The 144,179-nt window shown below is 44.2% G+C and overlaps 3 protein-coding genes across 4 annotated transcripts in view; all 3 read right to left on the bottom strand.

The window, feature by feature from the left end:
• The window catches only part of LOC106566459 (laminin subunit beta-2), a 66,756-nt gene extending 50,454 nt beyond the window's left edge, over nucleotides 1-16,302 (bottom strand). Inside the window, exons 1-2 of the mRNA XM_014134514.3 lie at nucleotides 16,147-16,302; nucleotides 15,838-15,917 (exon numbers count right to left, since the gene is read on the bottom strand). Coding sequence (XP_013989989.3) covers nucleotides 15,838-15,868 — 31 coding nt within the window. The 5' untranslated portion in view covers nucleotides 15,869-15,917; nucleotides 16,147-16,302. The remainder of the gene's footprint in view (nucleotides 1-15,837; nucleotides 15,918-16,146) is intronic.
• Nucleotides 16,303-24,432: 8,130 nt separating this feature from the next.
• On the bottom strand, nucleotides 24,433-108,386 carry LOC106566484 (laminin subunit beta-1). Of its 2 annotated transcripts, none has more exons than XM_045692942.2 (35): nucleotides 108,304-108,386; nucleotides 84,498-84,569; nucleotides 71,464-71,633; nucleotides 67,239-67,374; nucleotides 66,840-66,913; nucleotides 66,477-66,665; nucleotides 66,291-66,354; nucleotides 65,966-66,168; nucleotides 65,689-65,809; nucleotides 65,333-65,521; nucleotides 62,034-62,213; nucleotides 60,881-60,993; nucleotides 60,600-60,679; nucleotides 60,071-60,227; nucleotides 54,625-54,765; nucleotides 53,527-53,688; nucleotides 53,119-53,240; nucleotides 44,899-45,019; nucleotides 44,203-44,395; nucleotides 43,801-43,944; nucleotides 43,387-43,618; nucleotides 43,055-43,218; nucleotides 42,714-42,938; nucleotides 42,062-42,276; nucleotides 41,332-41,428; nucleotides 36,941-37,313; nucleotides 36,410-36,594; nucleotides 36,048-36,295; nucleotides 34,214-34,429; nucleotides 33,856-34,000; nucleotides 33,518-33,725; nucleotides 28,815-28,956; nucleotides 28,441-28,617; nucleotides 27,727-27,892; nucleotides 24,433-27,399 (listed from the first exon to the last, which is right to left on the bottom strand). In XM_045692942.2, exons 2-35 carry the CDS (start codon nucleotides 84,559-84,561, stop codon nucleotides 27,263-27,265), a joined length of 5,553 nt encoding a protein of 1,850 aa, XP_045548898.2. In that variant the 5' UTR covers nucleotides 84,562-84,569; nucleotides 108,304-108,386; the 3' UTR covers nucleotides 24,433-27,262. The 2 variants fall into 2 exon arrangements, with proteins under 2 accessions (XP_045548898.2, XP_045548897.2); XM_045692941.2 differs by lacking the exon at nucleotides 108,304-108,386 and adding an exon at nucleotides 90,589-90,738.
• Nucleotides 108,387-138,123: 29,737 nt separating this feature from the next.
• Nucleotides 138,124-139,263, bottom strand: LOC106566483 (olfactory receptor 2G3). Its single transcript, XM_014134555.3, has one exon. The coding sequence runs from the start codon at nucleotides 139,261-139,263 to the stop codon at nucleotides 138,124-138,126; it is 1,140 nt and encodes a 379-aa protein (XP_013990030.2).
• Between the last annotated feature and the right edge of the window lie 4,916 nt (nucleotides 139,264-144,179).

The following is a 144,179-nucleotide window of genomic DNA, read 5'->3' as shown; positions in this document are numbered from 1 at the left end:
CAGAGTGAGTTAAATGGTTGACTAGGCAGCAGTGTGAGTTAAATGGTTGATGGTTGACTAGGCAGCAGTGTGAGTTAAATGGTTGACTAGGCAGCAGTGTGAGTTAAATGGTTGACTAGGCAGCAGTGTGAGTTAAATGGTTGACGGTTGACTAGGCAGCAGTGTGAGTTAAATGGTTGACTAGGCAGCAGTGTGAGTTAAATGGTTGACGGTTGACTAGGCAGCAGTGTGAGTTAAATGGTTGACTAGGCAGCAGTGTGAGTTAAATGGTTGACGGTTGACTAGGCAGCAGTGTGAGTTAAATGGTTGACTAGGCAGCAGAGTGAGTTAAATGGTTGACTAGGGAGGAGTGTGAGTTAAATGGTTGACGGTTGACTAGGCAGCAGTGTGAGTTAAATGGTTGATGGTTGACTAGGCAGCAGTGTGAGTTAAATGGTTGACTAGGCAGCAGTGTGAGTTAAATGGTTGACGGTTGACTAGGCAGCAGTGTGAGTTAAATGGTTGACTAGGCAGCAGTGTGAGTTAAATGGTTGACTAGGCAGCAGTGTGGGTTAAATGGTTGACTAGGCAGCAGAGTGAGTTAAATGGTTGACTAGGCAGCAGTGTGAGTTAAATGGTTGACTAGGCAGCAGTGTGAGTTAAATGGTTGACTAGGCAGCAGTGTGAGTTAAATGGTTGACTAGGCAGCAGTGTGAGTTAAATGGTTGATGGTTGACTAGGCAGCAGTGTGAGTTAAATGGTTGACTAGGCAGCAGTGTGAGTTAAATGGTTGACTAGGCAGCAGTGTGAGTTAAATGGTTGACTAGGCAGCAGTGTGAGTTAAATGGTTGACTAGGCAGCAGTGTGAGTTAAATGGTTGATTAGGCAGCAGTGTGAGTTAAATGGTTGACTAGGCAGCAGTGTGAGTTAAATGGTTGACTAGGCAGCATAGTGAGTTAAATGGTTGATGGTTGACTAGGCAGCAGAGTGAGTTAAATGGTTGACTAGGCAGCAGTGTGAGTTAAATGGTTGATTAGGCAGCAGTGTGAGTTAAATGGTTGACTAGGCAGCAGTGTGAGTTAAATGGTTGATGGTTGACTAGGCAGCAGTGTGTGTTAAATGGTTGACTAGGCAGCAGAGTGAGTTAAATGGTTGACTAGGCAGCAGTGTGAGTTAAATGGTTGATGGTTGACTAGGCAGCAGTGTGAGTTAAATGGTTGACTAGGCAGCAGTGTGAGTTAAATGGTTGACTAGGCAGCAGTGTGAGTTAAATGGTTGATGGTTGACTAGGCAGCAGTGTGAGTTAAATGGTTGACTAGGCAGCAGTGTGAGTTAAATGGTTGATGGTTGACCAGGCAGCAGTGTGAGTTAAATGGTTGACTAGGCAGCAGTGTGAGTTAAATGGTTGACTAGGCAGCAGTGTGAGTTAAATGGTTGACTAGGCAGCAGTGTGAGTTAAATGGTTGATGGTTGACTAGGCAGCAGTGTGAGTTAAATGGTTGACTAGGCAGCAGTGTGAGTTAAATGGTTGATGGTTGACTAGGCAGCAGTGTGAGTTAAATGGTTGACTAGGCAGCAGTGTGAGTTAAATGGTTGATGGTTGACTAGGCAGCAGTGTGAGTTAAATGGTTGATGGTTGACTAGGCAGCAGTGTGAGTTAAATGGTTGACTAGGCAGCAGTGTGAGTTAAATGGTTGATGGTTGACTAGGCAGCAGTGTGAGTTAAATGGTTGATTAGGCAGCAGAGTGAGTTAAATGGTTGACTAGGCAGCAGTGTGAGTTAAATGGTTGATGGTTGACTAGGCAGCAGTGTGAGTTAAATGGTTGACTAGGCAGCAGTGTGAGTTAAATGGTTGACTAGGCAGCAGTGTGAGTTAAATGGTTGACGGTTGACTAGGCAGCAGTGTGAGTTAAATGGTTGACTAGGCAGCAGTGTGAGTTAAATGGTTGACGGTTGACTAGGCAGCAGTGTGAGTTAAATGGTTGACTAGGCAGCAGTGTGAGTTAAATGGTTGACGGTTGACTAGGCAGCAGTGTGAGTTAAATGGTTGACTAGGCAGCAGAGTGAGTTAAATGGTTGACTAGGGAGGAGTGTGAGTTAAATGGTTGACGGTTGACTAGGCAGCAGTGTGAGTTAAATGGTTGACTAGGCAGCAGTGTGAGTTAAATGGTTGACTAGGCAGCAGTGTGAGTTAAATGGTTGATGGTTGACTAGGCAGCAGTGTGAGTTAAATGGTTGACTAGGCAGCAGTGTGAGTTAAATGGTTGATGGTTGACCAGGCAGCAGTGTGAGTTAAATGGTTGACTAGGCAGCAGTGTGAGTTAAATGGTTGACTAGGCAGCAGTGTGAGTTAAATGGTTGACTAGGCAGCAGTGTGAGTTAAATGGTTGACTAGGCAGCAGTGTGAGTTAAATGGTTGATGGTTGACTAGGCAGCAGTGTGAGTTAAATGGTTGACTAGGCAGCAGTGTGAGTTAAATGGTTGATGGTTGACTAGGCAGCAGTGTGAGTTAAATGGTTGATTAGGCAGCAGAGTGAGTTAAATGGTTGACTAGGCAGCAGTGTGAGTTAAATGGTTGATGGTTGACTAGGCAGCAGTGTGAGTTAAATGGTTGACTAGGCAGCAGTGTGAGTTAAATGGTTGACTAGGCAGCAGTGTGAGTTAAATGGTTGACGGTTGACTAGGCAGCAGTGTGAGTTAAATGGTTGACTAGGCAGCAGTGTGAGTTAAATGGTTGACGGTTGACTAGGCAGCAGTGTGAGTTAAATGGTTGACTAGGCAGCAGTGTGAGTTAAATGGTTGACGGTTGACTAGGCAGCAGTGTGAGTTAAATGGTTGACTAGGCAGCAGAGTGAGTTAAATGGTTGACTAGGGAGGAGTGTGAGTTAAATGGTTGACGGTTGACTAGGCAGCAGTGTGAGTTAAATGGTTGACTAGGCAGCAGTGTGAGTTAAATGGTTGACTAGGCAGCAGTGTGAGTTAAATGGTTGATGGTTGACTAGGCAGCAGTGTGTGTTAAATGGTTGACTAGGCAGCAGAGTGAGTTAAATGGTTGACTAGGCAGCAGTGTGAGTTAAATGGTTGACTAGGCAGCAGTGTGTGTTAAATGGTTGATGGTTGACTAGGCAGCAGTGTGAGTTAAATGGTTGACTAGGCAGCAGTGTGAGTTAAATGGTTGATGGTTGACTAGGCAGCAGTGTGAGTTAAATGGTTGATTAGGCAGCAGAGTGAGTTAAATGGTTGACTAGGCAGCAGTGTGAGTTAAATGGTTGATGGTTGACTAGGCAGCAGTGTGAGTGAAATGGTTGACTAGGCAGCAGTGTGAGTTAAATGGTTGATGGTTGACTAGGCAGCAGTGTGAGTTAAATGGTTGATTAGGCAGCAGAGTGAGTTAAATGGTTGACTAGGCAGCAGTGTGAGTTAAATGGTTGATGGTTGACTAGGCAGCAGTGTGAGTGAAATGGTTGACTAGGCAGCAGTGTGAGTTAAATGGTTGACTAGGCAGCAGTGTGAGTTAAATGGTTGACTAGGCAGCAGTGTGAGTTAAATGGTTGACTAGGCAGCAGTGTGAGTTAAATGGTTGACTAGGCAGCAGTGTGAGTTAAATGGTTGACTAGGCAGCAGTGTGAGTTAAATGGTTGACTAGGCAGCAGTGTGAGTTAAATGGTTGACTAGGCAGCAGTGTGAGTTAAATGGTTGACGGTTGACTAGGCAGCAGTGTTGGTTTCTCATCTCAGCAGCTCTCTGCCATTTTCTCCTCCTACCCATACATGGACAGGCAGGGCCAGGGAGGAATGCAGGCCAGGCTGACAGCTGAGAAGGAGGCGTATCTCAGAGCTAAGAAAGTACTGCTATATTCTAGCCCCAGACTACTTTTTATTTATTTACTGAACCTTTATTTAACTAGGCAAGTCATTTATTATTTACAATGACGGCCTACACCTGCCAAACCCGGACGATGCTGGGCCAATTGTGTGCCGCCCTATAGGACTCCCAATCACTGCCGGTTGTGATACATCCTGAAATCGAACCAGGGTGTCTGTAGTGACGCCTCTAGCACTGAGATGCAGTGCCTTAGACCGCTGCGCTACTTGGGAGCCCACTACTAGGAGATAGTGCTGTTGTATAGCCTACCCACAGACCAGTCGAGGTTGAGATACAAGCCCTGTTTTTGAGCTATTAGCCTAGCCTAGTATTAGCCACAGACCAGACGTCCTTCTGTTGAGCTAGCCTAGCCACAGATTAGGAGAGGTTGAGATACAAGACCTGTCATTGAGCTATTAGCCTAGCTTAGCATTAGCCACAGACCAGAAGTACAAGTCCTACTGTTGAGCTAGGTGCTATCAAGTAGAAACATCTGCCACTTACACGATTGAATGAGAAATTTGGCAGAATTAAAGAGATCAAATCCATAAAAATGTAATGTGCTCTGAACATCATTATAATTCTCAGTCAACAGGACATTTCAGTGATTGTTTCCTCTCATCTGCTTTGGACTATACTGAACTGCACATGTACTCTGCACTGCTAATGTGGTATATTATGTGTATAATAATAGTTATTTCCACCTCTTCCGAAAACAAGTGTAATTAGTTTAGACTGAACAGCTCCCAGCACTCTCTCTGGTCTGCAGTCGGCCTTGCCCAGGCTAATCTGCCTGTAATGGCCTGGACCAGATGGGCTTTTCTCACCTCATCTCTCTCTCTCTCTCTCTCTCTCTCTCTGTACAGTAATCGTCTTCTACGCTAAACCCCATTGCCTGTCCTGGCACTCTCTGGAGAGACGGCTGTGCCTGTCAGCTGGTGAGGGAGTGTAAAGAATAAAAACCTCCAGTCGTTGTCTCCACGGTGAGAGCAGCAGGGACCTGATCTCTTTGACATGTCACTGGGTTGTGTTTGGAGACAGACAGGGGGCGGATGGCGATGTGACATCAAGAAGAAACATTCCAATCTGACTGGGTGACAAAGACGAAAAGGAATCTGCTGTCAGCACCTTCCTGGGTGTAAACACTGGAACCAATCACCAAGACAAACACAATCACATACAGTACACGCATACACAGACAGACAGTCATAAAATATGAAAGGGAGAATGCACCCCTCCAAAGAGACAGCTATGGAGGTGATGCTACAGTACATCTAGAACACTTGTTTTTAGATAGTTGATGGCAGCATTTGGAGCTCTTGGCACAGCTTGCGTGGGAAGTGAGTAAACGAATTAGAGTAACGCTGCAGACAGACAAACGTCCCTGCTTGGCATGCTGTTCCTGACCTGAATGTGGGTGTGGCTTTGAGAAAGCACAGGGAAGTATAGAACTGGCACAGAGCAAACTAGGCTCCACAGAGCAAACTAGCCTCCACAGAGCAAACTAGCCTCCACAGGGCAACAGAAAGTCAAACTAGCCTCCGCAGGGGAGGAGAAAGTCAAACTAGCCTCCACAGAGCAAACTAGCCTCCACAGGGCAGGAGAAAGTCAAACTAGCCTCCACAGAGCAAACTAGCCTCCACAGAGCAAACTAGGCTCCACAGAGCAAACTAGGCTCCACAGAGGAAACTAGGCTCCACAGAGCAAACTAGCCTACACAGAGGAAACTAGGCTCCACAGAGCAAACTAGCCTCCACAGAGGAAACTAGCCTACACAGGGCAGCAGAAAGTCAAACTAGCCTCCACAGGGGAGGAGAAAGTCAAACTAGCCTCCACAGGGGAGGAGAAACTCAAACTAGCCTCCACAGGGGAGGAGAAAGTCAAACTAGCCTCCACAGGGCAGGAGAAAGTCAAACTAGCCTCCACAGGGGAGGAGAAAGTCAAACTAGCCTCCACAGGGGAGGAGAAAGTCAAACTAGCCTCCACAGTGCAGGAGAAAGTCAAACTAGCCTCCACAGAGCAAACTAGACTCCACAGGGGAGGAGAAAGTCAAACTAGCCTCCACAGGGCAGGAGAAGTCAAACTAGCCTCCACAGAGCAAACTAGACTCCACAGGGGAGGAGAAAGTCAAACTAGCCTCCACAGAGCAAACTAGACTCCACAGGGGAGGAGAGAGTCAAACTAGCCTCCACAGGGCAGGAGAAAGTCAAACTAGCCTCCACAGGGCAGCAGAAAGTCAAACTAGCCTCCACAGGGCAGGAGAAAGTCAAACTAGCCTCCACAGGGCAGCAGAAAGTCAAACTAGCCTCCACAGGGCAGGAGAAAGTCAAACTAGCCTCCACAGGGCAGCAGAAAGTCAATAGCCTTTGATTTTAATCCCTCCCACTAATTAGTTTATATTCACTCCTCCCTCCCCTCTCTCTCTCTGGTCTCTCTCTCCTTCCTCCCCTCTCTCTCTCTTTTTCTCCTCCCTCCCCTCTCTCTATGGTCTCTCTCTCCTCCCTCCCCTCTCTCTATGGTCTCTCTCTCCTCCCTCCCCTCTCTCTATGGTCTCTCTCTCCTCCCTCCCCTCTCTCTATGGTCTCTCTCTGTCCTCCCTCCACTCTCTATCTGGGCTCTCTCTCTTATCCCTCGCCTTTCTCTCTGGTCTTTGTCTCTCCTCCATCGCCTCTCTCTCTGGTCTCTCTCTCTCCTCCCTCCCCTCTCTCTCTGGTCTCTTCTAATGAGCCATCCACTCCCACATCCAGAGTAAAGCGCCTCTCTCCTCCTTCCTCTCCTCCCTTCCAGCATGGAATCCTGGGAATCTCCATGTAGATGGTGATTCCCCCGGGGGGGGGGGGGGGCAGATTGTCCAAGTAGGGATGTAAAGCAGAACTCCTGAGTGACCCTTGTTACCGTAGTGCTGCGCTGAGAGAGCCCTGCCTAGTTACTTACCCAGTTGTTAAGAGTAACGGGGCCTGCCACAGAGAAGCATCTGCTCCTGCTGGGTGTAAATCACCCTGGCTCTTCCACTCCGGTCTCCAGAGTCCTGTTACAGCCCCGGACCCTTGCCATACCTCCTATGCTCTTTGGTACTCCCAAGTCCCAGACCTGCTCAGTCACCAGCCCCTGGCCATGCTATTATTCAGTGTAAGTCTACGTGAGCAGTCAGACACACATGTGCAGCAGATGTTGGCTGCAGCCAGCCAGTCAAGTGGCTGTGAGTTTGATTTACTGACTAGTGCTCTCCGTTTGCCCTTTCACTAGCTGCAGTGACGGATGGAGAATCACTCAAATTCTCCACTGGAGCCAGACATTAGCAAGAAAAAAGTATCACTTTTATTTAACCTGTTGGGGCTAGGGGGCAGTATTTGCACGGCCGGATAAAAAACGTACCCGATTTAATCTGGTTACTACTCCTGCCCAGAAACTAGAATATGCATATAATTAGTAGATTTGGATAGAAAACACTCTAAAGTTTCTAAAATTGTTTGAATGGTGTCTGTGAGTATAACAGAGCTCATATGGCAGGCCAAAACCTGAGAAGATTCCATGCAGGACGTGCCCTGTCTGACAATTTGTTGTCCTTCTAGGTTATCTCTATCAAAAATACAGCATCTCTGCTGTAACGTGACATTTTCTAAGGCTTCCATTGGCTCTCAGACGGCGCCAGAAAGTGGAATGAAAGCTCTGCAGTCTCTGGACTAAGTACAGCAGCTCTGTTTCTTACTGGCCTGCCTGGGGACAGTGACACTGTTCATGTGAATTCTCCATTTTGTTCTTTCAGTCTTTGAACGAATACAACGTCGCCCGGTTGGAATATTATCACTATTTTATGAGAAAAATCGCATAAAAATGTATTTGAAACAGCGTTTGACATGCTTCGAAGTACGGAAGTATGGAATATTTTGAAATTTTTTGTCACGAAATGCACCCGCGCGTCACCCTTCGGATAGTTACCTGAACGCATGAACAAAACTGAGATATTTCAATATAACTATGGATTATTTAGAACCAAAACAACATTTGTTGTTGAAGTAGAAGTCCTGGGAGTGCATTCTGACGAAGAACAGCAAAGGTAATCCAATTTTTCTTATTGTAAATCTGAGTTTGGTGAGGGCCAAACTTGGTGGGTGTCAAATTAGCTATCTACTCAGAATATTGCAAAATGTGGTTTCCCCCGAAAAGCTATTTTAAAATCTGACACCGCGATTGCATAACGGAGTTCTGTATCTATAATTCTTAAAATAATTGTTATGTATTTTGTCAACGTTTATCGTGAGTAATTTAGTAAATTCACCGGAAGTTTGCGGTGGGTATGCTAGTTCTGAACATCACATGCTAATGTAAAAAGCTGTTTTTTGATATAAATATGAACTTGATTGAACAAAACATGCATGTATTGTATAACATAATGTCCTAGGAGTGTCATCTGATGAAGATCATCAAAGGTTAGTGCTGCATTTAGCTGTGGTTTTGGTTTTTGTGACATATATGCATGCTTTGAAAATGGCTGTGTGATTGTTTTTGGCAGGGTACTCTCCTGACATAATCTAATGTTTTGCTTTCGCTGTAAAGCCTTTTTGAAATCGGACAGTGTGGTTAGATTAACGAGAGTCTTGTCTTTAAAATGGTGTAAAATAGTCATATGTTTGAGAAATTGAAGTTATAGTATTTATGAGGTATTTGTATTTGAGGACAAAGGCTATTTTAAGGTTACAATTAGGGTTGAAATTAGGTTAGGGTTACGGGTTAAGGCTAGGGTAAGATTTAGGGTTAGGGGTTGGGAAAATATGATTTTAAATGGAAATACGTGTGTGTGTGTGTGTGTGTGTGTGTGTGTGTGTGTGTGTGTGTGTGTGTGTGTGTGTGTGTGTGTGTGTGTGTGTGTGTGTGTGCGTGTGTGTGTACTGTGTATGACTGAGCCTGAACATGCCTCCGTTCATATGTGTGATGGTAGGAAGTCATTTTTCTTTCCATTTCAGTTGAACCAAGACCAGCAGCTGACCCTTCCTGTCCCTTGGGACACAGAGAGATGACCTGGGTAAGCCAGACACTTCCTGTCATTTCTCTCCAGGTATCACTAGAGATGAGTAATGAAACAAGGAAGAGGTAAGAAATCTCACTTACAGATGGCTGCAACATACCTTAAACCCCTAAGGAAGACATACACCTTCTGGCCACATGTTCACAATTTCACACAACCTACATCCACATAAAGAGTTTATTTCCAAAACGCTACATCCACCAATTTTTCACATTTGTGTTTTTTCATCAGAAATGATTGCTTATGGGTACCTTCATGTGTTTGTAAAGTATTACCGTTGCCAGATGTTTTATTTAAATGTTTTAGATGTGTATGAAAATGTGTTTTTTGCTAAACGCTATATCTATTGTTTAGCTGGAATGGAATGTTCGCACTCTCTATATTTTACAGTTTTTTGTGGTTGTCTCACCTAGCTATTTTAAAGGGATACTTTGGGATTTTGGCAATGAGATCCTTTATCTACTTCCCCAGAGTCAATTTAGGATACCATTTGTATGTCTCTGTTGTCTAGTATGAAGGAAGTTAGAGGTAGTTTCGCAAGGGCAATGACTGGAAGTCTTAGCAATTGTGCTAGCGTTAGTTAGCAACATCCTTCAAACTGCACGCACTAGTCCCATTTTCACAGTATACCTGGAGATATAATTGCTTCGTCACCTCACTTTGTTACCTATACTTGATCTATTCTAAATCATTTATAAACATTGAATATAAATGACTGAAGACATGAGAAGTAAATTAGAAAGTCTGTTGGTTATGTTGCTTGTCTAAAGTACTATTTGCCAGTCTAAAGCAGTACTATTTGCCAGTTTAATGCAGTACTATTTGCCAGTTTAAAGCAGTACTATTTGCCAGTTTAAAGCAGTACTATTTGTTAGTCTAAATCTGTACTATTTGTCAGTTTAAATCTGTACTATTTGTCAGTCTAAATCTGTACTATTTGTCAGTTTAAATCTGTACTATTTGTCAGTCTAAATCTGTACTATTTGTCAGTCTAAATCTGTACTATTTGTCAGTCTAAATCTGTACTATTTGTCAGTCTAAATCTGTACTATTTGTCAGTCTAAACCTGTACTATTTGTCAGTCTAAAGCAGTACTATTTGTCAGTCTAAAGCAGTACTTATTTGTCAGTCTAAAGCAGTACTATTTGTCAGTTTAAAGCAGTACTATTTGTCAGTTTAATGCAGTACTATTTGCCAGTCTAAAGCAGTACTATTTGTCAGTTTAAATCTGTACTATTTGTTAGTTTAAAGCGGTACTATTTGCCAGTCTGAATCTGTACTATTTGTCAGTTTAAAGCAGTACTATTTGCCAGTCTGAATCTGTACTATTTGCCAGTCTAAGCAGTACTATTTGCCACTCTGAAGCAGTACTGTTTGCCAGTCTGAAGCAGCACTTACAAATGTTTGTGTGAGAGTTCTCTTGTAGCATGTGGAGGGGCGTGGCCACCAAGCGCACAGGTGACCATTGTCTGCTCATTAAGGGACATTCCGTTACTAATTGGGGTACTAATCGGGGGGGAAAGAGTTTCTGCTCTAGTCCAGCTCTTTTAAAGGTATTCTATATATGTCTGTATCGTACAGGTTATAGTATCTACACTGTTATTGTATTGTTGTTTACTTTGCTAAGTGTTTATTGGCTTAGTTTGACAAAGTGTTTTCTATTAATACAAGTGTTTCCTGTCACCTGGTCTCTGCCAGGGTATATACTGTATACTCAGGTGTAGAGCTTTATGGGAGTGGAAGATGGCCGTCCGGCTCTGCATGGTGGGTTAGTTAGGGTTGTTCTGAGCCCTAAGGGGCTCGCCAGACTGATCTTCAGTCTTTATAGTCATTTGACTAGTTTAAAAAAAAAAAGTGCATTATTTACTTTCAGTTTATTATTTATTTTCAGCCTGGTCCAGCATTTTGTTGGATGATTTCTATATTTTGTAAATACCTGCATTGGCTCCAAGAGCCTTAAAATAAAAACCCTGCGCTGGGTCTTCTGCTTCCTGCCTCACCAACACCAGCCAGACAGCTCCAACCATCCAGGACAAGTACAGGGTTCTATCAATTGAATTGTCTGCATTTTTATGTATATATATTTTTTCCCCAACCCTACCATCTCTACCCTGATTGGAGTAAACTAACGGACAACAATACTTCTACTGCTTGTTACAGCTATTTTTGCTCACATGTACAGTGCATCTAGTTACATAATTAGACATATATTCCTACTTTTCGCAATAGCTGGATTTTACTCTTTCTGTAAGTGCTGAATTTTCACCCACAGTGGCCAATCCACTATTCATTGTGATCTTACCTCTGATGTTCACAGATTAACACATCTTTCCAAGTATAATGACATTTTACTATTTTATTTTGCAACACATCACTCCATTTTACTGTGATGTCTTACAAAGGTCCTGAACCTTCCTATTTGTAAAATGTCTAGTGATATTGCCCTAAAAATAAATACTTTAGCCAAGAGTATAATGATATATCCCATTGACTGATGGTGGTTTTTCAGATCCCCTAACAACACAGTTTGCAGGTCAATCTGAAACCGGACATTATGACGTAACAACCATTCCTGGACTCCAAAAGCGAGCCACCGATGGACAATACCAGAAAATATGTTCTATAGATTCTGTTTCCTAGTGGCAGTCTGCACAGGGCTGACTGTTATATACCCCATATATTGAGAATTATTTTTGTTGCAAGTATTTTATATAATAGCTTAAATTGAAATGAACGGATTGATGTGTCAATTGTTTATATTTCAGTTCAAAGACCCGATGCCAAGGTAGTGGGACATCAAACTTTAATTTTATAAGCCATTGCTGTCAAACCATTTTACTTTAAGTAAAACTGATATATTTTTAGATTTATACTAATCATTTTAAGCCATAAGGATTTTCAATGGGTGGCAGATAGACTAATTAGTCTATTCTTCCAATTTTATGGCAGAGCCGTTTTTTTATAATTTTGTATTGAGAATACACCTCCATACACTGTTACATGCTTGTGTGACACAATTTTACCGTCCTTGTTTACAATGTCCTTCATAAATATTACGGGAATTACATCACAACTCTGGTTTCCTGAGAGAGAAAAAAAATCGGTATTCCAAAAATGAATTGGAGACAAACCCCTGTTCCAGCTGGGCCAAACGGACAGTTATCTAACGAGTGATCTAACCTTTTATTTAACCCACCACCCCATCATAAATACAGAGGGTCCATGTGCTAACCTGTAGAGTATCTCGGGCTCTTTGTCTACATGTCAAGGTGCAATCGTAATAACATAATAAGAGCACCTCCAACTTCAAGAATCAGGCTAGGCTACATACACTATATATACAAAAGTATGTGGACTCCCCTTCAAATGAGTGAATTCGGCAATTTCAGTCACGCCCGTTGATGACAGGTGTATAAAATCGAGCACACAGCCATGCAATCTCCATAGACAAACATTGGCTGTAGAATGGCCTTACTGAAGAGCTCAGTGACTTTCAACGTGACACTGTCATAAGATGCCACCTTTCTAACAAGTCAGTTTGTCAAATTTCTGCCCTGCTAAAGCTGCCCCGGTCAACTGTAAGTGCTGTTATTGTGAAGTGGAAACGTCTAGGAGCAGCTGCGAAGTGGTAGGCCACACAAGCTCACAGAACGGGCCCGCCGGGTGCTGAAGCGTATAAAAACCGTCTGTCCTCGGTTGCAACACTCCCTACCGAGTTCCAAACTGACTCTGGGAGCAATGTCAGCACAAGAACTGTTTGTAATTTCAGATTGCATATCTTGTTCACATGCATTGTTTCTGAAGTGCTTACTACACACACACACACAGTGAAGTAAGGTTGGCTTCAGGAGAATTTACATATTGACTTCAAGTTCCATATAAGGGCATATTGTGACGTTTCTATGTAGCACGGTTTTTCCCCACGAGGGCGCACATGCTCAGTTGTTACCCATCTCCACTGCTGTGGTAGTCGGCTACATGGGATAATGACATGAAATAAACCGCAACTGTTAAAGGTGGAAACGTACACATTTCCTGACTCATAACCAATAGTACTTTGACAAAAATAGCAAATTCGGCCCGTATGCTTTCAATAAAACAATGAATTTGTCCACAATTCGCAGATTTCTGAATCATGAATTCACTGGCAACGGGAGCAGAGTGACGCCTGCATCCAGCAATGTTACGAGTTACATGATCCGTTTTTTGCAGCTCTTTCAGTAGGGCACTACAGGGAGAGAGAGGGGCAGAGTGTAAATTCCAGTGAAAATAGTTTCAATGTATGGAATCACTTTGGAGTTTCTGGATTTTGGATGAACTTCTCCTTTAAGATGAATACACTTCCTGTAAGTAACTCTTGATGAGAACATCTGGTAAATGACAAAAGCACTGACCTGTCTTTATGACCACATGAAACAGCTAGTTAGGGTTTAAAGGTGAGTGTTTTTTTTACTAGGCAACCATCTGTCCCTTGATATTATAACTGAGGCAGTGGAGTCTGGAGACTGTGCAGGGAGAAGGAGGGCAGGGGAGGGTCTCAGTGAAACAATAGTGGACTGACCATCCCCCTCAGGCTCCATAATGAACGTCATGTCCACTCTTAAATGCAGGTGTATTTAAGACGTATGACAGAGCCTATCATCATACAATAGAGCTTGGTTGTAGATGCATACAGCAGTGAGATGAAGAGGCAGAAGCTGGGCAGGCCTGGAGGGGCCACACAGTCCAGGCTTTCTCCTCCCCCCCTGGGCCTTGTCTGTTACATTTCTTAAGAGTGGGAGTAGACCAGAAAGCAGCCCATCTTTCCAAGAAGACAGGTAGACAGTAGAGGAACAGCTAATTGGAACACTGTGGGAGGGGGTTCAACTGTGGTTAAAGCTTGAGGAGAATGTATGATCTCATATGGTTTTAACATGTAAGACCACAGCAAGACAGGGCTATGGCCATCAATCAGCGGAGACAAAAAGGCTGAGATAGAAAAAATTATATATTGTAACCTTCATTCATACACCCACTGTTTCAAGTGACAACTGGTAGGAAACAATCCCAACTTTTACCTGACGCATTGTGTTTTCACTCTAAACTTCAAGTGCACTTACTTTGTTATACACAACCTCAACTTGACCCTGACAACCATTCACTATCGATGAAGTACAAGCCCCGAAACACAGTTCACAATAGGTACTGTGTTATCCTAAGATATATGACCTTATCAAGTACACTGGGGTCAGGTTAAACATGATACCAACAGTGACAGTCACCCTCTTGATCTTAGAGAGAACATCTCCTCCTCCTCATCACCCCCCCCCCCCCCCCACCTCATTGCCCTCCTCCTCATCGTCCTCCCCCTCATCATCCTCCTCATCTTCCTCATCCTCCTTTTTTCGCAGAGAAAAGTCCCTGCCCACCACCCTTCTTCTCTCTCATAACCCCCCCCCCCCCCCCCCTCTCTCTCTCCCCCTCTCCTCCTGGTTTCTGCGGTTGGCTTTAACTGGCCCATTGTTCTTGAATCCACGAGATCCGGAGTCTCGCCCACAGAGGGGCTCCCAACACTGGGCACCAGCCTGTACCTGTCCTTCACCTGCACACAAAACCCACCCCGGTGCTCCAGGAGACTAGGAGAAACTATGTAACAGAGGCTTTAGTTCTATAAGGAATGCTTCTGTCCTCTTTCATGTAAGCCTGAACACTCGTCACCAACCTACATTCTTTCAAAGGGAGATTTATTCACAAAAGAACAGTTTGTTCAGCCTTTTCTTCTCTCCTTTCACTCCACAGTAAAGAAGGTCCCTGTTCACGGTCTTTCTTAACACAGCTGCTGTTCCCCGTCTACTAATCGCTACAATGGGGGTTCACGTGCAGAATCACCTGCAAGGCTTTTCAGAATGACTGGGTGGAGACCACTGTGACACAAATGACCCAATGAAGACCAGTTACATTTGGAGTGTGAGACAGGAGCCTCAGCTGTCAACGATCTATTGAAAATAGAGACACCCCCCCTCCCCCCGTACTGCTCTTTAAAATCCCCAGCCCTCTCATCCTCTAACATCTTCTGAGGAGGAGGAGGAGGAGGAGGAGGAGGAGGAGGAGAGGAGCAAAGTGAAAGGGAGAGGAGAGAGAGAAGAGCTGAGCTTTGTCCATCTGATCAGCCAGTCCCTTTCACCCACACACGAAAAGTAATTAACCTAGTCTGGCCCAATGATGTGTGGAGATGGAAATGACCCCTGACCTCCAGAGGTCACACACAGAGGCGTCAGGGTTCTGAAGAGATCACTCTGTATCTCTATAATGACAGACTGCTGGGTAGACTACACTCACAAGTAGAACCCTCTAACAAAGCCCAGTCCTCAGCCTCGGATTAAATACCCCCCCCCCCCCAACCCACACACCCTGTGATGCTGTAACAACAACATCGTTGGTGGGGTGGACTGGCTCCATTTGCGGATTCAGCTGGGCTGTTTTAGGAGAACCATAAACAACAAACAGAGTTGATGGTTAGCCTCCCCAAAGCACAAAGTCCCACCCCGACACCTCTCCAACACCACCCAGGAAGACAGGGGAATTTAGCACCAAGGACAGTGGCCCAACTGTGAACTGAGAAGTGACCCCTGAGGAGGGGAATGGGGATCCCCCCCAAAAAACACGGCATCTTGTCTCAGAGCTGGAGACAGTAAACACAAGCCTCTGCCTCCCTCTGTCCTGTCCTTCAGCCATGTAGGCTATAGGAGATCTGTACAGGTTTCTGTCCATTTGTTTTCATTCTGGATGCTTCAGGTACCCACATTTTGCTGTGATTTTAACCTTTAAATTCTACATCGCAAGTTCACAACACATATATTCAACAGTATAAATGACAGAACCACTGAGCAGTTTACAACTCATACCGTTTTCCTTGCATCATTAGGCCGTTGGTTGGCATAGGAAAATGTTAATTGCCTTCAAAGCGCTCAGCGCAAACGCTACTTACCGCAGATGAAAATGACCAGTGTCACGTGCATGGCTTTATGGTCATCAGTCAATCAATCCCCTTTGAAGTGTAGATTCAGACTGAAAATGTTACATAGACATAGTCTGGTATGAATCATTTTACACGTCAACGCAATCAATGAAGATCCGACAGAACGTTTTGATTCCACACGTATTTCAAAAGAAAAACACTATGATAAACTAATACGGCATTAGAATGTATAGGTTCCAGGTTGGAAGGTTTACTGTAATATAACAACGTTATTCAACTGTAATAAATTATTTCAGAGAGATTAAAAATAAAACTTACACCCTTTATATCAGTAGGTTTGATCCCCGTATTTTAAATCAACTCGAATGCTGCGAGTCCCCCTGTTAAATTGAATGCGAGGTTGAGCAGAGTTAGCAGTGTGATCTGAAGTCTGGCGACCACTCTCCAAAGTTCTGTCCTGAGTCTCGTTTGATGGAAACTCCGCAGCGGATCTTCTTTCGTAGGAATGGACTCGCACTTCTGGCTACTCGAGTTCTGATCACGTCTGACTGGGGGGTTGCATATGTTTATTGTAGTGTAATAACGCCGAAACAAAAATCCACTTATAAAACGGTTTAACCCTTGTGGGGTGTTCATGTTTTTGTTTTTTACCCAATGTTCGCGGGTATGATGGACGTACAACATTATTGGGTTTTTAAAACAATACAGCCATAACAATTGACGTAAAATATGTCATACTTAATACTTAGCTAATATTTGGTTAATATATGCCATTTACCTCTGCTAGATCACATTTATCAATAAAAGCGCTATTCATTATTTTAATTAAAATGTGATTTTTGTCAGTAAAAATCAATTATAATCAATACATGCGTGGAATAAATCATGTTTATCTTGAACAAATATAAATGAAACAAGGTTTTCATCACTATTGATGTTTATTGCTTTGAACTGAACAAATTGGAAGAACAAACTTTACATACAGTATTTTATGGAAATGATAAATGAGCCCCATTGAACACAAATTAAGGCCGTTCTACACACCACATGAGGGACAGAGTTTTACTGTGTGTGTGTTGCAAATGAATTTCTTTCACTTGATGCATGTGTACTGTGTCTTCCTGTCCTTCTTGGGTCCACACACATCGCAACGTTTCTTCTTGTTGCTACCGGCTGCAGTCCAGAATGATGAAAACACTTAGTTCAGAAATTTGACTAACATCTCACTCACTCACTCACTCACTCACTCACTCACTCACTCACTCACTCACTCACTCACTCACTCACTCACTCACTCACTCACTCACTCACTCACTCACTCACTCACTCACTCACTCACTCACTCACTCACTCACTCACTCACTCACTCACTCACTCACTCACTCACTCACTCACTCACTCACATATATAGTTACAGCAGGCCGAGGTAGGAGAGTCACACACACACAGACAACAACATCACTCACACTTACTATTGGAGTTGTTGGTTCTGTGGGTCGGGCGGATGGGGCACCAGCATCCTCCTCCTGAATCCTCCTCACGATGGCTGCAGAAGCTGGGGTCCTTGGGATATGTTGCCTCCTCTGGATTTGAGGTCTTACCAATGCCTTGCCCAGCTCCTCGAGAAAGAGCTGTCTCCTCTGGAGCTTCCCTCTGTTCCAATCTGGATTCAACGCCATCCAGATGACAAACGCGTTGTACGCTGAGATGTCCAAGATGTTGAAGAATATCACAGGTGGCCAGCATAGGTCTCTTCTTTTGCAGCTGTAGCCAGTCACCATCTTGTCTAAATTGTCCACCCCTCCTTTTTTGGCATTATAATCCATTATGATTTAGATTTTTGCTGTTCCTGGCCACAGATTCTCCCATCCCTATGCAGCGTTCTCATGAGTAGCACATTTTTGCCTTTCTTTGGCACGTAGGACACTAGGGATGTGTCGGCCGTGAACACAAACTTAGAGAAATTGATAGGCCTGTTCCGTGTATTCAACAGCTAACATCGTCAGCTTCCTCTTGAGGAGCTCCTGTCCCAGCTTGTGCGAAGTAAAAATGTTATCGCATGTGATGTTGTGGCCATGAAGTCCCTTTGTCACGTCCAGGACAACCCACATCCCTTGGTTCTTCTCAGAGCCTCCTCTATCTGGCTTCTCCGTATACACTTGCAAGTTCCAGACATATGATGAAGCGGCATCACAGGCAGCCCAGATCTTCATTCCATATTTTGTGGGTTTAGACGGTATGTACTGCCTAAAGGGGCAGCGGCCCCTAAACGGCATAAGCTGCTCATCAACAGTAACGTTGGGCCCAGCGTTGTAAAACATGGGAGGCGGTCCACCTACTTGTCCCACACTGACCAGACTGCAGCTAGCTTGTCTCTCTGCCGCCGAGCTGGTCTGGTGTCTCGGTTATCGAAGCGGATAATCCTGGAAATAATGTAGAAGTTTTCCAGAGACATTGTTGCACGAAAAAGTTCTGCCAATTTTTGCATCCCACAGGGATTCTGTATATTCCCCAATGGATCTGAAAAAAAAAACAGCAAGGACAAGAACCCCCAAAAATGCATGTAAATGAATTTGGCCCACCACCTACCATCTCTCTTCAAAAACACGCCTTTCCTCCAAATTAGTGCAGTCCAGAATGATTTTGTGGATGGTGTCTGGGATGAACAGTTCAAAAGAAGACTTTATGTCCTGCATCCGCGTCGGCCCTGGTTGCATCCTTATCACAGTGGCAGCCATGTGGGGTGGCTCATTCCTTGGGCAAGAAGATTATCCAATTTCACAATTTTTTGACACTCCTATTTCTCCTCCTGCAGGCTGCTGATGAGCTAGTTGCTGACGGGCTGATCCTTGGGCTGGCTGAGGGTCAATCTCATCCTCTTCCTCAAACTCACAGTCAGACTCCAAATTGACAGAGACATGATCCTCATATTCGGAAAAGTCTTCATCTTCCAAAGTGGAAGACTTATTTCTAAGGGCCTCTGAGCAGAGATTGTTTTTGCCATACTGATTAATTGTGGTAAGGAGCCAAACATGCAAAGCTATTTATTTGTTGTGTTCCTCCCCCACTGTGTACCTGGCTGGGGTAGATTGTGGGAAAATATATTTTTTTTTTTTTACAATGTATTGAAATAATGTATCAAAAGAATGTACTGTAATAACATTGTGCAGGTTCCCGCAATACATTGTGTAGTTTCACACACTACAAAGGGTAAAGAGTGTGAAAAAAGTGGGAGACAAGCAGACAGGCAGGGAGACAAACAGGTTATTGGTGCTACTGTATATTGAAACAGCAGGACCAGGGAGGAGGAAGACAGCGTGAAGGCACACAGCAAACCTTTTTGTTAAATGTTTCATTGTTTCACCTACACACACACTCAGGTTGATTTTTATTTCATTTTTGTTAACATTGAAAATGGGTCCCACAGACCCAAACACCACACAATGGTTTAACATTCATTATGGTTATATATACAGTACCAGTCAAAAGTTTGGACACACATACTCAGTCAAGGGTTTTTCTTTATTTGTACTATTTTCTACATTGTAGAATAATAGTGAAGAAGTCAAACTCTGAAATAACACATATGGAATCATGTAGTAAACCAAAAAGTGTATATTTTATATTTGAGATTCTTCAAAGTAGCCACCCTTTGCCTTGATGACAGCTTTGTACATTCTTGGCATTCTCTCAACCAGCTTCACCTGGAATGCTTTTCCAGCAGTCTTGAAGGAGTTCCCACATATGCTGAGCACTTGTTGGCTGCTTTTCTTTCACTCTGCTGTCCAACTCATCCCAAACCATCTCAATTGGGTTGAGGTCAGGTGATTGTGGAGGCCAGGTCATCTGATGCAGCAGTCCATCACTCTCCTTCTTGGTCAAATAGCCCTTACACACCCTGAAGGTGTGTTGGGTCATTGTCCTGTTGAAAAACAAATGATAGTCCCACTAAGCACAAACCACATGGGATAGCGTATCGCTGCGGAATGCTGTGGTAGCCATGTTGGTTAAGTGTGCCTTGAATTCTAAATATATCACCGACAGTGTCACCACCAACGCACCATCACACCTCCACCTCCATGCTTCATGGTGGGAACTACACATCCGTTCACCTACTCTGCGTCTCACAAAGACAAGGCAGTTGAAACCAAAAATCTCAAATTTGGACTCATCAGAGCAAAGGACAGATTTCCACCAGTCTAATGTCCATTGCTGGTGTTTCTTGGCCCAAGCAAGTCTCTTCTTATTGGTGTCCTCTAGTAGTGGTTTCTTTGCAGCTATTCGACCATGAAGGCTTGATTCACCCAGTCTCCTCTGAACAGTTGATGTTGAGATGTTCCTGTTATTTGAACTTTGAATATTTATTTGGGCTGCAAGCTGAGGTGCAGTTAACTCTAATGAACTTATCCTCTGCAGCAGAGGTAACTCTGGGTCTTCCTTTCCTATGTTGGTCCTCATGAGAGCCAGTTTCATCATAGAGCTTGATTGTTTTTATGAGTGCTCTTGAAGAAACTTTCAAAGTTATTGAAATGTTCCGTATTGACTGACTACAAATCTACCATTCCAGTGTTTTACTTTCTATATTGTATTTACTTTGCCACCATGGCTTTTTTTTGCCTTTACCTCCCTTATCTCACCTCATTTGCTCACATTGCATATAGACTTATTTTTCTAATGTATTATTGACTGTATGTTTGTTTTACTCCATGTGCAACTCTGTGTTGTTGTATGTGTCGAACTGCTTTGCTTTATCTTGGCCAGGTCGCAATTGTAAATGAGAACTTGTTCTCAACTTGCCTACCTGGTTAAATAAAGGTGAAAAATAAAAATAAAAATCAATAAAACATTTTGCGTGATCGTGCCTTAGGCATGCTGGAAGGAGGCATGAGGACTGCAGATGTGGCCAGGACAATAAATTGCAATGTCCATACAGTGAGACGCCTAAGACTGCGCTACAGGGAGACAGGATGGACAGCTGATCGTCCTCGCAGTGGCAGACCACGTGTAACAACACCTGCACAGGATCGGTACATCCGAACATCACACCTTTGGGACAGGTACAGGCTGGCAACAACAACTGCCGAGTTACACTAGGAACGACCAATCCCTCCATCAGTGCTCTGACTGTCCACAATAGGCTGAGAGAGGCTGGACTGAGGGCTTGTAGGCCTGTTGTAAGGCTGGTCCTCACCAGACATCACCGGCAACAACGTTGCCTATGGGCACAAACCCACCGTCGCTGGACCAGACAGGACTGGCAAAAAGTGCTCTTCACTGACGAGTCGCAGTTTTGTCTTACCAGGGGTGGTGGTCGGATTCGCGTTTATCGTCGGAATGAGCGTTACACCGAGGCCTGTACTCTGCAGCGGGATCGATTTGGAGGTGGAGGGTCCGTCATGGTCTGGGGCGGTGTGTCACAGCATCATCGGACTGAGCTTATTGTCATTGCAGGCAATCTCAACGCTGTGCGTTACAAGGAAGACATTCTCTTTCCCCATGTGGTACCCTTCCTGCAGGCTCATCCTGACATGACCCTCAAGCATGATAATGGCACCAGCCATACTGCTCGTTCTGTGTGGGATTTCCTGCAAGACCGGAATGTCAGTGTTCTGCCATGGCCAGCGAAGAGCCCGGATATCAATCCCATTGAGCACGTCTGGGACCTGTTGGATCGGAGGGTGAGGGCTAGGGCCATTCCCCCCAGAAATGTCCGTGAACTTGCAGATGCCTTGGTGGAAGAGTGGGGTAACATCTCACAGCAAGAATTGGCAAATCTGGTACAGTTCATGAGGAGGAGATGCACTGTAGTACTTAATGCAGCTGGTGGCCACACCAGATACTAACTGTTACTTTTGATTTTGACCCCCCCTTTGTTCAGGGACACATTATTCCATTTCTGTTAGTCACATGTCTGTGGAACTTGTTCAGTTTATGTCTCAGTTGTTGAATCTTGTTTTATTCATACAAATATTTACACATGTTAAGTTTGCTGAAAATAAAAGCAGTTTACAGTGAGAGGACGTTTCTTTTTTTAATGAGTTTATTTAATAGTTTTTAGGTCTTCACTATTATTCTACAATGTAGAAAATAATACAAAATAAAGAAAAACCCTGGAATGAGTACAGTAGGTGTGTTCAAACTTTTGACTGGTACTGTATGTACATATAAAACTAGAATGGTTCTTTCTAGCAGCTGAGCTGGTTTTATGACTTTTAATCAACACACACATTGCTAATACAGGTACCAAAGCATAGATTTGTGACTTTGATCATATCAAAACAGTGGGCTGAAGATACAGATAATAATTTGGGCATGACTGATACACATACATGACCACAGACACATTTGTTTGTGATTGCCGAGCGAGAACCCTTGAAGAAGTTGGGTGAAAGTTAATTATTGACAGTGACAGTGTAAACTCCACCACATGTTTTCAGGAAGACCCTCATGTCTGTCGGAGAATAGATGCTCGTGTTGGTAACAGGAATGCGCGCTCTGGAGAGAGCGGATCGGGCTCCGTTTTACTGCTTCAGTGAACAATCCGTGCTTCGCACCCGTACACACCACCTATCTACCATCACCAAACCATACTCCTTCCCAACAACAGGTGGTTAGAATAATTCCCATTCAGTAGGAAGGCATATATAAAAGTTAATTATTTTGAACATGTTACCATTTTACATGTTACAGATCTCCAAGTAGGCTGTAGAGTGTTCATAACGGTTACACAATATGGTGTACATAATAATGCTATTGCCTCCTGAAAGACCCTCCTGATATATTGTTAACTCTAGATTAAGACCCTCTTGATATATTGTTAACTCTAGATTAAGACCCTCCTGATATATTGTTAACTCTAGATTAAGACCCTCTTGATATATTGTTAACTCTAGATTAAGACCCTCTTGATATATTGTTAACTCTAGATTAAGACCCTCCTGATATATTGTTAACTCTAGATTAAGACCCTCTTGATATATTGTTAACTCTAGATTAAGACCCTCCTGATATATTGTTAACTCTAGATTAAGACCCTCTTGATATATTGTTAACTCTAGATTAAGACCCTCTTGATATATTGTTAACTCTAGATTAAGACCCTCCTGATATATTGTTAACTCTAGATTAAGACCCTCCTGATATATTGTTAACTCTAGATTAAGACCCTCCTGATATATTGTTAACTCTAGATTAAGACCCTCTTGATATATTGTTAACTCTAGATTAAGACCCTCTTGATATATTGTTAACTCTAGATTAAGACCCTCTTGATATATTGTTAACTCTAGATTAAGACCCTCCTGATATATTGTTAACTCTAGATTAAGACCCTCTTGATATATTGTTAACTCTAGATTAAGACCCTCTTGATATATTGTTAACTCTAGATTAAGACCCTCTTGATATATTGTTAACTCTAGATTAAGACCCTCCTGATATATTGTTAACTCTAGATTAAGACCCTCTTGATATATTGTTAACTCTAGATTAAGACCCTCCTGATATATTGTTAACTCTAGATTAAGACCCTCTTGATATATTGTTAACTCTAGATTAAGACCCTCTTGATATATTGTTAACTCTAGATTAAGACCCTCCTGATATATTGTTAACTCTAGATTAAGACCCTCTTGATATATTGTTAACTCTAGATTAAGACCCTCTTGATATATTGTTAACTCTAGATTAAGACCCTCTTGATATATTGTTAACTCTAGATTAAGACCCTCTTGATATATTGTTAACTCTAGATTAAGACCCTCCTGATATATTGTTAACTCTAGATTAAGACCCTCCTGATATATTGTTAACTCTAGATTAAGACCCTCTTGATATATTGTTAACTCTAGATTAAGACCCTCTTGATATATTGTTAACTCTAGATTAAGACCCTCCTGATATATTGTTAACTCTAGATTAAGACCCTCCTGATATATTGTTAACTTTTGATTTTACGCGTTCCCTCTCTGTGGCTGTGGACAGACAGTCTTTGTTTCAGCCCGTCAACCTGCACCACAGTGGAGAATAATTGTTATGGTTATTATTATTATACGGTTATTTCAAATTATGACTGGTGAATTGCGCTATCCCTCTTGTTTATGTACTCTCTCTCTCTCTCACACACACACACACACACACACACACACACACACACACACACACACACACACACACACACACACACACACACACACACACACACACACACCCACACACACTTGTGAGTAAAATGGCAAGAAATATGACATGCAGTCAGTGAGAGGATAATTCTGAGACGATGACTTTCCAGTCTGAACAGGAGACAGGAGGAGGGAGAGGACGTTTTCTCAAAGCACACACTTAATGTTAAGGAACACACACACGCACGGGCACACACACACACACGCGTTGAGGAAGGTAGTCGCGTTATTCTCCAAGGTAGTCGTAAAACTTCTCTATCAAAGTTGACTCTGTAGCGCCCCCCAATGGTGTGATTATTTTATGTTACTTTTTTCTGATTTCTGATTTGAGGCAAATCAGATCAATTCTAACATTAGAGGTAAAGGACAACATGAAATAGACCTCAAGTGTGAGGCAAATAACTACTTTAAAAAAACGCCAACATAATATCAAATGTATATTTATTTTTCATAGATGTCTGTGTCAATTATACATCAGTAGGGGTGAAATTCACATAAAAAAAAGACTTGTTTGTGTGAGCGACCGTGTGTGAGTATTTGTTTTTGTGTGTACTGTATATGCGTGACAAACAAGTATTTTTTGCATCAATACCATTTTTGCTTACAAAAAAATATAAACTGTAACATCTGTCATTCCTCGGTATCAAACATTACTTTTTCAATACGAATGTCATATTTGACATAGTATCCTACTGTAGTCAAATAAAAACAGCAAATATTCCAGAAAGGACATTCAATTTATAAAAACAAATTACTTTCTTAACATCCTCTCTGTATCTCAGAAATCTTGCGACAATTTTCTATTTTCAATTCAAAAGTCGATCTATCTTGGAACACAAAACCAAAACTTAATTGGTTCCTATACAGTTGTCACCTTGAGCAATACACACCAAACTGGTGCAGATAGCATGTATAAAAAACATTAAATTAATGAACAGGGAGTTACACTGGGCGTTGACAGACAGGCACAGATGACCTATGTAGTGCAGACCTGGGCAGAAAATAGTTGTATTTTGTAGTTTATTTGAAAACTTTTCAAATACTCGAGGTAGTCAAATATACAGTAAACATGTAAAGTGTTTGTCCCATGTTTCATGCGCTGAAATAAAACATCCCAGATCCACCTGACAGGTGTGACATATCAAGAAGCTGATTAATTTAACAACAGGATCATCACAGGTGCAATATAAAGCAACTGTAAAATGTGAAGTTTTGTCACACAACACAATGCCACAGATGCCTCAAGTTTTGAGGGAGTGTGCATTTGGCATGCTGACTGCAGGAATGTCCGCCAGAGCTGTTGCCAGAGTAATTCATGTTAATTTCTCTACCATAAGCCACCTCCAACGTCATTTTAGAGAATTTGTCAGTACGTCCAACCGGCTTCACAACTGCAGACCACTTGTAACCACGCCAGCCAAGGACCTCCATATCCGTCTTCTTCACCTGCAGGATCATCTGAGACCAGCCACCCAGACAGTTGATGAAACTGTGGGTTTGGACAACATAATCATTTCTGTACAAAATGTCAGAAACCAACTCAGGGAAGGTCATCCGAGTGCTCGTCGTCCTCACCAGGGTCTTGACCTGACTGCAGTTCGGCGTCGTAACCGACTTCAGTCAGCAAATGCTCACCTTTGATGACCACTGGCATGCTAGAGAAGTGTGCTCTTCATGGATTAATCCCGGTTTAAACTGTACCGGGCAGATGGCAGACAACGTGTATGGCGTCGTGTGGGCGAGCGGTTTGCTGATGTCAACATTGTGAACAGAGTGCCCAATGGTGATGGTGGGGTTATGGTATGAGCAGGCATAAGCTACGGACAAGGAACACAATTACATTTTATTGATGGCAATTTGAATGCACAGAGATACCGTGACGAGATCCTGAGGCCCATTGGTCGTGCCATTCATCCGCCTCCATCACCTCATGTTTCAGCATGATAATGCATGGCCCCATGTGTCAAACATCTGTACACAATTCCTGGAAGCTGAAAATGTCACAGTTCTTCCATGGCCTGCATAATCACCAGACATGTCACCCATTGAGCATGTTTGGGATGCTCTGGATCGATGTGTACAACAGTGTGTTCCAGTTCACGCCAAAATCCAGCAACTTCGAACAGCCATTGAGGAGGAGTGGGACAACATTCCACAGGCCACAATCAACAGCCTGATTAACTCTATGCGAAGGTAATCTGTCGCTCTGCATAAGGCAAATGGTGGTCATACCAGATACTGACTGGTTTTCTGATACAAGCCCCTACCTTTTAAAAAAAAAGATATCTGTGACCAACAGATGCATATCTGTATTCCCAGTCATGTGAAGTCCATAGATTAGGACCTATTGAATATATTTCAATTTACTTATTTTCTTATATGAAGTGTAACTCAGTCATTTTTTAATGAAGAAACAAAACAGTTAGTTGAATGAGTCTAAATATATGATCATAAGCACATGGTTTGGAGAGCTCTTAGATATGAATCTTAACATAGCCTGTAGCCTATAATTAACTACATGAGGAACATGGAATCACCTCAACATTAGAGTAGATCACTTTTGCAGCTTCAAAATGACTAAGGGGGGTTTTCACACAGCTTTGAGCAGGGGCGTCATGCAGCCCAAAAATCCGAGAGGGCACAAAGTACGTGAGGATGTCTGGGGTGGAGAATTTAGCATTTTGCCTTGATGATAGCTTTGTACACTCTTGGCATGGCATTCTCTCAGCCAGCTTCATCAAGGCAAAGGGTGGCTACTTTGAAGAATCTCAAATATAAAATATACACTTTTTTTGGCTATTACATGATTCCATATGTGTTATGTCATAGTTTTGACATCTTCACTCTTATTCTACAATGTAGAAAATAATAAAAAATTAAGAAAAAACCTTGAATGAGAAGGTGTGTCCAAACTTTTGACTGATTTCAAATGCTTGAAATCTATGGAAATTGTCTTTCTGGGCCAGACGTTGGTTTAACGGCAGTACCGAAGCAAGACTGTCGGAGCCGTCGAAATTGTGCTTTGAGACCGGAACCCTGGCTCTTCGATCAGAAGGAGCTGCTGAGTTCTAATGGACTATAGGAGTATAGTACACATTACCGTCTTTCCCTCACTAACATTTGCTGTACTTATTTTATTTTGTCAAACATTTTTTTTTTTTATTCAATCATTTCACATTTTACAGAGGGAGAACGGGAATAAAGCACCAGTGGAATATAGTTTTTTCTACCCTACATCGTTTAATAACACAATATCAGTTGCAGTTGTTGTATGTCTGCACCTGCTTTCGTATGGCCTCCCGTGCGTCTGTGGCGTTCTTCTCCAGCTCTCCTAGCTCGGTGTGCTGGTCCAGCATTCTCTGCTCATTATTACGGAACTTCCTCTCAAGCTCTGAAACAGAACAGCAGAGAACTCATTATAGGAAGACAACAGGGACATTCATTAAAAAGATGCGTCCCAAATGACGCCCTGTTCCCTATATAATGCACTGCTTTGGTGCCGAGCCCAACGTGCCCTGGTCAAAACTGTTGTTATATGTAGAGAACTTCCAGTTCACACTTACAGGCACATCTACATTCAAAACCAAAGACACCATGCTGATATCCCGTGTTCATGGAATACATTACAGCCATGACTTCACTTTATGGTTCCATACGGCTCTATGTTGACTACTTATAGCATCTCATATGTCATTTCAGAGGGCAGGATGGTACACACTCCGTAGGTTTTCTATGCCCTTGTCGGCCTTAGTGAGCAGGTCTTCAGCCTCCTTCTTGATCTCCTTGGCCCTCTGGTTGACGTTCCCCAGGTCCCCAGAGGCCCCACCCAGAGAGTCCACCTTCATCTGCAGGTCTTTGTACAGATCCTCCGTCTCATTCAGCCTCTGGATCACAACACAGAGACACACACAGCTATACATCAACAACCAAACCCCCAGCTACAAATCAACAACCAGACACACACAACTACACATCAACAATCACACACACATGCCCCGCCCCTGTTGTTAGGCTTTAAATACAACTACACATCAACAACTACACACACAGCTACAACCAGACACACAAAACCACACACCAACAACTACACATCAACAACTACACATCAACAACTACACACACAACTACACATCAACAACTACACATCAACAACTACACACACAACTACACATCAACAACTACACACACAACTACACATCAACAACTACACATCAACAACTACACATCAACAACTACACATCAACAACTACACATAAACAACCACACACACAACATATTGTAGCACAACTAGGAAAGAGACACACTCATCGATAGACACATGCTTATGCTTATGCGCACACACACACACACACACACACACACACACACACACACACACACACACACACACACACACACACACACACACACACACACACACACACACACACACCTGCTCCAGTCCCAATGCTGCATGGGTGGCATTTGTGGCCTGGTTCTTGACATGTTGGGCCATCTCCCTGTTTTGATCTAACTTGTCCTGTAGTGCCTCCACCCTCATGGACAGGTTGACCAGTCGCATCATAGCACCATTTTGATTGGTCTCCAGATCCTTAAGGTTCTCTTCCACCTGAGAAGTGGGAAAGGCACACAACAAGGGACATATCAGACTGAGAAACACACACACACACACACACACACACACACACACACACACACACACACACACACACACACACACACACACACACACACACACCACACACACACACACACACACACACACACACACACTGCGATGTGGCTGTGGAGAGCTGTGTACAGTACCGTTGCGGTGGCATTCCTGGTGCTGTTGAGGTTGTTTAGGGCATGGTCCAGGGCTTTGGTTGCTTTCTGAATGGCTTTCTCAGACGCATCCAATGCCTGCTTAGTCCTGTTGGCTGTGTCCTTCACTCCTTCTGCTCGTGTCCTACAAACACACACAGGACAAGTGAAAAGTGTGTGTGTGTGTGTGTGTGTGTGTGTGTGTGTGTGTGTGTGTGTGTGTGTGTGTGTGTGTGTGTGTGTGTGTGTGTGTGTGTGTGTGTGTGTGTGTGTGTGTGTAGTAGACTTAGAGCTCTGCTCTGCTACAAAAACATACTGAAAGGCTATGACCACAGAGTTTCTAAACCCAGAGGCGCAACATCGCGAAGCTTCCGGGAATGCTTGCAAAACAGATCAAACAGACCAGGCTAGGATTTGGAGTTTGAAAATTCAATGAGAGAAGTGAACAATTCTTCCTTAGTTGTTCATTTTCTCGAAATGTAAAGGTAGAACCTAGACTGGAGCCAATGTCTTAATTAGTTTAATATGTAATTACTCCAATCACATGAAAGTGAAAAACTGAAACGTATTCATTTTCGTCAAAAACAGGTTTATATGGAAGGAGTGCCTTTGAGTTAGTTGATGGGCTACACATGTGCAGGTCGGCGCGAGACGCCCGTTACACCAATGATGTGTTTCTATACATGAGCTTAGCTACACTGAACAAAAATATAAACGCAACATGTAAAGTGTTGGTCCCACGTTTTATGAGCCGAAATAAAAGATCCCCGAAATGTTCCATACGCACAAAAAGCTTATTTCTCATAAATGTCGTGCACAAATTTGTTTACATCCTTGTTAGTAATCATTTTATCCTTTGTCAAGATAATCCATCCACTTGACAAGTGTGGCATATCAAGAAGCTGATTTAACAGCATGATCATAACACAGGTGTACCTTGTGCTGGGGACAACAATGGGCTGAGGAGTATTTCTGTCTTTAATAAGGCACTTTTGTGGAGAAAAACTCATTCTGATTGGCTGGGCCTGGCTCCCCAGTGGGTGGGCCTGGCATAGGCCCATCCACTTGGGAGCCAGGCCCACCCACTGGGGAGCCAGGCCCAGCCAATCAGAATGAGTTTTTCCCCACAAACTGCGCCCCTGCCCAGTCATGTGAAACCCATAGAATAAGGTCATATGAATTTATTTCAGTTGCATTTATATTTTTGTTCATTATATTTAATGTTGCTATGACATCGCCTACAAGTGATCTGGTATTTCTATTGGAGATTTAGACTTTCATACTGTACTGTTACTGTACAATCTTTGCCATGATTCTCTCTCTGTGCATTTCCTGTCTTCCATTTTATGTCACAGAGTAACTACCAGTGAACAGAAGACAAAGATCGGAAGTATAATTTACATAAGTCAATGGGCTCTAGTGTCAAACGCGCAGAATTCCGACTAGTAAAAGCCAGCGCTCTGCTATTTTACAACCCTTGCGCCAGGGTTGGTAATTTACCTGTTTTATATCAGCTTGCTTGCACTGAGGTGGGAAGGGTGGAAATATTTGAGGCGTGTCCTTAAAAACATGCGCCAATGTGCCAATTTCAAGCAGGGCTACTGGTGATAGTTAAGACTCACCAAAAGCTGGTTTTAGCGGTAACGGAATTGGTTATCGCATCGATTTTGCCAGCGGAGGCACGCATACTAGCCAAATCAGTAACCTATAACCAACGTTTTGTAAAAATATCACAAACAGCAAAACCGTCAACAGACAGTCCAGTTTTTCTTTATATTGGCCATTATTTTTGTTCATGAAGCTTCTGTGAAAAGTTTAGATTCATTAGGCCTATCTACGATGGCCATCAAATGAAAGGTGTCAGTGACTGTAGGAAGTCTGTTTAGGAACATTAAGTTATTACAATTACTGTTTATTGTTTTACCTCTATCATTTTGTAAAAGAAAATGCATCTCACACTTTCATCTGTTGGACCTAACTGCCCGATCGGCTCTGAATCCGCTTGTAGATTAGTACATTTTCCTGTTCGTTTGTTTACCTTTCACGTGGCAAAGTCACTAACAGGCGACGATATAGCTAATCTTATTATAACGTTTGGGCAATGTCCAATAGTCCATGGCTCGAACATGCAGTGCATTTTCAGAATGTGAATGCAATGTGTGTACTGTAGATGATCATCTCAATGTTGAAGCCAATAAAAAAAACAAGATGCTTGTGCTCATGGAACAAGAGATTTATGATATCATTCTTCTGACCTGATCATATTTCGAAATATTGTTGTTGGTTTAAAAAATATATTGACTGTTTTTTTTATTTTTTTTATTATTATTTGAAAGTCTCACCATCCGTGGGTTTATGGTGAGAACGTTCATGGCTCGAATGCAATGTAATTTCGTCTGCTATTTCCGGAGAATATTATCTGTAAAATGGTTTATTTATATATATATATATATATATATATATATATATATATATATTTTCACCTTTATTTATGGTTCAATCATGTTCGGAAAACATCACATTTGCAAGCAGTATAATAGTGAGTGGACATTCCCCTTTTGTCTTGATATTGGATCTTTAGCTCCTGTGAACAGTTTAGATGCGTGGAAAAGCCTTCGTAGACTAAGTTGTCTTGTCTGTATTAGACGCCCACGGGGAGCCATTATGGTTCCTGAAACTGGATGTAGACTAAGTTGTCTTGTCTGTATTAGACGCCCACGGGGAGCCATTATGGTTCCTGAAACTGGATGTAGACTAAGTTGTCTTGTCTGTATTAGACGCCCACGGGGAGCCATTATGGTTCCTGAAACTGGATGTAGACTAAGTTGTCTTGTCTGTATTAGACGCCCACGGGGAGCCATTATGGTTCCTGAAACTGGATGTAGACTAAGTTGTCTTGTCTGTATTAGACGCCCACGGGGAGCCATTATGGTTCCTGAAACTGGATGTAGACTAAGTTGTCTTGTCTGTATTAGACGCCCACGGGGAGCCATTATGGTTCCTGAAACTGGATGTAGACAAGTTGTTTCATTTTTATACACTGGGAGGGTCGAGCCCTGGATTCTGATTGGCTGAAAGCCATGATATTTCAGACTGTATACCACGCGTATGACAAAACATTTATTTTTACTGCTCTAATTACATTGGTAACCAGTTTGTAATAGCAATAAGGCACCTCAGGGGTTTGTGGTATATGGCCAATATACCACGGCTAAGGGCTGTGTTCAGGCACTCCGGGTTGCGACGTGCATAAGAACAGCCCTTAGCCGTGATATATTGGCCATGTACCACACCTCCTGGGGCCTTATTGCTTAATTTTACACTGTATTTTTAGGACTAATTAATAGCCTGTAGTGAATTTAATCTTGCTTATTGACTACGTTTAGCGGTAGCCATGCTGGTTAAGTGTGCCTTGAATTCTAAATAAATCACAGACAGTGTCACCAGCAAAGCACCCCCACACCATCACACCTCCTCCTCCATGCTTCATTGGTGGGAAATACACATGTGGAGATCATCTGTTCACCCACACCGTGGCTCACAAAGACAGCGGTTGGAACAAAAGATCTCCAATTTGGATTCCAGACCAAAGGACAAATTTCCACCGATCGAATGTCCATTCCTCATGTTTCTTGGCCCAAGCAAGTCTTTTCTTCTTATTGGTGTCCTTTAGTAGTGGTTTCCTTGCAGCAATTCGACCATGAAGGCCTGATTCACACAGTCTCCTCTGAACAGTTGATGTTGAGATGTGTCTGTTACTTGAACTCTGTGAAGCATTTATTTGGGCTGCAAATTCTGAGGCTGGTAACTCTAATGAACTTATCCTCTGCAGCAGAGGTAACTCTGGTTCTTCCATTCCTGTGGCGGTCCTTATAAGAGCCAGTTTCATCATAGCGCTTGATGGGTTTTGCGACTGCACTTGAAGAAACTTGAAACTTGAGATTTTTCGTATTGACTGACCTTCATGTCTTAAATGAATGATGAACTGTCATTTCTCTGCTTATTTGAGCTGTTCTTGCCAAAATATGGACTTGGTCATTTACCAAATAGGGCTATCTTCTGTATACCACCCCAAACACATTAAGAAGGGAAGAAATTCCACAAATTGACTTTAAAGAAGGCACACCTGTTAATTGAAATGCATTCCAGGTGACTACCTCATGAAGCTGGTTGAGAGAATGCAAAGAGTGTGCAGAGCTGTCATCAAGGCAAAGGGTGGCTACTTTGAAGAATCTCAAATATAAAATATATTTAGATTTGTTTAACACTTTTTTGTTTACTACATTATTCCATATGTGATATTTCATAGTTTTGATGTCTTCACTATCATTCTACAATGTAGAAAATAGCCAAAATAAAGAAAAACCCTTGAATGAGTATGTGTTCTAAAACTTTTGACCACTAGTGTACAACTTGAAGCAACCGCATATTTAGCCATGGAGAACGTTCTGATTGGCCTGTGAGGGACGAAGCATTGACCACACCCACAACTTGTTTACTCATCAAAACCCAGCCCTTTCACACCACCGCCAGCTACTGTGGTAATAATTCCGGTTGTGAATTTTTATTTATTTTTTTCGGACACACCCCAGAATCTATACTGCTACCACCTGCGCTAAGATTTACTATTGCATTAGGTTTGTTAAAATGGAGCCCTATATGTCTTCGTCTAATATGCCTCCTGTCTCTTTCTCCCTCTGTCTTACTTGGCATCCTTAGCTCTGTTGAGCAGCTCCTTGGCCCGGTGGATTTGCTGGGAGGTGTGGTTGAAGATCCCCTGTACATCTGTCAGGTTGCTGATGTTGTCTTTGATCTGCTGGACAACAGTGTCCAGAGTGGTTCTGTTCAGAGGCATAGATATAGCCAGCACCTGCTGAGCCACCTTCTCTATACTCTCTGGGTCCGCACCCTCCTCTGTACACAACACACCATGATCAAATTAATATCATAAGAAGTGTCCAAAGAGAGAGAGAGAGAGAGAGGGTAAATATGTATTTTGTTTTAATGAAAAGTTTTCTGGAAGGTTAAAATGGAATTAACAAACCAGTCAGGAAATCTTTGATCTTCTGAATGAATTCCTTGAGTTTCTTATTAGAGTTTTCAAAGAAGTCCTTATTCTTCTTGGCTTTTTCCAAGTTGTCCATGGCTTGACTTTCAACGTCCTGGGTCAGCATAGCTATGTCATGGAGCTGGAAACATAACACAGAGGATTACTGAAAAACACACTGCATATGGAACACTTTAATACAAAGCATGCTGTGTTTAGACTCACAAAGACACTGACAAATATATAATATAACCCCTTTCAGGTAACTTGAACAGCAGGTCAGTGATTTAGCTTATACTGAGGCACATGCATGCAGAGGTATAGTTAGTGCATATAAAGAGAGTGGCAGACATACCTTCTTCACCAGGCCCCGGAGGTCTTCACTGACAGCCGTCAGGTTGTCAGTGACATCACTGGCGTGTTTCAGTCCCTTTAGGGAGACGCTCACAGTCCCCTTACACCCGTCCCCTCCACACACCTGCTGACCGCTATCGTCACGACAACCAGCACCCCCACACGGGCTGTCATGACATGTGCCATTGGAGCTGGTGTTGGAATGGCCACCACATACCTTGGAGGAAAAACACATAAAACAGGTAGGGTCAGTGTCCGACACAGACAGAGGGCTACGGGTCACACATCCAGGGCAGCGATGCTGTAACATTTATTTACAGGTGAAATCAACACATCACGACATGTATGTCTGTCAGTTAGAACTACACGTCAGACAGGAATGACCATCTTGCTAATACTTTTTAAAAATAAAACCAGCCCTTTACCACACAACACAGCCAAGATAATTGTTCCTGCTGACTGTTAGGCGTTGTCCTCGCAGCCATCAGCACTATCTATAACTACTCAGACCCAAAACAAGCTTCCCTTAAGAATACAGAGAAGACCCCACCATATTGCCCCCCTATATTGCCCCCTACATGCCCCCTACATGCCCCTTATTTGCCCCCTATAATGCCCCCTACATGCCCCCTATATTGCCCCCTACATGCCCCTTATATTGCCCCCTACATGCCCCCTACATGCCCCCTATAATGCCCCCTACATGCCCCCTACATGCCCCCTATATTGCCCCCTATATTGCCCCCTACATGCCCCCTATAATGCCCCCTATAATGCCCCCTATATTGCCCCCTACATGCCCCCTATATTGCCCCCTACATTGCCCCCTATATTGCCCCCTACATGCCCCCTATATTGCCCCCTACATGCCCCCTACATGCCCCTTATATTGCCCCCTACAAGCCCCCTACATGCCCCCTATATTGCCCCCTACATGCCCCCTACATTGCCCCCTATATTGCCCCCTACATGCCCCCTACATGCCCCTTATATTGCCCCCTACATGCCCCCTATAATGCCCCCTTTATTGCCCCCTACATGCCCCCTATATGCCCCCTATATTGACCCCTACATTGCCCCCTACATGCCCCCTACATGCCCCCTACATTGCCCCCTACATTGCCCCCTACATGCCCCCTACATGCCCCTTATATTGCCCCCTACATGCCCCCTATATTGCCCCCTACATGCCCCCTATATTGCCCCCTATATTGCCCCCTACATTGCCCCCTATATTGCCCCCTATATTGCCCCCTACATGCCCCCTATATTGCCCCCTACATGCACCCTATATTGCCCCCTATATTGCCCCCTACATTGCCCCCTACATGCCACCTACATGCCCCCAATAATGCCCCCTACATTGCCCCCTACAAGCCCCCTACATGCCCTTATATTGCCCCCTATAATGCCCCCTATATTGCCCCCTACATGCCCCCTATATTGCCCCCTACATGCCCCCTATATTGCCCCCTACATTGCCCCCTACATGCCCCCTATATTGCCCCCTACATGCCCCCTACATTGCCCCCTATATTGCCCCCTACATGCCCCATATATTGCCCCCTACAAGCCCCCTACATGCCCCCTATATTGCCCCTACATGCCCCCTACATTGCCCCCTACATGCCCCCTATATTGCCCCCTATATGCCCCCTACATGCCCCTTATATTGCCCCCTACATGCCCCCTACATGCCCCCTATATTGCCCCCTACATGCCCCCTATATTGCCCCCTATATTGCCCCCTACATTGCCCCCTACATGCCCCCTACATGCCCCCTACATTGTCCCCTACATGCCCCCTACATTGCCCCCTACATGCCCCTTTATACCTGGTGGCTCAGGTGGTGGACTTTCTCGTCTACATCCTGGGCTTTGTCCTGTAGCTCTGACAGTGATTTCTTCTGGGCTGCCGCCGTGCGCAGGAACTCATCCCTCCTCTTGTTCAGAAGGTCCTCAGTGTGTGAGCGTGTGGCTTTAGACTCATCGACGGGGCTGAAGGGACCTGACACTGAGGCGCTGCACTTCTGGTGAGCCTCCTGGGACCCACGGTAGTACTTCTTCACATTGTCAAACTGATCTGGGATGGAGAGGAGGACCAGGGCAAAACAAATGTGTGAAGGAGAGTAAAAAGGAGCAGAAGCTGTACGTGTCTATGTGTCTATGTTGGGTGGTCTGGGGGGGGGGGTGCTACCTTGGAATCTGAAGCTGAGGTTGTTCATCCGTTCTTGGTGTCGGTGCACCAGGGTGGTGTTAAGGTCCCTGAGTTCTCGGTCCATCTGGGTCAGGTTCCTCCTCAGTACCTCGTCTTGCACTGCTGTCCAATTCAGCTCGTGGGTCACACCCATCAGACGGCCGTCAGTCAGAGCTATCTCCACCCTGGATACACCACAGAGAAGCACGAGAGACCTCTAAGTACAATTCTCAGTGTGTATTGTTATTTCACACACTGTCCTGTTCTATGTGTATAATTGCTGTATGACTGGGTTTCAATAAGCACAGCTGCCCCTCTTGAAAAATGTGCATACGAGGGTTTAGCTGTTCTACACTGCTCCTCTGTAGCTCAGTTGGTAGAGCATGGCTCTTGTAACACCAGGATAGTGGTTTCAATTCCCCGGACCACTCATATGTACATAATATATGCACGCATAAAAGCATCTGTTAAATGTCATACATTATGATTATATTTTAGGTGAATGAACACTCTCTAGTATGATGCTGTTACCTCAGGTCATCGATGGACTGGCCAATCAGCTGGTGTAGTCTGTCCCGGTCTCCGTCTAGGATCAGGTCCTGTACCTGGGCCAGTTTATTCTCCAGCTCATGGGTGTGTTTGTCTCCCACGCCGGGCGTCTCTCCGCTCTCCAGGATCCTCTGGAGGTCGTAACGGATGTGGTCCAGGTCCCGGCGGATCATACACACCGCGTCGTCCCACAGCTCGAAGCAGGGGTGGCACCGGACACACTTAGGGAAGGCCCCGGTGAAGCCGTGGGCACACTCGTCACACCGCCGTCCCGCCGTCCCCTCCCTGCACTCACACGCCCCCGTCACACGGTCACACTGAGCCATCTCCGAGCCCAGCAGCTCACACTTACACTCTGACGGAAGATGGAGAGGGGGAGATGGGGGAGAGCGATTGAGAGTGGGAGAGAGATTGAGAGGGGGAGATGGGGGAGAAAGATGGAGGGGGAGAGAGATGGAGAGGGGGAGAGAGATGGAGGGGGAGATGGAGGAGAGAAATGGAGGGGGAGAGAAATGGAGAGGGGTGATGGAGGAGAGAGAAGGAGAAAGATGGAGTGAGATGGTGAGAGGAGATGGGGGAGAGAGATAGAGAGGGGGAGAGAGATGGAGATGGGAGAGTGATAGAGCGGGGGAGAGATGGAGATGGGGAGAGAGATAGAGAGGGGGAAATGGGGGAGAGAGAGGGGGAGATGGGGAGAGAGAGATGGAGAGGGGGAGATGGAGGAGAAAGATGGAGAGGGGGAGATGGGGGAGAGAGATGGAGAGAGATGGAGAGGGGGAGAGAGATAGAGAGGTGGAGATGGGAGAGAGATGGAGAGGTGGAGAGAGATGGAGAGGGGGAGATGGGGGAGAGAGGTGGAGAGAGATGGAGATGGGAGAGAGAGGTGGAAAGAGATGGAGATGGGGAGAGAGATGGAGAGGGGGAGATGGGGGAGAGAGATGGAGAGGTGGAGAGAGATGGAGAGATGGGGGAGAGAGGTGGAGAGAGATGGAGATGATGGAGAGGGGGAGATGGGGCGAGAGAGATGGAGAGGGGGAGAGAGATGGAGAGGGGGGAGAGAGATGGAGAGGGGGATAGAGAGATGGAGAGGGGGGAGAGAGATGGAGAGGGGGATAGAGATGGAGAGAGAGATGGAGAGGGGGAGAGAGATGGAGAGAGAAGGAGAAAGATGGAGTGAGATAGAGAGGGGGAGAGAGATGGAGAGAGTGATAGAGAGGGGGGAGAGATGGAGATGGGGAGAGAGATAGAGAGGGGGAAATGGGGGAGAGAGAGGGGGAGATGGGGGAGAAAGATGGAGAGGGGGAGATGGGGGAGAGAGATGGAGAGAGATGGAGAGGGGGAGAGAGATAGAGGTGGAGATGGGGAGAGATGGAGAGAGATGGAGAGGTGGAGAGAGATGGAGAGGTGGAGAGAGATGGAGAGAGGGAGAGAGATGGAAAGGGGGAGAGAGATGGAGAGGTGGAGACAGATGGAGAGGGGGAGAGAGATGGAGAGAGATGGAGAGGGGGTACACATGAAGTTAGTGGATATGACGGTCACATTAATAAAGTATAGATGGTCATTTTGAACATATAATTCAAATCAAATGTTATTTGTCACATGCGCCGAATACAACAGGTGTAGACCTTACAGTGAAATGCTTACTTACAAGGCCTTAACCAACAATGCAGTTTTAAGACCAAAAAGTGGTAAGAAAGTATTTACTGAAATCAACTGAAGTAAAAAATATATAAAAACATTTAAATAAAAACAAATTATAATGAAGGAGCAACAATAAAATAACAGTAGCGAGGCTTTATACAGAGGGTACCGGTACAGAGTCAATGTGAGGGGGCACCGGTTAGTCGAGGTAATATGTACATGTAGGTAGAGGTAAAGTGACTATGTATAGATAATAAACAGAGAATAGCAGCAGCGTAAAAATGGGGGGTGGGGTGGGGACAATGCAAATAGTCCGGGTAGCCATTTGATTAGCTGTTCAGGAGTCTTATGGCTTGGGGGTAGAAGTTGTTAAGAAGCCTTTTGGACCTAGACTTGGCACTCCGGTACAGCTTGCCATGGGGTAGCAGAGATAACAGTTTATGACTAGGGTAGCCGAGTCTTTGGAATGTTTTTGGGCCTTCTTCTGACACCGCCTGGTATAGAGGTCCTAGATGGCAGGAAGCTTGGCCTCGGTGATGTACTGGACCGTACGCACTAGTCTTTGTAGTCGGAGGCCGAGCAGTTGCCATACCAGGCGGTGATGCAACCAGTCAGGATGCTCTTGATGGTGCAGCTGTAGAAATTTTTGAGGATGTAAGGACCTATGCCAAATCTTTTCAGTCTCCTGAGGGGGAATATGGTTTGTCGTGCCCTCTTCACGACTGTCTTGGTGTGTTTGGACCATGATAGTTTGTTGGTGATGTTGTCAAGATTGTCGTCGGGAAAGGAGGACCAAAATGCAGCAGGATTGTGGATGCTCATCTTGAAGTTTATTTTAACTCAAAAGTGAACACCAAAATAATAAACACAACGAACTCACGATCAACAAAACAGTCTTGTCATGCTCACACACGCTAAACAAGAAACAATCTCCCACAACTACAAACACACCCTAATATATAGGACTCTCAATCAAAGGCAAATAGACAACACCTGCCTTCAATTGAGAGTCCCTACCCCAATTAACTAAACATAGAAACAGATTCACTAGACTAAACATAGAAATACATAAACATAACACAGTGCCCAAAACCCCCGGAATACATAAATCAAATGCCCTACTAAATCAACCACCACCCCGAACCACATAAAACAAATACCCTCTGCCACGTCCTGACCAAACTACAATAACAATTAACCCTTATACTGGTCAGGACGTGACAGATGTGGACAACAAGGAACTTGAAGCTCTCAACCTGTTCCACTTAACCTGTTGGGGCTAGGGGGCAGTATTTGCACGGCCGGATAAAAAACATACCCGATTTAAACTGGTTACTACTCTTGCCCAGAAACGAGAATATGCATAGAATTAGTAGATTTGGATAGAAAACACTCTAAAGTTTCTAAAACTGTTTGAATGGTGTCTGTGAGTATAACAGAACTCATATGGCAGGCCAAAACCTGAGAAGATTCCATACAGGAAATGCCCTGTCTGACAATTTGTTCTCCTTCTGTGGCATCTCTATCGAAAATACAGAATCTCTGCTGTAACGTGACATTTTCTAAGGCTTCCATTGGCTCTCAGAAGGCGCAAGGAAGTGGAATGACGTCTCTCCAGTCTCTGGGCGAAAAACAGCAGGAGATTTTGTGAGTGGTCAGGCTGAGAACAGTGACACTGGAGATGCGCGTTCATGTGAATTCTCCATGTTTTTCTTTATCTCTTTGAATGAATACAACGTCGCCCGGTCGGAATATTATCGCTATTTTACGAGAAAAATCGCATCAAAATTTATTTTAAACAGCGTTTGACATGCTTCGAAGTACGGTAATGGAATATTTTGATTTTTTTTGTCACGAAATGCACTCGGATACTGACCTGCACGCACGAACAAAACGGAGCTATTTGAATATAACTATGGATTATTTGGAACCAAAACAACATTTGTTGTTGAAGTAGAAGTCCTGGGAGTGCATTCTGACGAAGAACAGCAAAGGTAATCCAATTTTTGTTATAGTAAATCTGAGTTTGGTGAGGGCCAAACTTGGTGGGTGTCAAATTAGCTAGCCGTGATGGCCGGGCTATCTACTCAGAATATTGCAAAATGTGCTTTCGCCGAAAAGCTATTTTAAAATCTGACACCGCGATTGCATAAAGGAGTTTTGTATCTATAATTCTTAAAATAATTGTTATGTATTTTGTGAACGTTAATCGTGAGTAATTAAGTAAATTCACCGGACGTTTCACTGAACATCACATGCTAATGTAAAAAGCTGTTTTTTTATATAAATATGAACTTGATTGAACAAAACATGCATGTATTGTATAACATAATGTCCTAGGAGTGTCATCTGATGAAGATCATCAAAGGTTAGTGCTGCATTTAGCTGTGGTTTTGGTTTTTGTGACATAAATGCTTGCTTTGAAAATGGCTGTGTGATTATTTTTGGCAGGGTACTCTCCTGACATAATCTAATGTTTTGCTTTCGCTGTAAAGCCTTTTTGAAATCGGACAATGTGTTTAGATTAACGAGAGTCTTGTCTTTAAAATGGTGTAAAATAGTCATATGTTTGAGAAATTGAAGTTATAGCATTTATGAGGTATTTGTATTTCGCGCCACGCGATTCCACTGGCTGTTGACTAGGTGGGACGCAAGCGTCCCACTGGCCCAGGGAGGTTAAAGATAGGCTTTGAAAAGCTCATGGAACTGTGACATCTTTAAAATGTTATTACCTTCACACTGCACTCGTGGATCTCCCCAATGGAACTGCTCACACTCAGTGCACTGCCTTCCCCCAAAGCCTTGCCGACAGTGACACTGTCCACTGAACTACAGACAGACAGACAGACAGACAGACAGACAGACAGACAGACAGACAGACAGAGGGACAGACAGACAGACAGACAGACAGACAGACAGACAGACAGACAGACAGACAGACAGACAGACAGACAGACAGACAGACAGACAGACAGAGGGACATGGGGACAGAGGGACAGACAGAGGGACAGGGGGACAGACAGAGGGACAGACAGACAGACAGACAGACAGACAGACAGACAGACAGACAGACAGACAGACAGACAGACAGACAGACAGACAGACAGACAGACAGACAGACAGACAGACAGACACAGACAGACAGACGGACAGACGGACGGACGGACGGACAGACGGACAGACGGGGGGACAGACAGACAGACAGACAGACAAGTTAATACCTACTGTAGTTAAAACATACTGTAGTTAATACATACTGCAGTTAATACATACTGCAGTTAAAACATACTGCAGTTAAAACATACTGTAGTTAATACATACTGCAGTTAAAACATACTGCAGTTAATACATACTGTAGTTAATATATACTGCAGTTAAAACATACTGTAGTTAACATACTGTAGTTAACATACTGTAGGAAAAGTACACTGAACAAAAGCCTTTCACAACTATGAGGCCTACCATGTTGCAGTGGGATCCCCTGGCGTGCTGAGGGTGGCAGCCACACTGCTCACAGCCTCTGTCCGTGCCATAGTTCCAGTGGTCGGGGGCACACTGGTCACAGCTGTACCCGACCACGTTGTCCCGACACGGGCATGCTCCTGTCTGTCTGTCACAGTGACAATGGCCATCGCTGCATGAGGACTGTTGTGTTCCTGCTGTTACACATGTGCAACCTACAGATGGAATAACATCAACCTGTCAGACGCCATACGGTACACACCCACACACACAGCAGAGATAGACAAGAATGTCATTTACATTTCTTTTAAAAATGTAACCTTTACTTAACTAGGCAAGTCAGTTAAGAACAAATTCTTATTTCCAATGACGGCCTAATCCGGCCAAAGCCGGACAACGCTGGGCCAATTGTGCGCCACCCTATGGGACTCCCAATCTCAGGCGGATATGATACAGCCTGGATTCGAACCAGGGACTGTAGTGACGCCTCTTGCGCTGAGATGCAGTGCCTTAGACTGTCACGCTATATAATTGAGCCAATGTCCAACGTGACACATATCATCACAAATGCCAATAGTTTGTCTAAAGTGGGCATCACCAGAGACAGAACTCATTAGAGATTCCAACCAGCCATCACGACGTAGAAACTCACGCCTGCAGTCCTGGGCCAGGGCGTTGCCGTAGTAACCACGTTTACAGTCAGAGCAGGAGGGCCCATCCGTGTTGTATAGGCAGCTCAGGCATCGGCCGGTCGTGGGGTCACATGACTCGGGGTCCTGGGTGTCGATGTTGCCACTGCACTGGCACGGGCGGCACTGCCCACCTGGATGCTTGGGGTTGCCGTAGTAACCAGGGGCACACCGATCACAGCGAGGCCCTAGGGTGGGGAAAAGAGAGTGAAAGCGGTCAGGCTTAAGCTGAGAAGTTAAAATGCCAATAAGTGTAGCAAGGATTTCCTTTTTAGTGAGCTAAACTGTATCATTGGGACTATACCTATGTAGCCCTGTTTACAGTTGCATAGGATTTGATTGGATGAGCTGTCAGCATGACAGGAGTGTCCGTTGGAGTGTCCACTTTCTGCGTTACCAGGACAGGGACAATGTCGACAGTGATCCCCAGACCCCAGCACTGGGTTTCCAAAGAACCCATTTACACACCTGGGCAGGGAGAGAAAGAACATATTTCATCTCTTTCATTACGGCACCGATCACAGTATTATCTACTGTGACTATCAGAGATCACTAGCTGATCCAACAACACCAAAACACTCACCAAAACGCTGTCACCCACACCATTTACCAATCACTGTTTATCCCCCTGCCCACCTTTCACAGAACTGTCCATCAGTGTAGTCCCTGCAGGCCTGGCACTCCCCTGTCTGTGGGTTGCAGCCATCAGCGTGCCCGTTACACTGGCATGGCCTGCAGCTGGGGAAGCCCCACTGGCCAGGCTGGCAGTCTGAGCACTGGCGCCCGCTGGCCCCCTGTCTGCACGGGCACTGCCCCGTCACCGGGTCACACTGGTCTCCCAGAGAGCCCTGGGAGTGGCAGTCACAGACTGGGCAGGGAGGAGGAGGAAGAGAGAGAGATAAAAGGAGGAAGGTAGAAAGAGAGAGAGAGCATGGGAGATAGTATTTAGGATGGGGTTTGTGAGGTCACGCAGTGTATGACACACCTGCTATATAATGTCAATGAAATAAAGATGTGATGACTGGCTGAAAGATGCCAGTGCCCATTCACCAGTACATCCATATGGTCCGAAGCCGTAAGTGTCAGGTGCACACTGGTCACACCGTCTTCCAATCACGCTAGGTTTACAGCGGCACTGACCTCCGACCCTGTCACAGTCAGCACTGAGAGACCCCTGGGGGTCACACTGACATTCTACAGGGAAAATGAGAGTCTTCAATCAAACAAGTCACGGAGGATATCCTATGGTGACGACAGAGTGTAACAATTCCATCCAACTCATACCATGCATTACTGATCATAGCGCAGCTTGCTAGAGTTTATTGCTAAGTAAAATGATTCAATAGTTGGACCAGGAAGTATTTGACACCCAGTTTTGGATAACAAGGCATTAATGGAGGCTTTGACCGTTGATCCCCTGATCCCCTAGTGAATGACGTATGGTAGACTCACGCAGTGCTCCGTCGTGCAGGATGGCAGAGATGCTGCAGATGAGCTTAGTGCACATCTCTGCCAGCAGGGGCGTTGGCGTGGCCAAGAAGGACTCCAGGCACATGTAACGTACCATCTCATCACGACGCTCCTCTGCTTCCGGGTCGTGACCCTGGAAACCAGGCAGCTCCATGTACTTTGGGGTCAGCACCAGCTGGGAAGGAGGAATGGAGGGAGTAAAACAAAGTGAGTGAGAGGTGGAAAGAATTGAAATGTAAAGTGAATTTGGTACCTAAATGCACTTTTGTTTCGGACCACTAGGTGGTGGTATCTGGTCAACAGTTGTTATCACATTGCTGTTGAGAGTGGCACAGCGGTCTAAGGCACTGCATCTCAGGGCTAGAGGCGTCACTACAGACACCCTGGTTCGATTCCAGGCTGTATCACAACCGGCTGTGATTGGGAGTCCCATAATGCGGCGCACAATTGGCCCAGCGTCGTCCGGGTTTGGCCGGTGTAGGCTGTCTTTGTAAATAAGAATTTGTTTTTAACTGACTTGCCTAGTTAAAATAAAGGTTCAATAAATAACAAAAAAAAAATATATATATATATAGTTCATTGAGAAGGTCAGTTTGCCTTTCTGTTTTAACTCAACTCCCTCTTATGTAGAGTTGGTACTCCAGAGCCCTGTCAGGTTTAATAAGTTGATTGACTCACCGAGTCTACAAGGATGAAAGCAGTCAGGTGTCTCTGGGACACTCCGTGACGCTGGAGTCTGATGGCCACGACATAACGGTTACTGGGCTCAAAGCAGAAAGGACTGGGCATCTGAACGAACCTGTTGGGTCACACAGAGACAGTCTCTTATCAAACATTCTGATATGACGTTGTTGGAAAGCCTTATGGCCCTATAAGGTTAAAATGAAATGAAACCAGCAAAATACAAGTGGAAGAAATCAAACCTTTCCCCCAAATGACGCACAGAGTGAAGAGCCTCACTGGCCCAGACACAAACCAGCATAGACACCTCCAGTCAAAAAGCTGAACAGACACAGGGACATGATGAAACATGGAGGTCTGGGAATCCCTGACTGGAACAGAGAGAGGTGAACTGGATATCTGTCAGAGGGCCCCTGACTGGAACAGAGAGAGGTGAACCGGATATGCTGGTCAGAGCGGGCCCGGGCTGACTGGAACAGAGAGAGGTGAACCGGATATGCTGGTCAGAGCGGGCCCGGCTGACTGGAACAGAGAGAGGTGAACCGGGTCTGACTGGAACAGAAACAGGTGAACCAGGTCTGACTGGAACAGAGACAGGTGAACCAGGTCTGACTGGAACAGAGACAGGTGAACCAGGTCTGACTGGAACAGAGACAGGTGAACCAGGTCTGACTGGAACAGAGACAGGTGAACCAGGTCTGACTGGAACAGAGACAGGTGAACCAGGTCTGACTGGAACAGAAACAGGTGAACCAGGTCTGACTGGAACAGAGACAGGTGAACCAGGTCTGACTGGAACAGAGACAGGTGAACCAGGTCTGACTGGAACAGAGACAGGTGAACCAGGTCTGACTGGAACAGAGACAGGTGAACCGGGTCTGACTGGAACAGAGAGAGGTGAACCGGGTCTGACTGGAACAGAGACAGGTGAACCAGGTCTGACTGGAACAGAGACAGGTGAACCGGGTCTGACTGGAACAGAAACAGGTGAACCGGGTCTGACTGGAACAGAGACAGGTGAACCAGGTCTGACTGGAACAGAGACAGGTGAACCGGGTCTGACTGGAACAGAGACAGGTGAACCAGGTCTGACTGGAACAGAAACAGGTGAACCAGGTCTGACTGGAACAGAGACAGGTGAACCGGGTCTGACTGGAACAGAGACAGGTGAACCAGGTCTGACTGGAACAGAGACAGGTGAACCAGGTCTGACTGGAACAGAGAGAGGTGAACCAGGTCTGACTGGAACAGAGACAGGTGAACCAGGTCTGACTGGAACAGAAACAGGTGAACCAGGTCTGACTGGAACAGAGACAGGTGAACCGGGTCTGACTGGAACAGAAACAGGTGAACCAGGTCTGACTGGAACAGAGAGAGGTGAACCGGGTCTGACTGGAACAGAGACAGGTGAACCGGGTCTGACTGGAACAGAGACAGGTGAACCAGGTCTGACTGGAACAGAAACAGGTGAACCAGGTCTGACTGGAACAGAGACAGGTGAACCAGGTCTGACTGGAACAGAGACAGGTGAACCAGGTCTGACTGGAACAGAGACAGGTGAACCGGGTCTGACTGGAACAGAAACAGGTGAACCAGGTCTGACTGGAACAGAGACAGGTGAACCGGGTCTGACTGGAACAGAGACAGGTGAACCAGGTCTGACTGGAACAGAGACAGGTGAACCGGGTCTGACTGGAACAGAAACAGGTGAACCAGGTCTGACTGGAACAGAGACAGGTGAACCGGGTCTGACTGGAACAGAGACAGGTGAACCAGGTCTGACTGGAACAGAGACAGGTGAACCAGGTCTGACTGGAACAGAGACAGGTGAACCAGGTCTGACTGGAACAGAGACAGGTGAACCAGGTCTGACTGGAACAGAGACAGGTGAACCGGGTCTGACTGGAACAGAGACAGGTGAACCAGGTCTGACTGGAACAGAGACAGGTGAACCGGGTCTGACTGGAACAGAGACAGGTGAACCAGGTCTGACTGGAACAGAGACAGGTGAACCGGGTCTGACTGGAACAGAGACAGGTGAACCAGGTCTGACTGGAACAGAGACAGGTGAACCAGGTCTGACTGGAACAGAGACAGGTGAACCGGGTCTGACTGGAACAGAGACAGGTGAACCAGGTCTGACTGGAACAGAGACAGGTGAACCGGGTCTGACTGGAACAGAGACAGGTGAACCGGGTCTGACTGGAACAGAGACAGGTGAACCGGGTCTGACTGGAACAGAGACAGGTGAACCGGGTCTGACTGGAACAGAGACAGGTGAACCAGGTCTGACTGGAACAGAGACAGGTGAACCGGGTCTGACTGGAACAGAAACAGGTGAACCAGGTCTGACTGGAACAGAGACAGGTGAACCAGGTCTGACTGGAACAGAGACAGGTGAACCAGGTCTGACTGGAACAGAGAGAGGTGAACCAGGTCTGACTGGAACAGAGACAGGTGAACCAGGTCTGACTGGAACAGAGACAGGTGAACCAGGTCTGACTGGAACAGAGACAGGTGAACCAGGTCTGACTGGAACAGAGACAGGTGAACCAGGTCTGACTGGAACAGAGACAGGTGAACCAGGTCTGACTGGAACAGAGACAGGTGAACCAGGTCTGACTGGAACAGAGACAGGTGAACCGGGTCTGACTGGAACAGAGAGAGGTGAACCAGGTCTGACTGGAACAGAGACAGGTGAACGCGGGGTCTGACTGGAACAGAGACAGGTGAACCAGGTCTGACTGGAACAGAGACAGGTGAACCAGGTCTGACTGGAACAGAGACAGGTGAACCAGGTCTGACTGGAACAGAAACAGGTGAACCAGGTCTGACTGGAACAGAAACAGGTGAACCAGGTCTGACTGGAACAGAAACAGGTGAACCAGGCCTTTTTCTTTCTGCTCTCCAATACAGGCAACAGACTGAACGGTGGACAGGCACACACACACACACACACACGCACGCACACACACACGCAGTACCACAATTCATAATCTAAAATGTGTGTACACAACAATCCATTGTGTATTTTTCTAGACAGGCTGCATTCCAAAACTAATTTCTAACAGGTCTTTGAGAAAATGAAGGAAGGCTTTCTGCCACCTCTCCAGTCTCACTACTCTCAACAAACAGTGTGATCCAGTCTACAGCATTTGTAAAGAGTGTGATCCAGTCTACAGCCATTGTAAAGAGTGTGATCCAGTCTACAGTCATTGTGAAGAGTGTGATCCAGTCTACAGCCATTGTAAAGAGTGTGATCCAGTCTACAGCCATTGTGAAGAGTGTGATCCAGTCTACAGCCATTGTGAAGAGTGTGATCCAGTCTACAGCCATTGTAAAGAGTGTGATCCAGTCTACAGCCATTGTGAAGAGTGTGATCCAGTCTACAGTCATTGTGAAGAGTGTGATCCAGTCTACAGCCATTGTAAAGAGTGTGATCCAGTCTACAGCCATTGTGAAGAGTGTGATCCAGTCTACAGCCATTGTGAAGAGTGTGATCCAGTCTACAGCCATTGTAAAGAGTGTGATCCAGTCTACAGCCATTGTGAAGAGTGTGATCCAGTCTACAGCCATTGTAAAGAGTGTGATCCAGTGTACAGCCATTGTAAAGAGTGTGATCCGGTCTACAGCCATTGTGAAGAGTGTGATCCAGTCTACAGCCATTGTAAAGAGTGTGATCCAGTCTACAGCCATTGTGAAGAGTGTGATCCAGTCTACAGTCATTGTGAAGAGTATGATCCAGTCTACAGTCATTGTAAAGAATGTGATCCAGTCTACAGTCATTGTAAAGAGTGTGATCCAGTCTACAGTCATTGTAAAGAGTGTGATCCAGTCTACAGTCATTGTGAAGAGTGTGATCCAGTCTACAGTCGTTGTATAGAGTGTGATCCAGTCTACAGCCATTTTAAAGAGTGTGATCCAGTCTACAGCCATTGTAAAGAGTGTGATCCAGTCTACAGTCATTGTGAGAGGGACCGCACGCCTGTGAGTGGCCAGTCTACAGCCTGGGGGGCCAGTCTCGCCTGAAAGAGTGTGATCCAGTCTACAGCCTGGGGGCCAGTCTCGCCTGGAAGGGACCGTCCGCTGAGGTGGCCAGTCTACAGCCTGGGGGGCCAGTCTCGCCTGGAAGAGGGACCGTCCGTCGGAGCGTGGCCAGTCTACAGTCATTGTAAAGAGTGTGATCCAGTCTACAGTCATTGTAAAGAGTGTGATCCAGTCTACAGTCATTGTAAAGAGTGTGATCCAGTCTACAGCCGGAGGTGTGTCCGCACAGCAGTGGGGTGTGATCCAGTCTACAGTCATTGTAAAGAGTGTGATCCAGTCTACAGTCATTGTGAAGAGTGTGATCCAGTCTACAGTCATTGTAAAGAGTGTGATCCAGTCTACAGCCATTGTGAAGAGTGTGATCCAGTCTACAGCCATTGTAAGGAGTGTGATCCAGTCTACAGTCATTGTGAAGAGTGTGATCCAGTCTACAGTCATTGTAAAGAGTGTGATCTAGTCTACAACCATTGTAAAGAGTGTGATCCAGTCTACAGCCATTGTAAGGAGTGTGATCCAGTCTACAGTCATTGTAAAGAGTCTGATCTAGTCTACAGCCATTGTGAAGAGTGTGATCCAGTCTCTGGCCATTGTAAAGAGTGGAGTGTGATCCAGTCTACAGCCATTGTAAAGAGTGTGATCCAGTCTACAGCCATTGTAAAGAGTGTGATCCAGTCTACAGCCATTGTAAAGAGTGTGATCCAGTCTACAGCCATTGTGAAGGGTGTGATCCAGTCTACAGCCATTGTGAAGAGTGTGATCCAGTCTACAGTCATTGTATGCCTGGTGCCCTCCTTGTGTGCTCCCTCTGCCCTGGCATCCTGTCTGACATCTGACTCGCTGTGTGTATTGTTGGTTGCTTTGCTAATTGGTTCTGCCTGAGACACCAATCACAGAGCAGTACAGAACAGCAGGGGGAGCTAGGGTCCAGTGAACCAGTCAGATCCGGGCTGGGCCCGTTGGAACTCTTTGTTACACACAAGTTCCTTCCTAGGGAAGTTTCTTCACATGTGTAGGTTGGTTGACCAGAGAATAGCCTGGGTACAGACTGTACTAGGCAGTCATCAGTAGGCATGGTGGAAAAAGATGGGAAGGTTTATGCTGGCAAGTCTCCACAGTGATAGTTGACAGTGTGAGAGAATGAGTGTGCTGCAGGACAAACACACAACAGGTAACACCTTGTAAAGAGGACTGTGGCAGCAGGACTAGTGTTTCTCAGTAACACCTTGGAAAGAGGACGGTGGCGGCAGGATTAGTGTTTCTCAGTAACACCTTGTAAAGAGGACTGTGGCGGCAGGATTAGTGTTTCTCAGTAACACCTTGTAAAGAGGACTGAAGTGGCAGGATTAGTGTTTCTCAGTAACACCTTGGAAAGAGGACTATGGTGGCAGGATTAGTGTTTCTCAGTAACACCTTGTAAAGAGGACTGATGGCGGCAGGATTAGTGTTTCTCAGTAACACCTTGTAAAGAGGACTGTGTCGGCAGGATTAGTGTTTCTCAGTAACACCTTGGAAAGAGGACTATGGTGGCAGGACTAGTGTTTCTCAGTAACACCTTGTAAAGAGGACTGAAGCGGCAGGATTAGTGTTTCTCAGTAACACCTTGTAAAGAGGACTATGGTGGCAGGACTAGTGTTTCTCAGTAACACCTTGTAAAGAGGACTGTGGCGGCATGATTAGTGTTTCTCAGTAACACTTTGTAAAGAGGACTGTGTCGGCAGGATTAGTGTTTCTCAGTAACACTTTGGAAAGAGGACTGTGGCGGCAGGATTAGTGTTTCTCAGTAACACTTTGTAAAGAGGACTGTGGCGGCAGGATTAGTGTTTCTCAGTAACACCTTGTAAAGAGGACTGTGGCGGCATGATTAATGTTTCTCAGTAACACTTTGTAAAGAGGACTGTGGCGGCAGGATTAGTGTTTCTCAGTAACACCTTGTAAAGAGGACTGTGGCGGCAGGATTAGTGTTTCTCAGTAACACCTTGGAAAGAGGACTGTGGCGGCAGGATTAGTGTTTCTCAGTAACACCTTGTAAAGAGGACTGAAGCGGCAGGATTAGTGTTTCTCAGTAACACCTTGTAAAGAGGACCGTGTCGGCAGGATTAGTGTTTCTCAGTAACACCTTGGAAAGAGGACTGTGGCGGCAGGATTAGTGTTTCTCAGTAACACTTTGTAAAGAGGACTGTGGCGGCAGGATTAGTGTTTCTCAGTAACACTTTGGAAAGAGGACTGTGGCGGCAGGATTAGTGTTTCTCAGTAACACCTTGTAAAGAGGACTGTGGCGGCAGGATTAGTGTTTCTCAGTAACACCTTGGAAAGAGGACCGTGGCGGCAGGATTAGTGTTTCTCAGTAACACTTTGGAAAGAGGACTGTGGCGGCAGGATTAGTGTTTCTCAGTAACACTTTGTAAAGAGGACTGTGGCGGCAGGATTAGTGTTTCTCAGTAACACCTTGTAAAGAGGACTGTGGCAGGCATGATTAGTGTTTCTCAGTAACACTTTGTAAAGAGGACTGTGGCGGCAGGATTAGTGTTTCTCAGTAACACCTTGTAAGAGAGGACTGTGTCGGCAGGATTAGTGTTTCTCAGTAACACCTTGGAAAGAGGACTGTCGGCAGGATTAGTGTTTCTCAGAGCAAAGTTAAAGGAAAAGAGCACAACATGTTTACTGTTGACAGCAAACATTGTAGTTAACCTGTAATGAAAGTACATGTTCTCATAACAATCAATCTAAAACAAACCCAATTAACCTACAGTAACTTTCTCTCCCTTAGACTGGTTGTTGTCACGGTTTCTCAATGTCAACACGCTATCTATCGACCTTATCAGGAGAATGTTCTCTCACACCCAGAATTAAGCTACAGTACACTGGCTTCTATTCCTGTATCATATAATAACAGGGGGAAATCCAACACATTTTAAGAATGTCATAAATCCTTAGTTGGTTAGTAAATATTGCTAGAGTAGAGGGGTTGATAATATAATATGAGTCACTGTTAGATTTATACCTGGGATTATTCCAGAGACCACACACATACTGACATACAGGTTGGTACACACACACACACACACACACACACACACACACACACACACACACACACACACACACACACACACACACACACACACACACACACACACACAGACACAGACACAGACACAGACACACACACACTCCTGTGGTCTGTTAAGTAGGCAGCAGGTTAGGGTTGGGGATAGGGTTGGGGGGTTGGTTCTGTCAGGGTTAGGGTTGGGGTTAGGGTTGGTTCTATCAGGGTTGGGGTTGGGGTTGGTTCTATCAGGGTTGGGGTTAGGGTTGGGGTTGGGGTTAGGGTTGGTTCTATCAGGGTTAGGGTTGGGGTTGGTTCTATCAGGGTTGGGGTTAGGGTTGGGGTTGGGGTTAGGGTTGGTTCTATCAGGGTGGGGTAGGGTTGGGGGTTGGTTCTATCAGGGTTAGGGTTGGGGTTGGTTCTATCAGGGTTAGGGTTGGGGTTAGGGTTGGTCTATCAGGGTTGGGGTTAGGGTTAGGGTTGGTTCTATCAGGGTTGGGGTTAGGGTTGGGTGGCTATCAGGGTTAGGGTTAGGGTTGGGGTTGGTTCTATCAGGGTTGGGGTTAGGGTTGGTTCTATCAGGGTTGGGGTTGGGTTGGGGTTAGGGTTGGGGTTAGGGTTGGGGTTAGTCTATCAGGGTTAGGGTTGGTCTATCAGGGTTGGGGTTGGGGTTAGGGTTGGTCTATCAGGGTTGGGGTTGGGTTGGGGTTAGGGTTGGGGTTAGGGTTGGGGTTAGTCTATCAGGGTTAGGGTTGGTCTATCAGGGTTAGGGTTGGGGTTGGGTTGGGGTTGGGGTTAGGGTTGGGGTTAGTCTATCAGGGTTAGGGTTGGGGTTAGTCTATCAGGGTTAGGGTTGGGGTTGGGTTGGGGTTAGGGTTGGGGTTAGGTTTAGGTTTAGGGTTAGGGTTGGGGTTAGGTTTAGGTTTAGGTTTAGGGTTGGGGTTAGTCTATCAGGGTTGGGGTTAGGGTTAGGGTTGGGGTTAGTCTATCAGGGTTGGGGTTAGGGTTGGGGTTAGATTTAGGATTGAGGTTTGGGTTGGGGTTGGACTTTCAGGGTTAGGGTTGGGGTTAGGGTTGGGGTTTAGGGTTAGGGTTAGGGTTAGGATTGGTTCTATCAGTAGTACCTCCTGTGGTGTGGCAGGGTGACTGTATACAGCTGTTCAGTAGGCAGCAGGTTGCCACAGCGGGAGCTAGAGGATAGCAGCAGGGAGGTGACAGTCACTATGGCCTCCCAGTCCTCTGTCGACTACACACACACACACCACACACACACACACACACACAACAGGCAGTGTTTTAAAGGGTGTTAAAGGCATTGGTTTCACACTGTTATCACATGTCCAACTCTCCGGCAGAGACAGCGAGGAGAGTGACAACATTTACATTTCTGTGATCGTCAATGTGTTACAAACACAGACTTATTTAAGGGTCTTCCAAAGTGTAATACCGTCCGTGGGGTTTGCCTGGTTTTACAGTAGTAGTACAATGCGCGGGGAGACATGGAGGACTGGAGGGAGTGAAGCGTACTGTACCTCTGGCTCATAGCGGATCATGATGTCATAGTCCATGGCATGGGGGATGTTGTCTATGGTGAAGACCAGTCCAGCTCCGTCTTTGACCTGGGCAAAACCAGGTCCAGTCCAAGTGATCATGTGACCCTGGGATCGCTCCCTGTGGACACTCCTCACATCAGGCTGAAACACACACAGAGGAAGACCCATGAGCACGACACACTAAAAACAAACACACTAAACATACTAAAAACACGTCACAGACACACTAAACACGTCAGACACACTAAACACGTCAGACGCACTAAACACACGAGACGCACTAAAACACTAAAAACACATCACAGACACACAAAACACACTAAACACACTAAACATACTAAACACATCACATACACACACCCACAACCCACCCCACAGCCCGCCCCATAGCCTACAGTACAACCTACCCCATTTTTATTTTATTTAACCTTTATTTAACTAGGCAAGTCAGTTAAGAACAAATTCTTATTTACAATGACGGCCTACGAACAGTTAACTGCCTTGTTCAGGGGCAGAATGACAGATTTGAACCTTTTGGTTACTGGCCCAATGCTCTAACCACTTGGCTACCTGCTGCCCCAAAGCCTACAGCCCACCCCATTTCCTACAGCCCATAGCCCACCCCACAACCCACAGCCCACAGCCTACAGCCCACATCCCACCCCAAAGCACACCCCATAGCCCACAGCACACAGCCTACAGCCCATCCCAAAGCCCACAGCAAACCCCATAGCCCACAGCCCACCCCACAGCCCAGCCCAAAGCACACCCCATAGCCCACAGCACACAGCCTACAGCCCACCCCATAGCCTACAGCCCACAGCCCACCCAGAAAGCCTACAGCCCACAGCCTACAGCCCACAGCCTACAGCCCACTCCATAGCCTACAGCCCAGCCTACAGCCCACAGCCCACAACCGTGGTTCAAGGCAACGGAAGACAGAGGGAACCATAGATGTCAGTAACATATTTGTTCATAGAAATATAATGAATAGATTAGAATATTATAGAATTATATGAATACATTCTATTTCTATGTATTTATTTCTATGGAGGGAAGGAACAGATAGTGTGTTACTGTTTGCTGCAGCTGGCGGATGCGTCTCAGTGCTGCCCTCTGCTGCTGGGCGTTGGCGATACGTTGATGTCGCCTGTGTCTCCTCAGCTGGTTGTTGAGGTGCTCCACACAGTCGACCTCAGCCTGGGGCCTGGCCTTGCCCTGGGGAGAGGTGGAGGAGAGGACTAGGTCAACTGATTTGCTGACTGCCGACTAATAGGCGAAGTGTTCCCTTCCTTGCTTGGAGTAGAACAACTGCACGTGTTCGTTGACTGGGCTGAAAGTGAGGAAATCACACGAACACATTCAGAGAGAGAGAGAGAGAGAGAGAGAGAGAGAGAGAGAGAGAGAGAGAGAGAGAGAGCGACAGAGAGAGAGAGAGAGAGAGAGCGACAGAGAGAGAGAGAGACAGAGAGACACACACACACACACACGCTGGTCTGACCAATCGGATTCCACGCTTCAAGATTGCTTCGATCACGTGGACTGGGATATGTTCCGGGTAGCCTCAGACAATAACATCAACGTATACGCTGACTCGGTGAGTAAGTTAATTAGGAAGTGCATTGGAGATGTTGTACCCACTGGGACTATTAAAACTGTCAATAACCAGAAACCGTGGATTGATGGCAGCATTCACGCAAGCTGAAAGCGCGAACTACCGCATTTAATCATGGCAAGGTGACTGGAAACATGACCGAACACAAACAGTGCAGTTATTCCCTCCGCAAGGCAATCAAACAAGCAAAGCTTCAGTATAGAGACAAAGTAGAGTCAAAATGCAAAGGCTCAAACACGAGACGTATGTGGCAGGGTCTACAGCTAATCACGGATTACAAAAAGAAAACCAGCCCCGTCGTGGACATCGACGTCTTGCTCACAAACAAATTAAACAACTTCTTTGCGCGCTTTGAGGACAATACAGTGCCACAGACACGGCCCGCTACCAAAGACTGTGGACTCTCCTTCTCCGTGGCCGACGTGAGTTAAACATTTAAACGTGTTAACCCTCGCAAGGCTGCCGGCCCAGATGGCATCCTTACCGCGTCCTCAGAGCATGCGAAGACCAGCTGGCTTGTGTGTTTACGGACATATTCAATCAATCTCTATCCCAGTCTGTTGTCCCAACATTCTTCAAGATTGCCACCATTTTTCCCTTGAAAGCTAAGGTAACTGAACTAAATGACTACCGCCCCGTAGCACTCACTTCTGTCATCATGAAATGCTTCGAGAGACTAGTCAAGGATTGTATCACCTCCACCCTACCTGATACCCTAGACCCACTTCAATTTGCTTACCGCAGTAGGTCCACAGACAATGCAATCGCCATCATACTGCACACTGCCCTATCCCATCTGGACAAGAGGAATACCTATGTAAGAATGCTGTTCATTGACTACAGCTCAGCATTCAACACCATAGCACCCTCCAAGCTCATCATTAAGCTTGAGACCCTGGGTCTCAACCCCGCCCTGTGCAACTGGGTCCTGGACTTTCTGACGGTCCGCCCCCAGGTGGTGAAGGTAGAAAACAACATCTCCACCCCACTGATCCTCAACACTGAGGCCCCACAAGGGTGCGTTCTCAGCCCTCTCCTGTACTCCCTGTTCACCATGCCATGCACGCTTCCAACTCAATCATCAAGTTCGCAGACGACACTACAATGGTAGGCTTGCCTACCAGCAACAACGAGACAGCCTACAGGGAGGAGGTGAGGGCCCTCGGAGTGTGGTGTCAGGAAAATAACCTCTCACTCAACGTCAACAAAACAAAGGAAATGATCGTGGACTTCAGGAAACAGCCGAGGGAGAACCTCCCTATCCACATCGACGGGACAGTAGTGGAGAAGGTGGAAAGGTTTAAGATCCTCGGTGTACAAATCACGGACAAACTGAAATGGTCCACCCACACAGACAGTGTGGTGAAGAAGGCGCCTCTTCAACCTCAGGAGGCTGAAGAAATTTGGCTTGTCACCTAAAACACACAAACTTTTACAGATGCACAATCGAGAGCATCCTGTCGGGCTTGTATGGCAACTGCACCGCCCTCAACCGCAAGGCTCTCCAGGAAGGCCAAAAAGATAATCAAGGACAACAACCACCCAAGCCACTGCCTGTTCACCCTGCTATCATCCAGAAGGTGAGGTCAGTACAGATGCATCAAAGCTGGGACCGAGAGACTGAAAAACAGCTTCTATCTCAAGGCCATCAGACTGTTAAACAGCCATCCCTAACATAGGGAGGCTGCTGCCAACATACTGACTCAAATCACTGGTCATAAATCACTGGTCACCAATAAATGGATTTAATAATGGTTTCACTAGTCACTTTAAATAATGGCACTTTAATAATGTTTACATATCCTACATTACTCATCTCATATGTATATACTGTATTTTATACCATCTATTGCATATTGCCTATGCCGCACGGCCATCGCCCATCCATATATTTATATGTACATATTCTTATTCCATCCCTTTACATTGTGTGTACAAGGTAGTCGTTGTGAATTTGTTAGATTACTTGTTAGATATTACTCCAGGAAATGAGGAAGTAGAATCAGTGTTGTTAGCTTGAGAGACAGAGAGGGGAAAGTGGTGCTAGATACAATTATGATTGATATCATTATGATTATCATTGATATGATTAGGATTAGGATTGATATGATTAGGATTAGGATTGATATCATTATGATCTTGATTGATATGATTAGGATTAGGATTGATATCATTATGATCATGAATGATATAATTAGGATTAAGATTGATATCATTATGATCATGATTGATATGATTAGCATCGGGATTGATATCATTATGATCATGAATGATATGATTAGAATTAGGATGGATATCATCATGATCATGAATGATATGATTAGGATTAGGATTGATACCATCATGATCATGAATGATATGATGAGGATTATGATTGATATCATTATGATCATGATTGATATGATTAGAATTAAAACTGATGTCATTATGATCATGAGTGATATGATTATGATCGATTGCACCACCTGACCACCACATAACCCTTGACACCATAGTATCAGAAATCAAGTTTTCAAACGTGCAACATTTTGAAAGTGACAACACATTAACCTTTGACCCCAGCTACAGCATGACCCACCATCCCAGCTGACCCTGTAATGTTTTCACACAACACAGCCCAACAACCCTCTTATGCACGTCTCATGCGTTCACATTTCTTTTTAATGTGGCCTTGTGTAGAGGATGTTGAAGAGATAGGAGGTAATGTAACAAAGGGCTGCTGCCGTTGTCTCCGTGTCTGTTGTTGTGTCCGTGTCCGTTCTGTTCTGTTCTGTTCTGTTCTAGCACCATGCATGCATGTCTGTTCTGTTCTGTTCTGTTCTGTTCTAGCACCATGCATGCAGCAGGTAAACTGATTGAGTAATCTTACTTTCAAATGGGTTGGGGGACAGAGAGGAGTGTAAACCTCTTTACCTGGGTTGGGGGACAGAGAGGAGTGTAAACCCCTTTACCTGGGTTGGGGGACAGAGAGGAGTGTAAACCCCTTTACCTGGGTTGGGGGACAGAGAGGAGTGTTAACCTCAGTACCTGGGTTGGGGGACAGAGAGGAGTGTTAACCTCTTTACCTGGGTTGGAGGACAGAGAGGAGTGTAAACCCCTTTACCTGGGTTGGGGGACAGAGAGGAGTGTAAACCTCTTTACCTGGGTTGGAGGACAGAGAAGAGTGTTAACCCCTTTACCTGTGTTAGGGGACAGAGAGGAGTGTAAACCCCTCTACCTGGGTTAGGGGACAGAGAGGAGTGTTAACCCCTTTACCTGGGTTAGGGGACAGAGAGGAGTGTTAACCCCTTTACCTGGGTTAGGGGACAGAGAGGAGTGTAAACCCCTTTACCTGGGTTGGGGGACAGTTAACCCCTTTACCTGGGTTAGGGGACAGAGAGGAGTGTTAACCCCTTTACCTGGGTTGGGGGACAGATAAGAGTGTAAACCCCTTTACCTGGGTTGGGGGACAGAGAGGAGTGTAAACCCCTTTACCTGGGTTGGGGGACAGAGAGGAGTGTTAACCCCTTTACCTGGGTTAGAGGACAGAGAGGAGTGTTAACCTCAGTACCTGGGTTGGGGGACAGAGAGGAGTGTAAACCCCTTTACCTGGGTTGGGGGACAGAGAGGAGTGTAAACCCCTTTACCTGGGTTGGGGGACAGAGAGGAGTGTTAACCCCTTTACCTGGGTTGGGGGACAGAGAGGAGTGTAAACCCCTTTACCTGGGTTGGGGGACAGAGAGGAGTGTAAACCCCTTTACCTGGGTTGGGGGACAGTTAACCCCTTTACCTGGGTTAGGGGACAGAGAGGAGTGTAAACCCCTTTACCTGGGTTAGGGGGACAGAGAGGAGTGTTAACCTCTTTACCTGGGTTAGGGGACAGAGAGGAGTGTTAACCTCTTTACCTGGGTTAGGGGACAGAGAGGAGTGTTAACCTCTTTACCTGGGTTGGAGGACAGAGATGAGTGTTAACCCCTTTACCTGGGTTGGGGGACAGAGAGGAGTGTAAACCTCTTTACATCTGAGAGCCTCTCTCTCTCTCTCTCTCTCTCTCTCTCTCTCTCTCTCTCTCTCTCCTCTCTCTCTCTCTCCTCTCTCTCTCTCTCTCTCTCTCTCTCTCTCTCTCTCTCTTCTCCTCTCTCTCTTTCTCCTCCTTTCTCTCTCTCTCGAGCTGTGGCTCTGCCCACACAGAGCCACATTCTCCTGGTCTGCTACCCATCTCTACAGATAAACCCAGTCTAACACCACAACAGGACCCAGGTACAGATAAACCCAGTCTAACACCACAACAGGACCCAGGTACAGATAAACCCAGTCAAACACCACAACAGGACCCAGGTACAGATAAACCCAGTCAAACACCACAGGACCCAGGTACAGATAAACCCAGTCTAACACCACAACAGGACCCAGGTACAGATAAACCCAGTCTAACACCACAACAGGACCCAGGTACAGAGAAAGGCCTCAGATACAGTTCTACACAGAGAATAAGCAGACATACAGTTTCAAATCCACTGAGAATGACCTTGAATGGGAAGGAATACAGTGAAGTGACCTGAAGTTAACAACCTGTGTCCCAGATCAAACATGGAAAAGTTTAGTCTGAAACCAAACATCTCTTAAATAAAGAATGGCACAGTCGTATAGTATATCAGTGAAAGGTGCTTACTCAGACACATTATTTAAAGCACAGGAGATAACAGAAAGACCTTTCACAGTCCTGAACTATCAGCAGAGAAAGATTAAACATCTTCTAAGGATTCTAGATTCATCAATGTGGCAGGTGGGAGCTGTGATCAGAAAACACTGGTATACTTGTTAAGACTAAATTCACACTAGACTATACTGACATGTCATCTACAGTATGAACAGTGCCCTAGTGGACAGCTGTTTGTACTGTGTATGCTCAGTACTGTGTATGCTCACCGGTAGGTTTTGGTCACTAGGTGAGTGGCCAACGGCGTCCTCTGCCTCGTATTTGTAGTAGTCCAGCGGGGCACAGAAGTATCCAGGCTCCACGTCAGAACACTGTCGACCAGTCAGGTTCCTCCGACAGTCACACTGGCCATTTTCAACCATACACCTGCATATACACAGACACACACACACACACACACACACACACACACACACACACACACACAGACGTCATAGTATCGCTCGTTCTGCCCCTGAACAAGGCAGTTAACACATTGTTCCTAGACCATCATTGAAAATAAGAATTTGTTCTTAACCGACTTGCCTAGTTAAATAAAGGTAAAATAAAAAATATTTTAAAAATGATAATAATAATTTACAACTCATGAGTCAACAAACAGTTAAGAAATGTAGACATGTGCAGTATGATCATTTGATTTAATGTAACACCTAATAATAAAGAACAGTTTCCTGTTCAGTGCCATTAATCAAACACACATACAAGAGATAAACAATTCTCCTGCAACGTCAGGCATACCTGTTGCTGTAGGCTCCACCAAAGTCACAGTCACATGCTCTGCAGCCTGCTAGGTCATTACTGAGGCCCCAGTACTCTGGCTAAGGGGGACAGGACACCCACACACAACATCATGACCACAGCCTCAGAACTTCCAATACAATAATTGCGAGATGAGGCATCTGAAAGGACTAGTGTATAACATAGGACAAACGCTGTGGACAACATCTGAAAGGACTAGTGTATAACATAGGACAAACGGTGTGTGAGAAGGTCTATAAAGAGCACAGGGCCAGTCTTACCAGACACTGGTTGCAGTAGCGGCCTGTGATATATCTCTTACAGGAGCAGTTCCCACTTATCTGATCACATGGTGCTGCCAGCATTATAATCCCACGAGGGTCACAGTTACACGCTGAGGGTAACAAACACACACACACACACACACACGTTTTACACTGTCTGCTACAACACACACACATTGTTTACACCAGGGGTGTCAAACAAATTTTGCCCTGGGGGCCGCATTCAGTCTTCAACGAGATCCAGAGGGCCACACTGAAAATGTTTTATATCATTTTTGGAATTTAATTTTCTGTGCTCCCTGACTGTCTAGAGTTCATTTCAGTGATTATTAGTGAGCTGGACCCAGTCAATAAACTGTATGAATGTAGTGATTATTAGTGAGCTGGACCCAGTCAATAAACGGTATGAATGTAGTGATTATTAGTGAGCTGGACCCAGTCAATAAACTGTATGAATGTAGTGATTATTAGTGAGCTGGACCCAGTCAATAAACTGTATGAATGTAGTGATTATTAGTGAACTGGACCCAGTCAATAAACTGTATGAATGTAGTGATTATTAGTGAGCTGGACCCAGTCAATAAACTGTATGAATGTAGTGATTATTAGTGAGCTGGACCCAGTCAATAAACTGTATGAATGTAGTGATTATTAGTGAGCTGGACCCAGTCAATAAACTGTATGAATGTAGTGATTATTAGTGAGCTGGACCCAGTCAATAAACTGTATGAATGTAGTGATTATTAGTGAGCTGGACCCAGTCAATAAACTGTATGAATGAAGATCCATGATTTATACACAGTTTAGATTTGGTTTTAATCATTTTAAAGTATGTTGAATTCTTCAAGACTGTGTCCTTCAAGACTGTTGGAAAGCATTCCAGGTGAAGCTGGTTAAGAGAATGCCTAAAGTGTGCAAAGCTGTCATCAAGGCAAAGGGTGGCTACTTTGAATAATGTAAAATATAAAATATATTTTGATTTCTTTAACACTTTTTTGGTTACTACATGATTCAATATGTCTTCAATATTATTCTACAATGTAGAAAATAGTACAAATAAAGAAAACCCTGGAATGAGTAGGTGTGTCCAAACTTTTGACTGGTAGTGTATAAAAAACACAAACACACAAGCGCGCACACACACACTTACGTTGGCATCCCTGTGGGTCGTTCTGGCTCAGACCATAGTATCCCTCCTTGCAATAGTCACAGCGGGTGCCCTTCACGTTCAGCTTACAGCGGCACTGCCCCGCGATCATACTCATGTCCTGGTCTGTGTGGCTGTCACACACACCTCCCGCCATGGAACCCACAGGATCACAGTCGCACGCTGGAGACAGAGAGATAGATCAAGAGGGTGAATAGGAAGATGAGAGGCCAAGATGGGTGTAGAGTGAGTATTCCATCTACACTGTTTAACCAACAACACACGATAGCGGTATCCATAGAAGTATGCAGACAGCAGAACAAATCAAATCAAATCAAATGTATTTATAAAGCCCTTCTTACATCAGCTGATATCTCAAAGTGCTGTACAGAAACCCAGCCTAAAACCCCAAACAGCAAGCAATGCAGGTGTAGAAGCACGGTGACTAGGAAAAACTCCCTAGAAAGGCCAAAACCTAGGAAGAAACCTAGAGAGGAACCAGGCTATGAGGGGGGGCCAGTCCTCTTCTGGCTGTGCCGGGTGGAGATTATAACAGCACATGGACAAGATGTTCAAATGTTAATAGATGACCAGCATGGTCAGATAATAATAGAACACTACACAGATGTATTTTATTCCAGACCCCCTCTACTCACCACTACAGACTCCTGGATCTCTGATGTATTTTATTCCAGACCCCCTCTACTCACCACTACAGACTCCTGGGTCTCTGATGTATTTTATTCCAGACCCCCTCTACTCACCACTACAGACTCCTGGATCTCTGATGTATTTTATTCCAGACCCCCTCTACTCACCACTACAGACTCCTGGATCTCTGATGTATTTTATTCCAGACCCCCTCTACTCACCACTACAGACTCCTGGATCTCTGATGTATTTTATTCCAGACCCCCTCTACTCACCACTACAGACTCCTGGATCTCTGATGTATTTTATTCCAGACCCCCTCTACTCACCACTACAGACTCCTGGATCTCTGATGTATTTTATTCCAGACCCCCTCTACTCACCACTACAGACTCCTGGATCTCTGATGTATTTTATTCCAGACCCCCTCTACTCACCACTACAGACTCCTGGATCTCTGATGTATTTTATTCCAGACCCCCTCTACTCACCACTACAGACTCCTGGATCTCTGATGTATTTTATTCCAGACCCCCTCTACTCACCACTACAGACTCCTGGATCTCTGATGTATTTTATTCCAGACCCCCTCTACTCACCACTACAGACTCCTGGGTCTCTGATGTATTTTATTCCAGACCCCCTCTACTCACCACTACAGACTCCTGGATCTCTGATGTATTTTATTCCAGACCCCCTCTACTCACCACTACAGACTCCTGGATCTCTGATGTATTTTATTCCAGACCCCCTCTACTCACCACTACAGACTCCTGGATCTCTGATGTATTTTATTCCAGACCCCCTCTACTCACCACTACAGACTCCTGGATCTCTGATGTATTTTATTCCAGACCCCCTCTACTCACCACTACAGACTCCTGGATCTCTGATGTATTTTATTCCAGACCCCCTCTACTCACCACTACAGACTCCTGGGTCTCTGATGTATTTTATTCCAGACCCCCTCTACTCACCACTACAGACTCCTGGATCTCTGATGTATTTTATTCCAGACCCCCTCTACTCACCACTACAGACTCCTGGATCTCTGATGTATTTTATTCCAGACCCCCTCTACTCACCACTACAGACTCCTGGATCTCTGATGTATTTTATTCCAGACCCCCTCTACTCACCACTACAGACTCCTGGATCTCTGATGTATTTTATTCCAGACCCCCTCTACTCACCACTACAGACTCCTGGATCTCTGATGTATTTTATTCCAGACCCCCTCTACTCACCACTACAGACTCCTGGATCTCTGATGTATTTTATTCCAGACCCCCTCTACTCACCACTACAGACTCCTGGATCTCTGATGTATTTTATTCCAGACCCCCTCTACTCACCACTACAGACTCCTGGATCTCTGATGTATTTTATTCCAGACCCCCTCTACTCACCACTACAGACTCCTGGGTCTCTGATGTATTTTATTCCAGACCCCCTCTACTCACCACTACAGACTCCTGGATCTCTGATGTATTTTATTCCAGACCCCCTCTACTCACCACTACAGACTCCTGGGTCTCTGATGTATTTTATTCCAGACCCCCTCTACTCACCACTACAGACTCCTGGATCTCTGATGTATTTTATTCCAGACCCCCTCTACTCACCACTACAGACTCCTGGGTCTCTGATGTATTTTATTCCAGACCCCCTCTACTCACCACTACAGACTCCTGGATCTCTGATGTATTTTATTCCAGACCCCCTCTACTCACCACTACAGACTCCTGGGATCTCTGATGTATTTTATTCCAGACCCCCTCTACTCACCACTACAGACTCCTGGATCTCTGATGTATTTTATTCCAGACCCCCTCTACTCACCACTACAGACTCCTGGGATCTCTGATGTATTTTATTCCAGACCCCCTCTACTCACCACTACAGACTCCTGGATCTCTGATGTATTTTATTCCAGACCCCCTCTACTCACCACTACAGACTCCTGGATCTCTGATGTATTTTATTCCAGACCCCCTCTACTCACCACTACAGACTCCTGGATCTCTGATGTATTTTATTCCAGACCCCCTCTACTCACCACTACAGACTCCTGGGTCTCTGATGTATTTTATTCCAGACCCCCTCTACTCACCACTACAGACTCCTGGATCTCTGATGTATTTTATTCCAGACCCCCTCTACTCACCACTACAGACTCCTGGGTCTCTGATGTATTTTATTCCAGACCCCCTCTACTCACCACTACAGACTCCTGGATCTCTGATGTATTTTATTCCAGACCCCCTCTACTCACCACTACAGACTCCTGGGTCTCTGATGTATTTTATTCCAGACCCCCTCTACTCACCACTACAGACTCCTGGATCTCTGATGTATTTTATTCCAGACCCCCTCTACTCACCCCTACAGACTCCTTGTCTCTGATGTATTTATTCCAGACCCCCTCTACTCACCACTACAGACTCCTGGATCTCTGATGTATTTTATTCCAGACCCCCTCTACTCACCACTACAGACTCCTGGGTCTCTGATGTATTTTATTCCAGACCCCCTCTACTCACCACTACAGACTCCTGGATCTCTGATGTATTTTATTCCAGACCCCCTCTACTCACCACTACAGACTCCTGGGTCTCTGATGTATTTTATTCCAGACCCCCTCTACTCACCACTACAGACTCCTGGATCTCTGATGTCCCTGCTGGGGTTCAGGTAATAGAAGGGTTTACACATCTCACAGGTGCGTCCCATGGTGTTGTGGAGACAGTCGTCACAGACGCCACCGCTGGCATTGCCTGTGGCCAGGTACACCGCCATGTCAAAGTGACACTGGTTGGAGTGACCGTTACAGTTGCATTCTGGGTAAAGAAGCAAAAAAATAACAATCATCAGAAATGGTCCTCCATGTTGTTTCTGCAGCTGTGTGTGTAGTGTTAATTCTCCACATGGCAATGTGTTGGATCTTTACATCAACAAGTGAGTGTGGGTTGTTTTCCTACTACAGCTGAGTAGAGTGTAGTCTCACCTCTGCATGTGTGAGGGTTGTCGGCCTCGGCTGGGCTCCAGGGCAGGTCGTTGTGGCGGTCTCTGCAGTGCTCACAGTTCAACCCCTCAGTGTTGTGTTTACAAACACATTGCCCATGGATCTAACCAATCACAGCACAGAAAGAAAACATGACAGTTATCATTGTCTTTTGGACATTTTGTTCACAGTCATCTTCATATGCAATGACCAAGGGCTCCCACACAGGTACATGTGACATAAACCATGGTGTGAAAAGAGCTGCCTATGTCCCACCCACCATGCCATTGTCCCTGGCGTCCACCCCTGGTACGGGGGCACACTCGGAGGCGTGTCCGTAGCAGAAGCAGCTGCCCCTCACCACCAGCTCATACAGGGAGTAGTAGTACTTCTGCAGAACGTCAGAGCGCCGGTCCAGCAGGTTATCTCCCAGGGTGTGCAGCTTGGTGAAGTTGATCCGCAGGTTGGTGATCCGCAACAGCTCTACACAACAAACGGGTATGTTAACATCAATGTGTCACAGAATTGATAGTTTATAGGTTACTTTCAGTCTTCCTCTGACTTGTTCTCTGAATTGATCTCATTTCCCAAGTATTTCGTCTCACCTTGAATCTCCAGACTGTATGGGTCTTTCACATGTATGGCAGGGTCGAGCACTTTATAAATAACCTGAAAGAGATGAAAAAGTAACGAAGAGTTTAAACTAACTGTTCATGAACAGATCGTTGTAATCGTACATTCATAAAAAGGAGTATAACTCATAGTGGTATAGTTTCCGTCTATGTCATCACCTCTCCTTCCGTGGAGGGCTCGATGTCAGAGTATCTCTCCTCGCAGATGATATCATTGATATGGTGGAGGGCGTGGGAGGGCACTCTGGGGAACGTCTTGGAGCAGTTGTAGGCAAAATAACGGTATGGTCTCCAGGAGCGACCGAAATCAGCCGAACGCTCTATCAGCATGGCGGCAGGTCGGAAGGTCTATGGAAAGGTAGCGGGAACAATATTCAGTAACGTCTGGGACTTTTTCACAGTCATTTCTGTGATGTTTACTGCATGTCTGTTTTATTGGTAATAATGTTTGTAGATAGTTTGAATTCGTGTCTCTTTGATATTACTCAACAAATACCTGAGCAGCCATCAGACAGCTCTCACCTTAAACTTCATGATGAGGTGAGTGAAGTGGAATTCTGCCTCCAGATTCAGTCTGATACTGACACCCTCCTCTCCTGTAGTGAATAAATCACACAATGAGGAATTATTGCAGATGATACACACATACATACAGACACACACATAAACACACAAACGCACACACACACACACACACACACATAACGCACACACCACACACACACACACACACACACACACACACACACACACACACACACACACACACACACACACACACACACACACACACACACACACACACGCACACACATAAAAACGCACACACACACACATTAACACGCACACACACACACATAAACACGCACACACACACACACATAAACACGCACACACACATAAACACGCACACACACACACCGTTGACAGACTGCCACCAGGTGAGGTCCTCGTCGCTGTCCTTGAGTTGGATGACGTTCTTCACGCGGTGACTGTTTTTGTGGTTGTACGGGTCATAAGGATGCTGAGAGTTACACGCAAAACACTTGTCTGATTCCTACAGGGAGACAGAAGCAGTAGGTATATATCACGAGGGGAGGTTTGGCAGGGAACTCCAGAGCAGGTTTCTTAACTAGGTTGAGCCTCCAACAACAACAACATTGACTACAGCTCAGCGTTAAATACCATAGTGCCCTCCACGCTTATCAATAAGCAAAGTACCCTGGGACTAAACACCTCCCTCTGCAACTGGATCTTGGACTTCCTCACGGGCCGCCCCCCAAGTGGTAAGGGTAGGTAACAACACATCCGCCACACTGATCCTCAACACAGGGGCCCCTCAGGGGTGCGTGCTCAGTCCCCTCCTGTACTCCCTGTTCACTTATGACTGCACGGCCAGGCACAACTCCAAAACCATCATTAAGCTTGCCAATGACACAACAGTGGTAGGCCTGATCACCGACAACGATGGGACAGCCTATAGGGATGAGGTCAGAGACCTGGCCGTGTGGTGCCAGGACAACAACCTCTCCCTCAACGTGATCAAGACAAAGGAGATGATTGTGGACTACAGGAAAAAGAGGACCGAGCACGTCCACATTCTCATCAACGGGACTGCAGTGGAGCAGGTTGAACGCTTCAAGTTCCTTGGCGTCCACATCACCAACAAACTAACATGGTCCAAACACACCAAGACAGTTGTGATGAGGGCACGATAAAACCTATTCCCCCTCAGGAGACTGAAAAGATTTGGCATCGGTCCTCAGATCCTCAAAAGATTCTAGAGCTGCACCATCAAGAGCATCCTGACTGGTTGCATCACTGCCTGGTATGGCAACTGCAAGGCACTACAGAGGGTAGTGCGACCCAGTACATCACCGGGGCCGGGCTTCCTGCCATCCAGGACCTCTATACCAGGCGGTGTCAGAGGAAGGCCCTAAAAATTGTCAGACTCAAGAGGCTTCTAAACAGCTTCTACCTCCAAGCCATAAGACTCCTGAACATCTAATCAAATGGATACCCAGACTATTTGCATTGCACCCCCACTCCCCCAACCCACCCTCTTTTACACCGCTGCTTCTCTCTGTTGTTATCATCTATGCATAGTCACTTTAATAACTCTACCTACATGTACATATTACCTCAACTAACCGGTGCCCCCATACATTGACTCTGTATCGGTACCCCTCAGTATATAGTCTCACTATTGTTATTTTACTGCTGCTCTTTAATTACTTGTTACTTTTAATTCTTATTCATATTTTTTTAAACTGCATTGTTGGTTAGGGGCTCGTAAGTAATTATTTCAGTGTAAGGTCTACACCTGTTGTATTAGGCGCATGTGACTAATAACATTTGATTTGAGTATAGTGTGTACAGTATCAGTATAGTGTGTACAGTATAGTGTGTACAGTATCAGTATAGTGTGTACAGTATCAGTATGGTGTGTACAGTATAGTGTGTACATTATCGGTATAGTGTGCACAGTATCCGGATAGTGTGTACAGTATCTGGATAGTGTGTACAGTATCAGTATAGTGTGTACAGTATCAGTATGGTGTGTACAGTATAGTGTGTACATTATCGGTATAGTGTGCACAGTATCCGGATAGTGTGTACAGTATCTGGATAGTGTGTACAGTATCAGTATAGTGTGTACAGTATAGTGTGTACAGTATCAGTATAGTGTGCACAGTATCCGGGTAGTGTGTACAGTATCAGTATAGTGTGTACAGTATCTGTATAGTGTGTACAGTATCAGTATAGTGTGTACAGTATCAGTATAGTGTGTACAGTATCTGTATAGTGTGTACAGTATCAATATAGTGTGTACAGTATCAGTATAGTGTGTACAGTATAGTGTGTACAGTATCAGTATAGTGTGTACAGTATCAGTATAGTGTGCACAGTATCTGGATAGTGTGTACAGTATCAGTAAAGTGTGTACAGTATCTGTATAGTGTGTACAGTATCAGTATAGTGTGTACAGTATCAGTATAGTGTGTACAGTATCAGTATAGTGTGCACAGTATCTGTATAGTGTGTACAGTATCTGTATAGTGTGTACAGTATCAGTATAGTGTGTACAGTATCAGTATAGTGTGCACAGTATCTGGATAGTGTGTACAGTATCAGTATAGTGTGTACAGTATCAGTATAGTGTGTACAGTATCAGTATAGTGTGTACAGTATCAGTATAGTGTGCACAGTATCTGGATAGTGTGTACAGTATCAGTATAGTGTGTACAGTATCAGTATAGTGTGTACAGTATCAGTATAGTGTGTACATTATCAGTATAGTGTGCACAGTATCTGGATAGTGTGTTCAGTATCTGTATAGTGTGTACAGTATCAGTATAGTTAGTTGGGGCACACATGCATGCCTGCCACACCAACTCTCCCCCTAAATCTCTTTTTCACACCCTCATTCAGGACCTAGACTTATAAGGGCATTCCTCTCTTCATGCTTAGGTTACCACCATCTTAAACTGATCCTCCATCAACAAACCTCTCTCCCTCTCCTCACATCTCAGACGTATCTATCTCTCATTAGTCAAGCATGGAGGAACCTCAGATTACAACTGAGCATTTCCAGTGCAACATCAGCACTCATCTAAGAGTTGACTGATCTTCACTGACACAGGAACATCCTCCCCCATTCTTCCACTCCACCTCCCGTCCTCGTCCCAGTGAGAGCTGGGCTAGCGTTACAGTTTTAGTTCCAGTCCAGCCCCTCTGACATAGCGTCACAACAAACAGCCCATAGGAAGATTACTGCAGATCAGCCTTTGGCCCTGGGCCTGATCAGCCTTTGGCCCTGGGCCTGGCCCAGCCCCTTACACTGGCTGTCAGTCACCATGTCCCGCCCTGCGCTAGCTAAGAGCCATTCCACAGTCACCACCTGTCAATCATGTTACCTTATACTCAACGATGTGCTGCGTTATCTCCTCCCCACAGGTTAGCAATGAGGTAGAACACATAGCCTACACGCTGGCAGGCAGAGCATCAAGTCAACATGTGTCAGGGAGGGAGGGGGGAGGGAGGAAGGAAGGATGGAGGTAGGGAGGAATGGTTGGGAGAGGGATTTAATGATGGGGTAGGGAGGGAGGGGTGGGAAGAGGGAGGAAGGATGGAGATAGGGAGGGAGGGGTGGGAAGAGAGAGGAAGGATGGAGGGAGAGAGGGGTGGGAAGAGGGAGGAAGGATGGAGATAGGGAGGGAGGGGTGGGAAGAGAGAGGAAGGATGGAGGGAGGGAGGGGTGGGAAGAGAGAGGAAGGATGGAGGGAGGGAGGGAGGGGTGGGAAGAGAGAGGAAGGATGGAGGTAGGGAGGGGTGGGAAGAGGGAGGAAGGATGGAGATAGGGAGGGAGGGGTGGGAAGAGAGAGGAAGGATGGAGGGAGGGAGGGAGGGGTGGGAAGAGAGAGGAAGGATGGAGATAGGGAGGGAGGGGTGGGAAGAGAGAGGAAGGATGGAGGTAGGGAGGGAGGGGTGGGAAGAGAGAGGAAGGATGGAGATAGGGAGGGAGGGGTGGGAAGAGAGAGGAAGGATGGAGGTAGGGAGGGAGGGGTGGGAAGAGAGAGGAAGCATGAAGATAGGGAGGGAGGGGTGGGAAAAGAGAGAGGAAGGATGGAGGTAGGGAGGGAGGGGTGGGAAGAGGGAGGAAGGATGGAGATAGGGAGGGAGGGGTGGGAAGAGAGAGGAAGGATGGAGGGAGGGAGGGGTGGGAAGAGGGAGGAAGGATGGAGATAGGGAGGGAGGGGTGGGAAGAGAGAGGAAGGATGGAGGGAGGGAGGGAGGGGTGGGAAGAGAGAGGAAGGATGGAGGGAGGGAGGGTTGGGAAGAGGGTGGAAGGATGGAGATAGGGAGGGAGGGGTGGGAAGAGAGAGGAAGGATGGAGATAGGGAGGGAGGGGTGGGAAGAGAGAGGAAGCATGAAGATAGGGAGGGAGGGGTGGGAAGAGAGAGGAAGGATGGAGGTAGGGAGGGAGGTGGGGTGCGCTGTATACCTGGGACTGAAATTGAACAGTTCAGTTTCAAGTCCAATTGTGTGTGTGTGTGTGTGTGTGTGTGTGTGTGTGTGTGTGTGTGTGTGTGTGTGTGTGTGTGTGTGTGTGTGTTTGTGTGTGTGTGTTTGTGTGTGTTCTCACCTGCAGGTGGCTGACTATACAGTAGTGTTCTGGCCCATGAAGACCACAAGTGGAGGTAGCGGTCAGATTCATGGCTCGGCCAACCAGCAGGTTGCCTGTTGCCGGGTAACAGCTTCCCTCCATGCAGCCATGCGGGCTTGAAGGGAGCTTCTGTCCCAACACACTGAGAGCTTAGGGGAAAGCGGATGGAAGAGAACACAGAATACCTGACGATTAGTTATTCCATCATTTATAAAAACATTATGGATCGAATAGTTCAATAATATGCAGACTGGATGAAGAGACATGGACAAATGACATAAAGTAGAAACAATTCCTTAGGTTATACACAGTTATACTTGCAGGTATCATGCTATATTTGTCGTCTGTAAGGAGAACTTAAAGGTCATGACTTCCTGCTCTTTGATTGAAGGCAATGGGCTTATCTTTCTACGGGAGCAGATGTCTGTTTTACTAAGAGTGTTCACAGTGTTCAGTCAGCCCAGAGGATGAGCTCACTCTGCATACAGACACTCCAGTAAGCTACCCAACGTACACTACGCTACCACCACGACTGGGATATCACAGGAAAACCTTTCCATCGTACACAATTCTACAGAGGTTACTGGGTTACTACCAGCATTGGGGAGTAATGACCAACACGTAATGAAATAACATGTTTTCAATGCAAACGCGTAACAGTAACTGTATTCCATTACAGATCTGTAGTAATTGTCATGACAGACAATGCAGATAGAATCAGTGTCAAGTTCAACTAATCACGGTATCAGATCAGGTTACACAGGACAGGTCATAATGGTATCAGATCAGGTTACACAGGACAGGTCATAATGGTGTCAGATCAGGTTACACAGGACAGGTCATAATGGTATCAGATCAGGTTACACAGGACAGGTCATAATGGTATCAGATCAGGTTACACAGGACAGGTCATAATGGTATCAGATCAGGTTACACAGGACAGGTCAAATGGTATCAGATCAGGTTACACAGGACAGGTCATAATGGTATCAGATCAGGTTACACAGGACAGGTCATAATGGTATCATATCAGGTTACACAGGACAGGTCATAATGGTATCAGATCAGGTTACATAGGACACGTGACAAGGGTCAGGTTGCTTTACTGTCCTCAGGCCAGGGGTCAGGCCAGGGGTCAGGCCAGGGGTCAGGCCAGGGGTCAGGCCAGGGATCAGGCCCAGGAGTCAGAGGTGAACATTGAGATAAAGAAATCACTGGTCCCGTTAGGCTGAAGTTGGAGCTGGTCTTTATGACATTCTAGTGGTTCTAGACAATAAATAAATAGAGCTGTTGTGACCTCATCTTTGAAGCACTGTCATAATCTGTGAATGATGAAGTGGACAGCTACCTCAGCACCCGGAGGAGACCCTCGTGTTCAAGGTGGGTGTTCAGGGTGACATGGGACACTGCAGAACAGCCCTATTGTACCCTATTTTGGCCTTGAGTGTTATACCTTGTTGTCCCACTCACCCACGTAAATGTTCTCTCCACATCAGTGACTCTGAATAACCAAGACATCATCATGGTTGAGGGAGAAGGGGAGAGTGGTTGAGGGAGAAGGGGAGAGTGGTTGAGGGAGGAGGGGAGAGTGGTTGAGGGAGGAGGGGAGAGTAGTTGAGGGAGAAGGGGAGAGTGAGTTGAGGGAGAAGGGGAGAGTGGTTGAGGGAGAAGGGGAGAGTGATTGAGGGAGGAGGGGAGAGTGGTTTAGGGAGAAGGGGAGAGTGGTGAGGGAGAAGGGGAGAGTGATTAGGGAGAAGGGGAGAGTGATTGAGGGGGAGGGGAGAGTGATTGAGGGAGAAGGGGAGAGTGGTTGAGGGAGGAGGGGAGAGTGGTTGAGGGAGGAGGGGAGAGTGGTTGAGTGAGGAGGGGAGAGTGGTTGAGGGAGAAGGGGAGAGTGATTGAGGGAGGAGGGGAGAGTGATTGAGGGAGAAGGGGAGAGTGATTGAGGGAGAAGGGGAGAGTGATTGAGGGAGAAGTGGAGAGTGATTGAGGGAGAAGGGGAGAGTGGTTGAGGGAGAAGGGGAGAGTGATTGAGGGAGAAGGGGAGAGTGATTGAGGGAGAAGGGGAGAGTGATTGAGGGAGAAGGGGAGAGTGATTGAGGGAGGAGGGGAGAGTGGTTGAGGGAGGAGAGGAGAGTGGTTGAGGGAGGAGGGGAGAGTGGTTGAGGGAGAAGGGGAGAGTGGTTGAGGGAGAAGGGGAGAGTGATTGAGGGAGAAGGGGAGAGTGGTTGAGGGAGAAGGGGAGAGTGGTTGAGGGAGGAGGGGAGAGTGATTGAGGGAGGAGGGGAGAGTGATTGAGGGAGGAGAGGAGAGGAGAGTGGTTGAGGGAGGAGAATAAAAACAAGGCAGAGAGAAAGAGAAGAGGCAGAAAGGGCTGAAAAGAAAGAGGGGGACTGATTACTTTCTGAAAAGCAGGAGAACGAGAGAGGCAGCTAGAGAAGAGCGGGAGAAAGAGAGAGGCAGCTAGAGAAGAGCGGGAGAAAGAGAGGGCAGCTAGAGAAGAGCGGGAGAAAGAGAGAGGCAGCTAGAGAAGAGCGGGAGAAAGAGAGGCAGCTGGAGAAGAGGAAAGAGATGCAGAGATCACTGGGGCCTCTTTCAACATCAGAGGACCAAGGAACAGCAAACACACAGCATGTTGGGACACGACGGAGGTGGAAAGTGTATGTGGATTGTGGATTGAAAAACAGTCTGTGTTACCCATGAGAAATGAAATAGTCATATTTCCCATAGACACCTAGTCATTAGGGCATGTTTATTAAATGTCAGTTACACTATAAGAGAACTAAGTAAACATAGGGCCACTAGATCAGCGGACGACAACACATAGAGCTCAACAAAGCTTTTCTAATTGAACACATAAAAACACGCTCCAATCCACAGACAGATTAACGAGCGTGCCTTGCCTTGGCTTGCTTCACAGACAGATTAACGAGCGTGCCTTGCCTTGGCTTGCTTCACAGACAGATTAACGAGCGTGCCTTGCCTTGGCTTGCTTCACAGACAGATTAACGAGCGTGCCTTGCCTTGGCTTGCTTCACAGACAGATTACGAGCGTGCCTTGCCTTGGCTTGCTTCACAGACAGATTAACGAGCGTGCCTTGCCTTGGCTTGCTTCACAGACAGATTAACGAGCGTGCCTTGCCTTGGTTTGCTTCACAGACAGATTAACAAGCGTGCCTTGCCTTGGCTTACTTCACAGACAGAATAACGACCGTGCCTTGCCTTGGCTTGCGTCACAGACAGATTAACGAGCGTGCCTTGCCTTGGCTTGCTTCACAGGCTGCTATTGTGCAAGGCTGTAATGGAAACCATGTCCTTTTGTCCTGTACCGTTGGCTAATCGATAAATATACACAGATCATATAACATGACTTGGCCCTTGCTCAAGTAAAATATTTAACTGAAGCAGATTCCCTGAATTCCAGTGAAGGAGCAGTGAACCACTGAGCCTTAACCTGAGACCAGTAGGATACATCCAGCCACTCACACACCTGAGACCAGTAGGATACATCCAGCCACTCACACACCTGAGACCAGTAGGATACATCCAGCCACTCACACACCTGAGACCAGTAGGATACATCCAGCCACTCACACACCTGAGACCAGTAGGATACATCCAGCCACTCACACACCTGAGACCAGTAGGATACATCCAGCCACTCACACACCTGAGACCAGTAGGATACATCCAGCCACTCACACACCTGAGACCAGTAGGATACATCCAGCCACTCACACACCTGAGACCAGTAGGATGCATCCAGCCACTCACACACCTGAGACCAGTAGGATACATCCAGCCACTCACACACCTGAGACCAGTAGGATACATCCAGCCACTCACACACCTGAGACCAGTAGGATGCATCCAGCCACTCACACACCTGAGACCAGTAGGATGCATCCAGCCACTCACACACCTGAGTACAGGTACAGTAAACCTGCAGGTTAAATCAAAGGCTGATCTTTGGAGTATTGATCTGAACAGACTTCCGATCCGACTCTCCCTGGGCAAACAGAATGATAAGCATACAGGAGACACCAGTGGCTCGCCAGAGATGAAGGACAACGATGTGGGGTGGGGGTGACTGTAGTTGTGACTCCTAGGGCCCCTCTCCGGTACGCATTAGCTCTGACAGTGATACAGCGCCTAATGGCTTTTCTAAGATGCAATGTGTATGTTGCATGAGTGGACGATCTAGTCAAATCAAATCAAATCCTATTGTCACATGCGCTGAATACAACAGGTGTAGACCTTACAGTGGAATGCTTACTTACAAGCCCTTTACCAACAATGCAGTTTTAAGAAAATACCCCCAAAAATGTATGAAATAAAAGTAACAAATAATTAAAGAGCAGTAGTAAAATAACAATAGCGAGGCTATATACTGGGAGTACCGATACAGAGTCAATGTGAGGGGGCACCGGTTAGTCGAGGTAATTGAGGTAATATGTACATGTAGGTAGAGTTATTAAAGTGACTATGCATAGATAATAACAGAGAGTAGCAGCAGCGTAGAAGGGGAGGGGGGTGCAAAGCAAATAGTCTGGGTAGCCATTTGGTTAGCTGTTCAGGAGTCTTATGGCTAGGGGATAGAAGCTGTTAAGATTTCTTTTGGACCTAGACTTGGCGCTCCGGTACTGCTTGCCATGTGGTAGCAGAGAGAACAGTCTATGACTAGGGTGGCTGGAGTCTTTGTCAATTTTTAGGGCCTTCCTCTGACACCGCCTGGTATAGAGGTCCTGGATGGCAGGAAGCCCCGGCCCCGGTGATGTACTGGGTCGCACTACCCTCTGTAGTGCCGTGCGGTCGGAGGCCAAGCAGTTGCCATACCAGGCAGTGATGCAACCACTCAGGATGCTCTCGATGGTGCAGCTGTAGAACCTTTTGAGGATCTGAAGACCCATGCCAAGGTGATGTGGACGCCAAGGAACTTGAAGCTCTCAACCTGCTCCCCTGCAGCCCTGTCGATGAGAATGGGTGCGTGCTCGGCCATCCTTTTCCTGTAGTCCACAATCATCTCCTTTGTCTTGATTACGTTGAGGGAGAGGTTGTTGTCCTTGTACCACACGGTCAGGTCTCCGGTGTATCTCAGCCCCTGTGTGGTTGAACCATGGCCAGACTGTGTTGAATTGTCCACCTCACTATGGTTCACTGTAATGAAATTATGTTGGAGGTCTATCCTCTCATCAGATGGCTGTTCTATTTTCTCCCTGATGTTGAAATGTACCTGGTTTTGGCTGGTAATGACAAGGCACCACTGCAGACCGGTGCTTTGTGTGTGTGTGTGCACCCACATCTGTGAGTGTCTCTTTGTGTGTGTGTGTGTGTGTGTGTGTGTGTGTGTGTGTGTGTGTGTGTGTGTGTGTGTGTGTGTGTGTGTGTGTGTGTGTGTGTGTGTGTGTGTGTGTGTGTGTGTGTGTGTGTGTGTGTGTGTGTGTGATTTGTAAGAGTATATTTGGATAGGGCCCTAGTAAAATCACCACAGGGCTTGCTTTCACCTACTCTGTTATAGCATCTACTAACAACGATACACATTTCAAAGAACATTTCAAATCCTACCTAGGAACCCAGGGTAGACAAGGTTATAGAACAGCTGGTCCCGAAAATCACTGATGAAATGTACATGTATCATATATGAATATATCAATTCATGTTGGCATGTTAGAGAACGTTACTTTAGGTCAGGTCCTAATGCTAATGTACTCCAGTGTGGAAACAAAAACACAGGGCTTTTGTAGGCTTTAAAACGGCTGTTGACACCAGCTGGTTTTGCGGTCTGATTAGAGCGTTGGTCAAGCACGTGTCTGTACGCTGCCCGCCAACTGAGACACACACACACACACAGACACACACAGACACACACACACACACACACACACACACACACACACACACACACACACACACACACACACACACACACACACACACACACGCACACACGCCCCATCTCTCTTCAGAACAGGGGGCTATGGCAAGAATGCAGGGAGACTGCGCAAGGGGAAAATGTTATTCATTAAGAAAAACATTCCAGGTGTTGGACACGGACAGTTCCAAACAGTCCGCCCCCTCCCACAATGCCCCTGTGCGGAGGTGGAATGTGTGTGTTGGAGTGTAGAGGGCCCGTCCATACATGCACCATGCTGCTGATCTCTATGCAGGCTGGCATGGGGAAAGAAGCACCAGGCTCAGGCTGTCAGGCTGACAGGGTTGGACAGCACGATGGATCCTGGGCTTCACCGCAACTGTCTTTCGTCTGGAGGTCAAGCCTTCATCCAACTCCTGAGACGTTTTCTGCCCTAGGACTGGAGAGCTGAGCACAGCAGTGAATACACAGTCAGAGCAGCTAGGCCTCATCAACCCATGCTGCTTTTACTGGATTTACCCAGTTTACTGCCCTGAGATAATCTCTCCCTAGGCTAGTCTATGGTGGGTTCACTGCCCTGAGATAATCTCTCCCTAGGCTAGTCTATGGTGGGTCCACTGCCCTGAGATAATCTCTCCCTAGGCTAGTCTATGGTGGGTCCACTGCCCCTGAGATAATCTCTCCCTAGGCTAGTCTATGGTGGGTCCACTGCCCTGAGATAATCTCTCCCTAGGCTAGTCTATGGTGGGTCCACTGCCCTGAGATAATCTCTCCCTAGGCTAGTCTATGGTGGGTCCACTGCCCCTGAGATAATCTCTCCCTAGGCTAGTCTATGGTGGGTCCACTGCCCCTGAGATAATCTCTCCCTAGGCTAGTCTATGGTGGGTCCACTGCCCTGAGATAATCTCTCCCTAGGCTAGTCTATGGTGGGTCCACTGCCCTGAGATAATCTCTCCCTAGGCTAGTCTATGGTGGGTCCACTGCCCCTGAGATAATCTCTCCCTAGGCTAGTCTATGGTGGGTCCACTGCCCCTGAGATAATCTCTCCCTAGGCTAGTCTATGGTGGGTCCACTGCCCCTGAGATAATCTCTCCCTAGGCTAGTCTATGGTGGGTCCACTGCCCCTGAGATAATCTCTCCCTAGGCTAGTCTATGGTGGGTCCACTGCCCCTGAGATAATCTCTCCCTAGGCTAGTCTATGGTGGGTCCACTGCCCTGAGATAATCTCTCCCTAGGCTAGTCTATGGTGGGTCCACTGCCCTGAGATAATCTCTCCCTAGGCTAGTCTATGGTGGGTCCACTGCCCCTGAGATAATCTCTCCCTAGGCTAGTCTATGGTGGGTCCACTGCCCCTGAGATAATCTCTCCCTAGGCTAGTCTATGGTGGGTCCACTGCCCCTGAGATAATCTCTCCCTAGGCTAGTCTATGGTGGGTCCACTGCCCCTGAGATAATCTCTCCCTAGGCTAGTCTATGGTGGGTCCACTGCCCCTGAGATAATCTCTCCCTAGGCTAGTCTATGGTGGGTCCCATCACTGCCCTCATAGCTGTCAGTGTTGACCCTTATCCAATAACAACAGACTGTGTGATGGAATCAATCAGATAACATTGTCACTGATGGTTAACGTTTAACAGGAACACTGTCTCCATTCAGTTCTGTATTAATTGTACAGTAGGAGAGCACATAGCAATGCACCAGTTGATACAGATGGAAGGTGAAAGGTAACACTTCCACACAACAGAAGTGAATGTTCAATCATAGAGAACATGACCTAGATTCCAGACTGCAGGTGAATGAGAGAAGGGCACATATTCCAGAATATCAAGCAACCTATACTTTTTGCCAGTGTCGCCCAGGGAAGGAGGAAGAGGGAGGGTTTAAGGAAATCACGAGACCCAGTAATCTGTCTTTAACTGGATTAGAGCTGAGTTCCTGGGAAAGCTACGATTACAACCAGGTGGGGGAGGAGAGTAGGGCAGCTGCCTGGGTCCTGGGCTGGGGGGACAGACAGGCAGTAGTCCGCTGAACACACTTCATACCTCACTGGTTGCATATGTGTGTGTGTGTGTGTGTGTGTGTGTGTGTGTGTGTGTGTGTGTGTGTGTGTGTGTGTGTCACCTCAGTCACCAATTAGCCCTGCAGAGGCCCATTCTGACAATCCTAGAGACTAGAGCTGCTGCTCGTTACCCATCGATCGCAAGACATTCCAGAAATACCCTAAATTGTGTTGGATTTAAATAACAGATTTTCAACTGAATCTTCAAAGATGTAAGTAGCTAGCGTTTATTCTGCGAGATTACCTAATATAATAAGCTTGTGCTGTATGACTAGAGAGGTTAACAAGCTTTCAGCGCTCATTGTTCTGGCATCTTAAATACTTCTTAGGGATCAGGCCCCTTTTCCTCCATTTCCGCCTGAATGACGTGCCCAAAGCAAACTGCCTGTAGCTCAGGCCCTGAAGACAGGATATGCATATAAATCAAATCAAATCAAATGTATTTATATAGCCCTTCGTACATCAGCTGATATCTCAAAGTGCTGTACAGAAACCCAGCCTAAAACCCCAAACAGCAAGCAATGCATGTGAAAGAAGCACGGCGGCTAGGAAAAACTCCCTAGAAAGGCCAAAACCTAGGAAGAAACCTAGAGAGGAACCAGGCTATGAGGGGTGGCCAGTCCTCTTCTGGCTGTGCCGGGTGGATATTATAACAGAACATGGTCAAGATGTTAAAATGTTCATAGATGACCAGGATGGTCAAATAATAATAATCATAGTAGTTGTCGAGGGTGCAACAAGCACGTCCGGTGACGTGCTTGTTGCACGACAGTTGCGGTGAAGCCCATAATTGGTACCATTGGAAAGAAAACACTTTGAAGTTTGTAGACATGTTAAAATAATGTAGGAGAATATAACACAATAGATATGGTAGGAGAAAATCCAAAGAAAACCAACCCAAATAGTTTTTTTGAGAGAGACCATCCTCTTAGATTTGCAAGAGAAAGCTCATATTGTAAAATAGCTCCCAGGATGCGATTCCTATGGCTTCCACAGGGTATCAGCAGTCTATGTTCAAAGTTTCAGGCTTGCAACTTCAAAAACGAATAAGAAATATGTCTTTGTATGAGGACACAGTCTTGGAAATCCGTGTCATGGTGCGCCATGATGAAGTTGCGCACCTGTTAAAATCGGTTTCCTATTATAGTTTGATTACATTTTAGGGTGTCTGAGGAATACAAACATATTTTGACTTGTTGAAACAAAGTTTAGGGGTAGATTTTCGGATTCCTTTCTCTGAAAGGTGGATTACTCAAATCGATGGCGCCACCTAAACAGATTTTTTGGGATGTGAATGTCACAAAAAGAGCCATGTTGAATAGACCAAACTGCAGCGGGAATATGGATGCTCATGTTTTAATTCAAAAAAGGAGTAACGCATCCACTGGAAAACCATATACACGACAGGAACAGTTTTGCAGGCACACAACACGCAGTGCAAAAACAACTACCCACCAAAACCAAACAAACACACACCTACTTATGGGACTCCCAATCAGAGGCAACTAGAAACACCTGCCTCCAATTGAGAGTCCAGCACCCAAAACTACACATAGAAAAACAAACCTAGAACCTATACCAAACTAATACACCCCACTACACCACACACAAAACCCCATAATACAAAACAAATATACCTCTGCCACGTCCTGACCAAATATAATAGAAATAATACCTAAATATTGGTCAGGACGTGACAGTGAATGTATGAAACCTGTGACAGGGGAAAACATTTTATGATGTGGGGCGCCATTCTCAAACAATCGCATGGCATGTTTCGCTGTAATAGCTACTGTAAATTGGACAGTGCAGTTAGATTAACAAGAATTTAAGCTTTCAGCCGATATAAGACACTTATATGTACCTAAATGTTTAACCGCTATAATAACCATCAGAATTTATTTGAATTACGCTTTCACAGGAAGTTGTCCCTCTAGCGCGACACTGATCCTTAAGATTGTGGTTGTGGAACCCAATCATACAGAGGGACATCAACCAGAATTCTGTCATTCTCAGGTTCCATTCTCTGGTGTGTTGTAAAGCAATTATCTCATATATTGTTACGGAAACCAGGGAGAGGAGCTGCAAAGCTATATAGAACTGCATCAGATCTCGCCTGAACAACAGTCTGAGGAGTGGATCCTCTTTGGTAGTAAGAGACTGAACAGCAGTCTGAGGAGTGGATCCTCTTTGGTAGTAAGAGACTGAACAACAGTCTGAGGAGTGGATCCTCTTTGGCAGTAAGAGACTGAACAGCAGTCTGAGGAGTGGATCCTCTTTGGTAGGAAGAGACTGAACAACAGTCTGAGGAGTGGATCCTCTTTGGTAGGAAGAGACTGAACAACAGTCTGAGGAGTGGATCCTCTTTGGTAGTAAGAGACTGAACAGCAGTCTGAGGAGTGGATCCTCTTTGGTAGGAAGAGACTGAACAACAGTCTGAGGAGTGGATCCTCTTTGGTAGGAAGAGACTGAACAACAGTCTGAGGAGTGGATCCTCTTTGGTAGGAAGAGACTGAACAACAGTCTGAGGAGTGGATCCTCTTTGGTAGTAAGAGACTGAACAGCAGTCTGAGGAGTGGATCCTCTTTGGTAGTAAGAGACTGATGAAAGATCAGAGTCAGGATCATCAGCCAGCAGCTCGATGGTGTCAACACAGTAAAGCAATCCCCTGTCTGCACTGCACCCAACCTGCCCTGCCAACCTGCCCTGCCAACCTGCCCTGCCAACCTGCCCTGCCAACCTGCCCTCATTCACACATCTGTGGTTTAGGAGGGAAGACAGTGATTATGGTGTATGAAATGGAGAAATAAACAAAGAGAGAGAGAGAGAGAGAGAGAGAGAGAGAGAGAGAGAGAGAGAGAGAGAGAGAGAGAGAGAGAGAGAGAGAGAGAGAGAGAGAGAGAGAGAGAGAGAGAGAGAGAGAGAGAGAGAGAGAGAGAGAGAGAGAGAGAGAGATGATTCTCCTTCCTTACAACACACTAGTAAAACAACATCATGTGATGGGGAGGAAGGGAAGTGTGGGGTTTGTGTCTGTCTCCTCTCTAAGGAAGCTGTCGCTGTGCCAGTCACACCCATGGACTCTCCTCCTCAGTCTTTACCCTGAGACAATGTGACAAAACCAAACACATTGCACACAGTATTACATTACTGCCCGCACCTTTGCCATGGACCTTTGCCATGGAATTTGACAAAGTGTCACTGCGGGATGTTTTACAGTGTGCTTTCGAAATATGTAATCATCCGACTTCAACAGAACTGACCAGCAACTGTAAAACATGTTTGAACAGTCATGGCCATAACCTGTAACCTCTGAGGAAATTTGTGCATCAGATGTCTGTGTGTGCAAGTGCTGCAGGGCACAGAGACTGCCTTCTCAGGTCTCTCTCTGCTTTCTCACACTGCTGGTAATGAAGCTGTGCTCTAATACCCTCTTTTTCTCTATCAGCCCATTCTGTCCAATATGGACACTAATGAGCTTTTTTTCATCTCACGCCCTTGCTTTGCTCATTCTTCTCTCCATGTCATCACTAAATGACTGACCTCTCTCTTCAGTCCCCTCCTCTCTCCCCTGGCTTTCCCCTCCTCTCTTCCATAAATTTACCCTCCTCTCTTTTTCCCCTCCTCTCTCCCCCGTGTTCCCCTCCTCTCTTCCTTGTTTTCCCCTCATCTCTTCCTTGTTTTCCCCTCATCTCTTCCCTGTGTTCCCCTCCTCTCTTCCCTGTGTTCCCCTCCTCTCTTCCCTGTGTTCCCCTCCTCTCTTCCCTGTGTTCCCCTCCTCTCTTCCCTGTGTTCCCCTCCTCTCTTCCCTGTGTTCCCCTCCTCTCTTCCCTGTGTTCCCCTCCTCTCTTCCCTGTGTTCCCCTCCTCTCTTCCCTGTGTTCCCCTCCTCTTCCCTGTTTTCCCCTCATCTCTTCCCTGTTTTCCCCTCCTCACATCCGTGTTCCCCTCCTCTCTTCCGTGTTCCCCTCCTCTCTCCCCTGTGTTCCCCTCCTCTCTTCCTTGTTTTCCCCTCCTCTCTCCCCTGTGTTCCCCTCATCGCTCCCCTGTGTTCCCCTCATCTCTCCCCTGTGTTCCTCTTATCTCTTCCGTGTTCCCCTCCTCTCTTCCCTGTGTCCCCCTCCTCTCTTCCCTGTGTCCCCCTCCTCTCTTCCCTGTGTTCCCCTCCTCTCTTCCCTGTGTTCCCCTCCTCTCTTCCGTGTTCCCCTCCTCTCTTCCGTGTTCCCCTCCTCTCTTCCCTGTGTTCCCCTCCTCTCTTCCCTGTGTTCCCCTCCTCTCTTCCGTGTTCCCCTCCTCTCTTCCGTGTTCCCCTCCTCTCTTCCCTGTGTCCCCCTCCTCTCTTCCCTGTTATACCCTCCTCTCTTCCCTGTTATACCCTCCTTACCCCGTCGCTTCTACTTTCCCTTCCATCCTTGATGTTTGGCTGCATAAATATGGGATGTTAATTAATCAAATCCTTCAAACTTTAATGTCAGGGTGCACTAGCATTTTCCAGACCACAGGGTCTAAACTGTCTGATATCAATCCAGCCCTGGAGAGAGGGAACCAAAAAAGCAATATTTCTGTTTGGGAAATAGAATCTCACCAAGAATGTTTGGCAGAAAAAATTAAGCGTGAACAGCAAATGAAGGAACGCTAAATCCTTAGGATCTTGGACTGAGAACCAGGGTGATACAAGTGAGAGCGAGGACCAGAAACACAGGGTTCAGAGCGAGACAGACTAGGTTAGGTCAGAGGTTAGTGAGAATGGAGGAACAGAGAAAACAGTGAGTTGTTGTGGGGCTCTACCATAGACAAGGTCATCAAAGCCTGGCCTGTTTTCAAAAACCAGATGCCTCAAACTACTATAGTCCTCCAGTGTGGGATTCTGTGGCATAATATGCCCATAGTGAGATTTATCCTGTTGTTTAGGGGAAGCAGCTGATTCTGAGTGACAAACACTAACATCATGTGAGTGTTTTTGTGCTGAGAGTGTTGTGATTCTGGATGGGAGTGGTGAGAGGACAGAATACATCACCATAGAAACAGACTGTAATACAGTAAACTTAATGTTTACAAAGAGCAGGATAAAACTGAAACTTACACTCACCCAAAATGAAGAAGCCCAGATATGCAGCCATGGCGGATGTCAGTATACCTTGACAGAAGGTCATCCGGAAGGCTGAAACACAGAGTGGGAGAGAGTGTGTGCGTTTTGAGTGAGTAAGACAAACAAATATCTCTGTGAAAGTGAAATATCATCAATTGGTCTTCAAAGTTGTAATAAATTTGCAGCATAATCCACAATGATCCTCCATTGAAACACTGGAGGGCCCAGCCATTTATATCAGTAAAACAACAAGCAGGACTAAGACACTCCTCATATAATGACAATTGCTTTATTTTATTCTTTACATGTTTTCCGCATGTTCAATGGAACAAAGCTTTTACAATTCTGACACATTTTGTCAGGATGTGTAACGCCCTGGCCATAGAGAGGGGTTTTTTGTTCTTTATTTTGGTTAGGCCAGGGTGTTACATGGGTGGGCGTTCTATGTTCCTTTTTCTATGTTTTTGTATTTCTTTGTTTTGGGCCGAGTAGGGTTCCTAATCAGAGGCAGCTGTCTATCGTTGTCTCTGATTAGGAATCATACTTAGGCAGCCTTTTCCCACCTGTGCTTTGTGGGATCTTGTGTTTGTGTAGCTGCCTGTGAGCAGCCCAGAACGTCACGCTTCGTCTGTATTGTTTGGTGAGTTTCATATTTATTAAACATGTGGAATTCTACATTTTTACATTTTTTTACATTTTTAGTCATTTTAGCAGACGCTCTTATCCAGAGCGACTTACAGCAGTGAATGCATACATTTCATAGATTTTTTTTTCTGTGCTGGCCCCCCGTGGGAATCGAACCCACAACCCTGGTGTTGCAAACACCATGCTCTACCAACTGAGCTACAGGGAAGGCTGAATTCTAAGCACGCTGCGCCTTGGTCTACTCCTTTAGACGATCGTGACAGGATGACCTTTGTCGGGGAGTAACCTATATCTATTTGGAAATGTCTCTACGTGCTGGTGACCCTCCACCCACTGGCTCTCTGGGAGTCATGGGATGTCCTAGAGGTCAGAGAGGTGCCTCTGTGACCGTGTCATGTGACTGTGGAGAGAAAGGAGATGTGTGTACACAGTCTACACAGACACAGCTTTAAGTGCTAAATGGGTCAGAGCATGTGTTCCTTCAGATGTGTGCGTGGGAAGACAGATTAGTGATGTCCAACTATTCTAATCTGACTTGTCTCAAACAAATGAAAGTTGTCAAATAGTACCAAATCCAACCAATGATAATGAAGTCATTTCTAAGACTTTTTGTCAATATGGTTTACCATGGCAAAATAATCTAACATACAGTAATCTCACCACCAACTGAGAAAAAACTGGTTAAGTCAACGTTGTTTCAACCAAAACAATCTACAGTGCATTCAAAAAGTTTTCAGACCCCTTTACTTCTTCCACATTTTGTTATTTTACAACATTATTGTAAAATGGATTAAATACATATTTGTCCTCCTCAATCTACACACAATACCCCATAAGGACAAAGCAAAAACAGGTTTTTAGAAATTGTTGCAAATTCATGCAAAATAAAAAACAGAAATAACTTATTTACATAAGAATTCAGACCCTTTGCTTTGAGACTCGAAATTGAGCTACAACTTGATCGGCGTTGACGTGTGATAAATTCAATTGATTGGATATTATTTGGAAAGGCACATACCTGTCTATATAAGTTCCACAGTTGACAGTGCATGTCAGAGCAATAACCAAGCCATGAGGTCAAAGGAATTGTCCGTAGAGCTCCGAGACAGGATTGTGTCGAGGCACAGATCTGGGGAAGGGTACCAAAACATTTCTGCAGCATTGAAGGTCCCCAAGAACACAGTGGCCTCCATCATTGTTAAATGGAAGAAGTTTGGAACCACCCAGACTCTTCCTAGAGCTGGCCGCCCAGACAAACTGAGCAATCGGGGGAGAAGGGTGTGAGGGAAAAATTATGTATTCACCTTATTTGTTGGATATGTAACAATGATTTACTTAACGAACATTAAGATATTTCTGTCCTGCTAATGCTGTGTTTGATGATCTCCACTCTAGCACCCTGCAGCTAGTCTGGTTGTTGAGGACATGGGTTCTACTAGAGATGGCTTGAAGCTGACAATTGACTTGTGTTGGTGATTAAAAGCTAGCATTCTATAGACAAGATGTGGTGTGTGTGACTCGAGAGAGAGCCTGGAAGAGTTAAAAACAATGCCTCATTGTCTCATCTTCCTGGCATCTGGGAAACTAAGTAAAAGACCATCCTGTGTAGATAACCAAGGTGGCTTATGGGAAGGTTAGAAGTGACTGACTAAGCAATCTTGGTATCAGCTATATAAAAACCGTGCATCGTCTGTAAAGGCTAGACTCTCAGCCTAACTGTCAGTCAAGACTGGTGGGCTGACGGTCTCATTATTGCAATAATTAATCGATATTAAATAAAGATGATTGTTTGAAGAAATGACCAAGACCAAGTCTCTCTCAGTACTGAATTTCCACGACAAGGGCCTTGGTCAGGGAGGTGACCAAGAACCCGATGGTCACTCTGACAGAGCTCCAGAGTGCCTCTGTAGAGATGGGAGAACCTTCCAGAAAGACAACCATCTCTGCAGCACTCCACCAATCAGGCCTTTATGGTAGAGTGGCCAGACGGAAGCTACTTATCAGTAAAAGGCACATGACAGCCCGCTTGGAGTTTGCCAAAAGGCAAGATTCTCTGGTCTGATGAAACCAAGATTGAACTCTTTGGCCTGAAAGCCAAGCGTCACATCTGGAGCAAACCTGGCACCATCCCTATGGTAAAGCATGGTGGTGGCAACATCATGCTGTGGGGATGTTTTTCAGCAGCAGGGACTGGGAGACTAGTCAGGATCGAGGGAAAGATGAATTACAGAGAGATCCTTGATGAAAACCTTCTCCAGAACGCTCAAGACCTCAGACTGGGGCGAAGGTTCACCTTCCAACAGGACAACAACCCTAACCACACAGCCAAGACAACACAGGAATGGCTTTGGGACAAGTCTCTGAATGTTCTTGAGTGGCCCAGCCAGAACCCGGACTTGAACCCGATCGAACATCTCAGGAGAGACCTGAAAATAGCTGTGCAGCAACGCTACCCATCCAACCTGACAGAGCTTGAGAGGATCTGCAGAGAAGAATGGGAGAAACTCCCCAAATACAGGTGTGCCAAGCTTGTAGTGTCATATCCAAGACTTTAATGTGGAAAAAGTCAAGGGGTCTGAATACTTTCCGAATGCACTGTATGTGATGTTGAATCAACGTGGAAAACTGATTGGATTTGCAAAAAGACATCAACGTAAGAGCATTTCATATTTTTTTACCCAACTTTTAACCTCAATCCAATGATTATATATATTTTTTAATTTCACGTTGAATTCACGTTAGTTGACAACAAATCCAAATGTAAATCAAAATGAGACGTTGAAGTGACGTCTGTGCCCAGTGGGCAACATTCCTTCAAACAAACCTTCAAAACTGTACATTTACCTCTGTTACAGATTAACAAGTGCCAAGCAGTGAGGAAGAGGGACGCTGATATCACACAGTGATGTCATATCCTTTTTACAGGGAGAGTTAACTCCACTTTCTGCTGTTCTCATAAGGCCAATGACCAAACCTGCATGGCTCTTCCATAATGTGACTATGCAGAATAAGACGAGAAAATGCATGCTACTGAACTGGGAAAAAATCTGTTTCAACTTTAAACAACAGGTTGGGTTTACCCATTCAGTTGTTGGGAGCGTACGATGCTTGGTTCGCTACCTACTGCAGGCTTGGGCCAGATGGGCTGAGGGCAGGCTGGCTGGGGGCTAATGGCTGGGGGCTGAGGGCTGGGGGCTGGCTGGCTGGCTGAGGGCTGGGGGCAGGCTGGCTGGCAGGAGCCTGGCTGGTGGGTCTCTCTGTGGGTAGAAACCCTTGAGGATCGGGGCCCCTCTCTGCAGCCACTGTACCCTGCTGAAGTGTCCTACACTGGGACAGCTCTGCAACACAATGCCACCACCACAGTTTCCCACCAACATAAAACAACCACAGGGAGAACAGTTTACAGAAAATCATGTCAATTTAAGTCAGCTGACAGTTTACCACAAAAACAAGACAACAACATGCCACAGAAATCTACCAGTTTACCAGAGGACACACTTAACTATCACAGAACGCCAATTCAGTATCTCACAAAGTCCAACAAATCTACCATAAAAGTATCTCAAGTCCTTCAAATTCACCATTTCAACAACATAATAATACAAATGTCTGACAGGATGTGTTTACTAAAAGTGCCTGTATGCAAAAAATACTCACAACTATTTCAAAAAAGCAAAAGGGTGTAACATGCTGGTAGCACAGATGTTAACTCACAAAGACAAAGTTCTAAAACCTTTTCAGACAATCAGACACAACACATCTGTTAGGTCAAACTTCTGAAAAGTGATTTATCTAGACATCCCAGCTAGCACATAACGTTCTGAGAACCATATGTTTTTGTTTTGAGTTTGGTGAGAGCGAGGCTGTCCTGTTGTTATTTTACATACTACCTTCCCACAACGTTCTGGGAATGGTGCAGAACAGTTCCTTGGTTTTGGAATATTCTCAGCATATTTAAGGAACGACAAAAAATAAAAACAGAATAATTCCATTCTCAGAACATTAAAGCAGACTTTTTGGGCAACCTGACCAAATGCATATTGAAATGTGAGTTATAGATCTGTCATTCTTATTGAAAGCAAGTCTAAGAAGCAGTAGATCTCTTATGTGCACTATTTCAATGCTTCTCGGGGTGACAGTCTAGTGGTTAGAGCATTGGACTAGCAACCGAAAGGTAGCAAGATCAAATCCCTGAGCCGACAAGGTAAAAATCTGTCGTTCTGCCCCTGAACAAGGCAGTTAGCCTAGGAACAGTGGGTTATCATTGAAAATAAGAATTTATTCTTAACTGACTTGCCTAGTTAAATAAAAATAAGTTGATTTTTGCATCTTTTACTTTCGGTTTTGTACACCAGCTTCAAACAGCTGAAAATACAATATTTGTGGTTATGGAAAATATATTTCACAGCGGTTTAGATGGTACAATGATTCTCTACAATAACTTGCATATTTTGTCACATAAACTGAAATTAGGCGAACTATTTGAATTTTAACAACCAGGAAATGGTGGCGCGACTTCTGCATAGTTCACTTTTAAGAAAACTTTCCATAAAAAAATACAAGAGAACATTAGTAACATTAAGAGGATGTTCTAATAATGTTATTTAAAAACGTATAGATTCCGTTCTCAGCTTCAACAAAATTCTCTCTATCCTCTCATGTTGTGTGTTGGCCACACCCACTAATTAGCTACACCAGATCTTAATGAGTGCTGGTTTCCTTTGAAATGGGGTCTGTTTGAATAGATTAAAATGATCAGCTTTATATGAGTTATGAAAACATGGCATGCTAGCACCATCCTGGTGGCGCAGTGGACTAATTCCATGGACAGAGAATAGAAGATTCTAGGTTTGGGTCTCACTGATGCTGTGTCATGATGAAAAATTAATGTTTTTGCATGATTAATGCTGAAGCAAATAAATGTCCATGTGCCTAGATGTGCTTGGAGTTCAAAACAGAACTCTAACTAAGCTAGTAGTGTTATTAAGTCTTACTGAAACATTCAGTGAAAGTTTTAAGGAAGTTATTCAAAAACATCCAAATAACCTTTACATTTAGTTCAAAACTTTCACAAAATTTAGAGAATGTTCTCAGAATCTTCTCAGAAAGTCTCAATGGGCTTTTCCTGGTTAAATAGAAGGTTAAATTAAAAAAAGAAATGAATGTTATTTAATTACCTTCAAAAAAACAATAATTTCCGTTCTCAGGATGTTAATAAAACCTCCCAGGAAACCTTTCAGGGAAGCATAGTAAAACAAACCTCCCTGCAACCTAAACATTTAGGTTCCCATTAACAGGCGAAAATGTTCAGTTTTACCGGTCAGGGGACGTATGGCTTCGTTCCCAGAACCAATGGGACACCAAAAAATGTACATTCCAACAACTTTCAAGGAACCAAATGTGCTAGCTGGGATAGTAATAATATGAATAAGATCTAAGTACTCACACAGCCACGCAAGCTTAACTCAGTCCACTCTGGTGAGAGTCTTTCTGCAGGCCGGTTCAGTTCCAGAGTGTCTGTAGGTGTGTGTGTGTAAGTGTGAGTGTGTGTTCAGCGTGTGTATTAAAAAAAAACTTGTAAGCACAACTGGCTGTAGCGATGTAAAAACAGCCTGAATAATATCAGCCAATCAGATGGTTGTATGGCTGGCCACCCAGTCTCTCCCTGGCTTCGTCATCGGGGCAGTGGGGTGAATGTACAGCGATTCTTATTCAAATTCATCTGTCACTCTGAGAGCCACTATTTGAAAGGGGAAAATGGTCTCTAGGCCGGCGGAATGCACTGCCCCATTCTTCTGGGCAGGGGTTCGGATGGAGGGAAGGAGAGAGGGAGGAAGGGAGGGAGGGGTGGGGTCCCTCAGGCGCTGTGTTGGATTTTCCCAAGCCAGGCAGGGAGAGCCCCCCCCCCCCCCCCCCCCCCCCACCTGCCACCAGAGTGAGGAGCACCCAATCTGACCACCAGACCGACAACACAGGGCCTTCCATCAAGAGAAGAAGAAAAAACCTGAGCTCTCTGCATTTCTATTGGATGAAATAAGAAGATGCCCCAGAACCTTAAAGCGCTCTGCATTTCTATTGGATGAAATAAGAAGATGCCCCAGAACCTTAAAGCGCTCTGCATTTCTATTGGATGAAATAAGAAGATGCCCCAGAACCTTAAAGCGCTCTGCATTTCTATTGGATGAAATAAGAAGATGCCCCAGAACCTTAAAGCTCTCTGCATTCCTATTGGATGAAATAAGAAGATACCTCAGAACCTTAAAGCTCTCTGCATTTCTATTGGATGAAATAAGAAGATACCTCAGAACCTTAAAGCTCTCTGTATTTCTATTGGATGAAAAAAGAAGATACCTGATAAAAGATTGTATATGTTTAAAGAAAATGATTAAATTATTCTACCCTGAAACGTAACCATTAGGGATTATAGTTTATGTAGCATGTATAAGGAATAATTAAAGTATTAAACAAAGTCCAACTAGGTTGGACAGGGAGGGAGATAAATGTGTGTGTCTAAGAAAATACCGAGAACAATTACCCGACCTGGCTAGAACTCTGAGAAACTTATGATAGGACAGGGAGTCATTTTCAAGGTTCCTCTAATCTCGGGGGAACGTAACTGACAGCGCTGGATAGTGATACACAGTGGTGAGAACTCTGGGGAGGGATACAACTCACCTACTGTTCGTGTGTATGTATGTGCGTAGAATATCTACTGTTTGTGTGGATGTATGTGCATAGGTAGGAAGTGAACTATAAAATGGATGTCTTTGTATAATGAAATTCAGAGTACCCTCGTGAATAAACATTTTGACTATTGTAAACTGGGACTCTCGTCTGTTTCATTCAACCAGAATCTTACAAACTCTGGGTTGCAGACTGAGTAGATTAATTGAAGTTTATGAACATTGATAACGAAATTCACATAATGCCCCAGAACCTTAAAGCTCTCTGTATTTCTATTGGATGAAATAAGAACCTTTTTATTTTACCCCTTTTTCGTGGTATGCGCGAATTCCGCCCCGCCTAGCTCTCGACATGGGGCCTTCCCCCGTGGCCAATACGGACTCGGGAGACGCAAAGGTCGAGAGCCGTGCGTCCTCCGAAACACAACCCAGCCAAGCCGCACTGCTTCTTGACACAATGCCCAGTTAACCCGGAAGCCAGCCGCACAAATGTGTTGGAGGAAACACCTGGGGACCATGTCAGCGTGCATTGCACCCAGCCCACCACAGGAGTCACTAGTGCGCAATGGGACAAGAACATCCCTGCCGGCCAAACACTCCCCTAACCCGGACAACGCTGGGCCAAATGGGTCTCCTGGTCATGGCTGCTGCTACAGAGCCTGGACTCGAACCAGGATCTCTAGTGGCACCGCTAGCACTACGATGCAGTACCTTAGACCACTGCACCACTCAGGAGGCCCCCGCAACCTTAAAAGTTGAACTGTATCACTTTAGCATAATGTGGACATATAACAAAGTCAGAGAAACTGTGGAGGTTTCCAATAATATGAAATCCTTTCAGTTCCGTGCACAAAGTGGGAGGGACTCTCATGTGCCATAATTCAACTTCCGTAAGAGCCGGCAGTAAGGTTGTGTGTCAGCCAGCTAGACCACAGAAATCACATGACGGAACAAAGCAGCCCTCACATTTGCTGCTCTGTGGTTACATGACCTTTGACCCGCTCTATGAAAGGGCACTGAGGTGGAGCCCAATGTGGGGCACGACATGTGACAAGGCTACCGCAACATATTCAGAATCAACGGAACTCATAAACAGGTCGCCATGGTCAAGTTGAATATGATCTTAAACATGAATCACACTGTGAATGTATGTGTGACATTCAAATAATAGTAACCTGATGGAGTCCCAATCGAGGAGCTAACGTAACCTGGACAGAGGAAGCATTTCCCCTCCCTCAGCCAAACAACAACCTGGAGTGGAGGTTGAGAGTTGAGACAGATTACATTCCTCATAGTCAGACACATCTGTGACCTATCAGATAGAGATGATGGTTGTCAACCGAAGAGCAATACATGACCTCACTCTCCCTTCCGTCAAATATGTCAAATACACATGTCAAATATGTCTATCTATCACTCCAGTGTTAATGCTAAATTGTAATTATTTCACCTCTATGACCTATTTATTGCCTTTACCTCCCTACATTTCCATACACTGTACATAGATTTTTTTCTATTGTGTTATTGACTGTACGTTTTGTTTGTGTAACACTGTTGTTTTTGTCGCACTGCTTTGCTTTATCTTGGCCAGGTCACAGTTGTAAATGAGAACTTGTTCTCAACTGGCCTACCTGGTTAAATAAAGGTGAAATACAATTTTTTTTAAACACGTCAAATATGTATTCAAACACGTCAAATACATCAAATACGTCAAACACGTCAAATATGTATTCACAAGTCAAACACATCAAACAGGTCAAATATGTATACACGTCAAAAATGTCAAATATGTATACACACGTCAAATATGCATACACACGTCAAATATGTCAAACAAGTCAAACATGTCAAACATGTATACACACATCAAACATGTATACACACGTCAAACACGTCAAATATGCATACACACGTCAAATATGTCCGACACGTCAAACCCGTCAAATATGTATACACACCTCAAATATGTCCAATACGGCAAATACGGCAAACACGTCAAATAAGTATACACACGTCAAATAAGTATACACACGTCAAACCCGTCAAATATGTATACACACGTCAAACACGTCAAATATGTATACACATGTCAAAGACGTCAAATATGTATACACACGTCAAACACTTCAAATAAGTAAAATGTGTCCAACACGTCAAATATGTCAAACACATCCAATCCGTCAAACACGTCAAATATGTATACACAGGTCAAGTTCGTCAAATATGTATACACACGTCAAGTACGTCAAATATGTATATACACGTCAAACACATCAAATATATATACACACGTCAAACATGTCAAATACTTCAAATATGTCAAACAAGTCAAATCCGCCAAATATGTATACACACGTCAAACACGTCCAATACGTCAAAAATGTATACACACATCAAATACGTCAAACATGTCAAATATGTATACACGTCAAATACGTCAAATATGTCAAACACGTCAAACACGTCAAATATGTATACACAGGTCAAATACATCAAATATGTCAAACATGTCAAATATGTATACACGTCAAACACTTCAAATACGTCAAATACGTCAAACATGTCAAATATGTATACACACATCAAATACTTCAAACATGTCAAACACGTCAAATATGTATACACACGTTAAATACGTCAAACACGTCAAATGTATACACACGTCAAGTATGTATACACACCTCAAATATGTCCAACACGTCAAATACGTCAAACACGTCAAATATGTATACACATGTTAAATACGTCAAATATGTAGATACGTCAAATATATATATACACACGTCAAATACTTCAAATATGTCAAACAAGTCAAATTCGTCAAATGTATACACACGTCAAACACGTCAAACACGTCAAACACGTCTCAAATGTATACACACGTCAAACTCATCAAAAATGTATACACATGTCAAATATGTCCAACACGTCAAATATGTCCAACACGTCAAATATGTCCAACACGTCAAATATGTCCAACATGTATACACACGTCAAACACATCAAATATGTCCAAACTGTCCAATACGTCAAATATGTCCAACACGTCAAATATGTCAAACACGTCAAGTACGTCAAACACGCCAAGTAGGTCAAACACGTCAAATACGTCAAACACATCAAATACGTCAAACCACACATTCTTTCCGCTGCTACCTCACAGGGACATTTTAATCCGGTTCTGCTACAAGACCATGGTGCTTGCCTACGGAGCTGTGAGGGGAACGGCACCTCCGTACCTTCAGGCTCTGATCAGTCCCTACACCCAAAGAAGGGCACTGCGTTCATCCACCTCTGGCACCCCAATGGTGGAACAAGCTCCCTCACGACGCCAGGACAGCGGAGTCAATCACCACCTTCCGGAGACACCTGAAACCCCACCTCTTTAAGGAATAAAGATATAGATGTACTATTGTAAAGTGGTTGTTCCACTGGATATCATAAGGTGAATGCACCAATTTGTAAGTCGCTCTGGATAAGAGCGTCTGCTAAGTGATGTAAATGTACCTTAGAGGGATATTTTAATCCGGTACCTTACAGGGATATTTTAATCCGGTACCACACAGGGACATTTTAATCCGGTACCTCACAGGGACATTTTAATCCGGTACCTCACAGGGACATTTTAATCCAGTACCTCACAGGGACATTTTAATCCGGTTCCTCACAGGGACATTTTAATCCGCTACCTCACAGGGACATTTTAATCCGCTACCTCACAGGGACATTTTAATCCGGTACCTCACAGGGACATTTTAATCCGGTACCTCACAGGGACATTTTAATCCGGTACCTCACAGGGACATTTTAATCCGGTTCCTCACAGGGACATTCAGGTCTCTGGCCAGGACTACATTTGAGTGGAGAGAAGTAGAGGTTCTTAAAAGAACATCTAGGCAATACTGTTCAGAGTACCGCACGCACGCACGCACGTACATACGTACACACCCCCTTGATAGAATGGAGAAGTGCTGTTGGGCCAGTGCTCACCCCTACGCTTCCTCAGTAAAAGTCAGATAACAGATAGAGGAACATGAGGAGACAACAATACCTGCTTCCATATCCATATTATTGATGTCACTTGTTAAATCCACTTCAATTAGTGTAGATGAAGAGGAGGAGACGGGTTAAAGAAAGATTTTTAAGCCTTGAGAGCATTGAGACATGGATTGTGTATGTGTGCCATTCAGAGGGTGAATGGGAAAGAAAAGATGTGCCTTTGAACGGGGTGTGGTAGTACGTACAAGGCGCATCGGTTTGAGTCAAGAACTGCAATGCTGCTGGGTTTTTCATGTTGAACAGTTTCCCGTGTTTATCAAGAATGGTCCACCACCCAAAGTACATCCAGCCAACTTGACATAACTGTGGGAAGCCTTGGAGTCAACATGGACCCGCATTCCTATGGAATGCTTTTGACACCTTGTTGAGTCCATGCCCTGACAAATTGAGGCTGTTCTGAGGGCAAAAGGAGGGGGTGCAACTCAATATTAGGAATGTAAATGTAAACTTTATTTGTCACATCCGAATATAACAGGTGTAGACCTTACTGTCAAACGCTTACTTACAAGCCCTTAACTAACAGAGCAGTTCAAGAAAGAGTTAGGAAAATAATTACCAAATAAACTAAAAAATAATAAAAAGTAACACACTAAAATAACAATAAAGAGGCTATATACAGTACCGGTACCGAGTCAATGTGCGGGGGTACAGTTTAGCCGTGGTAATTTGTAAATGTAGGTAGGGGTGAAGTGACTATGCATAGATGATAAACAGCGATTAGTTGTTCTTAATGTTTGGTATACTCAGTGTATGTGCAAGACCCACTGTGTATGTAACTGGTGTGAAATGACTCGCTAGTTAGCGTGCGCACTAGTAGCGTGCGCACTAGTAGCGTTTCAATCGGTAACGTCACTCACTCGCTCTGAGACCTTGAAGTAGTTGTTTCCATTGTTCTGCAATGGCCGTGGCTTTTGTGGAGCGATAGATTAACGATGCTTCGTGGAAGGCAGTGGTTCATGTGTTTAGAGGGTCCCTGGTTCAAGCCCAGGTTGGGGTAAGGAGAGGGACGGAAGCCACACTGTTACAAGTACGTAATCTATCATGTAGACAGAATAAAGGGATTTTAATTTGTATTGACACCAGCTGTTCTGAAGCACTATTTTCATGGACAAATAGTGCTTCAGAACAGTACTGAATGAGATGTATAAATCATAATACTCTCCTTTCAAAAGCAGCAGTCTACAGGCAACCATTCAATAACACTGTCCTGAGTCAATGTTCAATGAGGCACAATTCAAAGAAAGTAGGTCTTAGGTTAAAGTCTAAAATAGGAATTAATTTTGTCAATCCGGATTATTTCTTATTAACTGACCTGATCTTGATAAATGACAAAGACTAATCCATTGTGTATGCAGCCGTCAAACCAAAGGTAGAGGGACAGGCTGAGGCAATGTCTGACAGACAAAAGGCGTAAAAGGCCAGGTATAACAGAGCTTGACAACATCAGGCTGCTGCTACCTTCCATTTAGATCATCATGGAAGTGTCTCTCTCTTTTTTTTGTAAAGGCACGTGACTCAGCGTGGCAACCCACCACAAACAAGATGGTCCAAATTCAACAACGTCAATGCAACTTTAACAAGTAAAGAGTAACTGGTGAGAGCAAAATGTTTAGTCTCTGGATGATCCTTAGGACATCTCAACCCCGTTCCGTCGCTAACACTGAGTGCTCCTATCCATCACTCACCCAAATATACTTCTGTGAGCCCTTTGAATAAACTAGTAGCCTACACATTGTATGTCATTGTTAATCTTTTTGTACTTGCTGCACTTCGACTCTTTGTACTGTAAGTAAAAACTGTCCGCTATTTCGTCTAGATTCCACCTGATCAAATAGGCCTTTTGATTCAGTATGGATGGGAAGGAGACCACCTAAAGTAGTAACCAAAAAAAAGTGTTAAAATATATTTTGATTTGATATTCTTCAAAGTAGCCACCCTTTGCCTTGATGACAGCTTTGCACACTCTTGGCATTCTTTGTTTAACACTTTTGTGGTTACTACATAATTCTATAAGTGTTATTTCTTAGTTTTGATGTCTTCACTATTATTCTACAGTGTAGAAAATAATAAAAATAAAGAAAAACCCTGGAATGAGTAGGTGTGTCCAAACTATTGACTGGTACTGTATATTATATGTAATGATTCAAAACCCACTTCAATCCCTTTATAATCCTCTGAGAACTTCTGATATACAGTAGCCTCATCCCTGTCAAAGGACACAAAATCTTCATGTACTCTCTGGATGCCACATTCTATTGTGCTTTCATTAGGGTTAGGGGGTCAGGGGGTCAGGGTTAGGGGGTTACGGTTAGATAGTTAGGGGGTTAGGGTTAGCTAGTTAGGGGGTCAGGGTTAGGGGGTCAGGGGGTTAGGGTAGGATAGTTAGGGGGTCAGGGGGTTAGGGTTAGATAGTTAGGGGGTTAGGGTTAGCTAGTTAGGGGGTCAGGGTTAGGGGGTCAGGGGGTTAGGGTAGGATAGTTAGGGGGTCAGGGGGTTAGGGTTAGATAGTTAGGGGGTTAGGGTTAGCTAGTTAGGGGGTCAGGGTTAGGGGGTCAGGGGGTTAGGGTAGGATAGTTAGGGGGTTAGGGGGTCAGGGGGTTAGGGTTAGATAGTTAGGGTTAGGGGGTTAGGGTTAGATAGTTAGGGGGTCAGAGTTAGGGCATCGGGGGTTAGGGGGTCAGGGTTAGGGGGTTAGGGTTAGATGGTTAGGGGGTCAGGGTTAGGGGGTCAGGGTTAGATAGTTAGGGGGTTAGATAGTTAGGGGGTCAGGATTAGATGGTTAGGGGGTCAGGGTTAGGGGGTCAGGGTTAGGGGGTTAGGGGGTTAGGGTTAGATAGTTAGGGGTTTGGCTTAGGGCATTAGGGTTAGATAGTTAGGGGGTTAGGGTTAGATAGTTATGGGGTTAGGGTTAGGGGTTTGGGTTAGGGTTAGATAGTTAGGGGGTTAGGGTTAGGGGTTAGGGTTAGGGGTTTGGGTTAGGGGGTTAGGGTTAGATGGTTAGGGTTAGATGGTTAGGGTGTTAGGGTTAGGAGTTTGGGTTAGGGGGTTAGGGTTAGATGGTTAGGGGGTCAGGGTTAGGGGGTCAGGGTTAGGGGGTTAGGGTTAGATGGTTAGGGTTAGATAGTTAGGGGTTTGGGTTAGGGTTAGATAGTTAGGGGGTTAGATAGTCAGGGTTAGGGGGTTAGATAGTTAGGGGGTTAGGGGGTTAGGGTTAGATGGTTAGGGTTAGATAGTTAGGGGGTTAGGGGTTATGGTTAGGGGTTAGGGGGTTAGATGGTTAGAGGGTTGGGGTTAGATGGTTAGGGGGTTAGGGTTAGATAGTTGGGGGTTAGGGTTAGATAGTTGGGGGTTAGGGTTAGATAGTTAGGGGTTTGGGTTAGGGGGTTAGGGTTAGATAGTTAGGGGGTTAGGGTTAGGGTTAGATGGTTAGGGGTTTGGGTTAGGGTTAGATAGTTAGGGGTAGGGTTAGGGGGTTAGGGTTAGATAGTTAGGGGGTAGGGTTAGGGGTTAGGGGGTCAGGGTTAGATAGTTAGGGGGTTAGGGGGTCAGGGTTAGGGGGTTAGGGTTAGATAGTTAGGGGGTCAGGGTTAGGGGACTAGGGTTAGATAGTTAGGGGGTTAGGGTTAGATAGTTAGGGGGTTAGGGTTAGGGTTAGATAGTTAGGGGGTTAGGGTTAGATAGTTAGGGGGTTAGGGTTAGATAGTTAGGGGGTTAGGGTTAGATGGTTAGGGTTAGATAGTTATGGGTTTGGGTTAGGGGGATAGGGTTAGATAGTTAGGGGGGTAGGGTTAGGGGTTTGGGTTAGGGTTAGATAGTTAGGGGGTTAGGGGTAGGGGTTTGGGTTAGGGGGTTAGGGTTAGATAATTAGGGGTTTGGGTTTGGGTTAGGGGGTTAGGGTTAGGGGGTTAGGGTAAGATGGTTAGGGGTTTGGGTTAGGGGTTTGGGTTAGGGGTTAGGGTTAGATAGTTAGGAGTTAGGGTTAGATAGTTAGGGGTTTGGGTTAGGGGTTAGGGTTAGATAGTTAGGGGGTTAGGGTTAGGGGTTAGGGTTAGATAGTTAGGGGGTTAGGGTTAGGGGTTAGGGTTAGATAGTTAGGGGGTTAGGGTTAGGGGGTTGGGTTAGGGTTAGGGGGTTAGGGGTTAGGGTTAGATAGTTAGGGGGTTAGGGTTAGGGCGTTGATATCTGAAAGGATTTTCATTCAAGAAATGAAATGACATGTCCGGGTTTAAATCCAGAATAATCTGAAATATCTTTCTGTGCAGATCTCTGCAGTAGTCTAACTGAACCAGATCTTCAATGATGCAGACAGAATGAGACAGCCATACTTACAGTCAGGGGCGGAAATCCCGGGGGGGACGGGGGGACACGACCCCCCCCCATCCTGGGAAAAATATGATTTGTCCCCCGCAATATATCACTGAAACATAACTATGTAATTTAAATAATATTAATAATACGCAATGAAAGCAATTGTCCTGATTATAGACACTTAATAGCGCGTTTTTACGTTTCAAAAGATTGCAACCCCCCCCCACCCTTTGCCTCACAATGGTTTGATCCACTGCCAGTTCCTTAGCTGGCAAGGTAACAGAGGGTTTGTATCTACTGTCTGAAAGGCACTCAATGCACGTAACTGACGTGAGGTTAATCCAGTCAATCGCGCACACACACTAGCTGAATATGCAGAGCTAGCGCGCAAATATTAACTATTAAGCTAGCTAGTACCTATTCCATTTATGTGGCGTCGTCAAAGATGGAATCAGCATGCAGATGATGTAAGTTAGTGCTTCAAAGTCCCTGTGATAAGGTTAGCGATAAACTGAAATCCAAACTGAACAGAACTACACTCTCTTCTACCATTGTCTTAAATATATTTAATGGTCTCGTTGCAAAAGCTAAATTGTCGCAAGTTAACTTTTATTTATTTATTTTATTTCACCTTTATTTAACCCAGGTAGCAAAGATTATAGCAAACACCACTGGAACGGAATTGGTGCTCGCTAGCTTTGCAAATTCAGCTATTGTTGGAAGCCAGCCAATATGAAACAAACTATTAAAATTACAAAAGGTTGCAGCATATGTTGTGTAAATGGTGAACTCATACAGCTGTCAACTCTTGTCATTTTAATCCGTTTCACATTTGCTAGCTACCTTTTAGATCGAAGCCCAAATAGAATGATTGAAGATGATAGAAGCCCATCTCCTACTGTAAATAACCTACACACTGTGTGTGTAGCCAGCCAGCCAGCCAGGTAGAAAAATGGCAGAAAAATAAAAGACGGACATCAGAGTATTTTTCAATACACCAAAACGCATAGTAAGAACCCTAGTAGCCTAATATCTCAGACTAGTTGATAAAATGTTCATAAGAAAGAAATGAAATTCTAATGGAAATGTTTCACAATGATGTCATTAGGCAGAGCAGGCAACAGATGGCACACAGACAGCAGAGTTGGGGACAGATATGCAGGGACAGACTGGCAGAGACAGGGAGTCTCAGGTAAGTTTGTTGAGTCTTTGTTTGGCAACATTATGAAAGGTTCTCAATTTTTTTGACTTGTAAAATAGGAACATAATTGGAAAATGCCATGGATATCCCCACTCTCAACTTAAACTGGTGACTGAACTAAGATTTGTTAAAGGCAATGGTATTGCTGTTGTGATTAGTTGTGTAGTTTTGGGTACCGGTAGTTAGGAGTACGGCAAACACCTTATTTCTTTGGTTCCTCAATATACATTTACCATATTACAATGTAGGCTGTGTTACAGCAGGAATTGCTCTTGAGAAAATTTCATGTAATTGTCCCCTCCAAAGTTGATATCAGATTTTCGCCCCTGCTTACAGTACATAGCAGCTACCCTCTACAGTGTATGTATAAGTGAGTGTGTGTGTGTGTGTGTCCTTTCATTCACCCAAACTGTATTAGATTCAGTGTCTCCATGCACGCTAACTAAGCCGCTGCAGGTAAAATATCACATAAATAAATCTTTAAACCAACACGCCAGGACACCTGAAGTCTTCAAAGTGCTCACCTCAGGGCAAGACCAAACAGTACAGTATCCAGGTAGAGAACCTTAGAGCTAACCTGCCCCATCAAGAACACAACTACCACAGACAGAATGATTCATACGATCTCATACATCTACACCAACAATTCGATATATTAAACTGATTATGGCAGTAGTCATGTAAACACCTTACTCTTCTTTTCTTAATTGGTGTAAGGTCATAATTGAAGTGAGCACAGGCCGATTAAAACACCTGGTTTTCAGAGCAATCGTTGGCAGTACATCTGCGCATGGGCTAGCATGAGCAGCGCAAGCTTCCTTATTTTGCAAGAGTCAAGTGATTTTGGAAAAACCTTAAGAGTGTTCATTTTAGAAATAGTTCTCATACAAACTTTATATATATTTCTCCGAAATCAGAATCAAGTAGGCTTCACCAAAATAACACGATCGCTGTGGTACAGTAGACCGTATATTTTGATTGAAGATTTTCTGCATTTATCAAAGTCCCATCAGGTAGCCCGATTTCAGATGTGTCCATGTAAACAGGATTAGGGAAATCGTTCTTCTTGCAAAGCATGTCAACGTTTAAATCAAACTATTATATTAAATCTGACTATTCACAATAATTGTATTATTGTGTGCATGAAACTGTACTCGTTGTAGTAATTTTTAGAGCCATAATTCATTGCAATTATACAGATGAAATACATTTTGTCAGATGTGATCTGAGTTTGGTCTTGTGAAGTTGACGTTGCGGTCCGATTTTACAGTGAGGAGGTAACAGTAGTTCTTTACTTTTCTGACCAAACGTGAAGATCATAATATAAACAAATAAACAGGATGATAAATAAAGGCGAAGGAAAACGAAGGCTTCCATCCTGTACCTGGCAGCATGCCCACTTTACCTTGTCTATCTCTCAAACAATGAGAATACAAAAGTTCTTACACACCTACCCATAATGCATTTGACCAATGAAAACAAGGCAATTCACACGCTGATAATTTAACGTTCAAAAGAAATGAATTACAATCTAAACATCTTCAGATCATAAACATAGTTGAATATATATACCAGCACAAATCTCAATAACTGTACTAAACCTTAAACCTAAACCTGTTGAATTTAAGCTTAATGCATTAACTATACTTTGGGGATGTGAACATGTATATCCCAAGGGTTAGCTACTACCCCGCAATCCGTACCATTCATCAACTATGCGCTTGAACGCGCTACATTAGCCAGTCAATTCTCTCTTCAATAAATGAGGAAATACAAGGTAGTCATACCCATTTCTGAAGATCTACCTTCACGTTGTAATTAGTAAACAATATCACATTGTACTTGTAACTTTTAATCACTACATGTATGATCAGAAAGATAATATATTATCGGGAGATACAACAAAAGGTTTTGGCGCACCCAATTCAAACTTTTAAAACACACATTTCTCCTCTTTAACAGATGATTAGGTTGATTAGGTTGGAAATCCCACTCCTTTGTGCTCCAGCGATCAACATCCGTACCCCCACTCCGCACAAAAAAAATCTCTCATCACTCATAGGAAAAAAAAAACGAGAAGTGTGCTAGGAGATGGGGGGGCTAGATGGCCTTAATGCACAATAACGTTTGAAGTAGGCTATCATAAAAATCTTGAAGATTTCAACAACATTGTAGGCTATTGAACAAGGACCAACACAAATGCCAAAAGTATGTGGACACCCTTTCAAATTTGATTATTTCAGCCACACCGTATAAAACCGAGCACACGGCCATGCAATCTCCATAGACAAACATTGGCTGTAGAATGGCCTTACTGAAGACCTCAGTGACTTTCAATGTCAGTTTGTCAAATTTCTGCCCTACTAGAGCTGCCCGGGTCAACTGTAAGTGCTGTTATTTTGAAGTGGAAACGTCTAGGAGCAATAACGGCTCAGCAGTGGTGTGGTAAGCCACACAAGCTAACAGATCGGGGCTGCAGAGTGCTGAAGCGCATAGTGTGTAAAAATCATCTGTTCTCGGTTGCAACACTCACTACCGAATTCCAAACTGCCTCTGGAAGCAACGTCAACACAAGAACTGTTCGTCAGGAGCTTCATGAAATGGGTTTCCATGGCCGAGTAGCCGCACACAAGCCTAAGATCACCATGCGCAATGCCAAGCGCCGGCTGGAGGGGTGTAAAGCTCGCCACCATTGGACTCTTGAGCAGTGGAAACGTGTTCTCTGGAGTGATGAATCACGCTTCACCATCTGGCAGTCCGACAGACGAATATGGGTTTGGTGCATGCCAGGAGAATGCTACCTGCCCCAATGCATTGTGCCAACTGTAACGTTTGGTGGAGGAGGAATAATGGTCTTGGGCTGTTTTTCATGGTTCTGGCTAAGCCCCCTAGTTCCAGTGAAAGGAAATCTTAACGCTACATTCTACACGATTCTGTGCTTTAAACTTTGTGGCAACAGGCCCTTTCCTGTTTCAGCATGACAGTACCACCGTGTACAAAGTGAGGTCTATACAGAAATGGTTTGTTGAGATATTGGTGTGGAAGAACTTGACTGGCCTGCACAGAGCCCTGACCTCAACCCCATCGGCCACTTTTGAGATGAAGTGGAACGCCGACTACGAGCCAGGCCTAATCGCCCAACATCAGTGCCCGACCTCACTAATGCTCTTGTTGCTGAATAAAAGCAAATCCCCACAGCAATGTTCCAACATCTGGTGGAAAGCCTTCCCAGAAGAGTGGAGGCTATATAACAGCAAAGGGGGGACCAACTCCATGTTAATGCCCATGATTTTGGAATTATATGTTTGACTAGCAGGTGTCCACATACTTTTGGCCATGTAGTGTACCTACAGTAAGGGAAAAAAGTATTTGATCCCCTGCTGATTTTGTACGTTTGCCCACTGACAAAGAAATGATCAGTCTATAATTTTAATGGTAGGTTTATTTGAACAGTGAGAGACAGAATAACAACAAAAAAATCCAGAAAAACGCATGTCAAAAATATCATAAATTGATTTGCATTTTAATGAGGGAAATAAGTATTTGACCCCTTTTATACAGGTAACGAGCTGAGATTAGGAGCACACTCTTAAAGGGAGTGCTCCTAATCTCAGTTTGTTACCTGTATAAAAGACACCTGTCCACAGAAGCAAGCAATCAATCAATCAGATTCCAAACTCTCCACCATGGCCAAGACCAAAGAGCTCTCCAAGGATGTCAGGGACAAGATTGTAGACCTACACAAGGCTGGAATGGGCTACAAGACCATCGCCAAACAGCTTGGTGAGAAGGTGACAACATTTGGTGCGATTATTCGCAAATGGAAGAAACACAAAAGAACTGTCAATCTCCCTCGGCCTGGGGCTCCATGCAAGATCTCACCTCGTGGAGTTGCAATGATCATGAGAACGGTGAGGAATCAGCCCAGAACTACACGGGAGGATCTTGTCAATGATCTCAAGGCAGCTGGGACCATAGTCACCAAGAAAACAATTGGTAACACACTACGCCGTGAAGGACTGAAATCCTGCAGCGCCCGCAAGGTCCCCCTGCTCAAGAAATCACATATACATGCCTGTCTGAAGTTTGCCAATGAACATCTGAATGATTCAGAGAACAACTGGGTGAAAGTGTTGTGGTCAGATGAGACCAAAATGGAGCTCTTTGGCATTAACTCAACTCGCTGTGTTTGGAGGAGGAGGAATGCTGCCTATGACCCCAAGAACACCCTCCCTACCGTCAAACATGGAGGTGGAAACATTATGCTTTGGGGGCATTGAAAATGGGTCGTGGATGGGTATTCCAGCATGACAATGACCCAAAACACACGGCCAAGGCAACAAAGGAGTGGCTCAAGAAGAAGCACATTAAGGTCATGGAGTGGCCTAGCCAGTCTCCAGACCTTAATCCCATAGAACATCTGTGGAGGGAGCTGAAGGTTCGAGTTGCCAAACGTCAGCCTCGAAACCTTAATGACTTGGAAAAGATCTGCAAAGAGGAGTGGGACAAAATCCCTCCTGAGATGTGTGCAAACCTGGTGGCCAACTACAAGAAACGTCTGACCTCTGGGATTGCCAACAAGGGTTTTGCCACCAAGTACTAAGTCATGTTTTGCAGAGGGGTCAAATACTTATTTCCCTCATTAAAATGCAAATCAATTTATAACATTTTTGACATGCGTTTTTCTGGATTTTTTTGTTGCTATTCTGTCTCTCACTGTTCAAATAAACCTACCATTAAAATTATAGACTGATCATTTCTTGTGAGCTCTGTTGCGCTCACATTTTACAGTTGATAGATAACTTTAGCACTGTAGCAAACTTAGACTCCTTTTGTTTATTAACAATAGCCTGGATAGAAACCAAAACATCTCTGGTGCTGCAGCATGTGCTCATGTGCTGTCTTGTCATCAATTACACAGGCTGCAACCTATTTCTTGGTCGACTCATTTCAACATCTCTGCATATTAGTGGTGGGGTAACCTAAATACATACAACAGAATGAAAAGAACAGTGATGAAGGGAATCAAACATGCTAGGCAGAGCATGGGCAGAGCTCATGACTGAGCGGTACCGAAGTGAAATTGGAGCAGGAGAGAAGAACAGGAGAGAAGAATGGGAAAGAACAAGAGAAGAACTGGAGAGAACAGGAGAGAAGAAATGGAGAGAACAGGAGAGAAGAACTGGAGAGAAGAACTGGAGAGAAGAACTGGAGAGAAGAACTGGAGAGAAGAACAGGAGAGAAGAACAGGAGAGAAGAACAGGAGAGAAGAACAGGAGAGAAGAACAGGAGAGAAGAACAGGAGGGAAGTACCGGAGGGAAGTACCGGAGGGAAGTACCGGAGGGAATAACAGGAAAGAACAGGATACATTTCTGTGTGCTACCGCAAGTTGAAATGGTTTCCTGTTATTAGTGAGATAAATTTCAGATGCAATCAGGCATTTCCCCGAACATTAGCATCAGCTCAGATCGTCAGAGGGTGGGTGGTTTGTGACTTTGCTGATAATTAAATGGATTTCCTGAAGATCACTTTATCAAAGAGTTAAGATTACACTTTCCGTATTTTGATTAGAAATACATTTGAAATACACAAAGAGAGACTACTCCTCAACTGTGAATCAGACAACATTAATCACATTATTTGACCCAGGGTTCTTCAATCGCATTATTTGACCCAGGGTTCTTCACTCACATTATTTGACCCAGGGTTCTTCACTCACATTATTTGACCCAGGGTTCTTCACTCACATTATTTGACCCAGGGTTCTTCACTCACATTATTTGACCCAGGGTTCTTCAGTCACATTACATTCTGATCTTCAAGTATGTCTTTACAATGTAGCTGAACATCTGTCAGGAATCATACTGTAAGCCGAAGCCAGGTGTAATGGGGAATGGGGAATCACTAATAAGTCCCATGTCAGGACGAAACAAGGCGCTAATTTCACTCAAGAGTGCGAGTCTGAAAACCCCCCCAGAGAGAATAAAATATCAAAGATACATTATTGTTTTGTGGCTTTGGAAGGGGCCCCTCTTCTCCACACCCGACCGTACCTCACTCCTCAGACCATGGCCCGGATACACAAAGCCTCTCAGAGTAGGAGTGTTGATCTAGGATCAGATTTGCCTTTTTAGATTATATGGACAGATGCTAGATCAGCATTCCAACTCCGAGATGTTTTATGAATGTCGGCCCAGAGTAGAACAGGCAAAGGCAGCAGGTGCTGACACACTGGGTGGAGAGCTGAGGCTGAATGATGAGGCTAAATACATCTCTATATCTGACATGGTACAAGTGTCTTCTTTGTTTTAAACCCATAACCATGTGTGTGAGGTGTACACTTTAGTTTCAAAGTATTTTTGTTTAAGACCATCAAGAAACACTCTGTGTGACCATGACTTAGCCCGCTGCAGTAAAAGGTTAAATGAATGTCATTATACACATAACTAATTACCCCCCAAAAATGTCATCTTTAATTTTTCAATTTCTCCTGTTCCCTTTACTAAAATATCAGCCAACTAGACCAGGGATTGAGAGCTGGAGCGTACCAGTATTTCTCCCTTTATTTTCCTCCCAGTTCCTTCTAGGATAATATTTCACCACAGATGAGGAGATAACACTACAGATCCTGATTGACAATATCTGATTATCTGCAGTAAACTGAATCACTTTATTTGTTGTGCTTTAAGCTAGTGCCTACTGCCCATCTGCATGTAGACGCACATAACTCTAGCCACACGTTTATTAGACTGATTCTGCAAACACACAGGTCAGGATAATGGTTTAGCCTACACAAGAGCAATTATTTCTTATTATAATACATGTCCGATACATGTTAGAGAAGAAAAGAGTGTAGTGAAGTTTAATACTACAGATAAAACGAAAGGTAAAAAAGTACAGCAGCCTCACCTGTTCACAACTTCTCTGATCCACTGTCTCTGCTCCCTCGCTCGCCTCGACCACATGTGTGAGTCATGTGTACAGTCTCTGGTGACTGCCTGTCCTGCAGTCCTGTACAGAAAAGGGGGGAGGAGTCGAAAGCAGAGCTTATCAGAATATAGGTGCAAGGTAGGTTTCCGCTAGGTGTAGTCATCACAGCGACGTTATACTGACTGGCCTACAGCCTGGTAGATGATGACAGAATTGTACCTTCATGTGCGGGAGATCAAAGCTGAACTTGGAGGAAGAAGGGCTCAGTTTGTTTGATTCACACTGTAATGCCCCATAACTACAGCTAGACTACTGTTATTTCACTAATTAATCACTTGCTCCTTTTCCATTTGCCTTTTGGTCTGTAATCTTACAAAACATTCATTTCCCACTCCTCCCCAGTGACTCAGGACAGGTGTCTGCCCAGTCGTTACAAATGTGGGATCAGATAAGGGTTAGAAATGGAAACAAGATGGAGTGGTACGCCTATAAGATGGAGTGGTAAGCCTATAAGATGGAGTGGTAAGCCTATAAGATGGAGTGGTAAGCCTACAAGATGGAGTGGTAAGCCTACAAGATGGAGTGGTAAGCCTACAAGATGGAGTGGTAAGCCTACAAGATGGAGTGGTAAGCCTACAAGATGGAGTGGTAAGCCTACAAGATGGAGTGGTAAGCCTATAAGATGGAGTGGTAAGCCTATAAGATGGAGTGGTAAGCCTACAAGATGGAGTGGTAAGCCTACAAGATGGAGTGGTAAGCCTACAAGATGGAGTGGTAAGCCTATAAGATGGAGTGGTAAGCCTAGTTAATTTCCCTTAATACTTCTTAATAAAGTTACAGGTAATTTCTGAACTTTTTTTTGTGTGTTCATGTAAGCCTGTTGTAGGTTCTGCTGGGCCTTTTGTTATGGAGGTACATCAACATATGTATAGAATGATGTTGACCAAAGTCATCAACACACTCATAATCTGATGCCAGCAACATCTGCCTGGCAGATAAACCCCCCAGATACAGATGTCTGCCAAGCAACGGAACAAGACGGCAGTCTCTTGTTTAAGGGGGTGATGCTGTGTGGGGGTAGGAGTATGGCTACTGTGGTGGATCTAATATGTAGTTTGCTGTTCATTACTGTATTGATTTATTGTATCGGGATTGGAGTTGTCCCCATCACAGAAAATACAGTTCCTGCCCCAGCATTCCCTCCCACTAGAAGATTCTGTCATCATGACACCAACACCACAGCAGCGAGTCTGTCCGAGAGAGAGAGAGCTGGACCAGTGGCTGTTATAATTAATGTGACAGGTAATGGCAAAGAATGGATGGAATCTATGATTACAGTGAGCTCCAAAAGTATTGGGACAGCGAGACATTTTTTGTTATTTTGGCTCTGAACTTCAGCACTTTTGGATTTGAAATGATACAATGACTATGGGTGATGGCGCCGCAGGGGAAGGCTGCTGTTTTACCGGATCTTGACCAACCATGCTATTTTGTTAGTTTTTTCGCGTTGTTCGTAACTTGTTTTGTTCATAATGTTGCTGCTACCGTCTCTTACGACCGAAAAGAGCTTCTGGACATCAGAACTGAGATTGTTCACCTCAAACTGGACGAAGAGTTCTTCTTCAATGAGTCAGACGGGAGGGATATAACACAGTCCCCCGACCAGGCCCAGATCCCCGTGATTCGCTGGAGAAGGAAACACAGATTTTGCGGAAAGAGATCAGGGTGCCTTGTGAGGATCAGGCTACGAGTGGCTAATCTGTCCATGCCTTCCGTCCTGCTAGCTAACGTTCAATCGCTGGAAAATAAATGGGACGAACTGAAAGCATGTTTATCCTACCAACGGACATTAAAAATTGTAATATCTTATGTTTCACCGAGTCGTGGCTGAACGACAACATTAAGAACACTCTATCGGCAGGACAGAACTGCAGCCTCTGGTAAGACACGGGGCGAGGGCCTATGCATTTATGTAAACAAGAGCTGGTGCACGATATCTAAAGAAGTCTCAAGGTTTTGCTCGCCTGATGTAGAGTATCTCATGATAAGCTGTAGACCACACCATCTACCTATTTTTTCGTAGCTGTCTACATACCACAACAGACTGATGCTGGCACTAAAACCCCACTCAATGAGCTGTATACCGCCATAAGCAAACAGGAAAACACTCATCACAGAGGCGATGCTCCTAGTGGCCGGGACTTTAATACAGGGAAACTTAAATCAGTTTTACCTAATTTCTATCAGCATGTAACATGTGCAACCAGAGGGAAAAAATCTAGACCACTTTTACTCCACACACAGAGACGCGTACAAAGCTCTCCCTCGCCCTCCATTTGGCAAATCTGACCATAATTCTATCCTCCTGATTCCTGCTTACAAGCAAAAGAGGGCATGACAAAACCTATTCCCCCTCAGGAGACTGAAAAGATTTGGCAATGGTCCTCAGATCCTCAAAAGGTTCTACAGCTGCACCATCGAGAGCATCCTGACTGGTTGCATCACTGCCTGGTATGGCAACTGCTCGGCCTCTGACCGCAAGGCACTACACAGGATAATGTGTACGGACCAGTACATCACTGGGGCCAAGCGTCCTGCCATCCAGGACCTCTATATCAGGTGGTGACAGAGGAAGGTCCTAAAAATTGTCAAAGACTCCAGTCACCCCAGTCATAGACTGTTCTCTCTGCTACCGCACGGCTATTGGTACCGGAGCACCAAGTCTAGGTCTAAGAGGCTCCTAAACAGCTTCTACCCCCAATCCATAAGACTCTTGAACAGCAAATCAAATGGCTACCCATTGCCCCCCCCCCCCCCCCCCCCCCAACTGGAACGCTGCTGATACCCTCTGTTATTATCTATACATAGTCACTTTAATAACTCTGCCTACATGTACATATTACCTCAATTACCTCGACACCGGTGCACCCGCACATTGACTCTGTACCCGTACCTCATGTATATAGCCCTGCTATTGTTATTTATTGCTGCTCTTTAATCATTTCTTATTCTTGTCTCTTACTCTTACTTTTTGGGGGGGTATTTTCTTAAAACTGCATTGTTGGTTAAGGGCTTGTAATTAAGCATTTCACTGTAAGGTCTACACCTGTTGTATTCGGCGCATGTGACAAATAAAATGTGATTGGAGACTGTCCGCTTTAATTTAAGGGTATTATCATCCAAAAGGGTGAACCGTTTAGAAGTTACAGCACTTTTTGTACATAGTCCCCCCATTTTAGAGGACCAAAAGTATTGGGACAAATTCACTTATATGTGTATTATAGTAGTCAAAAGTTAAGTATTTAGTCCCATATTCATAGCAAGCAATGACTACATCAAGCTTGTAACTCGACAAACTCTACAAATTAGCTGTTTGTTTTGGTTGTGTTTCAGATTATTTTGTGCCCAACAGAAATCAATGGTAAATAATGTATAGTGCCATTTTGGAGTCCCTTTTATTGTAAATCAGAATAGAATATGTTTCTAAACACTTTTACATTAATGTGGATGCTACCATGATTATGGATAATCCTGAATTCATGTAGAAGTGTTTAGAAACATATTCATAAGCTTGATGCAGTTATTGTGTGCTATGAATTTGGCACTAAATACTTATCTTTCTACTACTTTAATACACAAATACTTTTGGTCCCCTAAAATGGGAGGACTACGTACAAGAAGTGCTATAATTTCTAAACAGTTCACCCGATATAGATGAAAATACCCTCAACTTTAAGCTTTAACCTCATTGTTATTGTATCATTTCAAATCCAAAATGCTGGAGTACAGAGCCAAAACAACGGCCCCAATACCTTTGGAACTTCACTGTTTAACATTTGTTTGTGAGGGTCAAGTTGCTCTTTTGGTGTAACATGTATAACTCTCTCCGAAGGAGACAAACTCCATACATAATCCATTGGACTGTAAAATGTATTATTTTTCTCGTATTATCTAGGGTCTTTTAAGGATTCTGGGGCTCAGGGCTTTCCTGGTCGGAATTCCACACTTCCATGTAGTCAGTGGCAGTAGTTAATGAACAATGGATGGCCTCACACACGCCCCCCTCCCGCCATCCCTCTGGCTTTCCCTCTCCCTTCCTGTTCCAGGTTCAGAGGGATGTTAAATTGTAGGTTTTGAGGCTGTAATTTCACAGAGCTATACTCTGGGAGAAAAAAGCAGGTTGGCATTTATTGGGATGAGTCATGTACTGGAGGTAGCTCTGCAAAGTGGTCACTAGCTGGAACAGCCACAATAGTATAACATCAGATTTTAAACCTAACACTAAGCTTAATCTTAACCACACTGCTGACCCTAATGCCTAACCATAACCTTAAATAACCATAACTTTAACCACACTGCTAACCCTAACCTCAAATAACCTTAACCCTAACAACACTGCTTCCCTTATGCCTAACTTTAAATTAAGACCAAAAACCTCATTTTTAGTGTGAGTGAGTCACGTCCGGACCAGTATAAGGGGTTATTTGTTATTGTAGTTTGGTCAGGACGTGGCAGGGGTGTGTTTGTTTTGTGTTGTCGTTTTTTGGGGGGGTATTGTTCTATGTTTTGTATTTCTATGTTCGTATTTCTAGTATTTGTATTTCTATGTTAGTTTTGGGAACGACCTCCAATTAGAAGCAGCTGGTTGTCGTTGCTTCTAATTGGGGGCCATATTTATATGGGTTTATTTTCCTCTTGTTTGTGGGTGATTGTTCTATGTATAGGCAAGGTTACCTTACAGGACTGGTGTGCGTGGCCTTGTTTTGGTTCAGTGTTCACGTATGAATAAAAATGTAAGTATGGACACTTACCACGCTGCGTATTGGTCCAATATTTCGTACTCTTCATCAGAAGACGAAACGTATGACAGAGTGTTAGTTCACGAAAGGCATTAGTTTTTATTTTGGGGTGAGAAGGGGATGGGAGGGAGATGCTGTGGGATTATTTAAGATACCCTTTGACGAGGTAGGGTTTCAGGGTTTCATTTCTGCCTCAAGGGCAAGACTCATGACAATAAACATCAACCTGCTAGAAAAACACCTGTGGGAGGAGTCCAGGTGATTGGTGCATGGCCATGAAAAGGGAAAATGAACCGTTGTGAAATCTAGAGTATCTTGTTTTCATACTGATCGTGTTTGACTGTAATCAGACAGTGTTTAATGTGTTAGACCTGTGGGCCTGCATACCAACAATCAGGGCCCTGGTCTTTAGTGAGGCCCCGTCTCCGTGAGAACCGGACCAGTGTGTAGTAGGATTCAATGATGTGTGTATAACAAAGGTCAGGGGGTCACTGGAGAGAGCAGAGTTTACATGTTTCAGGTTCCAGACCATGGATGCACAAACACACTCACACACTCTTCCACGTCCAACCATATAAGCACACACATGCTGTATACAGTACTAGTCAAAAGTTTGAACACAGCTACTCACTCAAGGTTTTTTCTTTATTTTTACTATTTTCCACATTGTAGAATAATAGTGAAGACATCACAACTATGAAATAACACATATGGAATCATGTAGTAACCAAAAAAGTGTTAAACAAATCAAAATATTTTACATTTAAATTCTTCAAAGTAGCCACCCTTTGCCTTGATGACAGCTTTGCACACTCTGGGCATTCTCTCAACCAGCTTCATGAGGTAGTCACCAGGAATGAATTTCAATTAACAGGTGTGGAATTTCTTTCCTTCTTAATGCGTTTGAGCTGTGTGTTGTGTTGTGACAAGGTAGGGGCGGTATATAGAAGATAGCCCTATTAGGCAAAATACCAAGTATATATTATGGCAAGAACAGCTCAAATAAGGACAGATTTCCACTGGTCTAATGTCAAATATAAAATATTTTGATTTGTTTACCACTTTTTTGGTTACTACATGATTCCATATGTGTTATTTCATAGTTGTGATGTCTTCTATTATTCTACAATGTAGAAAATACTAAAAATAAAGAAAAACTCTGGAATGAGTAGGTGTGTCCAACTTTTGACTATATGGGGATTTTGATTGATAAATACTGTCATTGTTATTTTGGGCACTGAAGGATTAAATGAATGTGCCACTTCTAATGACAAACTCAAAGAATAATACAGATTGTCACAAATAAAACAATGACTTTTTAAAACTCTTAACAGAAATGACCAAAATACAATTTTGTAGGAAAGTACTGCCACAGATAAAACAATGAGACAAATATTTCACTGGATGTATAAATGTGAAGCATCCGGTTGGCGTTTCCACTCACTACCAAATATGGTGATGATAGGAAGCCCAGTGGCTGGCAGTGGGAGAAGATGGAGCGAGATGGATTTTGGCTGATATTCTGCAAATCTTCTCATGAAATTAAACATTTGATCTCAATACAGTTTCTGTTCCCAAAATTACAATATGTTATGAACAGAACGGGCAAAATTGTGTCGACTTTACACTTGGCAAAAGTTTAGAAGGAGCGCAAAGGCGAATTTAGTTATTACACACGCGTACTTCACAGAGTAAGCGTTCCCTAACGGGAAAATGCTGATGTATACTGGAACGCAACAATAGGATATCGCTAGCGCGTGCTTGGTTCTGCCCACCTCCTTCCTTGTTCTGCCCACTATGACTCATTTGTTCCCATTTGAAAACGACAAGCTGTCGTCTTTCTTGGTTTAGTTATAAACATCTTTGGTACTGCTCGTCATATTAAAGGGAAGGCTTCTGGCAGATGAAGTTCAACTCAACCAGAATCCTCTCAATAATCTGAGACTGCCCTCTAGTGGAAGATTTGTCCCATTACACACACATTTCACTGACAATGGGATTTTGTTACAATACGAATAACCAGTGGTGGAAAAGTACCTAACCGTCAAACTTGAATAAAAGTAAAGATACCTTAATTGAAAATGACTCAAATAAAATGGAAAGTCACCCAGTAAAATCCTATATGAGTAAAAGTCTAAAAGTATTTGGTTTTAAATATACTTAAGTATTAACAGTAAAAGTAAAAGTATAAATCATTTCAAATTCCTTATATTAAGTAAACCAGAGATTTTATTTTATTTTCGGAAAGCCAGGGGCACGCTCCAACACTCAGACATAATTTACAAACGAACCATGTGTTTAGTGAGTCCACCAGATCAGAGGCAGTAGGGATGACCAGGGATGTTCTCTTGATAAGTGTGTGAATTAGACCATTTTCCTGTCCTGCTAAGCATTCAAAATGTAAAAACTACTTTTGGGTGTCAGGGAAAACGTATGAATTAAAAAGTACATCATTTTATTTAGTAATGTAGTGAAATAAAAGTAAAAGTTGTCAAAAATATAAATAGTTAAGTAAAGTACAGATACCCCAAAAATCTACATTCAAGTTTTTGTTCCTTAAGTAAAAAACCACTAGGCTACCTTTCACCCAGGCAGTTAGCTACAACCGTTAGCTATAACAAACAGTTCCTGTACCTCCCATGTGCCCCATTAGTGGTGTGTACCTGGTGGGTGAGGCTGTGTGGACTGGAGGTGTCTCCTTCCCAGTTTTACATAATATCGCCATTATAATTGGATGGAAGCATTATAATTGGATGGAAGCATTATAATTGGATGGAAGCATTATAATTGTGATGCACAGTGTGTGTGTGTGTGTGTGTGTGTGATCAGCTGCTGTCTCCTTCCCGAACAGCCTACACAGAGACAGCAGCTGATCACACACACACACACACACACACACACTGTGCATCACAATTATAATGCTTCCATCCAATTATAATGCTTCCATCCAATTATAATGCCGATATTATGTAAAACTGCTGTGTTGTATTGATTATCCGATACCCACAGAGATAAATGAAGAAGAAACGTCTGAGCTCTGTGATTGCCAACAAGGGTTTTGCCACCAAGTACTAAGTCATGTTTTGCAGAGGGGTCAAATACTTATTTCCGTCATTAAAATGCAAATCAATTTATAACATTTTTGACATTTACATTTTAGTCATTTGGAAGACACTCTTATCCAGAGCGACTTACAGTATTGAATACATACATTTCATACCTTGTTTTTTTTTTTTTTTTTTTCTGGGCCCCCGTGGGAATCAAACCCACAACCCTGGCATTGCACACACCATGCTGGCGTTGCAAACACCATGCTCTACCAACTGAGCCACAGGGAAGTTTTTCTTGATTTTTTTGTTGTTATTCTGTCTCTCACTGTTCAAATAAACTTACCATTAAAATTATAGACTGATCATTTCTTTGTCAGTGGGCAAACGTACAAAATCAGCAGTGGATCAAATACTTTTTTCCCTCACTGTAACAGGTATACCAGGTATATCAGGTATAACCAGGTATAACAGGTATATCAGGTATAACCAGGTATAAACAGGTATTACAGGTATAACAGGTATATCAGGTATATCAGGTATAACAGGTATAACAGGTATATCAGGTATATCAGGTATAACCAGGTATATCAGGTATATCAGGTATAACCAGGTATAAACAGGTATTACAGGTATAACAGGTATATCAGGTATAACAGGTATAACAGGTATACCAGGTATATCAGGTATAACCAGGTATAACAGGTATATCAGGTATAACCAGGTATAAACAGGTATTACAGGTATAACAGGTATATCAGGTATAACAGGTATAACAGGTATATCAGGTATATCAGGTATAACCAGGTATATCAGGTATATCAGGTATAACCAGGTATAAACAGGTATTACAGGTATAACAGGTATATCAGGTATAACAGGTATAACAGGTATATCAGGTATATCAGGTATAACCAGGTATATCAGGTATATCAGGTATAACCAGGTATAAACAGGTATTACAGGTATAACAGGTATATCAGGTATAACAGGTATAACAGGTATATCAGGTATATCAGGTATAACCAGGTATATCAGGTATATCAGGTATAACCAGGTATAAACAGGTATTACAGGTATAACAGGTATATCAGGTATAACAGGTATAACAGGTATATCAGGTATATCAGGTATAACCAGGTATATCAGGTATATCAGTATAACCAGGTATAAACAGGTATTACAGGTATAACAGGTATATCAGGTATAAACAGGTATATCAGGTATATCAGGTATAACAGGTATAGCAGGTATATCAGGTATAACAGGTATAACAGGTATAACAGGTATAACAGGTATATCAGGTATAACAGGTATAACAGGTATATCAGGTATAACCAGGTATAAACAGGTATTACAGGTATAACAGGTATAACAGGTATATCAGGTATAACAGGTATTTAAGGTATAACAGGTATAACAGGTATAACAGGTATATCAGGTATAACAGGTATAACAGGTATAACAGGTATATCAGGTATAACAGGTATAACAGGTATAGCAGGTATAACAGGTATAGCAGGTATATCAGGTATAACAGGTATAGCAGGTATATCAGGTATAACAGGTATAACAGGTATAACAGGTATAACAGGTATAAACAGGTGTAACAGGTATAACAGGTATAACAGGTATATCAGGTATATCAGGTATAACAGGTATAGCAGGTATATCAGGTATAACCAGGTATATCAGGTATAACAGGTATAACAGGTATAACAGGTATAACAGGTATATCAGGTATATCAGGTATAACAGGTATATCAGGTATATCAGGTATATCAGGTATAGCAGGTATATCAGGTATAACAGGTATAACAGGTATATCAGGTATATCAGGTATATCAGGTATAACAGGTATAACCGGTATAGCAGGTATAACAGGTATAACCAGGTATAAACAGGTATTACAGGTATAACAGGTATATCAGGTATAACAGGTATAACAGGTATATCAGGTATATCAGGTATAACCAGGTATATCAGGTATATCAGGTATAACCAGGTATATCAGGTATATCAGGTATAACCAGGTATAACCAGGTATAAACAGGTATAAACAGGTATATCAGGTATAACAGGTATATCAGGTATAACCAGGTATAACCAGGTATAAACAGGTATAACAGGTATATCAGGTATATCAGGTATATCAGGTATATCAGGTATAAACAGGTATAAACAGGTATAAACAGGTATATCAGGTATAACAGGTATAACAGGTATTACAGGTATAACAGGTATATCAGGTATAAACAGGTATATCAGGTATAACAGGTATTACAGGTATAAACAGGTATAAAGAGGTATAAACAGGTATAACAGGTATACACAGGTATAACAGGTATATCAGGTATAAACAGGTATAAACAGGTATAACAGGTATAACAGGTATAAACAGGTATAACAGGTATATCAGGTATAAACAGGTATAAACAGGTATAACAGGTATAACAGGTATAGCAAGTATAACAGGTATAACCGGTATAACCGGTATAGCAGGTATAACAGGTATATCAGGTATAGCAGGTATAGCAGGTATAGCAGGTATATCAGGTATTACAGGTATATCAGGTATATCAGGTATATCAGGTATTACAGGTATATCAGGTATATCAGGTATAAACAGGTATAACAGGTATATCAGTTATATCAGGTATATCAGGTATAAACAGGTATAAACAGGTATAACAGGTATATCAGGTATATCAGGTATACAGGACAGGTATATCAGGTATATCAGGTATAAACAGGTATAACAGGTATAACAGGTATATCAGGTATAAACAGGTATAACAGGTATAACAGGTATAACAGGTATATCAGGTATAACCAGGTATAAACAGGTATAACAGGTATATCAGGTATAAACAGGTATAACAGGTATAACAGGTATATCAGGTATATCAGGTATATCAGGTATAAACAGGTATAAACAGGTATAACAGGTATATCAGGTATAACAGGTATAACAGGTATAACAGGTATATCAGGTATATCAGGTATAAACAGGTATAAACAGGTATAACAGGTATATCAGGTATAAACAGGTATAACAGGTATAAACAGGTATTACAGGTATAGCAGGTATATCAGGTATAACAGGTATAACAGGTATATCAGGTATAACAGGTATATCAGGTATAAACAGGTATAGCAGGTATTACAGGTATAACAGGTATAGCAGGTATAGCAGGTATAACAGGTATAAACAGGTATAACAGGTATAACAGGTATATCAGGTATAACAGGTATAAACAGGTATAAACAGGTATATCAGGTATAACCAGGTATAAACAGGTATAAACAGGTATAAACAGGTATAACAGGTATAGCAGGTATAACAGGTATAAACAGGTATATCAGGTATATCAGGTATAGCAGGTATAACAGGTATATCAGGTATAAACAGGTATATCAGGTATAACAGGTATAGCAGGTATAACAGGTATAACAGGTATAACAGGTATAAACAGGTATATCAGGTATAACCAGGTATAACAGGTATATCAGGTATATCAGGTATAACAGGTATAGCAGGTATATCAGGTATTACAGGTATATCAGGTATATCAGGTATAAACAGGTATATCAGGTATAACAGGTATAAACAGGTATAAACAGGTATATCAGGTATAACAGGTATAACAGCAGGTATAAACAGGTATAAACAGGTATAACAGGTATAGCAGGTATTACAGGTATAAACAGGTATAACATATGTTTAACGTCCACACACTATGCATATGGTTCCAATACATGTGCAGCCTTTCATACATACAGTATCCACACTCATGTAAACCCAAAGAAACACACAAATCCAGTAGTCCTGCTCAGTGTCAGCCGCAGTGTCTGGTTCAGATGGGCTGTGCCTTGCCCCCCAGGACATCTGTCAGGACATCTGTGTGCTCATATCGACAGTGAAGCTGAACAGGCACAGGGGTGGAGTCCACCATATCATTTGTATTTGGTTGAATTTATTCGATATTTTACGACATTTCAAATCCATCTGTCAGTAATCTATAAATACCCAGGGTAACAGCAACAAAGATAAACATCACAGTGATCATGCATGAGATCACGCACTCCCTCATCTCTCCCTTCTGCAGGAATCAAATCCTTGGCTGTTCTGTTCCCATTCAACCCTGTGCTTATTATCAAATGAAATAGGGGTGATTTGGCCTTACCAATTGGATTCGGTGATGACAGCTGCTGTGTGGGGCTGTGTTAGTGCGTGGGCAGATTGCTGCCGGGTTTCTTTCACAGGAATCAGAGAAACGCCTCCGTTTCACACCAGTGATCAGTGTAGGGACACTTCCTCTCTCAACAGTTCCACAGGGTCCCGTCACTACAGGGGCAGCGGGTTCTTGCGACACCCACAGAGAGGTGATGGTTGCTAGGCAGCAGGGAGCACCTGGTTCCCTTTTTTGGAAGAGAAGACAAACGCTCTCCTGAATCTCAATAATTCTCTCTCATTTCCAGAAAGACCATCTGTGTTCCAGTCTACTTATTTACCCGCAGACTGTGCGCCCAATCCAGCCCTGTTAATCCCAAACCAATCACTAGTCAAAGGGTAACAGAAAAAATGCATTCGTGAGAGATGTCAATAGAGGGGGGGGTGAGAAAGTGATCTGACAGGCTGAGTGAGAACCTGAACCACATACAGGGACCGGACAGAATATAATAGAACACATACAGGACTGCATATTGGAAGAAAAACACAACATGCAGTCAATACCACCATTGTATTCCTCAAATTGAAGAAAAAAGAAATAAAATCAGTCAGGTTATTACAAAATAAATATGCAGACTCTCACATGCACAAACCCTCTGCTTTGACCCCCTCCGTTTTCATTTTCCACTTCAAAATTGTTGAGACGTTAAAGGGCCAAGGCAGCGGTTTCTATCTCAATATCAAATCATTTCTGGGTAACAATTAAGTACCTTACTGTAATTGTTTTCAATCGAAATGGTCAAAAAGATACAAAAATAGCTTCTTAGCGAGAGCAATTTCTCAAGCAAGAATTTAGCTATGCCTGTTTGGGAGCGGTCTGAGTGGGGAGGTGAAAAATAAAAACAAGCTGATATTGGCAGAGATGTTTTGAACTCTTATTGGTCTTTTAGCTAATTTACAGCCTGGTGATGTTACCAGGCAGGCCAAAACTACATCCCACCAAAACAGGCAGAAATTTCAGGTGGTCTTTTCAAACAGCTCTTACACTAAAAGGGCATCTTTTTTTTTTTACAATTTCACAGTGTTATTCCAACTTCATAATGTGGAAACATATATAAAACAGGAAAATGCAAATGTTGACTGCACTGTAAACCATTTAAATGAATGTAAGACATGTAAATTCATTTGAACATCTAGCCCTAGGAAGAGTTGTCATAACATGAGCTCCTATAGAACGGTTTGATGGCTGAGGCCTCTCCGAATCTTGCCTGACGAGGTGCCATGTCTTTCAACACAATTGACTTCAAATGGTGCTAGAAAACCCCAGTCCACTCTGAACACCAGAGGAAATCAGTCACGCTGGGAAAGGGCAAATGTCGCAGATCCCAGGCAGCATCTTTTACATCCCTGTAAAATGGAGACAGAAGAGAGGCGAGTAGAGAGAGGGAAAGTTGGCTAAATCAAAAGATCAGCAATAGTCCAAACCAAAATGAGTCTCTATAGTCGCCAAAGAAATGTATGCCTATATATTTAGTGTCTCAATAGACAGGATAGATGTTTGCTGATCATTATGTTATTTCCAATAGAGGAGACATTTTTGTCTCATATGTTATGAGACATATATTATGTCCCCTATATTAACAATAGTTCAAGTTAATGTGTCCTTTCACACTCTCTCTCTGACTTTTTGTATCCATCTCCATCTCCTATACATGTGTCTCCGCTCCCTTGCAGAGCTCTCACAGAGGTCAGACTGAGATCAGGAGGAAGTCTCTCACAGAGGTCAGACAGATCAGGAGGAAGTCTCTCACAGAGGTCAGACTGAGATCAGGAGGAAGTCTCTCACAGAGGTCAGACAGATCAGGAGGAAGTCTCTCACAGAGGTCAGACTGAGATCAGGAAGAAGTCTCTCACAGAGGTCAGACTGAGATCAGGAGGAAGTCTCTCACAGAGGTCAGACTGAGATCAGGAGGAAGTCTCTCACAGAGGTCAGACTGAGATCAGGAGGAAGTCTCTCACAGAGGTCAGACTGAGATCAGGAAGAAGTCTCTCACAGAGGTCAGACTGAGATCAGGAGGAAGTCTCTCACAGAGGTCAGACTGGGATCAGGAGGAAGTGGAGGGGTGCCTCCAGTGGGCATTCCTATGAGCTGGTGTCAGTTAGTATTTCCCTCCTAAACGTGGGGTGATTTGGGGGCATTCTCTACCCCTGCAGTATCCCCCATCCTGGGGGACCAGAGGGCGCTGCACTGTGTCATAACAGGTTAGCCACGGGCCACTGCAGCAGAGACATCAGCATGGGTGTCGGCATTGGCAGTGGGTTCCTCTCTGCAAGAGAACACAACATTGAAGATGGACATACATACATATACCCCCCCCCCCCCCCCCCCCCCCGTCTATAGGCAGACACCTCTGATGTGCTAGTGATGGCTGTTTAGCAGTCTGATGGCCTTGAGATAGCTGTTTTTCAGTCCCTTGGTCCTAGCTTTGATGCACCTGTACTGACCTCGCCTTCTGGTTGATAGCGGGATGAACAGGCAGTGGCTCGGGTGGTTGATGTCCTTGATGATATTTTTGGCCTTCCTATGTCACCGGGTGCTGTAGGTGTCCAGGAGGGTGGGAAGTTTGCCACTGGTAAAGCTTTGGGCAGACCGCACCACCCTCTGGCGAGCTTTGCGGTTGTGGGCGGTGCATTTGCCGTACCAGGCAATGATACAGCCCGACAGGATGCTTCAATTGTGCATCTGTAAAAGTTTGTGAGGGTTTTCGATGTTAAGCCAAATTACTTTAGACTCCTGGGACTTGACTATTACAATTATTCACTTCTGACAAAGTGATGTAAATGGACATTTATCATGATAATTTGCCATAGATGAAAGTGCACTCAGGGTATTTTGCAAAGGCTACTTGGACAAGAGAAATGGAGAAGATTCTAACAACCTAGCCATTACATACTATAGAAATGATGTTATTAAAAACAGATCTCACCCACTTAAGCTGTCCAAAATAATGTTATGGCAGGGTCCATAATTGCTATGTAGTCTTTTTAATCCTTCATACACAGTATAATTGGTCTACATCCTGTTCTGTGCTATTGAAACATGCACGAGCAAAAAAGTAACTTCAGTTACTATGTCCATGGATAAATACTATTTGATTTGCACCTGTTGATGTACATTAGAAAAGTGAGTAAGAGGACCATGAATCTCATCCTTCTATCCCAGTGTAGTTGCCCTTTAAATTAATTCAATTACACACCGAGCAACAGACCATTTCTGTACTGTACAATATAGGCATGTGATGGCAGAGTTTGCAAAACAAATGCCCTCCAGCTAGGCCTGCTTTACAGTCAACATTTAAAGGTGCAATATACAGAAATCGCGCCACCATTTCCTAATTTCAGTTTACGTGACAAAACAAGTTACTGTAGAGAAACATTGAACCATCTAAACCGCTGTGAAATACAGTACCAGTAAAAAGTTTGGACACACCTACTCATTACAGGGTTCTTCTTTATTTTTACTATTTTCTGCATTGTAGAATATTAGTGAAGACATCAAAACTATGAAAAAACACATGGAATCATGTAGTAACCAAAAACAGTGTTAAACAAATCAAAATATATTTTATGTTTGAGATTCTTCAAAGTAGCCACCCTTTGCCTTGATGACAGCTTTGCTGACTCTTGGCATTCTCTCAACCAGCTTCACCTGGAATGCTTTTCCAACGGTCTTGGAGTTCCCACAAATTCTGAGCACTTGTTGGCTGCTTTTCCTTCACTCTGCGGTCCAACTCAAGCCATCTCAATTGGGTTGAGGTCGGGTGATTGTGGAGGCCAGGTGATCTGATGCAGCACTCCATCACTCTCCTTCTTGGTCAAATGGCCCTTACACAGCCTGGAAGTGTGTTGGGTAATTTCCTGTTGAAAAACAAATGATAGTCCCACTAAGCGCAAACCAGATGGGATGGAGTATCGCTGCAGAATGCTGTGGTAGCCATGCTGGTTAAGTGTGCTTTGAATTCAAAATAAATCACTGACAGTGTCACCAGCAAAACACCCCCACCTCATCTTCCATGCTTCACAGTGGGAACCACATATGCAGAGATCATCCGTTCACCTACTCTGCGTCTCACAAAGACACGCGATTGGAACCAAAAATCTCACATGTGGACTCATTAGACCAAAGGACAGATTTCCACCTAATGTCCATTGGTCGTGTTTCTTGGCCCAAGCAAGACTCTTATTCTTTTTGGTGTCCTTTAGTAGTGGTTTCTTTGCAACAATTCAACCATGACGGCCTGATTCACAGAGTCTCCTCTGAACAGTTCATGTTGAGATGTGTCTGTTACTTGAACTCTATGAAGCATTTATTTGGGCTGCAATTTCGGAGGCTGGTAACTCTAATGAACTTATCGTCTGCAGCAGAGGTAACTCTAGGTCTTCCATTCCTGTGGCGGTCCTCATGAGAGCCAGTTCCATCATAGCGCTTGATGGTTTTTGCGACTGCGCTTGAAGAAACTTTCAAAGTTCTTGACATTTTCAAAATTGACTGACCTTCATGTCTTGGAGTAATGATAGACTGTCGTTTCTCTTTGCTTATTTGAGCTGTTCTTGCCATAATATGGACTTGGTCATTTACCAAATAGGGCTATCTTCTGTATACCACCTCTACCTTGTCACAACACAACTGATTGGCTCAAACGGATTAAGGAAAGAAATTCCACAAATTAACTTTTTACAAGGCACACCTGTTAATTTAACTGCATTCCAGGTGACTACCTCATGAGGCTGGTTGAGAGAATTCCAAGAGTGTGCAAAGCTGTCATCAAGGCAAAGGGTGGATACTTTGAAGAGTCTCAAATATAAAATATATTTTGATATAACACTTTTTTGGTTACTAAATGATTCCATATGTGTTATTTCATAGTATTGATGTCTTCACTATCATTCTACAATGCAGAAAATAGTAAAAATAAAGAAAAAACCTGGAATCAGTAGGTGTGTCCAAACTTTTTACTGGTACTGTATATGTTCAATAACCAAAAATATTGTATTTTCAGCTGTTTGAAGCTAGTGTACAAAAAACTTAGGGTTAGGTTATGGTTTAGGGCATGGTATTCCCAACGATCCCACTTAGCATCTACCAATACCGATAACCAAGTCATCATCAATGATTGTGACCCGTGCAATTCAATTGGAGACTGAATATTTAAGTATTTTTTTGAGTAATATTCCTTGAATTATTATTTGGTGAAATGTCTAAAGTTAACATGCAAGATGATCAGTCAAATGTTCATCAAAAAGGACTAATGATTAAATAAGAAACACTTCAGAACCACACCTGTGGATGGAAGGTCAGTCTTGTCAGGGGGACAAGGTAGTCTCTTGACCACCTCACATAGAGCCTCCACGGCCTGCACCTCTCTGTCATGAAGCTGCTCAGAATGACCTGGCCACAGCACAGCAGGTAGGCCTCCAGCACCACGGTCAAAGACCAGCAAGTAGGTCTCCAGCACCATGGTCACAGCCCAGCAGGTGAGTTCTCCAGCACCATGGTCACAGCCCAACAGGTAGGGCTCCAGCACCATGGTCACAGCCCAGCAGGTGAGTCCTCCAGCACCATGGTTACAGCCCAACAGGTAGGGCTCCAGCACCATGGTCACAGCCCAACAGGTAGGGCTCCAGCACCATGGTCACAGCCCAACAGGTAGAGCTCCAGCACCATGGTCACAGCCCAACAGGTAGGGCTCCAGCAACATGGCCACAGCCAGCAGGTAGGCCTCCAGCACCACGGCCCAGCTGGTAGTCCTCCAGCAACACGGCCACAGCCCAGCAGGTAGCCTTCCAGCACCACGACAACAGCCCAGCAGGTGAGGCCTCCAGCAACACGGCCAGAAGGTAGGTCTCCAGCACCACAGCCAGCAGGTGAGGCCTCCAGCACCACGGCCAAAGCCAACAGGTAGGCCTCCTGCACCATGGCCACAGCCCAGCAGGTAGAACTCCAGCACCCCAGGCACAGCCAGGAGGTATAATTCCAGCACCACGGGATGACCCAGCAGGTAGGCTTCCAGCACCACGGCCACAGCCCAGCAGGTAGGCCTCCAGCACCACGGCCACAGTCCAGCAGGTAGAACTCCAGCACCACTACCACAGTCCAGCAGGTAGGCCTCCAGCACCACGGCCACAGCCCAGCAGGTAGGCCTCCAGCACCACGGGATGGCCCAGCAGGTATCCCTTCGGCGATGTCATTTACAAAATAGCCTCCAACACTCTACTCAGCAAATTGGATGCAGCCTATCACAGTGCCATCCGTTTTGTCACCAAAGCCCCATATACTACCCACTACTGCGACCTGTATGCTCTCGTTGGCTGTCCTCGCTACATATTCATCGCCAAACCTACTGGCTCCAGGTCATCTATAAGTCTTTGCTAGGTAAAGCTCCGCCTTATCTCAGCTCACTGGTCACCATAGCAACACCCACCCATAGCACGCGCTCCAGCAGATATATTTCACTGGTCATCCCCAAAGCCAACACCCCCTTTAGCCGCCTTTCCTTCCAGATGTCTACTGCCAATGACTGGAACGAATTGCAAAAATCACTGAAGTTGGAGTCTTATATCTCCCTCACTATCTTCAAGCATCGGCTGTCAGAGCAGTTTACCGATCGCTGCAGCTGTACACAGTCCATCTGTAAATAGCCCATCCAACCAACTATCTACCTCATCGCCATATTTGGTTTTTTTCTGCTCTCTTGCACACCAATATTTATACCAGTATTTATACTTGCACATCCTCATCTGCACATCCATCACTCCAGTGTTAATTGCTAAATTGTAATTACTTCGCCACAATGGCCTATTTATTGCCTTGCCTCCTTACTCCATTTGCACACACTGTATACAGATTTTCTATTGTGTTATTGACTGTACCTTTGTTTATCCCACGTGTAACTCTGTGTTGTTGTTTTTGTCGCACTGCTTTGCTTTATCTTGGCCAGGTCACAGTTGTAAATGAGAACTTGTTCTCAACTAAACTACCTGATTAAATAAAGGTGAAATAAATTTAAAAAATTGCTCGAGCAACACAGCCACAGCCCAGCAGGTAGGTATCCAGCACCACGGCCACAGCCCAGCAGGTGAGGCCTCCAGCACCACAGCCAACAGGTAGGCCTCCAGCACCACGACAACAGCCCAGCAGGTGAGGCCTCCAGCACCACAGCCAACAGGTAGGCCTCCAGCACCACGACAACAGCCCAGCAGGTAGACCTCCAGCACCACATCCAGCAGGTAGGCCTCCAGCACCACGACAACAGGTAGGCCTCCAGCACCACGACAACAGCCCAGCAGGTAGACCTCCAGCACCACAGCCAACAGGTAGGCCTCCAGCACCACGACAACAGCCCAGCAGGTAGACCTCCAGCACCACATCCAGCAGGTAGGCATCCAGCACCACGGCCACAGCCCAGCAGGTAGGCCTCCATCACCCCAGGCACAGCCAGGAGGTAGGCTTCCAGCACCACTGGATGACCCAGCAGGTAGAACTCCAGCACCACGGCCACAGCCCAGCAGGTAGGCCTCCAGCACCACGGACACAGCAAGGCAGATAGGCCTTCAGCACCATGGCCACAGATCAGCAAGTAGGGCCCTCCAGCACCACAGCCCAGCACCATAACCTCCAGCACCACGGACACAGCCCAGCAGGTGAGGCCTCCAGCACCATGGCCACAGCCCAGCAGGTAGTTCTCCAGCACCATGGCCATACGCTAACAACAGAACTGGCAGCCCAACACCTCACTGTGCAGGTACCAGAAGAAGAAGTGTTCAGTTCTCTTGCTCTGTATTCAAGAAGAAAGCTTTTTATGTTGTTAATTTATTACAAGAATAGCAAGGTGCAGGGTCACTCCAGTAATCACAATAAACTGTTTCCTTGGAAACTCAAAAATAAACCGTATAAGTTCACACACTCAGAGCTCTTTGGATGAGTTATCTTGTCAGGAAGCTGTCATGGTAAGACTCCACTTTGAGATCCGCATTGGATTTTAATTTACTGTACTGTGCTAGTTTATTCCCTCCATTTGCTTCTAGACCCAAGCGCCCTACCTTCTTGCATGTTGTACAGCCCAACTTTGAATTCTTTAAAACAAGCCAGGAATTATACGTACACACACACACAGTACTGTAGATATGTGGTAGTGGTGGATTTAGTACTGTAGATATGTGGTAGTGGTGGAGTAGGGGCCTGAGGGCACACAGTGTGTTGTGAAATCTGTGAATGTATTGTAATGTTGTATAAACTGCCTTAAAACCTCTCTAGGGTATGTGGGACGCTACCGTCCCACCTGGCCAACATCCGGTGAAATTGCAGAGCACCAAATTCAAAAAACGAAATACTCATAATAAAAATTTATAAAACATACAAGTGTTATACATCAGCTTAAAGATGAACTTCTTGTTAATCCAGCCGCTGTGACAGATTTCAAAAGGCTTTACGGCGAAAGCAAACCATGCGATTATCTGAGGACAGCGCTCAGCACGCAAAACATTACAAACAGTAACCAGCCAAGTAAAGGAGTAACAAAAGTCAGAAATAGCGATAAAATTAATCACTTACCTTTGATGATCTTCATATGGTTGCACTCACAAGACTCCCAGTTACACAATAAATGTTTGTTTTGTTCGATAAAGTCCCTCTTTATATCCAAAAACCTCAGTTTTGTTGGCACGTTTTGTTCAGTAATCCAATGGCTCTAAGGCGGTCACAACATGCAGACGAAAAATCCCAAAAGTATCAGTAAAGTTCGCAGAAACATGTCAAAACGATGTTCATAATCAATCCTCAGGTTGTTTTTAGTCATAATAATCAATAATATTTCAACCGGACAATATAAAAGAAAAACAAGAAAGGCGCGCTCTCGGTCGTGCGCGGCAAACAGGTCTGGGGACTTTCCACTATCCACTGACTCAGAGTGGTCTTGCTCCCTCATTTTTCAGAATACAAGCCTGAAACAATTTCTTAAGACTGTTGACATCTAGTGGAAGCCATAGGAAGTGCAATCTGAGTCCTAAATCAACTGAGAGGAAGAGTTGAGAGTTTCCTGTGAACTGACAGGTTACCTAACTGAGAGGAAGAGTTGAGAGTTTCCTGTGAACTGACAGGTTACCTAACTGAGAGGAAGAGTTGACAGTTTCCTGTGAACTGACAGGTTACCTAACTGAGAGGAAGAGTTGACAGTTTCCTGTGAACTGACAGGTTACCTAACTGAGAGGAAGAGTTGAGACTAATAATTAGCAGTAAAGTCCCTGTTTTTTGAGCCAAGTATAATCACACAGAGACACAATAAAAAAAGAGCAGTTGTACTTCGAAACATATAAATGTACGAACCTGTTTACCTTGTTGTCACTCATAGCTCACATTATTTCAGTCCTGTAATCCAAATTATTTTTCTGTGAGAGTATGAGCATCAACCACACTGTTGCCTGATTATAAAAGGACATTAATAAAAAGGAAAACAACCAAAGAAGACACACTGTTACCTGATGGCACAAGGAGATGCATGAAAAGTTTTTTTTAAAACTGCCAAACAGTATAGTGAGATGTCCTTACAAATGGTTACTTAACTAACAATTGCAGATATAAATATATAATTCATTCATCCAGCTATATTCCAGTCCATTTGCATTTATTTATTACATGTGGTTAGATTAGATAGTTCTTTATTGTCTGTTGTTCACTGATATGTGTTTACATGGTATAGGCTTTATATATCATCAATAACATCACATTTGTGAAATTCATGAAAACAAAATGATAGCTTAAGCACTTTTATCACTCACTTCCCCTTTCCTTGTACAGTACCGTGAAAAGTATTTGCCCCCTTCCTGATTTTCCCAAATTTTGGCATATTTTCGATATTGAATGTTAGCAGCTCTTCAACCAAAACCTAATATTAGATAAAGGGAACCTTATTAAATTGAATTAACAAATTAACAAAGTTATGCAACACCCAATTCCCCTGTGTGAAAAAGTAAATGTCCCCTTCACAAGCAATAACTGGTTGGCCACCTTTGGCTACAATGACCGCAACCAATTGCTTCCTGTAGTTGTTGATCAGTCTCTCACATCGCTGTTGATGAATTTTGTACCACTCTTGCATGCAGAACTGCTTTAACTCTGACATTTGTGGGTTTTTTGGGGGTCTCTATGCCCACTCACAGGGTCCTTCATACTCACACACACACACTGCATCATCTACTCAGTCAAACATAACATGCACTTACAATGCATTCGGAAAGTATTCAAACCCCTTGACTTTTTCCACATTTTGTTAACTTACAGTCTTATTCTAAAATGTATTAAATTGTTTTTTTCCCCCTCATCAATCTACACACAATACCAAATAAATTACAAAGCAAAAACAGTTTTTTATACATTTTTGCTAATGTATTATAAATAAAAAACTGAAATATCACATTTACATAAGTATTCAGACCCTTTACTCAGTACTTTGCTGAAGCTCCTTTGGCAGAGACTATAGCCTCGAGTCTTCTTGGGTAAGATGCTACAAGCTTGGCACACCTATATTTGGGGAGTTTCTTCCATTCTTCTTTGCAAATATTTCTGACAATGGACTATGGAACTAGTTGAGAATCTATTCATAACTTACTGCAGCATGGCTTCAGGAGATGAACTAGATTGCCATGGTAACAACACAACACAGACCCCTGGCTTAAACCCTGCCAATATGAACCAAGCAGGTGTCCATATAACCTCTAATGAACTGGGCCCAGATTTACAAAACCTTCTTAAGAAGAAATGTCTTCTTAACTGCTATTTTTTCCTTAACTATAGACTTAAGAAGAAAGTTAAGCAAAGTTGCTATTCCTCAAAAAGGTTATTGGAAATGTTATTGTGCTATTTCTTATGTGATTCTAGAAAAAAAAAAGTTATTGGATTTGTTCTTAATTCCAAGATAGCTAAACCCTTGTCCTAAACTCAGGGCAGTGAGAGAATAAGCTCATGAAAGCAATTGAACATGTTTAATTCATTCACAAACTTCATCAGAAAGTTTCAGTATTGATTATTTTAAACACAAGAACATGTTTTAGAACAGTAATCTCAGTATGAAATATGATAACATAATTGCCATTGCTAGCTAGATAGCTAGCTAAAATGGTTGCCTAGCAACAAACATCTTAAGCTTTATTTTACATTACATTTACATTTAAGTCATTTAGCAGACGCTCTTATCCAGAGCGACTTACAAATTGGTGCATTCACCTTATGATATCCAGTGGAACAACCACTTTACAATAGTGCATCTAAATCTTTTAAGGGGGGGGGGGGGTTAGAAGGATTACTATATCCTATCCTAGGTATTCCTTAAAGAGGTGGGGTTTCAGGTGTCTACGGAAGGTGGTGATTGACTCCGAGGTCCTGGCGTCGTGAGGGAGCTTGTTCCACCATTGGGGTGCCAGAGCAGCGAACAGTTTTGACTGGGCTGAGTGGGAACTGTGCTTCCTCAGAGGTAGGGGGGCCAGCAGGCCAGCGGTGGATGAGCGCAGTGCCCTCGTTTGGGTGTAGGGCCTGATCAGAGCCTGAAGGTACGGAGGTGCCGTTCCCCTCACAGCTCCGTAGGCAAGCACCATGGTCTTGTAGCAGATGCAAGCTTCAACTGGAAGTCAGTGGAGTGTGCGGAGGAGCGGGGTGACGTGAGAGAACTTGGGAAGGTTGAACACCAGACGGGCTGCGGCGTTCTGGATGAGTTGTAGGGGTTTAATGGCACAGGCAGGGAGCCCCGCCAACAGGGAGTTGCAGTAATCCAGACGGGAGATGACAAGTGCCTGGATTAGGACCTGCGCCGCTTCCTGTGTAAGGCAGGGTCGTACTCTGCGAATGTTGTATAGCATGAACCTACAGGATCGGGTCACCGCCTTGATGTTAGCCAATTCCTCCTTTGGCCGTCTCTCCTTCCAGTTCTCTGCTGCCAATGACTGGAACGAACTACAAAAATCTCTGAAACTGGAAACACTTATCTCCCTCACTAGCTTTAAGAACCAGCTGTCAGAGCAGCTCTCAGATCACTGCACCTGTACATAGCCCATCTATAATTTAGGCCAAACAACTACCTCTTCCCCTACTGTATTTATTTATTTATTTATTTATTTTGCTCCTTTGCACCCCATTATTTATATTTCTACTTTGCACTTTCTTCCAATACAAATCTACCATTCCAGTGTTTTACTTGCTATATTGTATTTACTTTGCCACCATGGCCTTTTTTGCCTTTACCTCCCTTATCTCACCTCATTTGCTCACATTGTATATAGACTTATTTTTCTACTGTATTATTGACTGTATATTTGTTTTACTCCATGTGTAACTCTGTGTTGTTGTATGTGTCGAACTGCTTTGCTTTATCTTGGCCAGGTCGCAATTGTAAATGAGAACTTGTTCTCAACTTGCCTACCTGGTTAAATAAAGGTGAAATAAAAAATACATTTAAAAAAGTCACCCAGTAAAATACTACTTGAGTAAAAGTCTAAAAGTATTTGGTTTTAAATCTACTTAAGTATCAAAAGTAAATGTAATGGCTAAAATATACTTAAGTATCAAAAATAAAGTGTAAATCGTTTCAAATTCCTTATTTTAAGTAAGCCAGATGGCACAATGTTCATGATTATTTTAGTGATTGGTCGTTCGCGATCGAGTCGGCTCGCATATCAGAAGACCCGAATCTATTTATTAAAAACACAAACAAATTAAGATATGAATAATCAAAAGATTTAAATGAACAGAATTAACTTATTCAACAAACAAAAAAATAAATATATAATAATATAGGCCTAAATGCTCAAGCGCATTTCGTTCTGACTGTCTGCTCAGTGTCACGACTTCCTCCGAAGTCGGTCCCTCTCCTAGTTCGGGCGGCGTTCGGCAGACGACGTCACCGGCCTTCTAGCCATCGCCGATCCACCTTTCATTTTCCATTGGTTTTGTCTTGTCTTCCCTCACACCTGGTTTCAATTACATCAATTACATGTTGTGTATTTAACCCTCTGTTCCCCCCATGTCCTTGTCCGGAATTGTTTCTGGTAGTGCTTGTGTATGTTATGCTGGTGGAAACCGGGTTTTGTTTGACCCATTCATTGATTGTTCTGTTTACGGTGGTTTTTATGTTTATTAAACGACACTGTTGTAAATCCGTTTTCGCTCTCCTGCGCCTGACTTCTCTGCCGCCAGTACGCACCCCGTTACACTCAGACTAACAGCCTCACCTGTCGTTCCTGTCAATCAGACACGCAGAGTCAACCAATGAACCAAAGATGCGTGAGGGAGGGCCGAGCCAACTCACTCACCGTCACACACTTAGCAGCCGAGGAGAGAGAGGAAGGACAGCTGTGAAAAAAAACAGCTGGAAAATGAGTCGGAAGCACAGTAGCATTTGGATGCATTTTAATAATGTAGACAATGTTAGAGCACAGTGTAGAATTTGCCAAAACAAAATCTCATAGAAAGCCACAACCTACACCGGCATATGGGAACTGTGCACCCAACTGTGAAGCTAGCTGTAGCGGAGCTTCGAGAAACTAGCGGGCCTGCTAGTGATAGTGGTGGAGCCAGCACCTCCACACGTGGAGATGTATCCACTCAGTCAAGTAGGCCTACTCCGCAACCCACAGCAACACAGTCGTCTATGGACCAGTTTATGCCAAAGTCTATGTCTGTAGCAAAACGGCCAAATTGATATTGCATTGGCTAAAATGATTGCCACCGACTTCCAGCCATTTTCGATCATGGAGGACAGAGGTTTTAGAAATTATAACAATAGTCTAAATCCAATGTACACAATTCCAAGCAGGAAAACCCTTTCAAAGTCACTTATTCCACAGCTGTACGAGAGCACACAGGCTTTTAGTGTGGGAAGGAGTCCAGAAAGCTACTGCAGTTTGCCTTACCACTGACTGCTGGACATCAAGGGTAACCACAGCTTACATGTCAGTTACATGCCACTTCATTGAAGTTTTTTCAATGCCTAGCTGTCTTCTATACTGCTTTGAGTTTAGCGACAGACACAACTCAGAGGACTTGGCAGAGGAACTGTTGAGAGTGGCCAGAGAATGGCAAGTAGATGGAAAAGTGGTCTGTTGTGTTAGCGACAATGCAGCTAACAGAACCAAAGCCATGATAATTTTAAAATATACCCATCATCCATGTCTTGCCCACACAATCAACCTGATTGTAAGAGATGCTCTGAAGGTGATGAAGCCCACTGTGGACAAAGTGAAAGCAGTTGTGGATTACTTCCACAGGAGCACAGTAGGTGCTGAAAAACTAAAGTCTTCACAACTCCAGATGGGGATGCCTGAGTTGAGGCCTAAACAAGACTGCACTACAAGGTGGAATTCAACATTTTATATGTTGAAGCGGTTTCTTGAGTCAAAGCATGCCATCATCTCTACCCTGGCCATTGTCAATGCACCTGTTGATGCTCTGACCCAGAGGAATGGGAGGAGGTGGAGGAGGTGTGCAGAGTCCTGGAACCCTTTGAGCAGGTCACTGTGGAGATCAGTGGAGAGAGGTACAGTAAGCAGTTATTACTACATCATTATTTAATCCAGTATTATATATGTATATGAGCAGTAGTTTGTTTATATACATTAAAAGGTTATACTTTAAATGCAAATGTTTAATAGCATTCTTTTTCATAACAAACCAATGCATTTTAAAATGCATTGTGGTTAAGGTAGAGTATGATTTCATTTAATAATTTAATTAGAATTGTTTTAACACCAATCATAGTCAAACTATCGCAAACTGTTTGACTTAATAAAATATATATAGATATTTTTTTTAAAGAGCCATTTGGAAGCCAAAAGAGCCAGCTCACTGAAAAGAGCTGGAATGCCCATCACTAGGTTTGCGAGCAGAGGATCACTGGTTGGAGCCCAGTATGGCAGAACGTTGACTTCGGTTTCACCAGCAAACCTTATTCCCACCATAACCCTACCTCGAGGCTAATGCAACTCCACAGTAGATAACCAGTTGGCATTACTGTAATATCATCTAGGAATAGTTGTTGTTAGGAGCTAGTAACATTAGCATTTCGCTGCACTGCTATAACACCTGCTAAACTATGTACACGACCAATAGCCTTTGATTTGAGCGGAGTACATGTTTGACATTACAAGGATGTAACACTAGGGGGCCTAAGAGTAGCCAATGGCTCTGCGGAGGAGGAATGGAAATATGGAAAATAGCAGCAGGTCAAATGATTCCTAATTTCTACCAGGCAACAGGGTATTGATTCAACGTGAACCACTACCACCAATTTATAAACAGCCAATTATCAATTATTATGCAATATCCGGTGACACTCATCTCCATTAAAAGAATAACAACACAATACATACAATTATAGATCTTTATGTCTGAAAATGTGACATCACAATCAGTTGATGAATCAACCCTGAAAGCAATCATTTACACAGATTATGTAGTGCATAAAATAATATGGGTTCATTATGTCAATGCAAAATCTAATCAGAACACTTTTGCTTCAATTGGAAGCAAACACAGAATGAAAGACAATAGAAATACTGAAGACAATGTTATAACAGAAATACAATTATTCACCATTCTCATGACAATAGATACATTTTAAAAACATGTTTCATTTTAATGTTTTAATGTTGAGTAATCCAGATGTGATCATCTGAAAATCACCTGACCTTGTTTCACTTGAGGAAAATAACTATAAAACAAGACTAGCCTATGTATCAAAGTTGATGAAATATGTTATGGTCGTTTCTGGCTGATAGTCAAAGCTTTTGAAACTTCAGGAGACAACGTTTTAAATCCATTTATATCTAGAAAATCGCACAAAGATAAACATTTATAATAATCATCCGCAGGGCTATTGTCATGAATCTTGTCCTGGAGGCAGAACTGATCTATTTCCTGGTAGATGGGCCAGCTGCAAAGTCAAAATGGGCTATATTATAAAAATGTATGGAAACAAAAATGAGCTTTTTGGTCTTCATTTCAGGTTAGGGTTAGGCATTAGGGTTAGCAGTGTGGTTAATGTTAGGGTTCGTTTTTAAATCAGTGTGGTTAGGGTTTGGTTTAACATCCAGTTCTATGACTCTGTGGCTGTACCAGCTAGTGACCACTCTGCAGAGCTGCCTTCATGACAATAAATGCCAACCTGAGTTTTTTCCAAGGTAGACCTGGCCAAGAAGGCAGCTGCTCCTGTATAAACAATAATATAAGAAATAATAACATACTCTCAGAACATTCAATAAAAAAAATACAACACCTGCCTGGTGACCAATGAGACCAATAAGCAATAGACCAATAAGAAAGAGAGAAACCTCTCTGACAATAACAGATCGTTTTTGGTTTTCCCCTCCCCACTCCACTCCCAGACAAATCCAAGCAAAATTCTTGCTTGAGAAATGACTCTTTGCTAAGAAGCTATTTTTGTTTCTTTTTGACCATTTGAATTGAAAACAATCACAGTAAGGTTCTTAATTGTTACCCAGAAAAGATTTGATATTGAGATAAAAAAAAAAACGGATGCATTTGACCTTAAAACATTTATCCACATCCCACTGTGTTGCTCTCATCCTCACTGCTTCGACAGAGAAGACAGAACATAATCCTTTCATCTTCTGCCTGAATCACTGGCCACTTTAATAATGGAACACTAGTCACTTTAATAATGTTTACATACTGCTTTACTCATCTCATATGTATATACTGTCTTCTATTCTACTGTATTTTAGGCAATGCCACTCCGACATTGCTCGTCCTAATATTTATATATTTCTTAACTCCATTCTTTTACTTTAGATTTGTGTGTATTGTTGTGAATTGTAAGATACTACTGACTGTTGGAGCTAGGAACACAAGCATTTCGCTACACCCACAATAACATCTGCTAAACGTGTATGTGACCAATAAAATTTGATTTGAGTAAAGTAAAAACATCTTCAAATGCAGGACTGATATATATATATATATATATATATATATATATATATATATATATTTAACTAGGTAAGCCAGTTAAGAACAAATTCTTATTTACAATGACAGCCTACACCGGCCAAATCCTAACCCAGATGACACTGAGCCAATTGTGCGACGCCTTATGGGACTCCCAATCACGGCCAGTTGTGATACAGCCTGGAATCTAACCAGGGTGTCTGTAGTGTTGCCTCTAGCACTGAGATGCAGTGCCTTAGACCGCTGTGCCACTCGGGAGCCCAAAGATATTGAAAGACGAAAAAGTAAAAGAACAGTAAAAGCCTGTGGTAGTCACTCTAGCATCTCAGCATGTGAAAATGCATTTGCCCTTGTAAATGAGAACCAATTTTCTAAATACAATATCAGCTGCCTTCTGAAACACTACACCAACACTTGTATTGAAGCTTGATGAAATAGCACGCTTGGCCAACTATAAATGCATGGTACAGATAATTATACATTCAGTATAATATTATAAAACTGGTATTTTTGGTCCTTACTCTGCTTTGGTCCTTACTGTATTATGGTCCATACTGTACTTTGGTCCTCACTGTACTTTGGTCCTCACTGTACTTTGGTCCTCACTGTACTTTGGTCCTCACTGTACTTTGGTCGTTACTGTAGTTTGGTCCTTACTGTAAATTCCCTTCCCAAGTTTCTGTGTCTGTCTCATTCCAAATTGAATGCATCTCATCATCCCTCTTCTCAGCTGCCATTTCTGGGAGACATCTCTCCCACCTCTCCTCTGCCTCATTCCAACACACCTGCCCTGTGCTGTGACCTCACCCACGTCCTCTCCAGCTCCAGCTCCGGGTGTTCGCCCTTCCACCGGAAGAGTCTGAACAGCGCCTGACGTACCTCCCAATTGCGAATGCCAAATATAAGTGGGTTGATGCAGGGAGGCACCATGATGAGGATCAGGAGGGAGATGTGCAGAGTTCCAGCTGACAGCGAGGTCCCAGCCCCGGAGAGGGCAGTCATCATGGCCCCTGTGCCCTCCAGCTCCCACAGAGCATCTGAGGTGATCTTGAGGAACATAGGGAGTAGCTGCAGGAACACCATTCCACAGTAGAAGAGCACAGTGTTGCGTGCCCGAGTGTTCACCGTGTTGAAGGGCACCACAGCGTTGCGGGCGTCCTGGTACATCCGTACATAGGCAAAGAAGTAGCTGAGGAGGCAGAGCAGGGTGAAGATGAAGCCCACCAGCTTGCGGGTGATAGCCGCTGCCCTGGGGAAACCCATGTGGCGTTCCACGGTGTCAGGCTCACATATGAGTCCAGAGGTTGCTCTGCCATACTCCCCTTCCCCCTGATGTAGTAGGGTGAAGTTAATGCAGCCAATGCTGATGGACAAGACCCAGGTGAGGCCAACGGTGAGGCGCAGGCGCAGTGGGGTGAGGATGGACAGGTAATGGATGGCATGGCACACATACAGGTAACGTTCAATGGCCATGAAGGTGATGGTGATGAGGGTGATGAAGATGCAGACGCTGCCGGTGAAATACTGGAGGAGGCACAAGGTGTTAAAGTTCATTGTGCTTCTCTGCAGTAAGCAGTGGGTCACGAAGGGGCCCAAATTGATGGTTTGCACCATGTCACTCAGAATCAAGTTCTTCAACAGGGCGTAGCGTGGCTCCCAAGACAGGTCCTCCGAGTGTCCCAGTCCCAGCAAAGTGAATCCGTTCACAGCCAAAGAGAGGATTGTGAGCATCAAGAACACAAAAACCAGCACATTCACTACTGCATCAAATGGCATTATGAACAAAAAGAGGCAGCCTCCGAGGTCGAAGTTGCGGTTGTCTTCTTCCGTTCCGTTCTCAAAAGTATGAGCAACGCATGGACCCGTGCGGTTTAACACCTGAGTGGAATTCATGATGAACTTATGAGCCATGGTCGAGCCGAGCGCATGGCTTTACACTTTTATACTCTCTCTCGCTCCCTCTCGCTCTCTCTCGCTCTCTCTCGCTCTAGAAGGGTGCTGAGACTGTGTTACACACTGTGGTACGAAAAAATCCACTTGTTGAATCAGTGGTTGCAGACTTTCATGTTATCTGTTGCTAAATTTGCTTACAGTCACTACATGTTTAAATGTATATTTTATGTACACTTTATTTTGGTTATTCATTTATATTTGTTGGTATGACAATAAATAATGACAGTAAAAATAGCCAAATAGTCATCATCACCTTCATCTTCCTCACCTTCATCATCCTTGTAATTGACATTGTCATTGTCGACTAGTTTTCTATATAAAAAAATATATATTTAATGTAATTGTGTTAAATAGTTTTCCTTCCAATAAATGGTAATTAAGTATGTTAAAAAGCAGATTTTCTGTGTTGGAATGGTGAAGGCTTGCCCCAATAACAGAATGGTGTGGGAGTATATCGGTCATTAAAATATGAATGCGAGTAGACCTCTGATTGGCGAGAGGATGACGTCATCCTCTATGAGGAAATAGCAAGCATTTTTTAAATGGTCTATTCGAGATAGAAGTTTGAGGTGTTTTTTTAAGTGTTTTTTCTCAAATGTATGCTTTGGCCACAAATGTGAGTAAACGATGAGTCAACAACACTATTTGGATATGAGTTAACAGAATATGAGATTTTCACTGAACAGTTCCTTTAATAATGACTTAATTATATTTAATATATTTGGTTATAAATAGAAGATTGAGTATCCTAAATCACCTGTCTGTCACGCCCTGACCTGAGAGAGCCTTTTTATGTCTCTATTTAGGTTTGGTCAGGGTGTGATTTGGGTGGGCATTCTATGTCCTTTTTTCTATGTTTTTGTATTTCTTTGTTTTGGCCTGGTATGGCTCTCAATCAGGGACAGCTGTACATCGTTGTTGCTGATTGGGAGCCATACTTTGGCAGCCTGTTTTCTTTTGGGGTTTTATGGGTATTTGTTTTCTGTCTTGTGTTTTTCACCTGACAGAACTGTTGGCTTTCGTTTTTGTTTCTTTGTTTAAGTGTTTCGTCATTTATAATAAATTATGACCACTTACCACGCTGCATCTTGCTCCCCTCTTTCAGACGATCGTTACACTGTCACTCACATCTGTGGTATTACATTACATTACATTTAAGTCATTTAGCAGACGCTCTTATCCAGAGCGACTTACAAATTGGTGCATTCACCTTATGATATCCAGTGGAACAACCACTTTACAATAGTGCATCTAAATCTTTTAAGGGGGGGGGGGGTTAGAAGGATTACTATATCCTATCCCAGGGGGGGGGGTTAGTATTAACTGACCCTGTATATAGTATGGTATTGAACTGACCCTGTATATAGTATGCTATTGAACTGACCCTGTATATAGTGTGGTATTGAACTGACCCTGTATATAGTATGCTATTGAACTGACCCTGTAAATAGTGTGGTATTGAACTGACCCTGTATATAGTATGGTATTGAACTGACCCTGTATATAGTATGGTATTGAACTGACCCTGTATATAGTATGGTATTGAACTGACCCTGTATATAGTGTGATATTGAACTGACCCTGTATATAGTATGGTATTAACTGACCCTGTATATAGTATGGTATTGAACTGACCCTGTATATAGTATGGTAATGAACTGACCCTGTATATAGTATGGTATTAACTGACCCTGTATATAGTGTGATATTGAACTGACCCTGTATATAGTATGGTATTGAACTGACCCTGTATATAGTGTGATATTGAACTGACCCTGTATATAGTATGGTATTGAACTGACCCTGTATATAGTATGGTATTGAACTGACCCTGTATATAGTATGGTATTGAACTGACCCTGTATATAGTGTGATATTGAACTGACCCTGTATATAGTGTGGTATTGAACTGACCCTATATATAGTATGCTATTGAACTGACCCTGTAAATAGTGTGGTATTGAACTGACCCTGTATATAGTATGGTATTGAACTGACCCTGTAAATAGTGTGGTATTGAACTGACCCTGTATATAGTATGGTATTGAACTGACCCTGTATATAGTATGGTATTGAACTGACCCTGTATATAGCATGGTATTGAACTGACCCTGTATATAGTGTGATATTGAACTGACCCTGTATATAGTATGATATTGAACTGACCCTGTATATAGTATGGTATTGAACTGACCCTGTATATAGTATGGTATTAACTGACCCTGTAAATAGTGTGGTATTGAACTGACCCTGTATATAGTATGGTATTGAACTAACCCTGTATATAGTGTGATATTGAACTGACCCTGTATATAGTGTGGTATTGAACTGACCCTTTATATAGTGTGATATTGAACTGACCCTGTATATAGTATGGTATTGAACTGACCCTGTATATAGTGTGATATTGAACTGACCCTGTATATAGTGTGATATTGAACTGACCCTGTATATAGTATGGTATTAACTGACCCTGTATATAGTATGGTATTGAACTGACCCTGTATATAGTGTGATATTGAACTGACCCTGTATATAGTATGGTATTGAACTGACCCTGTATATAGTGTGATATTGAACTGACCCTGTATATAGTGTGATATTGAACTGACCCTGTATATAGTATGGTATTGAACTGACCCTGTATATAGTATGGTATTGAACTGACCCTGTATATAGTATGGTATTGAACTGACCCTGTATATAGTATGATATTGAACTGACCCTGTATATAGTATGATATTGAACTGACCCTGTATATAGTATGGTATTGAACTGACCCTGTATATAGTGTGATATTGAACTGACCCTGTATATAGTGTGATATTGAACTGACCCTGTATATAGTATGATATTGAACTGACCCTGTATATAGTATTCTTACTTACTTAGTTATTATGTTCTTCATATGTCTTCTTATTTCTCATGTATTTTGTCTAATATTACATTGTCATTGATTACTGCATTGTTGGGTTTTGAGTTTGCAAGAAAAGCATTTCACCGTACAAGCGCATGTGATATTAAAACTTGAAACTTGTTCAATGTTTCTTTTGGAATAAAAAAATAAATAGTAATATTTAAACAAGAGTTCAGTTCATGTTTACCTTAAAATGAGGGACAAATGTAAATGAATCACTAATCACATTAAAATAATGAATCATCTTCAAAGCAACAAAAATTACTAGGGCTTTACAATGATGGTGAAAACTTTTTGGGGTTAAGAGGGTTCAAAACTTCCATGTCCCACATGATGTGGGACATTTTAACACACATATTTATGTAACTTTATCAAGTCTTTATTCATATAAAAAAAATGATTTATAGAATTTTCCATGTGGTTTATTTTAAAGGGCACTTCATTTAACATAACAGGCTTTTAAAATGCAGTATTGGTGAACAATTTCAACATATCAAAGGAATGTAAAAGGCACTGTATTCGTGGAACGATCCAATTCACATAAACACCAAGCAATGCAGGTGTCGAAGCACGGTGGCTAGGAAAAACTCCCTAGAAAGGCCAAAACCTAGGAAGAAACCTAGAGAGGAACCAGGCTATGAGGGGTGGCCAGTCCTCTTCTGGCTGTGCCGGGTGGAGATTATAACAGAACATGGCCAAGATGTTCAAATGTTCATAAATGACCAGCATTATCAAATAATAATAATCACAGTAGTTGTCGAGGGTGCAACAGGTCAGCACCTCAGGAGTAAATGTCAGTTGGCTTTTCAGAGCCGATCATTGAGAGTATCTCTACCGCTTCTGCTGTCTCTAGAGAGTTGAAAACAGCAGGTCCGGGACAGGTAGCACGTCCGGTGAACAGGTCAGGGTTCCATAGCCGCAGGCAGAACAGTTGAAACTGGAGCAGCAGCACGGCCAGGTGGCCTGGGGACTGCAAGGAGTCATCAGGCCAGGTAGTCCCGAGGCATGGTCCTAGGGCTCAGGTCCTCCGAGAGAGAGAAAGAAAGAGAGAGAGAATTAGAGAGGGCATACTTAAATTCACACAGGACACCGGATAAGACAGGAGAAATACTCCAGATATAACAGACTGACCCTAGCCCCCCGACACATAAACTACTGCAGCATAAATACTGGAGGCTGAGACAAGAGGGGTCGGGAGACACTGCGACCCCATCCGACAATACCCCCGGACAGGGCCAAACAGGCAGGATATAACCCCACCCACTTTGCCAAAGCACAGCCCCCACACCACTAGAGGGAAAACTTCAACCACCAACTTACCATCCTGAGACAAGGCCGAGTATAGCCCACAAAGATCTCCACCACGGCACAACCCAAGGGGGGGCACCAACCCGGACTATCTGTCTCCAGGACTATCTGTGGGGACTATACCCTGGTGGCTCAGACCAGTCATTGCAATGCAGGGATCAGTCTGGCCCCAGTCTGCTTACCCTGATGAGGTCATGTTGGCTCAGAGGGTTATGGGTAGGTTAGGTAGGCTACTACCCTGGTTTTACATCACACTTTACATCCTTTCCAAATCTGGAATTAATGTTATGCAAATGTTACATGACATTTTTTTTTATATAAAAGCTGATATATTGAACGGAATTTCAGGATTTTTTTTTTTAAACGTATTCCTCTACAGAGAATATTCTACACATTTTCTTTACGCTGATCTGTAAAGCCATCCACGTATCCTACCAATCCATGGATCTGCTTTTCTCGCAAAGAAACATATGGTGAGCGACTCAACAAGAAAGAAACCCAGCTGTAGGTACAAAAAACAACTCCTCCACACATTATAATGATGGATTTGATACAGTATATTGTCACTTCTAGTCCTACTCTTTGCCCTGCTGCTTATAAATACAACAGAGACTCCTGCGGGGGGGGGGTCTATGCGTAAGTCCACTAA

Source organism: Salmo salar, chromosome 13 (genome assembly GCF_965601325.2).
Source record: "Salmo salar chromosome 13, fSalSal1, whole genome shotgun sequence".
NCBI classification, from domain to species: Eukaryota; Metazoa; Chordata; class Actinopteri; order Salmoniformes; family Salmonidae; genus Salmo; species Salmo salar.
This window is presented reverse-complemented; position numbering and strand designations above follow the sequence as displayed.

What these genes read in the sequence shown, in the direction of transcription:
- LOC106566484 (XM_045692942.2), bottom strand. Translation starts at nt 84,561, where the DNA reads ATGACCTTCTGTCAAGGTATACTGACATCCGCCATGGCTGCATATCTG. An exon ending in CTGTAAACAGGGCTACATAG is followed by an intron (nt 42,939 to 43,054) that starts GTATAGTCCCAA and finishes TCCCCACCCTAG; the next exon opens with GGCCTCGCTGTGATCGGTGT. An exon ending in CCTGGCCCAGGACTGCAGGC is followed by an intron (nt 42,277 to 42,713) that starts GTGAGTTTCTAC and finishes TTCCATCTGTAG; the next exon opens with GTTGCACATGTGTAACAGCA.
- LOC106566483 (XM_014134555.3), bottom strand. Translation starts at nt 139,263, where the DNA reads ATGGCTCATAAGTTCATCATGAATTCCACTCAGGTGTTAAACCGCACG.